General features: G+C 45.0%; 1 protein-coding gene and 1 long non-coding RNA gene across 3 annotated transcripts; both read right to left on the reverse strand.

Moving 5' to 3' along the window:
- Positions 1 to 33,829: 33,829 nt before the first annotated feature.
- Positions 33,830 to 97,749, reverse strand: LOC142584738 (uncharacterized). Of its 2 annotated transcripts, none has more exons than XM_075694963.1 (3): positions 97,517 to 97,749; positions 97,262 to 97,418; positions 33,830 to 38,332 (listed from the first exon to the last, which is right to left on the reverse strand). In XM_075694963.1, exons 2-3 carry the CDS (start codon positions 97,409 to 97,411, stop codon positions 38,114 to 38,116), a joined length of 369 nt encoding a protein of 122 aa, XP_075551078.1. In that variant the 5' UTR covers positions 97,412 to 97,418; positions 97,517 to 97,749; the 3' UTR covers positions 33,830 to 38,113. The 2 variants fall into 2 exon arrangements, with proteins under 2 accessions (XP_075551078.1, XP_075551079.1); XM_075694964.1 differs by lacking the exon at positions 33,830 to 38,332 and adding an exon at positions 87,472 to 88,762.
- Positions 91,909 to 94,027, reverse strand: LOC142584128 (uncharacterized). The gene is made up of 2 exons (XR_012828707.1): positions 93,910 to 94,027; positions 91,909 to 92,127 (listed from the first exon to the last, which is right to left on the reverse strand). It is a non-coding gene; the product is annotated as an uncharacterized LOC142584128 (long non-coding RNA).
- Positions 97,750 to 144,179: the final 46,430 nt, after the last annotated feature.

Here is a 144,179-nt window from a genome sequence, read left to right on the forward strand (position 1 = left end):
TGAAGTTAACACACAATTTCATGTTTTCTCCTTTCCCACGAAAACAGAAAGACCTCTGCGTATGAACAAAGGTATATTTAGCGACGCATGTTTTCTTTTTCGACAAGCCAAGCACACGCCAAACGCGCCACCGAAGCGAGCGAGGCCGCCTGCACATGTGAGCGTTCGCACATTCAGCGTCCCGTTTGGGTTTTCTTTAGTAGCTTTGGACTCGCGCTCTCGGCATATTTTTGCGTTACTGCTGCACTTCGACGCTGCACTCCTGCGCTATTATACCACAGCATGGTGTGAAATTTTGTTTGACAGTCTGTGCTGCATTTCCAGCAATTTAGGCTTAACGCATGCTGGCCGCACCGGGTGTTCACACACTTGGCGAAAGACAGCTCAGTCGTTGTGGCGCTGTTCGGCGTCTAGTGAATCTTACCGTGACATATTTGTAACAATACCTCCTGGTGAAACATTATTGTAGCTTATTTCCGTACCTTAGCGAGTCCTTTTTGGCCATGCTGGCCTCACCGAGTGTTGTGACACAATTGGCATTGTGGCGCAGTTTGGCATCTAGTAAATCTTACCGTGACGTATTTGTGACTATAACTATTAGCGAAACATTATTGTAGCTTATTTCGGTATTTTTGCAAGTCCTTTTTGTGAACGCTGGCCACACCGGGTGTTCGGACACAGTTAGCGAAAGACAGCTCAATGGTTGTGGCGCAGTTGGGCGTCTAGTTAATCTTACCGTGACGTATTTGTGACAATAACTATTAGCGAAACATTATTGTAGCTTATTTCGTTACTTTTGCAAGCCCTTTTTGGGCATGCTGGTCGCACCGAGCTTTTTGACGCAGTTAGCGAAAGGCAGGTTCGAGCGAAAGACAGGTCGACCGCTGTGGCGCAGTTGCTGCATGATTCTTACGAAGCGAAGTTTTTGGCCCTTTTTATGGCCACTCAAGAACATTTGCTTTCTTTTTGTACTCAGGCTTGTATAAAACGCGGCGAGGGATTGCAAGGAATTGTAACACGGGAGTGGTGCTTGCGCTGGCAGAAAGCGCAAAAGATAACGCCGAGGAGCTGAATAACCAGGTGCTTCTACCTCGAAATTTCGGTATTCTTAACGACTGATAACAGGCTTTGCACCCTTGAGTACGCGCACAAGGCATATTGCGAGTGTGTGGCATAGTCTGGCAGGTAGCCTGTGTTTTGGTTACCTCTGTATACGTGGCGTACCGTCGCGCTGACTGAGGCTAAGATGTGCCGAAAATGCGCAATCTCCCGTATATTTGGAGGTTTTAAATAACAGCAAACCATGCCCGGGAAATGGGGATGCTTGGAAAGGAGACGTTTTAGTCGCATTTTATGTATGATATATTGTTTGGTATGCGTCAGAAATTTTCTTTCGCCATGGTTGTAAAAGCGAAAATTGCCTTTGTTCGCAATGCCGCCTGTTCACCACTTTCGCACGTTTAGCCTCTACGCACAGTTTTCCTATAATGTCTAAATACAAAAATTACGCATGCTTGTGATCTACTTTTTCTTTGATGATGCCCTCCGGTGGAGCTTCGTATGGTAACTAGTGTGGCTTACCCGGTGGCACAACAATGAAAGAACGCACAAAAAGCTCAGAACGATCATTTGTATAGGGCAATATAAACATATCTCACAAGGTGTCTTGCGTCTACTTCATGAAATTGCTCGTTGCACAGAAGGCAACTTGGATGGAGCTTTGTAAAGATTGCTGGTTATCGCATTCATTTTACTAAATAATAAGAACCATTACGCAACAAGACAGCGTGGGGTTAAGCATTAGAAGTAAGAACGTATGCAGCGCCGGTAAGCGCAGGCAGCTAATACGTACCTACCAGCGCTCAAACTTCGCGCGCCCAAAACCAAACCCAGCAGTGGGGTTCAATTGGTTGTTCACATCTTCGACCACGTCTGCAGTGAACTGCCGCATGTCGGAAAATGACAAAACGCAGCAGAAACATGCACACTTCAGTTGCAGGAGCCGGTGGTATCGCAGCTGTCTCACAGTTGCGTGTCACGTGATCGGCACACACGACAATCCAGTGATTCCTATCAGATGACCGCGGGAAAGGACCGAGAAGGTCGATTCCGACTTGCTCAAACGTAGTGCTGGAGAGTGACACTGGATGTAGTCGACCAGGAGGAGCACTCCTCGGACGCTTGTGACGTTTACACTCGCTGAAGCTGGACACGTACTGGTCGGTCGTCTGGCGCATTTTAGGCCAGTAGAACTTTTCTTCAACGCGGTAGAGCGTTCGCGCAGATCCCAAATGACCAGATGTTGGATCATCATGCATAGTGCGAAAGATGGAGACACGGAGACTCTCAGGGACCACCAGAAGATATCGTGGGCCCGTAGCAGAATACTTCTTTTTGTAAAGAACCCCATCACGAACGCAGAAACGAGTGGATGGTGCTGATTTCCTTTCAGTAATTAGCAGGGGCCCAAAGCTATGCCTTTTTGTTGCTCGGCCTTGAAGGCGTTTAGATCAGAAAAACCCGGCTCCAGTGATGCGATATAGCGGTCGAAGTTGTCCGCGTCGCAGTCCATCGTTGGAAGCGGCATGCGCGAGAGGCAGTCAGCGTCGGCGTGCCGTCGGCCGCTTTTATAAGAAACGGTAAAGCCATATTCCTGTAGACCAAGTGTCCCACGCGCAAGCCGGCCTGACGGATCACGGAGATTGACCAGCCAGCAGAGAGAGTGATGGTCTCTCAACACAGTGAAGGGACGCCCGTACAGGTATGACCGGAACCGCGGTACGGCGAAAATCACTGCAAGACATTCTTGCTCGGTGACCGTGTAGTTGCGCTTGGACTTACTTAAAGAACGACTCGCATAGGCAACGAGGTGTTCTTTGGTGTCGAGGTGTTCAGTAGGGACAGCCCCGACGCCAATACCATTGCCGTCCGTATGAACTTCAATGGGAGCCGCGTGGTCGAAGTGTCGGAGAATGGGTCGGGACGTCAGAAGAAACTTAAATTGACGAAAACTAGCCTCACCTCCAGAAGTCCATTCAAAGAAAACGCCCTTCTAGTGGAGGCTTGTCAGTGGATACGCGATGTTGGCAAATCCACGAATAAACCGGCGGGAGTACGAGCAAAGCCCCAGGAAACTGCGGAACTCCTTTACATGGCGATGTAGCTTGAAAACTTCTACAGTTGCAGTCATCGCTGGATCGGATCGTATACCGTCCTTATCCAGTAGATGACCCAGAACCATTGATTGGTGCTCTCGAAAATGACATTTCTTCGAGCTGACCATCAAAGCCACTTTTCTCAAGCAGTCTAGCACAAGGTCGAGACGTACGTTGCGCTCACTGAACGTGCACCTGAATATCACTACATAATTTAGATAGCACATGCATACTTCCCACTTTAAACCATGCAGGATGTTGTCCATAAAGCGCTAAAAAGTTGCAGATGAATTACAGAGTCCAAACGGCATCACATTAAATTCAAAAAGTCCATTCGTGTTACAAATGCTGTTTTCTCTTTGTATAGCTTGTGTATTGGAATCTGCCAATACCCCGAACTCAAGTCAACAGACGAAAAGTTAGACGCTGATGAAAGGCAATCGATAGCATCATCAATACATGGAAGGGGATATACGTCCTTTTTAGTGATGATGTTGAGGCGGCGGTAGTCAACACAAGATGTTCATGTACCATCTTTATTTTTAACCAGAATCACTGGTGCTACCCACGGATGACAGGATTTTTGGATTACATTCTTATTCAGCATTTCGCGGACTTGGTCGTTGATCACCTTGCGCTCCGATGGGGAGATTATGTACGGCCTCTGTCGCAAAGGTGGGCAGACCCCGTATCTATGCGATGGTGTATACAAGAAGGAGGAAACAATGGTGGCCTTTCTTGCAGCGAAAACTCAGTCGGGCATGTTTTAGCATAATATTCACCCCTTTGTGACGCTGCTTAGTATGAGTCACTTGTTCACCACAGCTAAAACGGAGGAGTGCGCAGCAGGGCATGCATTAACGAAATGGCGTTCATCGGCAGAATCAGGAGCCTCTGGAAGAATGGCGAGCGACATCACTTGATCTTCATGGTAGGCGGCACGTTTCAGACCCTGTGGTAGTATTGCAGGTTCACTGGAACAGTTTACGGTCCACGAATTAGTGCGTCCCTGAAAAATTGACAGCATGCAATACGGTATCAGCAAATTCCTCTTGATACAACTCAGATAAACGGGCTCCACGGTAGCGTCAAACGTTCCGTCGGTGTTTGGGAAGCAGGCGACTGAAACACATGTTGCTGACAACGGAGGCACAGCTGTATCCTTGGATACACAAAGCACACTTTCATGATACGGTGGGCCTTCCGTAAACACAGCAGAAAATCTCGCACCTACACTGGTTTCTCCCGCTCTGCAATCGACACTGGCACCACACAGTTTCAAAATATCAAAGGCCAGGGTTATGTCATGCGTAGAATGAGCTAGAACAGCAAACTCTGCATTAAATATTTGACCACCCAAGGTGACGTCTACATTGCACACACCGACAGGATGCAACAACTCCCCAATCACTCCTCGAAACGTATGGTAACGGTCCGAGCGAAACGTCATTTTTGGTCCTAGAAGACTTTTAAACGCAAGACTCATTACTGAAACGGTTGATCACATGTCCACTAAGGCCATTGATGAAACTCCGTCAATCAATACAGACACCTTATTCTTAAACAAACAAATGGGGGGAGGCATCTCTGTCGACATCGCAGATTGTCCAGTGACCTCAACTCCAATGGCCGCGCTGACTAGTTTTCCGGAGGTGGCGATGGGTAGCGATGCCGCGGAGAGGGCGACCGGCTTACCCGAGGAGTGGGTGGTGGTGTCAAGCTGCGATCGGTTGCTGGAGAACGGTTCCGCAGTGGCTCCGGGTGCTGCAGAGGCAAGCTTCCTCGATAGGTGTGTGAGGACGAATACGTTTCGCCAAGGGGAGCGTGGTACCGCCTAGACATCGTCGAGAGGTCGAACCTCGGTGGTAGGCGGCGATTGCAGTACCTGGCAACGTGACCCATGTCGCCACAGCTATAACGCGGAAGTAAACAACGATCGATGAACTCCTTCTCGAAGTTGTCAACCGTGAGGGGTCAGCAGCATAGTGAAGCGGCTGAGCCTGCTGCACAGGGGGAACGGTTGGTCTGCGAGCAAACCTGGCGTGGTGAGGGTGTTCTGCAAGTCGGTGTTCGGGCGTAAATATGCCCTCATGGGCCCATATAGCTTCTCGGTGTACATCTGTGGCACATAGAGCGGGTTGCCACGAAGCTCAGTGTGCTGCAGGCGCCATGTGTTGCGGGTAGTAAGCATCACGTTGTAGCATAATGTTGCGCGCAAGTACCTGGTGTCGCAGCAGTACTTCACGCACGATCTGCCGTATAGTAGACGCAAGATCGGTGGACGGGCTCTCATCAACGCTGGCAACCGGTGTCACATTCACCAGGCGTCCAAACTTTGGCCCAATGCGACGTGTCTTCAACGTCTCAAACGCATGGCAATGATGTAGGACATCTGAGATGAAATCAATGTGTTCCCTGCTTATAAGAAAATTGTAGACATCTGCAATTTCTTTGAGCAGATGTCCGACTTGGTCTGCCTCAGACATCTGTGAATTAACTGTCTTGCATAGCATGAGGATTTCTTTTATGTATGTAGTGCATGTTTCTCCAGGAGTTTGAGCTCTTTAAACTAGTGTTCTCTCCGCGCGTTTGTGTTGGGCGTAGGAGTCGCCAAAACACTGCTTAATTTTCTCAACGAAGTGCTCCCACTTTGTTATGGAGTCTTCGTGGTTTTCAAACCACATCAGCGCTTTCTCACTCAGAAACAGTACGCCATACTTCAGCCGAGTGACAGAATCCCAACGGTAGTAGTGGCTCACGCTTGCGTAGTGCGTCAGCCACTCGTCAATGTCTTCGCCCGCTTTTTCCGCGAACGAGTGTGGTTCCGTGCAATGCTGCAAAGGTCCAACTGGCGCTGACCTTTGAGCAGGTAAAACTAGAGCTGGCATTTGTCCACCTCCGTCCTGAGCCATAGGGAAAGTCGTTGGCAAGAGACCGGCCAGGCGACGGCTCCGGTGAAGTTCTAGGTGTTGCGACTCCGTGGTACGTTGTGTCGTACTCCGCTCCTCCACCACCCAGTTACGCCAACGAAAGGCATTTATTGACAAGCCAGGTAGAGTTAGACGCAGTGGCTTTGGCCAACTGAGTGCCTATCGAGATTTAGCTAGCCACGTCGTCTTTGTCTCGTGCACCTCTCTTGGACGCCGTCCATACCGTTCAGGCGTAAAACCACTGCGTGCTTAAGAGTGTCACAAGATATATATATATATATATATATATATATATATATATATATATCTGCAAGACGGACAGGGATGCTCAGAATTTCAGGTCGTCTCCTAGAAATGATTCTTCTAATCTTGTTCGGCAACCACACTAGCCCTTGGTAGGTATACGCGATATAGACAACCAGTGGTACGATTTAAGGATTATGTCTCCAAGTAGCCCTACTCCCTTGGTGGACTGGACACAGGTTCATGTTTTTCCTATCTTCTACAGAGGTCTAAAACTTCCCCTACGAATTCGGCTTTTTACGCCAAAAGTGTTTCTTCCATGAGACTTAGGTCAAATACGATGTCTTAAAAAGGGGATTTCTTTGAACATTCCCGCAGGTTATACGTGCCATATGTACACTGCCACGTCAACGACGGTCAAGGACCGTCACTCTTAATTCAGGCTCAGATAACAGAAAACACAGATAACAGATAACAGCTTTCGGATAACATCCTTGTTATCCGAAACGTATACATGGATGTTCACATTGTCTTTCTTTTTCGTTCAGTGTTCATATTGCGTGAATTTGCATGTTGTGTATTTTCCGCATGCATGTCCTATTTAAGTTCACATCTTTACATTATGTAAACAGTTTTGTATGCAATATATTTCAGGATGCTTACTTTAGTATTACGTTTGATGCATTCGTTCGAAAAGAAATTGTAATTATTGTGTAACGTATACAGTTCCTCCTTGTCACCTGTACGACATTTGTTTGTTTTTTGGTAGTTTCATAAACGAAGTAACAGTCCACTCTTCTTTTAAGGGTGAGATGATGTTATATCGTCAGTTTTAGTTTCCGATTGTTCTGACTGCTAACGTCACGTCGCACTCAACTTTGTAAGTGCATTGCACCGTGTTGCCTTCCCTTCTATTGAAATAAACGTCAATCTTTGGTTCTCACGAGCGGAAATCCCTTTCCTTCTACGGTGCTCCACGCCCGCCATTACGCCCACTCCCTAGGCCTCGTGCCGATGCCACTTCACTACATCCCTACAGGTATACAGAGACAAGATTGCAGGTAGACAGACTCCATCTACTCCATAAGGAATACTTCAATGCCTTCTTTTGCTCCGCCTCGCAGTGCAACATCTTGTTCTAAGGGAGACGAAACTCGCGAAGTAAGTTATGCATACACATGATGATTTCGCAATCATTTGGGAACCACATAACTTGCAGCGCTTAACTAGTGGTACTTCAACTACTTATGTCTTCTGCAAAATCTGCCTACTGGACGTCAATTTCGCTATCACGTAGTTTTAGCCAGCACGTAGTATTGCGAAGAGATCGCTGTACGCTGAAATGAATTTGCGATACGCGTCTTTACACATGGAGTCATGCACAGCAAAACACAGTCGCTTGGATGGAAACACACAAGCATCTGCTTGCCGAGTGTCATTGCACGTTTTGATAGAAACTTGTAAAGAGAGCGTTTCTAGGCGAGCAGGCCGGCGTGCTACTTGAGCACAATACAAAGTCTGCGCAATGGAAGCGATTTTCTGTAGTGAAATCCCCAAATTGTGCTAAAACAAATTACGACAGAACTCACCTCACGATGACTGTCGGCGGTAACGTGATCACCATTCGATCGATGTAGCAACACAACATATTTCTGAATAAAAGTTTTGATTATGATACTTGCCTTGTCTCGTTTATATGCGATATAAACCAGTATTGTGTCAATTCATTGTGGCACTCCATTGGCAAGGTCACGCGTCAGCAAGTTGGTATGATGATGCAGCAACGTAGTGACGACCACGGAATTCCGAAGCATGAATCACACCGATGAAGCGACAAAGGCGGTATGACGACAAAGACATGACAATAAGGTGACGATTACTAAATCAAGATGATGGTAAATGACAGCAACGTGATGACAAAAACATGAGGACAATGGCATGAGGAGGAGTCTGTGACGGCGATAACGTGACGAAGATAGTATCAGGGCGACCGAATGACAAAGTTGGAATGACGATGATGGCAAGCTCACGGCGGCATCAAGACGACGGATGACTACGGATGCACGATACCCATGGGTTGATGACTATAGCATGAGAACGTCGTCCTAATCACAAAAAATAACGACAATATGATAACGAAGGATGTCGATGGGCGAACGAAGGTGGTATGACGACAACTAGATAATGTTACTCAAGTCATGAGCATGATAAAATGACACCATGACGTCGACGGTTTGATGGCAATCGCATGACGATTCCTATGTGACGACGATTGTGTGATGACAACAGCATGACGAGAGTCGGAGGCTGAAGTTAGACTGAGGCCTCATGAAACGACCGCGACGGCATCACAATGACGGTGCTACAACAAATGCGTGACGACTGCTGTATGATAACGCAAAGGCGACAATGAAATGACAACGGTATGAGTATAACGGGATGGTAACGAGTGTATGCGGACAATGGCGTGACGACGCATGTATTACAAATCTTGCACAACGATGAGGGCATGACGATGACGACATCACGAGGCTCGGATGGCGAAGCTTGAGTGACGACGATGGCACGGCCACGACGGCGTGACGGTGTGGTAACGGATGCGTGATACAGAGTGTAGGCCGAGGATACAATGACGACGTTGATGTGGACGTGGCAGCCTAATCTCAAACAGTTGACGATATCATAATAACGATATATTGACGAAGGAGAATTGGCATCAATGGAATGAAGAATGTTGAGCGATGACGATTGCATGAATACGAGGGGCAGGTGCTTCCGAAGTAACGACAATACTAAAACGACAGCATGGCAATGACAAAATGGTGACAATTGTATTACGGCGACTGTGTGACATCGACGGCGTGGCGACTGCGGTATGATGACAGTCGAATGTCAAAGTAAGAATGGCGTTACAGAACGACTGCAATGGCAGCACGATGACGGTATGACAATGAATGCATAAGAACAACTGCCTGACGACGATGGCTTAACGAAAACGCCATGACCGGAGTCGGATGACAAAGCTAGAATGACGAAGGTGCGACGGCCCTGACGACATCTTGATTACTTGCGCATACCTAGCGCCCAAATCCATTAAAATCTTGGGCTTCTGGGTCAGGGTAGACGGCGTGACGAGGACGGCATGACGAGAGTCATATTACAAAGCTGGAATGACGACAATAGAGTGGCCACGATGACATAACGATCACGAGCACATACCTAGCAGCACAAGGTGGTAAATTACTTGGGTCACTGGGTCGGCGAAGACAGACAGACAGACAGACAGACAGACAGACAGACAGACAGACAGACAGACAGACAGACAGACAGACAGACAGACAGACAGATAGATAGATAGATAGATAGATAGATAGATAGATAGATAGATAGATAGATAGATAGATAGATAGATAGATAGATAGATAGATAGATAGATAGATAGATAGATAGATAGATAGATAGATAGATAGATAGACAGACAGATAGATAGACAGACAGACAGACAGACAGACAGACAGACAGACAGACAGACAGACAGATAGATAGATAGATAGATAGATAGATAGATAGATAGATAGATAGATAGATAGATAGATAGATAGATAGATAGATAGATAGATAGATAGATAGATAGATAGATAGGCAGGCAGGCTCAAAACGGCTGAAGACCAAGAATGCTAATCGTTTTTTTTTCAATAAATGTTATTATTGCAATTGTTGCTGCTTTTGTTTTCCTGCACAGAGTAGCTAACTTACTCGGCATGGAAAAGTAACATTGATTGCTCGCTCTGCTGTATTTTTTAAGTTGTGCGAAAGGCGGTGAATGTAACAGCAGCAACAATTATCTTAGTGATGTTGCGCCTCCAGTCATTGTAAGGACATGTTGCGCCTCTGCTGTGCATACTTGAAGAAGCTTCGGAAACCATTGCCTGTGTAAGTGTGTTCATAGACATACTGATGTGGGCCCCTTGCTTCAGCTACACTAGCATTCCACCGCTGCGTAGAGTTATAACTAATAGCATTTGCTATTACAAAGTGGTCCTACTTACGGAGCCATGTATCTGCAGTTGGGAAGGTCCATTGACTGGTGTACGTGTGGCAAGCAACGACCTCCAGTCCAGCAGAAGTGACAGCGTCCTTCTCGTCAGTCACCAACTGTTCATGCGATACCAGTTCGTTGAATCGGAATCTCTTCGACAGAACCTCAACTGGACTCTACACAAAGATAGTAAAGAGGTCAGTGTTTCCCCAACCGCTATATTGGACTTGTGAAAACGAAAACCATCCTTGAATTTATCTTCATATAAGCTGTACTACTACAACTCGCAATGTTCTTACTAGACGTCTCCACATATAAAAAAATTAATTGGCAGTGTAAACAGTACTTTTATTATCTAATATAGTACAAGCTCCTGTGATACCAAATTTGCCTACAAAGGTACTACAACTATTGTAATTTGCATTGGATGCAAAACCCCACAAAAATATAGAATCGCGCACATGGCCGCGATAGCTAAATAATCCGCGCTTCTGGCTCCGACCAGCTCGTTGTCAGAGCGGCATCTATCTCCATTCATAATAATGTGCAAAATGTTGTTTTCCAACCGGATATAGAGAGCAAGAAGCTGAAAATGATCACGTGAGTGGTCGACAACAACACATCGATGGAGAAAGTAAGAGCCGGTGCATTGTCACAGGGAGGACAGGGCAAAGTTATGCTTCGGCCTCCTGAATGCAGCTCTTTTAAAGCTGGCGGACTGGGTTTTGTATGTTTACTTCCAGATGCATTGTTTAGGGACCCCTTACCTGCGGGTATTTAACAAATGGCGGGAATAACCCAAAAAATATTCTGATGATGGCAGTGTTGCAGAAAACCATGATGGCGCCAACTGAGGATGATGCACTGGTCAGCTGTGGTGGTGACGTAAAGCCAGCACAATCGGTTTCTCTTCTAAAGAAGAGCGGTAACTGAAAGGTGACAGTACAAGCACAAGGGCGAGTGAAGCGGTGAGATCGGCTTGTGCAAAGTGCCGTGCATCTAGGTGGCGAATAGTATAAGGTGCATTCTTTAAAGTGCTCTAGAAAAAATGACAGCCCTGCGCGGCCCACGCAGCACAGTCACAGCTGTGTATGCTGGAGGAGTGGTTTATAGGAGCTCCATTTTTGACACCACGCAATACAGGGTTTTCACGGCGAAGTTTCGTCTCAACGTATATAAGCCGTCGGGGCGGGGTAGACGGTGAGCTGTGTCTTGTGCTGCGCCATGCCCTGCTCTCTGCAGAGTGGTCGGCTTAGCTTGATGTTGCCTGTTTCGTACCTTCAGCGGCTGGTGCCTGGCTCGTACCTTTAGCAGCGATTGGTACCTAGCGAGGAGGCGCCATAACCTGTTCCGAAGAGTAAACACAGGTACCCAGACTACGTGGCGCACATGTCGCATCCCTGGACCCGTGGCATGGTACGTTGCTGTTGTTGATGATAATAATGCTTTATTGGCATCGTCGTCGAAACAGGGCGGTGACAGTCACATAGTCTGCTTGAGTTAACCAGGTCCAGCTACGTGCAGCATGGAACCGCTATATGCAGCTGCTACATGTCGAGGAATGTCATTAAAAATAAGATGATCTTATCTCTATTTTTAATGCGTTCTTTAGTTTTAATGTTCGTTTGGTAGCAACGGGTAATGTTACTATTGATGCCAGTGACGTACATTCTTCTTGTTGTGAGTATGTCTCTTGTTTTACTAGTTATTGTTACTCAATGCTTGTAGACAAACCCGCGCGTGTAACAGAACACAGTAGTGCACATATAGACGCAGCGTTGTCTAACACTCTTCCTCGCACAAATGCGCAAGATTTACATGTTATTGTTATTGATCACTACCCTGTGTTGTTGTAATGTCAAACTGCCTGAAATCAAGCAACAACTGTTTTATCCGGACATAAGTTAACGCTGACGTATTTGCAAATAATGTACGCGCAATTGATTCGTCGCGTGCATATTTTTGAACTGTTCCAGCACTAGTTACAGCATGTTTGTAGACATGTCTACTGAGGCGATGGTAACCACCTCCACCACTTACTGTGTGCGCAATATATGTGCAATCCCGCGAGCTCCCTGGGTGCTATTAAAACAAGATATAACATGTATAGAAAATTAAAACGGGAACCTTACAAACACTTCATGGAACACATTATGCAGCAAAGAAAATTTCTGTAGCAATCGTATTCAACAGAACGGGAAGGATTCGAAAAAAAAACTGGTGCCTTGTCAACCAGTTTCTCGGGCGAGACGTGAAGGAACATCCCCAGAAAAAGAAAATCACAATGACGCTGCGTACACCATACCCGGAAGTAGCTATAGTGCTTTCGGTGCCTATTTTTTGTCCACTACTACCTCAATATGCGAGGCGTTGATTGCGATAGAAAATTAGTAGACAGCTATACGCAGTAGGGATAATAGTTTTATCGGCCACATGTACTTGCAAACATTCGCTTATTAACTGATTTAACAAGCATGATGTCACGCAGATGTAAGCAAATATGAACACATATCACTCTGTGCTCGGTTACACCCGCTGTGAAAACACTGCAGTGAAAAAGCGGGGCAGCAGCAGCAGCGAGCAAATTTACCCTCATGCTGCGTCTACCTTCAAAACGAACTAAGTGCTGAGAATACCGGCAACTCCAAACTATCAGCACCTGCCGCACTCTGTCCCATCGCAGATCACTTTAGAGATACCACAGTAGGAAGCCGCCGCCAGAGTAGAACGCCCCTCTTCCCTATCCTTGTGCCTAGAGCGCGACGGAAGGCGGCGCGCTTCCTTCCCGCTTTCCTCCCTTCCACCGCACACTCGCACGGTTGGACTCGCACATACAGCGCAGGACACAAAGTTATTGACGTTTGATTTCGTACAGGACATGACGCCAACGCCAACGACAGAAGTGCGCCTGGAGTGCATATATAATGGTCATCGCATTAATATTTGCCAACGCGTCTGCTTCTTCCGTTTCTGCACTTCATACGTCCCTGTGGGTAAACCGTGATATGCAATAGTGAATTCATATATTTGTTGTGTATGTCATGCTTGTGAACGTCATAAGCACTTGACAGTTTTAAGCAGACAAACTTCATGGATCTCTCGATTATTTCAGGTAATGAGAGCACATTTTAAACCAAAATACCTCACACTTCTGTTTTCGACCTACTCTCGCAAAATGATAGCTTATGCTGCGTCGACCGGTCACATTTTCAGAACTCATAGAAACAAAATTCGCGAATTTCTAAAGTCGAAGAAGTCCAATTTTGTAGTATACCAATAGAGTGGCTCCGATTACAAATTCATACATGCTTTAAATATTTACGCACCCAAACTAAACTTACTGTTTCGCTCGTTTTATCAGAAGTTCGGCTTAACACAACAAGGTGTACAGCGAAAGAAAACTTGTTGAAAAACAGGCGTCAACTGTCTTAGAAAACTGACAGGGCTGGTAAGCGTTCATGGTGTACTTTGGTGCAAAGCCTTTCGTCCAGTTGCGAGCACTGCACAAAAATACGTAATCAACTGTTAGTTTGTTGCACTTGAAGCGCGGTACCCAGTTTGTTCGCTTACATTAGACTTGCTATGAGAGAGACTACATTTTAACGCATTGCAGCTAATTTAGCAAACTTAAAATTTCGCCTTAATTGCAAACTACTTGGTTTTTCTCCTTTCAAAGCAATCCTGGGGATCACCCTAGGTCGGGGATCAAAATCAAAGGCTGAACCACAACCTAATATGGGAAAGAGTTGCTAAAACTTGAGCCTCACATCATAAAAGAAAACTGACATAATTTGACGTGATATTTTCTTCCTCAATCACCATTTTTCGAAGGGGAATTTCTTTTAGTGCCAAGTCCGAAGGTGCAGTGCACAGAAACTTGCAGTGACGGTGCACTTAGTGATCGCGGCTCGCGGTGCGTGTGGGTCCAGTTCCCCTTTTCTGCATTGCGCACAGAATGTTTGCATGTGGCAAACCGCCTAGCCTCGGCAGTCTCCTGGGCACGCCTTCTGTCAGACATGTTCAGCTCGTGTCAACTTGCGCCTGCCTTCGCTTGCATAGCTCCTCCATCTTTATCGCTCAGTGCTCGCCCTCCCGATCACCATACGAACCCGGTACGTCCATTACGCACACTGAACGTGTAGCTACTGCCAGACGAGGTCAGCCCAGCGTACCTCCGCACCCTCCTTCTCCGCCATGCCTTCGCCTACTTTCTCCTTCGCTAAACCTCACCTAGACTTCCTCTCTTGGTTGCGTTGCTTTGTCGAGCGCACATTGCTACACATGCAAGAAAGAGGCGCCGCGAACACGCACAGCAAGCACCGCGGCGTCGCAACGTAAACGGAAATGGCGCGAATGCGGTCGCGAACGCTACAGTGACCTTGACGGTGCGATGACTGGCACCCCGGCTAGCGATTATCTTCTCCACACCCAGACACCTTCCTCATCCGGCGCTCGCTTCCCTCTCGGGGAGAAACATGAAAATTCTGCAGCAAACAAGTGAAGGCGGAAAACTGTTGCACACTTGGTAATGCGCCGGCTCGCATCGTCGCGATGCTGCTTTAGTAATTCGTCTGTCTTCGGCTCGAATTCGACGCTTCGCGCGCTCGTATAGTTTTGCCAGACTCGCGCAAATGATGCTTCTCTTCGACTTTACCTTCCATCATCTAAGCAGTGGATTGAAATGTAGGCTGTTCTGTGTGTTGAGTGGGTGATTCCAAAGAATGTATGCACTGTTCGCTTCACTTTGCTGAGAAATTGTAGCCTTAGTCTTGCGGGGGTATGAACCATTGCATTTTTTGCTTGCTTCTGGCGGTATGAGAAGGTCACGGGGTTTTTCTGTACCACTTGATTAGACGCCGTATTCCTTTACATAGTATGTGTGGCTCCGATGAATGTATGCGCTGTACGCTTCAATTTGATGAGTACTTGTAACCTCTAAAATACGAGACGAATCAGTCATTGCATTTCTTGCTTGCTTAGTGGGTGGGGGGAGGGGGGTATGAGCCGTTGGTGATGATGATACTTTTGTAGTATTGAAACGGACGACGCAATTGTTAAAGGTCATGGGAGTATAATCCACTTAAGGCTTGCGCCTTAACAACGCCGATTTCACAGACGGGGCATGTACGCTTGCGTAAAAAAAAATTTCATGCTCTCCAACTCATACTCTGTCTTCATTTTCTGCACCAGAGCTCAAGCATTTTGTGATTGTCAAGCGTGGCCTTCACCGATATGCAAATTATAATCTGCAATGCCTGCTAACGGTTCAGCGTTGAGGGCGGCATGTCACAGAAAATCCGGTGTCTGCGTCTAGCATTGGCTGTCCGGTGAGCGATTATTTCCGTATACATATTATACGACGCTAAAGTTCATCTTCTATCACGTGGTTACTCAGTGGCTATGGTGTTGGGCTGCTGAGCACGAGGACGCGGCATCGAATCCCGGCCACGGCGGCCGCATTTCGATGGGGGCGAAATGCGAAAACACCTGTGCACTTTGGTGCACGTTTAGGTGCACGAACCCAGGTGGTCGAAATTTCCGGAGTCCTTACTACGGCGTGCCTCATAATCAGAAAGTGGTTTGGGCACGTAAAACACAAAAAAAGTTGCTGACAGCTTGACTTATATAGGCTACAAATTTATTTCTCGCATTTCTGAGAATGACAGACCGCAAATAAATGTTATGAAACAAAACAGCGACAACGCGCATGCCTTTTATGTTAAGTCTTCCCGGACTGAAATATAATAATTTGAGGCAAGAGGACGCGTTTCAAACAGAAAGCTCGCCTTCGTGTATTGCTTTCGCCGCCTGCTTCTCCGGGTAAACACTAAGTCTACATAAGCTCTAGTTGCCGGGAAGTGTGAGAAGAAGTCAAAGATGCTTAAATGCTATCACGTTTCACGTTTAAAGCCGAAGCATAAGGGTCCTCCAACTTCTTTTTTATGCTGCACTGCCATAAAATTGTTGTGCGCAATAAACCAGTTATGTTCTACTTTGTCAGCTATAAGCATAGTTTAAGCCACCTGATGCCAACCTGCATCGGCAATTTTCCAGAATAGGGTGCTAGCTCAAGGTTTCACTGCTGTTTGTAGGGCGTACACACCAAAGTTGTTCTGTGCTTTTCATCTTGTGCATAGTGCGGGGTCCAGAGAATGTAAACTTTATGCCAAGAAACAGCAATAATAAGCTTAGGAATTTCGTGCTACGTTGTTCAGTCGCACTGGCGGACGCATTACATACTGTTCTAGAAAATGTACGCGTGAACTTTCTTTGTCAATGACAGATATTGGTATTTATGGATGCCCTGTAGACCACAACACTTCACCATCACACTTGTTCATTTTTCTTTTATCAATTTTTCTTTCGCATTCGTTTAGATTTCTTCCCCTTTTCTCGCTTAAGCTATAGTAACGGCTGATGTAGCTAAGCTCGACTGCCTTCGCTAGCGCTTGCCCCGACTAAGGTGGCGGCCAATGCGGCTCGTCCCGTTCATCCCGGTTATCGCCCCAAACGTTCGTGGAATTTGGAGAAAAGATAAAAAGGCGGCGGCCTCCAGCAGGGGCGTACCTTGTGACACTAAGGAACAGATAAGAGTACCATTCTTCAGGCGGGCTTCGCCGCATTGAGTAGCGAGCTGTCCTTTTTTGAGTAAATGATGGGGCACTAAAGCAATACACAAAATCAGTTTAGAACGATAAAGCATTTTTGGAAACCTCTTTTGCCTTGAATTTCGCGATAATGGGTAGATGAGTGAGAGAGAAATGAAGGTTAACGCTTTATATATTGAATTTTGCGCCGGGAACTCTACGCCGGCATGTCACTGTTACTTCAGAGATATAAAACGGTTTTCTTTTTATTTGGTTCGCGTTGGCTCTATCGAAGTCCTCACAACTTGCCATATGCAGGCTACGCTTCCTTTAGAACCCAATGTAGTCGATCTTTATCCGTCAAGACTTAACTAGGCCCTGGGAGACGCTGCTGAAATTTATGACGTCACGGCAAGCTGGTGCGGGAACTCCCAGGCAGCGGTGCCACCAGTATTTTCTTTTTGCGCCTTCTCGGGCTTGGCGAGCGCATTCTGCTTGCATAAATTGCATATGACACTGTGGAAGTGTAACTTACCAACACAGGTGAAATGCTCTTTCTCTTTAGTGTGCCTTTAAATGACACGTCTTCCACTATGCACTGTGCTGGAGTACATGGCTCGGGGAACCAATAGGAACCAATAGGAATGGCCGGAAAAGAGCCTTTGCGCTCACTTGCACAGACCATTGGTTGGTGACAATTGCGTACTTGTATAACCACTTCTGATTTGTCGAGTGCTCCAGTGCTACACTATCCAGGGGTGTATAAGTTGAATTCTTGTGTGAGTCGAATTGCTTAAAACCGGAAATTCAGTTTCTTTTAGTGGAGGCAACAGTAAGGGCTTGTGGAGCTCGCCACTCGACAAGCTGTTGGCATGTATATTTGAGAATAAACCTGTCCATACGGAGGAGTTGTTTTGAGCCTTGATTGAGGAAGGAACGGAAAACTGTGGACCGGGAGCCCTGATCACAAGGCTGCCATTGGAAGCGACGGCCAAGCAACGGCTTAAAATTGGTACCAAACACAACTAATATACTTCACATACGGCTAATATATTTTGTGTAGGCAGAACTGATGCTCTCGGTTTATTCCCAACTCTCGTTTCTCAAGGCGTCAGTTGTTCATGCTTCAGTTGAAATGTATGGCAAGGCTCTGCCGCAATGGTTAAAGAGAACACATTTTGAGAAAACAGCATGCTTTATACGCGCTGAGTGAAGAAAGCATGTTTCTAACGAAAAGTACTGTTCAAGAACAGAAAGAAAAATTGCTGGAATTACTGTAAACATAACAACATGTAACTTTTGTCCAGTGAAAGGAAATCAACTGCTGTAATATAACCACCTTTTGTTGCAATCCTATGGAATGAAATATACATCTGCGCGGTATTCTGCAAGTCTCCAGCTAGTGGACATGTCAATTTTGTCTGGTGCTGAAGTATTGCTTGGCTGGGAGCGTCTATGTCCTTATGCGTACCCCTGCCCAGCCAATTAGAATTTCAGCAGCAGAGAAAACGGGCTCATGCACCAGGCACACTACAGAATTCACCGCCCTCCTGTATATATTACATAAAATCACCCTAAATATGACGACGTGTGCTTAGAAACGAGTATTCCGAATTAGAAATTGTTAATATCATGATGCACTTTTTCAATGATGTGGAAATAACTTACGCACACTTTTATTTTCTGCGCGAAATAGCTGGCAGTCGATACTGCCAGGGAAGGCTCAGCAAGAACAGCGAAATTTTCTTACAGCGACGGGTTCTCTGTAGATAACGAAGCTTACATTTGTGACAACACGCGTTGCAGCGTTAATGTGTATACATTTTTGCTTCGTGGTAAAACTAGCGCAAAAAACAAGGCCGACAACTAACAGATAAACACTGAGGACAAGGCCCCGTCCTGCTTTACGCTATCTTGCAGATTTATGTTGCGTGCTAAACAAAAAATAAAGAAAGCAAGCGACGCAAACGAAGAATCAGAACGGGAATGTTTCGTTGTTAAACATGCGCCTACATTTAGGTCCGCCACCCTCGAGCTTAGCCACATGACATCACGTGTCCGCTGAACTCAGGGAAAGCGAACACTCACCGGCATGTAATCCTTCCACTCGTAGATCTCGTAGATCTGATGCCACGCATCCGTGATGCCGGTTCTCGTGAAGTTCACCGCCAGACACTCTCCGCCTGATCTCAGTAGCTCGTATACGTTTCGGTAGGCTCGCCCCAAGTCCTTTACAAAGTGGAATATAAGGAACGCGTAGACACGGTCAATCCGTCCATACTGTGCCAGGATAACATCGGGTTTGTCATGCTCTATATTGAGGAGTTCAAAAAAGACCTCCGGTGCATGATTATGCTCTCGGGCGTAGTCCAGCATGTCACGCGATGAATCAGCAGCGATGACGCACGCACATGGCCGCAAATGTGATAGCAACTTTTCTTTAAGAAAGTTACCAGGTCCGCAGCCCAAGTCGAGGTATCTCCAATTATCGCCAGCTGGCTGCCTAAATTTCACTATATCCAGTGCCTTGAAATGCTCTTTATATAAGTTCACTTTTAGGTGTGTGAATGCCACAGGGTCAAGCCTGCACTCGGTCCTTTCCGTCTGCTCATAATCCCCGTTTGCCCCATAGTCAGTGGAAATGGGAAAAGTGGACATCGCCAGCTCACAGGAAGCGATGCGTTGGGCTTATGTTATAATTCATCTTTGCCGTAGATATATGTAGTGCTGGAGTAATCAGCGATGGAGAATTTTTGCTGACAAAGTGCGGTCTTGAACAATACATATGGATTTGCACATAACAGAGTTAATAACTCCTATTGTAGCCTAATCAGCCTAGCTCAGTTTCGAGTGCGGCAGAGATAAAAGCGAGGTAAAATACCCGCATTCGCGATAAGCAACCTTGCGCGCGAAACAAATGATATCCGTATCCTATCAGCTGTGGCGAGCTGCCTCCGATACCGAAAACAGATGCGCAGAACATTGTTGTTCGCTTCGTTTCACAAAGGAAGCTTGCTGAATTGCCCGCCAAGGCCAGAAAGAAGTGGCTGACATTTAAATAACTCAGTCTATATTCTAAAAGCCGGGTATATAAATGAACGCCTGGCACAAAAAAGACAACAAGAAACTGCTCGCAGCTATGCGCAAGAAATCCAAGGTGAACTGGTAGTTCGCTCCGACATCAAAAGGACTGGTCAACGTTGGCACAGAAAACTGAGACTTCAACGGTCATGCGCATAGCTTCCCAAAATGAAGCATAAAAATCACATAAGAGAGCGAATAGGTTGTCAGGCTAGAATACATTGCCTCGAAAATCTTTTAACTTGGTATATAAATCGTTTGTGACACTTATCATGAAATCCTCCGTCTCAACAAAAAGAAAACCACGGGGTTAAAAGTTTTTCAAATATGAATATGATTGCCAGGTATATAAGGTGCAAAGTAAAGGAAATTGACAATCTGGATGTCGTCAGTAGAAAATAATTGTGATGTTATTTGTATCACCAAAACATGATAATCACGAAATACCCACATACCTTTTTTCATGGGCATCGTACGCCGCACATAACTAGAATAAATCAAAGGGGAAGTGGTGCAGCTAAGTACATAAAAGAAAGTATGCGCATTACCATAGTGGAAAAATTATCTGTAGTTACTGAAGACGTAGAATGCCTTACTGTACATTTAGAAAAGACTATCGCATCAGTTATATATAGAACTCCTACACGAGACAAAGAAATTTTGGACAATTCTTTAGACCTGTTCCTACAGCTCCGGTTGTAGCAATGGACCAGTGATAATCATGCGAGATGTAAACGTACACATGAACTCAGAAGACGCCATGGACCTAGGAAATGAAATAAATTCAAGCTTGCCTCGCCTGCACAAACCACGTTAAGTTACCAACCGGAGTTACTGAGAATAGTGCCACTTCTAGGGACATCAGTGTTACAAACTCAAATGAAGATGAATTATTTGCCGGCGTTCTCACAAGTGATAAAGTGACGATAAATTTACACCTATTTTACCAATTTCGTTAGCAACAACCGTGCTACACGTGTACCTTGTTAGTGCTGAATAATAAACAATTTTTGTTCAAACACTTTCGGGAAAAAATTGTAGCTATAGACTGGCAGCCGGTCTACAATGAAAGTGATGTTAACACAGCTTTTGACGTTTTTCTTTCAAGCGTTCAAATCTCTTATGAATCGGCTTTTCGGCTACGATATGAACTCAAGTACGAAAACCTAGGATAAACCGTCATCTGTATAAGACCAATATCGGTCCTATGTACACGTTCAAATGTTTTTGAAAGTGTCATGGTTAATGCGCTGAGGTGTTTCTTTACTAAACGTAATCTGATCTCAAAGTACCAATACGGTTTCCAAAAATATAAGTGACCAGAGGAAGCGCTGCTAGATATCAAGGATAAAATGTTTCAAAACATCGAAAAACAAAAGGTTGCACTCGCCCTTTTTTAGACTTGTGGAAGGCTTTCAACTCGATCGACCATAAAATATAGATACAATAACTAGAAGTCTACGGGATACGCGGTGTCGCTAATGATATATTAGGACGTTGTTTAAGAAGCCGAAACCGATTTGTTCAGATAAACTATATGGCCTCTGACATTTTGCCTATATGGCAGGGTGTGCCTCGGGGCTCAAGACTGCACCCACTATTCTTAATTTACCTAAATTATATTCTACGAAAACCTCTCACCTGAGTTGGCAATGTATGCCGATTATACCAACGTGTTTTTTACTTCCAATGATGCTTCAGAAGTTAATGTCAGCGTTAATACGTACATTGTTCGCTTCTGAGAATGGCTGAGACAAACTAGTCTGAAGTCTAGAATTAAATATTGCAAAAACAACGTACGTTTATTCACGGTGTGCAACAAGAACGCACCCGATGACATTAATATTTATTTCAATGACATGAAAATAAACTATGTCAAAGAAGAAAATTTCTTAGGCTTATTTCAATACTTAAGAACTGCAGGACAACCTTAACCGCGTTAATGAATGATGTATTAATTGGTGCACCCAACTTAATTGAAATAAATATGAGGCCATGAGAATATCAGCTGTTTTACATTCTGCAGCTGGAACGACGATAATCGGTGCCGTCGCACGCGTCGCATTGCGATTTTAGGGGACACATTTCACGTGATTGCGATTTCAACAATTCGACAGGTGTGACGTGCAGTGTGGCTTGCGGCCAGGTTTTATGACAAACGCCGCATAATTGTTATAATGTAATGAAGAAAACGTGCGCCTTAAAATATTATTCACCTCTCTTTATCAAGAGCAAATAATACGCGTCTTTTGTAATTTCGGAACGTTGTGAAGTTTAAATTTGTTTTTCAATACGCAACGACGGTTTCTGAAGTTCAGTGCGAAGAGAAACAACGCACGTAAACAACAGCTGCTTGTAGCTGGTGTTGTCTCATGTGCCTTCTATGTCCGTGTCGTTTGTGCCTGCGCTGCAGGAGATAACAATATGACCTACTAAAAAGCCCATATAGCTATATGCAGTATTCGGAATCCGGCACCAGCGAGGTCGTCGTGTCAGTGCAACGAGATCCTCGCGATATTCCTGCTCAGCGTCATCTTCTGGAAAAACGATGTGTGTATATTGCTCGTGATTGTGCATAAGTGGTGCCTGCTCCCAGCCACATTCTTGGACCACGCGCAGCAACAATCACCAAACCGAAAGCCCACGTCTGTACCTAAAGGAAGTCGCAAATGATCCCTGTGTATTACTGAACGTGGAATGGAAATTCTGTTGTGAAATTCAACCTTAGCTCTAGCCAAGTATATAAGTTCGAGTGCGGGCTGTGAATATATGTAGAAGTCCTCTCCAAATATTTCAAAGTGCAAAAGCCAACACATCAAATTTTTTGAGCAGCTACCATTAATTGTGTAGAAACCTGTACATGGCATCATAGCACTCTAAAAGACACGCCTGTCGACCACTTTGTTGTCCTCTGTCTCGGGCTTTTATTATACTGTGCACCTCTCAAAAGAAGACCGTATGAATACGTGCTATGCATAATGCAGGACCGTAGGACCACGGCAGGCGCTCTTGCCGTAGTTTTCCTTTCTTCTCTGCCTCGCACGCTTCTCATGGTTAGCCTGTTTTGTGGAAATAATGATAGTAATAGTAATTATTATTATTATATAATAATATATTATATATGACGTGTGAACCTGTCATAATCGCTTGTTCTTGTTAGGTCTGCCTGCGTCGTAGCACTCGAAAACGGTTGACGTGCCTGATCTATCACCGCATGGATCGCAAGCTCTGCACCGTCTGACGTCATCAACCCACCAGACACCTGACACGTGCACGTGCTGAGCTGGCATCGTTCAACGAGGGTCCAGCGCCGGCCAATCAAAGCATCACACGAAGAACTGGAAACTGTAAAACCGAGCGTTCCCCCACGAGCGGCTGCAGTCCGGCGGAGCGTGTGAACCTGTCATAATCGCTTGTTCTTCTTGTTAGGTCTGCCTGCGTCGTAGCACTCGAAAACGGTTGACGTGCCTGATCTATCTACCGCATGGATCGCAAGCTCTGCACCGTCTGACGTAATCAACCCACCAGACACCTGACACGTGCACGTGCTGAGCTGGCATCGTTCAACGAGGGTCCAGTGCCGGCCAATCAAAGCATCACACGAAGAACTGGAAACTGTAAAACCGAGCGTTCCCCCACGAGCGGCTGCAGTCCGGCGGAGCGTGTGAACCTGTCATAATCGCTTGTTCTTCTTGTTAGGTCTGCCTGCGTCGTAGCACTCGAAAACGGTTGACGTGCCTGATCTATCTACCGCATGGATCGCAAGCTCTGCACCGTCTGACGTAATCAACCCACCAGACACCTGACACGTGCACGTGCTGAGCTGGCATCGTTCAACGAGGGTCCAGTGCCGGCCAATCAAAGCATCACACGAAGAACTGGAAACTGTAAAACCGAGCGTTCCCCCACGAGCGGCTGCAGTCCGGCGGAGCGTGTGAACCTGTCATAATCGCTTGTTCTTCTTGTTAGGTAAGAACAGTTGCCTTTGATTCTCGGTTGTTTTCACCTTTCTCCGCCGGACTGACTCGTTGAGCTCGTGAAAGTACCCCGTTTTCTTTTATCATGGTATTTGAAGAGTGCATTGCTTGCCACAGTGCGTTACCCGATGATGGTCGTTTTATATCGTGCGCTGAATGTAAACATGGCTACCATTTGGGTCAACCTTGTTCAGGCATAGCACCTAGTACTTTTGCGAACAAGAGCCAAGCTAAGCGAGAAACGTGGGTCTGCAAAACCTGTCGGGCTGGCAGGCAGCGAGACGTTTCAGCATCGCAGATGGATTGTAGCCAGACAGGGAACAGCAGTTCTGTAGAGCCATCCTTGGCTTCTGAGCTCAGGGAAATAAAAGACAGTATTGCTTCTTTGTTAACTCTGCATGCAAAAGTGGATTCCCTGCTTCTGCTGAAAACCGAGTTTACTAAGCTTTCCATGACTGTTAATAACCTAGAGGAATCGGTCTCATTTATGTCTAAACAGTATGACTCAGTACTGAAGGAGATGAACGTTAACAAAGAACGCGGAAAGGTCCAGGAAGAGGAAATTTTGCGCTTGAATGAAACTGTCAAGGCCCAAGCGATACAGCTTGATCTTCTGCAGGATTCACAGAACGAGAACGAACAATACAATAGAAAGAATAACTTGGAAATTGAAGGCCTTCCACTGGAACAAAATGAAAACCTCAGGCATGTTTTATCAGAGGTAGCCATTAAGCTAGAGCTAACGAACTTTTCAAGCGCTGATATAGAAGCGGTGCACCGCTTGCCTAGTAAACGTAAAACAATCCCGACAGTCCTGATACGATTCACTTCGATAGCAGCGAGAGAAGCTTAGTTTGATGCACGAGGAAAGCTGCGGCGATTACACCAGAACGGTTCTCTACCCAAATTGTTTTTCAACGATAACTTGACAAAGGCAAATCGCAGTTTGTTTTGGCGTGCAAGAACCGTATCTAGGGAAAACGGGTACAAGTTCGCCTGGGTAAAAGGTGGTAAGATTTTTGTAAAGAAGGACGAAGGTGCACCTTTGATCCGAGTAATCAGGCCAGCTGATATTGCTAGGATTGTTTAAGCAGCATGGCGTCTCGTTTCTGTGTGGTTCCTGATTTTAGAAGTTTCAAAAGTACGTTTTGCTTGAGGTCACAACATAATTTTACTTTCGTCAGCGTAAACATAAGAAGCCTACGAAAGTACTGGAATGAATTTAAAGAGATAGCGGAAGCGGCTAGCAATTACGTTGACGCTTTTGTTCTCACTGAGATAAATATACCACAAGTCGGGGCTGATATGTCTATGCTCTCAGGTTATCGTTCACATTTCGTGACCCGGCCACGAGGGCGTGGAGGTGGTTTAGCGATTTTTGTTCGTGACATGTATGTGACGTCTGGAATAGATATTACGTTCGTTCATGCGGAATGCCTGGCCATAAAAATAAATCTTTCAAATACAGATCTAATCCTACTTTCGATATATCGTCCACCTTGTAACAGTGTGAGGCGATTCTTGGTAGAGCTCGATGAAATACTGGGCAAATGGGGTTCAGCTGTGCAGTTATGCTCAGCTGGTGATTTGAACATAAATACGCTATGCGTCACGTCAACCACTGTTTCCGATTACTCATCCATTTTGTCTTCTTATGGTTTAGAATCCATCATAAATCATCCGACTAGAGAAGAGTGCTTAAATAACCGAGTCGTAGCGTCCTGCATAGACCACATTGTGGTGCGCGCATCTGACTATTCTGTGGCTGCTTGCGTCATAAATCAGAGATTAGCTGACCACTACTTTGTGGCATGTCGCCTTTCGAAGCCTTCTCTATCTACAGAACATCAATCGGTTGGGAACACAAAAAGAAATAACGTGAAAATTCAAATCACTAATACAAAAATGTTGGACCAACACATCACTAATTTTGCCTGGTCTTTGCTAATCGATGGCAGTGCACCCGATAAGGTATACGAAAAGTTCTCCACTCAACTTAAACACTTTGAGCGCCTAAGCACATATACTGTCATGAAAAAATGCAGAAATAATGTTAGTTGGCTTAATGCCGATATTATGCGTGCCATATCTTTTAGGGATTGGCTCTGGAAGCGCTGCAAACGCTCTCCTAAAAATGAGAGATTAAAAGCTGAATATAAAATTACAAGAAACAGGGTAGTCGGGCTCTTGCGAACAGCAAAGAGAATGTATTTTTTTAATAAATTCAACCAGTCGCGCAAAAGTCCCGCGAAAACGTGGTCTATAATAAATAATCTTAGGAGAGGAAGTGACGTGCCTTCTAATCCCATTGACACATTTCTAGATGACAAAACAGTGGTAGTTAACGCATTCAACCGCTTTTTTTCGCGTGCTTCTGAAAACACTTTGTCCCAAGAGGAAAATAATTGCACGTTGAAGGAATCTGTGTCGGCATCCGCTTTCTTGCCTAGCTTATCAACACCTGACCTGAAAAGGATTCTTTTTAGTTTTCGGCAAAATAAACCACCAGGAATAGATGGCATATCTGTAGGCACTCTGCGAAGAAACTTCGATGTGCTTGCTAACATCTTGCTTTTTTTAATCAATGGCTTTTTAGAAACTGCAGTAATTCCCGAGACTCTGAAAACGGCTATAGTTAAGCCACTATATAAAGGAGGCAGGAAAGATAACATTGAAAACTATCGGCCAATCTCAATTTTGCCGGTACTTTCCCAAATACTAGAAAAATTCCTTTACGAATGCATGATGTCTTTCTTAATGAAGTTTTCGATTTTATCGCCCAGACAGTTTGGTTTTGTTGTGAATCGAGGTACCACAGTCCTATTGGAAGAATTCTCAGATGAAGTATATTCTGCATTTGAAAACAACTTATTCACCTGTGCGCTATTTCTAGACATAGCGAAAGCTTTTGACACAGTTAATCATAACATTTTACTAGAGAAATTAACTTTAATGGGATTCAGAGGACCATTCCACAGGGTACTGCGAAACTACATGTGTGGTAGGTCACAGATAGTTATGGGTGACAAGGAAACCGTCAGTAGCAAGCAATGGCTTACAGCCGGTGTTCCCCAGGGCTCAATTTTATCACCTCTTTTTTTTTAACATATTCGTAAACGATCTTCCTCTAGTAATTTCTAAAGGCACTATCTATCGGTATGCTGACGATACGGTTATATTAACAAAGCATATAAATTATGAAAAGGCTGTGGGCGCCCTGCAAAATACAATATACAGTGTAATGCACTGGTTTGCGAAAAATTGTATTAATGTAAATATCAGGAAGACACAGTTAATGTTTTAGAAATCCCTTAAAGACCACAGCAATAAACATTCTAGTATTCTTGCATGACCAGCACTGCATTTCATGTACATGTACCCCTGTTCAGTATGTAGACTCTGTGAAATATCTCGGTTTATTTATTGATAGCAGCATGTCATGGCAGCTTCATCTGGCATATCTGTGTGGCAAACTTAGGAGTGTCGCTTGGTTGCTTTTTAATATAAAAGGCTTCACGCCATTATCGGTAAAAAAAAACCATAGTGCATGCACTCGCATACAGCATCTTGCGATACGAAATCACCGTTTTCGCTTTCTGCGCATTGAGATGGCAGACGAGAATTGACAGTTTACTAAAATATATATTGAAAAGTGTTGCCTATGGCTGCGGCCAGATGTCAGGTGACAATTCATTTTCCGCGTTAGGTTTTCCTTCATTTCAGTCCTTATTTAAGCAAACTGTTGTTCTTCATTTTTGGAACGACCAATTCCGAGAAAAATATGTAGCTCCTCGACTTTTGAGGGACAACATTCGTTTCAGTGTTCCTCGTTCATCAACTCGGTATGGCGAGGCACGGCGATGCGTCTATGTGCCCAAAATCTTTAATGATCTACCTGACGAATTTTTCTCGGTTCAGTCAAAAAAGGTTTTAAAGAAGATGTTATCTTCCATTTGAGTTTTCTTTTATGTATGGGTATGTGTTTATTTGAAGTAATTTGGTTGTATTAACCTGTATATCTTTATGAGCTTACAAAAATGTTCATTACGTTGCCATAACTTGTTTTTAATTTTTGTTTTTTGTTCTATGTAAGCATAAAAAAAATTTTCACTATGTTGGACTACCATGTATCAAAATTTTGTTTTTCATCTATATAAGCGTGAAAATATGTTCACGCTACATTGTATTGACATGTATTTATTTTTCATTTATGCACAACATTTTGACGGCACTAAGGTTACGCATGTATGTACATACACTGACCTCATCGCTGTTGCCGGCACTGCCGGGCCTAGTCACACAAGCCATTTAGGCTTCGACAGGCCCGCTTACTATGTATTTTTTTCTTGTGGTGCATAAATAAATATTATTATTATGTTATTCGTATTATAGTTCATTCGCTCTAACTTATAGCAATCATCCAGGTTTCTTAAGCTAGTCATGTATTTAACCGGTATTAGATCAACATTGTAACGACATGGTAATGTCCGTCGCATCAACCTATATTACTCAGCCAAAGAAAGTACAAAGGAAAGCCTTTATGTTCATTCCTACCCGGCATTACTAAACAGATTCTATTTGTGAATTGCCCGCTTGTTGATGCCCGCTTTAATTACCTGCTATTCAATGCTGAAACATGGAAAAACTTATTCTTTTTCTTGCTGTCGAAAGGCTACCTTAATGTCGATAGCAAGCTATAATTATTCATTTCGAAAGTGTTCAGCAATGACTATGCGCTAATCAACATAATTTTGATTCATAAATGCAATTAGGCTTTATTTCTCCTTATCATATAACAGCCATGGAAAGAAACTACACTTTTATAAGTTTAAGAATCCAAACATTCTGGAATTTCTTCTGAGCACTCTTCCGCATCCTATAGTGTGCGTGTTTGTATCAAGTTCTCTTTTTGCAAAAGCAGTGATGTACACATTTTTTTAAATGTGTTCAACAAAGTAATTTATAAATGTTTGTTTTTAAATCTGCAAGATGTGGCCACGTAGTAACGAACACATAAATAAGCTAAAAATAAGAAAAATGCAGACTAAGTGCGCGTGTTGCCATCTATCTGAATTTTTTTTCACGTGGTCAGCTAAATGCTCTGAGAGTAACTGCGATATGTATAATTCTCCTTATATTCAACTATTAAACGAGTCATTTTTTGCAAGCTTTGTTTATGCACCGCGTAGGTCCCAACCCTAGTGCCATGTAATGTTTACGCACTACACTTTAAGCGAACTATACCAAAATGCAAACGGCAGTTAACGTGGATGCGCAGTGCAGGCATCAACACACTGACTTTTGTTGAGGAAGGGGTTGCAATAGGATTATGCACAGAAATGAATGACATGTGCATAATTATTTATTTATTTATTTATTTGCTTATTTATTTATATACCTCGCAGGCTGCAAGGTTGGAGTATTAGGTGTGGGGGAATAAAAAACAGTTAAGAAACAAGGACACAACCTTCTACAATACTTATAATACCAGCAAAAAGAATTAACGCCTTTGTGCTGAGGCCAAGGCGATCTAAGGCGCACTAACAAATAAAGGTTATTGAACTTGCTGAGTGAAGCTAGTTGACAAGCGATAAATCGAAGTTACACAAAACGGAAAAATTAAAACTGGAGTACGTCTGTACAGATAGCAACAGAGAACACGACCATCTCCGAAAGCTTAACAGAGGCCATGCTTAATGCTAGCTTCTCCCTCTACAAGGCACGCTCGGATGTCGACACATCCGAGCGTGCATTGTAGTGGAAGAAGCTAGCATTCTGTGCAGATTGGTAACCTAGGGAAAATTATGGAAACTGTAGATCAAAAGACGCTAGGAGAATTTGGCGTCAGCATCGCCTCAGTTAAGGCCATGCTAACACAAGGCACAATATTGGTTTTATTGCTGGTCAGCCAGCATTTACTCGGCATGTACAATAAACTTTTGGCTGCTAGGCCAACTCGGTTTGCTTTTCTTGTTCGTCCTATGTGTTCTCTAGTGTCGTTTGCAAGCAGGCTATGTATTTTTAACGTGCAACAAGTTGCTTAATGGCCCTTACGACGCTTCTGTGTACCTCGTAAAATTGCATATTTTGGTAATGTTGCCAAAGCGTATTATGTGAAGCAGTAAGAACAGCAGGATACGTTAACTTCTATCTTATTAAACAATTTATTGTGAAAATGCAGGTATTTATAAAGGTTACCAGAAAATAGTACAGCAAGAAAGCCTGATAAAAACCATTGCTTGATGAAACGAAATATAGTCAAAAACAAGAAAGAGAGAAAATACAAATAAGTGTACAAGTTCAGGGAAAACAAGAATACTGTGATCACCAATTGCGCATGCGAATGCCTTCCAAAAAACCCAAGCTTTATTTTTCCTGATACGCCGGCAAATGCCAACAACATCTTCAATGTAGCTAGTAAAAATTTCGCCCTTTTGGTGGACACGACAGCGAAGCTGTTGTTCCGCCCGAAGTTTGAGCACAGCAGGGCGACGAAGACTGCTTGAAGTGTCGTTCGGAATACTGCCTAAGTGGAAAAGTCAGCCTCATGGTTGCGGAACCAAAGTTTGGCGACCCCGGAAAGGTATAATGGTACGTAGCGAAGCGTGTCAGCTTCAGTCCATTTGTTGTGGGCATTCACTCGGTTGTACGATGACAGCCAGTCCTCTACGTCATGATCGTCAGTGCCATTGAATATTTATTTATTTATTTATTTATTTATTTAAATATACCTTACAGGCCTCAAAGTGAGGCATTGAGGAAGTGGGGCAGTACGTAGAAAATTCATAGAATAGAAGACATCTATAAACTGTATCTGTTTACAACCTACAACTGCAAGTGCAACCGAGAGGAAAAAAGAATTATTTAGTTCACAATTCACTAGGGAAAAGAAGAAAACATAATATAATAACAAGGAATAAATCGCACAGATTGTTTTCAGTGAAGTCGTGTAATTAACTAGATCAGAGTGTTAAAAAGTAATAATGAAAGAAATGACAGAAAAGTTACGGACGCGACATTCCAACGGAGTGGTAAACGTAGCGACATAACGGTAATAATGCGACAATAAGCTGTAAAGGATAGTTCAAGTATAGAAAGCATTGTGCTACAAACGTAAAACTTCACATTTCTTTAGTCATGTATTCAGTCAAGGCATCACGCAATTAATCGTAGTTGGACTGGCATGCAATGCTGTCCGGGAGCGAATTCCATATTCTGATAGCACGAGGAAGAGCAGAGTAATGAAATGCTTTGCAGACCCGTAAAGGCGGGCATAGCTGAAATGATTATGCAGCCTATGTGACGTGGAGTAGGGTCGTTTCAAGCATGCGGGTGTTCGAGTGGAGTGAAGGAATTTGTGGAACAGTGATAAAAGCGCAATGTCTCGGCGAGTGCTCAAGGATTGTAATGAAAGCTTAAGTTTTATTTGTGTTGCACTAGGCTGGTAGCTGTAATCGTTTATGATGAAGCGGCTTGCTCTGTTCTGGATCGGTTCTAGCGTTTCAATGAGGTATTTCTGGTGAGGGGACCAAATGGGAGATGCATACTCGAGCTTGGGACGAACGAGAGTTAGGTAAGCTAGCTTGCGAACATTTGAAGGAACATTTCTTAAGTTGCGTCGCAAGCACCCCAACGATTGGGAGGCATTAGTTGAAATGGACATGATATGCTCTGTCCAAGAAAGATTAGATGTGAATAGAACTTCCAGATACTTATATTGTGTAGCTGTTGTAACAGTGTAATTGTTAATAGGGTAAGAATACGGTGAGGTTGCCGGCTTCCGGCTAGAATACATTACTTTGCATTTTGCGGTATTTAAAGTCATTAGTCGTTTATTGCACCAGCTAATGATTTGTTGAAGGTCTTGCTGAAGAACGAGATGATGATCTGAGTTTTTAATTGGGCGATAAATTATGCAGCCGTCGGCGAATATTCTGATGGTTTAGGACAAATTTTGAGGTAGGTCGTCAATAAGTATTATAAATTAGATTTGTAATATGGGGAGATCCTGTTGGCGTGGCGCACCAGGACAGACGACCGGAGGCTCATGGTGGGCGACCATGTGTGGCTCGATAGGGCTAGTCTCCGCAGGCAGGGGAGAATTTACAGGGATCGTCCGGCTTGGGAGTTGCAGGTTTGCAAGAGGTTTAGCACCTCCCACCAGATGTCGCGAAGCACTGTTGGCAGTAAGCGTTCGCGACTGAAACGATAAAGCAGCGAGAGGTATTACAGCCGATCGAGCACCGAAACAAGAGGTTTTTCTCTCTCGTCATCGTTGTCTCCCTCCTAGCCACAGTCTCACTGCTCCTTTTGTTGCAGTTCAACATATATATATATATATATAGCGTGTGGTTATGGACTGGGGTCCCACAACAACCTTCGTGTTCTGCAGACTGTGTAATGCAAAATTGTCTCTGAACAGATAGTTTCGGAGACGGTACGTTGATTTACCAGCTCTTAAACGAATCTAGGCCCCTCCATCAATGCTGCTTTTATGGGCTGCAGGAACGGAGAGCCGAATTAATTTTCCAACACCGCACTATAGCCGCTTTCCCTTGGCAGGTGCAGGTGGCGCGTCCCGCGCCTTTCGATGACAGAATAAGCAGGCGAGATTTGTAATGATCGCCCGCACCTCTTTGCCATACCTCGCCACGGCGGCTTTGCAGAAAGCATGACGACACATGTTTATGCCTAATGTAGTATAGGTTCGGTTAGGTTCACGGGAAAAATAAAGTCCCTGTAGGATGCACGCTATACAAACGATGGCCGAGCGCAAACCCTCAATTGGAATACGCACTGCCATTAACATGAAGGCCACAAGATTTCAAATGAGAATACTGACTCTATGTAGACCATCTTAGCGTTTACATGAATTGGGTCTTGTAAATTCTTACTTGGCACTACTGTATTGTAAGTTGTTTCGGGCCACAATCAAACTACTTGTGTAGCTTTTAGGTCTAAATGGCCATTCAGTGTTTCACTGGAAAAATACTTTATTTGGTTGCGTGCCGCGAGTATGGTTTAAACTAGGGTCGAAAGCTTGCATGTTTTGTTGGGCACATCAATAAAATTGACTTGAATGTCGAATTCATCCCCACGAGCAGAATTAACTTCCTGCTAACTCGCAACAACAGAGTAGTTTATGCCTAATAATGGTACATGTTCTAGCATTTCCTAGCAGTTACATCGATAGTAATAACTCGGCGCTTCGTGCGAATGTGCGCACATCTCGACGCATTCACAACGCACTTAGTATCATGCGCATTCATGGTCAAACGCAGGCATCTAGCTCATCCCCGCTATCTAGAGCTCTTGCACATTGTAAACGTCTCCCGGATCACATTGCATCCATTTCCAATCGTGAAACATTCCGTGATGACCTGAATTCGTTGCCTGTTAATATTGTATAACGATGTTACACTTTACTATTTTTGTGTGCTGTAATTGCTGTTGTCCCCCTCACTCAAGGCCCTTCAATGGGCGTGTAAGGTAATGTGAATAAATGAATAAGCTAGCAGTACGATATTATTCATATCTTTCACTCCAGCCCATATGTCCACCTTGTCTTGAAGCGCTACGTGAAACGACATCTCCGTAACTAGGCAGATGTCTGTTGTAAAATGAGGTCATGTTACGAAAACTACTAGGTTTCGACAGCAAACGAGAATGTAATTTCACGTTTTATTGTCGGACAGGTCGGACAGACGTTTGTCTTCGGTGCCCAAATGAAGACTGCTTCGACGACCGGGGCTCGAAGCCGGAACTCCGATTGTCGCTGCCTAACCCTCCTTCGTGGGCCATGGCGAACAATGCGGACCTGTAATTCCGCAGCAGGTCCCCGGGGGACACTGATTTCTTGTACCTCGCCGGACTTCATCACGACAATCTTCTTGGACAACACAGGGCGCGGAGTCCTTCGTATTTAAGTGCAGTGACCAAGCAAAGTCTGATTTTTTATTTATTTATTCATTGATACTGCAATCTGAGAAAGTGAATTTGCACAGGGTAGGCCTACAAATACAGCACGCATCAAATATATACAAAAAAGCCAGAAATAAATAAAGGCCGCAAATGATTAGTAAACAAACAAAATGGATCAGCATTGGAGACAAAAAAGTTCAATGATGGCAGTGCAACATACGAGTAGACATAGCAGTACAGTAAGGTTGGTGGCACATCCTAATTACTCAAGAACACATAAAATATTTAGAGAATACATTAAAACGAAATGTAAGGGGCATAAAGTTGGTAACAATACGAAATTATTAACTATATGGGCAGCAGGGAATGAATACAACAAAAATAGATGCTAATGGACACTGAGGCTTGTGGTGAATGACGTCAGAGATTGCTGTAGCACTTGATCGTTAGTAAGCCGATTGCATTCCGTTACTGTTCCTGGAAAAAATGAGTATTTAAAGCAGTTGTTACGCTGATGAAAAGGGGTGATTGTGAGATTGGGACGTTGTCTTGTAGTGTAACCTGAAGAGAAGGATATTAGCCCCTCAATATTGAACTGAAAGTGACCATTGATTAATTGGTATAAGAATTTAAGCCGGGAAACGCTATTTCTTTCGGATACAGATGTCAAACCAGCCCTATTTAACAGATCAGTTACGGATTTGCGTCCGTAGTTGTTGTAAACAAAACGAACTGCTTTCTTTCATACTTTTTCAATTTTATTAATGTCGTTTTAGTAAATGGATCCCAAATTATCACCGCATAATCTAATATTGAATGGATAACCGATCTGTAAGCTAGGAGCCGGGCTCTGGGTGTGGAGAGTTTTAGTGCTCGCCTAAGAAAAACGTTTACGGTTAGCATTGCTTATCACCTGATCAATGTGTTTAGTCCAGTCAAGGTTGTTAGTAATACATAATCCTAAATATTTGTATTCTGCAACATCGGAAGGATATTGTCAGCAAAATACTATTGGAATATAAAGGTGTTTTTCTTGCGAGTTATTCCCATGTAAACGTTTTTTTTATTTGTCAGCATCTGCCAGACATCACACTGTTCAGTAATCTTTTGGAAGGCCTCGTTCAGTGTTGTTTGATCTGATATAGTTTTAATTTCTGAGTAGAGCACGCAATCATCCGCGTACAATTTAATATGAAGTGGAATGCCTTTTACGATGTCGTTTATATACACGATGAATAGAAGCGCTCCAAGCACCGAACCCTGAGGGATGCCAGAGTGAGCCGAAAGAGGCTGAGATGAAAGATCACGAAAAGCCGCATATTGTTGACGGTTACTCAAGTATGTTGAAATCCAATTAGTAATCTTGTCATTGTTTATTGTGCTATTAATTTTGGAAAGCAGCTTTTTGTGAGAAACTTTATCAAATGCTTTTGCGAAATCCATAAAAATGGCATCTCTTTGGTTTCCGTTATTAATAGAGTTAGCAATGTCATGTACTGCTTGGACTAATTGAGTGTAATCATGTAATCGAATTGTAATTGAGTGAATTTATTACAAATCTTCAGCACAGATTCCTTTCCGGAATCTGTGCTGAAGATTTGTAATAAAATCATGTTTTTAAAGAAAATCAGAAGTGTGGGTATGTATTATGTGCTCCATAATTTTGCAAGTCGTCGATGTTAGTGAGTGCCCTATAATTATTGATGCACTGTTTCTTACCGTTTTTATGAACTGGTTGAACTCTGGCCGTCCTCCAGTCGTTCGGAACCTGTCCTTCGTTTAGAGATCTTGAAAATAATATCAACAAGTACTTGGCTACCCATTCTGCATGCCTAGTTAGGAATGCATTTCGCATGTTATCGGGTCCGGGGGCTTCTTGGTATGAAGATCCAAAAGCATTTTAATAATTATTTGCTCGCTGATGACAAGATCAGGCATCGGAGGTAAACATGTTTCGAAAGCGGGCAGTATGCCATTATCATTAGTGAAAACAAATTTAAAGTATGCGTTAAAAGCAGAAGACATTTCTTTTTTATCATGGGTTAAAGTGCCGTTGACTTCAAACGCATGAAAATCTCTGCATACCGGAGGGATTGTGCGCCAAAATTTCTCTGGTGAAGTTGAAATGAAGTAAGGCAACAAGTTGCCAAAATAATTCTCGTTATCGAGCGCTATCGCATATTTGTATTGAACGGTAAGACAGAAAATCTTTTCTTGCAGACACCTAGGATGGTTTACTGCTTGCCCTTTCTTTTTCAATCGTTTTAATTTTCTGCGCATTAATATTGAAGTACCAGAAATCCAGGGATTCTCACGCTTTACCTTTTTTATAATGCTTGGCACAAAACGGTCAATACATATCAATAGGGGATCCTTGAAAGAAATCTACAAATCGTCTACATTTGCTCTTGACTTCGATAAACTATCAAATTGAAAGGATAAGACATCGATTATCGATGTGTCATCTGCACTTGAGAAGTTAGAAAAACGAGTGTTTTCGATTTCTGTCGATAGCAGTATCAGATAAGGTAAGGAGCACGGCCTGGTGATCGGAGGTTCCAGTGACGATTTCGCATTTTGATTTAGTACTAATAGATCCGCTCACGAAGAAAAAAAGGTCTAGTTAGATTTAGAACTGTCGTGTGGTCCTAGTGTATTCGCCAACAACTTGAGATCAATCAAAAGCAAATGCTATATCCACCATAGCATCACCTGTTTTGTCGTTATGGTTTAGAAAGGACATTGTGGACCAGTCAATATTATACAGGTTGAAATCGCCAGCAAGAATTATCCGATCGCCAGGTTTTATATAAGTATTCATGTAAACTTTTAAATCATCCAAAACTGACAGGGAAGAGGAAGGAGGCCTGTACATAACGCCTATGATGTACCTGATTCGACCACAATAAGCTTTACTAAAAATGCACTCGACATTCGACACATCAGATATCCTGAAAACTCGTAATGATTTTTGTAGATAATACGGACGCCACCACCTCTACCAATGCGGTCTTTCCGGAGTGCATTGTACCCAGCAGGCACAAATTCGCTGTCAAAAACTTCATCATGAAACCAAGTTTCAGTCAGCACAGCAATGTAAGAGTTATTAGAAAGAAGAAGCCCCTCAAGCTCGGTTGCCTTATTACTTACACTTCTGCAGTTAACGCTCAAGACTATCAAGGACGTTGTATCATGTAGTTTCTGTCACTTATTCTTCCTTTTGGTCAATCTGATACACTCTCTTTTCTCTGAATCCCAGGCCTACAGAACAACATCTATGCTTATTTTATCGAAGACCAGCTTTAATTTAGAGCCATTTGCTTTTTCTTCCGCTGCAATGTCCCACACAATGTGAAAAGTCTTCGGATAAAGACAACGATGAGCCTTTTAGTTCGTGAGATGGATGTAAAATAGACGTCTTTTCCCGATAGTTAAGAAATATTACAATAACTGGCCTATATTTCCCATTATATTTACGGCCAAGCCTATGAAGTCTTTCAATCTGTAGGCGCTATACCTATCTTTGTTATTACGCCGTCCTTTATTTCCTTCTCAAGTTTCTCAAACGTCTCGTTTCCCTGCTCTTCTAAACCATAAATAATAAGGTTATTGCGACGGCTTCGGTTTTCTAATTCATCTACCTTATTTGTGAGAAATGATAATTGACTGTCAAATTATGTAATTGTTTTTTCACCTACTTTTTTCGGCAGTGAGCCCAAACTGGATAACTGGTGCTCAATATAATTATTCTATTGCTTAGTGTCGAGATTTGCTATTTGATTTCATTCTGTGCAACAACAATTCCTTCAATAGCTCCTTGTACCTACTTTTGTCCATTTAGTAGTTCTGATAGCAGCTCCTTTTCAGAAGGTCCTGGGTTTGTCTCAATGTTGCCAGAAAGAAGTAGGTTAGTAGGCAGTAACGTAATGTATGTCAAAATGCATTTGATACAGTGTGGACAGGGCAGCAGCAACAAAAACCGGTCATCGCTACGGTAACAGTACATAGGAGCGTTTTTACTAACCTGCAGATTAAAGCAGAAGTGATTGCTGAACATGTTGCCAATACTGCTGCTGGCCTGCCCACTGACAAAGGGCGATGTTGCTCGGTATTCTAAAGGAGTTCAGCGAACCACGTGATGTGACATCACAGTTCTCGAGAAAGAGCAATGCGCTGTTACTTATGGAACGTAAGGCACCTTAATCACCGGACATTTTGCACATGTCAGAGTTTTTGCAGCCAGCTCCTTGAACACATCCACGTCGGTTATCGTTGATGCGCAGTCGCAGGGCCACCATTGATTCCCGTGATGCATAGGCTCGTAGGTGTGGTCCGCGCTCGTAGCCGCTGAGTCGCAGCCATGCAGTGCAAGCGGTCCACTTAGAAGGGCCGCCAAAACCTGAAGAGCAAAGCAGAAGTGATTGCTGAACATCTTGCCGATACTGCTGCTGGCCTGCCCACTGTAGGCTTCTGTGAGCCTAAATTAAATAGTGAGGTTACACATGCGTCACATTTAAGTTGTGAGGTTTTACGTGCGAAAACCACGATTTGATTCATAGGAACGCCGTAGTGGTGGACTGCTGAATAATTCTGACCACCTAGGGTTCCTCAACGAAACGCCAAACCTGGGTACAGGAGCGTGATTTTTTTTTCTTTTTTTTTCGCGCCTGTTTGAATTGGGCCGCCACGACTGGCATGAAACCCATGATACTGAAAACCAGTTCCGTAGCTTTTATCGTCTATCTCTCTCTCTCTCTCTGTGTGTGTGTGTGTGTGTGCGTGCGTGCGTGCGTGCGTGTGTGCGTGTGTGTGTGTGTGTGTGTGTGTGTGTGTGTGTGTGTGTGTGTGTGTGTGTGTGTGTGTGTGTGTGTGTGTGTGTGTGTGCGTGTGTGTGTGTGTGTGTGTGTGTGCGTGTGTGCGTGTGTGCGTGCGTGCGTGTGTGTGTGTGTGTGTGTTTGTGCGTGTGTGCGTGCGTGCGTGTGTGCGTGCGTGTGTGTGTGTGTGTGTGTGTGTGTGTGTGTGTGTGTGTGTGTGTGTGTGTGTGTGTGTGTGTGTGTGTGCGCGTGTGCGTGTGCGTGTGTGTGTGTGTGTGTGTGTGTGGAGGTAGCGGGATGGTGGGGTCTTGCAATTAGAGCGTAGTGGGGCCATTGTGTGAGTGCGTGGGAATGTTTGTGTGGTCATTTTTTGCGAATTCCTACTAACTATAAAGTGTGTGCGGCGTTGTATCTGCCGTGCAGTTAAGGGCGGAAAGTTAATAGCCTGTTAGAGGGTTATAGCGCGCCCGGTTTTCCGGTATTGGTGGCGAGGACTTAAGGAGTCGCCATGTGTCGGAAGCGCCTCGCTTACGTAGTATGAGCGATAACGCGATGCGCTCCTCATAGGTTTGGCTGTCGGCGTTCAATAAAAACACCACGCGGGATCCCTCCTGGACATTTCTGTAAGAACCCTCGAAACGACAGGAGTTCATTACGTCAAACAGTTGTGCGTTTGTCTCGTCCAGCTCAGCGTCACCAGGTGGCCCCACCAATCCGGCCGTTCACGTTTACGCCTCAGCTCGCCCGTCAATCAGCCTAATCCGCTTGATGCGCATACCGAAATGCCAGACACCCTAAAACATTCTAGTGCTGCTAACGCGTGCATCGTTTCAACTTCTTATACCAAGAGCACTGCCAACAATAATTCCTCTTAGAAGAAGAAATTTGCCTTTCGTAGGACGCTGTGGTTTTTCAGAATCACTTGTCATTCCCTGAGGCGGAGTTGTTTCGCGCTGTGTAATGCGTAGGGATCAAATGCTTACTTACTACAAGACCCATGGGGGGCCTCGATAGGAGACAGGCCAGGCCAAGCTCAGGCATGAGAACGGTTGAAGAGAGATCGCTCTACAGAAGGCGTTCTAAATTAACTCTATCGAAAGCGCATTGACAGCGTGCACCTGAAAAGGAATTTAATCCTGTCAGGTCCAATAATTCCTGTAGGCGTCAGAATGTGGTAGATATGTGACATAGAGAAAGGTTGAAGTGAAAGGTTAATGCGAGAAATCATTGATCTAGCAACGCAGACTGTGTAATTCATGGAGGAATGGTGTCGCAGATCGTTATATTTTTCCAAGATATTGAAAATGCGATTAGGCCTTTTTACCGCATGCCTATTGCCTACCACCTGAGGCCGGCTACGTGATTAGGGGCATGCGAACACCTTTGAAATAATTTGCAACCGCAATTCAAGCACTTACATTCAGGATACAGGTTCATGAAGGGTCACGATCTGCCTTGAATACGCTAATGGTTGATAATAGGAGGATTCGACTTATTAGAAAAAACTGCACCAGGTTTTATATTGTGTGTGTAATTTTTCTTTGGTCTTGTAGAGATGCAAGAAAAATATATTTGTGATGCCATGAGCAAAACACAGGCCAGTAAAGGTGAAGAAATTTCCGACGAGGAAAAAGTACGCGCTAGCCTGTTGGCGTCTATGGTTCTCTGAAGCCGGTGCGCCACCGTGCGAACGGTGCACTGGGCGAAGGTATGTTCGACGAAGACATCCGGGTCCACTGACGCTGTGGCCTCGTCCGGGATCAGCAGCCTGGAATTGCGCAGTAGGGCGCGGGCCAGACAAATAAGCTGGTGCTGGCCCATGCTGTGTGCAAAAAGTCAAGGAGATGTAGTCTCAAAGGAAAGAATGGAATAAACTCAACAGGGAAGGCTTCGATCAACAGTTTGGTTGAATTGAATTATGGGGTTTTACGTGCTAAAACCACTTTCTGATTATGAGGCACGCCGTAGTGGAGAACTCCGGAAATTTCGACCACCTGGGGTTCCTTAACGTGCACCTAAATCTAAGTACACGGGCCAACAGTGTGGTTTAAAGCAGCGAAGAAAATAAAGAGATAGTAGGCTCGTTGCTTTGAGACGTACTGACATTACGGGCCGTGCATATTGAAACAAATTGACAACAGCATTACGAACACGTGCAGCAACTTGATAACCCCATGATTTCTGAAGAGTGCAAACCGAATGGGGCCTATATATTGCATTGTATTATCAGCCCTTGAAATAGGCACTTTTCAACAAATTTGTTCTGTTTTTCCTATTGCTATTGTCTTTTCGAAAGGTTCTGGGGAAGGTACCGCTCCTTTCAGTTGCTCGTTTTATTTGGCCAGCTCTAACTTTCTGATTTCAATGTTGAATATGGGCTTGATTATATTGGAACAAAACGCCGTACCAGGACGAATCTAGCCAACAGTTCGTAAAAAAAAAACGCCGCTGACAGAAACGCCCAAAATTTCTACACATGTTCTGAGAAATCTCTCAGAAACAAGGCTGGTTCAACTGTCTGCTTACTATAATATGTCTGTTTATCTCTTCCTCACGACAGTGGTCCTCCAGGTTTTTTTATTACATCTTGTAGTACTTGATGAACATGATTGTACACACACCGTCGAAAAGCCGGCATTCGAAGTTCATCTGAGGCTCTGTCCATCTTTCTCGCCGACGAAGTCGAGCAAAGTGCCTCGAATGCACGCATCAAGCTGGTATCCTAATGATTACTTATTTGAAGAGACGCGCATTAAAACAATCATGCACAAAATGGAGACACAGAAAGCAGTGAATTAGAATTAGGGGTTCAATACCCATAAATATTTATTAAGCTCATAGTGGTTCACTGTGAGATCTAATATGTGAAGAAAACATTAAAGCTCACGCTCCTTGCTGTGTTTTGTCTTTAAAATCATGTTCCAATTAGACCAACAACAAACTCTCCTCATAAAGATAACCATCTGATAACCATGAAGATAACCAGCTGAAGATAACCATCGTCATATGTTACTGTAATACAATCAAATGACCAAAAAGTTTAGCGTTCTTGTTTAGCTTATTAACAAAAAAAATAAGAAAAATGTAATGATTCCCGAGTATTCTGTATCTAACTTTTTCAGGCCAAACGCTTGGAAGTATATGGTTGTTGCTTTGCGGAAGTTACCCCTGTATGCTACGAGAGTTGCTATCGTCACCGATTCTTTGCCTATTTGCAGCGAGCATGCCCTTTATGCTACCTATGCAATGAGCCGGAATCGATCGATAACTTCTTTACTATCGTATTGGAGGTTTTCTACCCGACGAAAACATTGCTTGCACATTCTGCTACGTAATCTGGTACTGCCTTTATGCAGTGCTGTTATACTGTCACTTGGAGCAATGGTATCAGGATACAGCAACAGGAAGGATTGCCGAGTCATTTCTAATTACCTCTGTAACACAAAAAATACTTCCCATTTTCCATGACTGATTTATTTCTCCTGCAATAAATTACCAGTTTACAAAATTCAAACAGAACAAAAACGTCATATACGCATAAAAGAGAAAAAACAAAAATAATAATATTAATAATGTTATTATTCAAAATTTAACTTACTCATTCTTTACACGTACTCTTTACTTTAGGTATTTTTTATTTCACTTCATATCACTATTCCTGTGTTTGCAAGGCTAACTAGTTATTATACACTTTATTTTATTTTATTTATTATCGGTTTCTTTCTCGTCTTCGATTATTCATCTATTTTCGCACGTTTTATTTATCCTATTTCCAGCATGTTCGTAGCCTATCCAGCACAGTGGGTGCTTGCCTCTAAATGAAACATCATGTTTTCAGGTACACTCTTACATTCTAAGAAAAGTTTACACGCTTTGGAGTGCCCCTTCTGCCACACAACCATAATCGTCATCTGCCTAGATGCGTTTCCTTTCTTGAAAACGCCGCGCCCGCTACTTTCCTGTCGGGAATGTTATCATGCTGATAACGCGCACGCCGTTCATTACTGGAAAGTACCGGGCTCGCAGCGTTAAAGGAAAGAAACGCATCAAGGCAGATGACGATTATCGTTGTGTGGCAGAAGGGGCACTCCAAAGGGTGTAAATTTTCCTACACTCTAAAAAAAACAGTTGCACCCTTTGGGGTGTACGATAATCGTCATCTGTCTTGCCCGCGTTTCCTTTCTTTAACACTGCGAGCCCGGTACTTCCCAGTCACGAACAGCATGCGCGTTATCAGTGTGACGCAGCATTCTCGACAGGAAAGTAGCGAGCGCCGAGTTTTCAAGAAAGGAAACGCAAGCAACGCAGATGACGATTATTGTAAGGGACAAATATACACCCCAAAGGGTGCAAACAATTTTTAGAGTGTACACTCTAAAAACTGTTGCACCCTTTGGGGTGTATATTTGTCCCACAACAACAATCGTCATCTGTCTTACCAGCGTTTCCTTTCTTTAACACTGCGAGCCCGGTACTTCCCAGTCACGAACAGCATGCGCGTTATCAGTGTGACGCAGCATTCTCGGCAGGAAAGTAGCGACCGCCGAGTTTTCAAGAAAGGAAACGCAAGCAAGGCAGATGACGATTATTGTTGTGGGACAAATATACACCCCAAAGCGTGCAAACTGTTTTTAGAGTGTACACTCTTAGAAATATTTACACCCTTTGGGGCTTATCTTGTCCCACAACAATAATCGTCATCTGTCTTGCCCGAGTTTCCTTGCTTAAAAGCTCGGCGCTCGCTACTTTCCTTTCGAGAAGCTGCGTCACACTGATAACGCGCATGCCGTTCATGACTGGGAAGTACCGGGCTCGCAGCGTTAAAGAAAGGAAACGCGGGCAAGACAGATGACGAGTATTATTGTGAAACAAGATACGCCCCAAATGGTGTAAATATTTCTAAGAGTGTACACTCTTAAAACGGTTGCACCCTTTGGGGTGTATATTTGTCCCACAACAATAATCGCAATCTGCCTTGCTTGCGTTTCCTTTCTTGAAAACTCGGCGCTCGCTACTTTCCTGTCGAGAATGCTGCATCACGCTGATAATCCGCATGCCATTCGTGACTGGAAAGTACCGGGCTCGCAGCGTTAAAGAAAGGAAACTCGGGCAGCACGGATGACGATTATCGTTGTGGGACAAGATACGCCCCAAAGGGTGTAAATTTTCTATGAGTGTAGGCAAATGCACACCCTTTGGGGTGTATATTTGCCAGACAACAATAATCGTCATCTGCCTTGCTTGCGTTTCCTTTCTTCAAAACGCTGCGCTCGCTACTTTCCTGTAGAATATGCTATGTCATGCTGATAACGCGCATGTCGTTCGTGATTTGGTAGTACCAGGCTCGCCGCGTTAAAGGAAGGAAATGCGAGAAAGACAGCTGACGATTATTGTTGTGGGGCAACATACGACCCAATGGGTCTAATCTTGTTTAAGAGTGTAGTTACGGTTATCTTCAACGGAGTAATTTTCTTTAAGATGCCTTCGCAAAACATGAACTCCCCATGCGGCTACCTAAGTGTGTTTGACTGTAAACCTAGCGTTTAAATTCAGAGGCTAATGTGTCTAATTATTTTGTGTGTGGAAAAGTTAATCGAGTGCACCGTCTTCACAGTTCTTATCATCAACACGACGACCATGGCCATCTATCTCAGCACGTGCGTATGCGCTGGAGGAGAAGAATCAAGTACCCGGTGTTCGCGAACTGCCATCTGCGGTCATGAAAAAAGAATGCGGTACGCCAAGGAATATTTCTGAGCTGTCCGTCGCCGCAAGCATCGCTCCGAGTAACGCCGCGACAGTGGTTCCCGTCGTTGGTGGCACGCTCAGCGACCGTAGTGGCGCCAAAGAACCCTCGCACAACGCACCGAAACGACTGACGCTGCCTGACGCGTTGGAGGCGGGTTCGCACGGCGAAGGCAGTGGAAAAGCGGCTGCGGATCGTCACGCTGATGTTGAAGACACGGAAGAGAAGTCTTCCTTGGAGCACGAAAAGAGCCGGGAGAGCCTGCAGTCAGAGTCGCTATGTCATAGCCACAATAAACAAATGCAAGGCGTCTATTCCCAAAGAAGGTCTTACGGTAAAACTCTTCGAAAGACAGGCACTAGCCAATCTTAATGCCAGATGTCTCGTACATAAGTGGAAAGCCCAATGGCAACCACCACGCGCGAACTAAAAGCTTTGTGAATTCATATCCCCATAATGAGGGCCGAGCATTCTTGGCTCTTCTCCCCGCTTTCTGCGAATGGCATACCTTATTTTGTTGTAGCGCAAGCTGAACAACGACAACAGAAAGGCACATCTGACACACACAGCGCTAACTTCCAACAACAGTTATTTCCCGTTCTCGTCGCTATATATACACCCTTGCAACGTCATAAAGCACGTGTAAATTTCGGCAAAATGAAAAAAAAAATAAATAAGTAAACTGGGAACCACACGGAAGCGGTTTCTCGACTCACATATTCACAGACATGTATACTTTCAGCGCGAACAAAGATAATTGAGCTCTTTTGAGGAAAATGGAATCGAAGGTTTACTGACGCATGCGCCGCCGAATGTTGACATGTGTCTAGCTTCTATTATCAAGCGCGTCATCTCACACCTGCTTCTACTCATGATGACTGTTTCTTTAAATCTAGGTTTGCATTTGCATCCCTGGCAATGGATGGCAGGAAAGCTGTCCGCGGCCAAGTTGTTTATTTTGTTATTGTGTTCTTGTAACCTGTAATTTACGCATCTCCCTGTTTGACCAATGCAGGATCGTCCACACCCGAGAGGAATGCGGCATACCACACCTGCGATTCAATCAATGAATTTGTTTTTATGTTCTTTTTCGCATGCGGTACGTGCGATTCTTTCTGGCCTTGTGTTTCTACGCAGACTGGCCAACTTACTAGGCGCCGAAAATACAACGTTGATGCCGCTCCTTGCAGCAATCTTCTTTAACATATGGGAGAACCCGTGTATGTAGAGGATGACAGCAACCTTTCTTTTGTTCATGTCAGTGCTTGAACCATGCAGCTGCTCCGGACTGCTTTGCTGTGCCTTCTTAAGCAGTCCTTCTGCGACTGACATAAGCACGTGGCTCGGGTGCCCAGCTCAGCTTAAACGCGAGGCGTCCCGTCCGAAGCTATCGTGCACTAGGTGCTGGCATGAGTTCTTCAGTGCTTCGGTGAAACACATCATTCTGGCAGTCTGGCCGAATAAACTTTGCGAAAGACGGAAACTGTGTGTTAGAAGCTTGGCCAATCCCTTATCAAGTGTAATCAAAGGTTATAGCTTGATAGGCCGATATTGATAGCATTGCGCGATGCGTGACCTTGTAAGGATTTTCATGTGGTTCACAACGTTGGTGGCTTAATCCTTGATGCAGTGGGATGTCACAGCGCCCGACACTGATTATAACAACAAAAATCGCTAACCAGTAGCATATCTCAGCAAATTTACCGGGAAGCTCTGACTTAAGTTTGATGACAACTGTCTCTTTGGATTCCGCCCAATTTTCTTGATGTTCACAGTGCGAATTTTTTATGAGCGCATAATATTTCCAAATAGCGTGATCTCTAGCAGACATGTTTGCATGTTGGAGTCCACAAAGACGTAACGCAGTATATAAATATTAGAAAATTAATATACGTTGTAGTATGCAAGCCAATAGGACAGATGTTCATGAAAAAGGAACAGCATACTATATGAGCTGTATCAAACCGCGTCCCTTTATTAGTTTAGAGACCTGCAATATAAGTTTTACACAAGAGGTGAGTTGCGTGAAAATAAGCATAGAAGTATTAGAACCTAACTATGGCTTGTAGCCGCTTCCAAGTACATTAGACGAAGACGATTTCCGTGAAGTGGAGAGCAGTGTTGTAAGAAAGGCTGTAGGTCTTTTTGTGAAGCATTGCTTGCCAAGGATAGCTGAAACGATTGATAAGCCCCGTCTCATCCTTAGTGAGAATATCTCAAACATTTTTGGGTGTGTGTGTGTCTGTCAAGAAGCTTTGTTGTCGTTGCGTGACATTTTAGTGAAAGTACACTCATCTAGCGAGGTCACTTCTATGACTTCCTATATTATGTTGATATTCCTGCTTCAGACGCGAAATTCTTTACCCGTAGTCTAGATACTATATTTAGGCTCTAATGAGCTGGTGGTCTCTTACTGTCTAAGCTATATTCATATTGTATATGATACAATATGAAAAGCCAACGCCTTCAATGTGATGGCTTTCGCGAATACTAGTATTTCTTTCTTAAGTAGGCCTACGGTTGTTTCGACATAGTCTAACCTATATGAAAACGTCGATCACGTGAGTGCCTGACGACCATGTGCCATAATATGAATACAGGAACAAATCTCTACGACCCTACGAAATCGGCGTCTATCAAAGAAAATATTGCGTGAATGTATGACATATTTGAATGTGAACTCCATGAAGCTATGGTATATATGATGTAAATGCATGGGGACATGCTTTGAAGAACTTTTTTCACCTGATAGTTCAAGCTTAATATTTACTGTAGTGAGGGAACGCGAATGATCGGTAAATGTGCCTCTTCCTTTGAATATTTAAAAAGATGCTTTGTACGTAACAGATTAGGGTAACTAATTGCACGAGGCTCGTCATACATACCTGAGCGAAAATTGGTCTCGGGCTCTATAATATGATTTATTTCATCATTTGTAATCAAACAATTATGTCGCTCCTAAGGCAACTTATGCGATCCAGTTATCAGTGCTTGTTTACGAAGAACTCCTTTTTTCAGCGAGTTTTTTTTTTAGGTTGGAAGTGCTGAAGCTGCACATTGGGATATGAGGAACGCCGTAAAGCAAGTAGTGTCCAATAGAGGAGCGTACTTTTTTTATCACCTTTAACATAGTGTGCAGCCACTATGCAGCCACTGCCATAAATGGAACTAGGGACGATTTCTTTGGCCACCAGCTCCACCATGGGCGCGCCTATCTTAATACATCGACTTAGAAATGTCGTAGCGCAAGCTTTGTGTGTGACGTCTTTTGATATCTATCTATGCTCCGATATAGTGACGCCACATGACCCTGTGACGTCATAGCGTTTTCTGTATAAGAACAAGCCGTTCTTGGCAATAGAGTTAGTTGCCTTTCTGCTCCTGGACCGTTGTCGCTCTTCTGCGTTATTTCATCTGGCGACGAGAATGGGATAGGACCACCGTGACCTGGCCTACTGGACACCATCAACGAAGATGCGGCGGCTCAACGAGGCCACGCTACTACCGGAGGCGTCGCTACCATAGGCTAGCAAGAGACCCGGAATCCAAACAAGTAACACATTTACTTCTTCTACCAAGCCATGTCTCGGCTCGGCAGACTAGACGAGTACGACCCTAAGGTTCAGAACTTCGAATCTTATGTCGAACGATTTGAGCATTACGTCAGGGCAAACGAGATAGCGGAAGTGAAGAAACTGTCTGTTTTCTTGACAGTAATTGGTGCAGAGGCATATGAAATTCTCAAAAACCTGTTTGTTCCATTGCTACCAGGAGATAAGACCTTCGCGGAAGTAAAGGAGCTCTTGCAAAGCCACTACAGCCCGAAGACGTCTGTAATTGCGGAAAAGTGCAAATTCAACCGCCGAGTGCAACTTGACCACGAAAGTGTCGAAGACTTCGTAGTAGAGTTGAAGCACCTAGCCCACGAATGTAACTTCGGGCCATTTCTCCTGGACGCTCTACGCGACAGATTGGTAGCTGGGATCCGAAGTGAAGAAACGCAGAAGGCGTTGTTCACGGCTGACGCACTCACGTTTGAAAGGGCATGCAAAATAGCTCTTGACAGCGAATTGGCCGTGAAACAAACAGCCGCAATAAAAGCAGGAAGCCGCGCGGAGAGCATAAACGCAGTGGAAATGAAAACTAACGAGCATCAGCGCAGGGACCGTGACCAAGCGAAGGGTAAAAGCTCGGCGTGAAACAAGACTAAGAAACAAAAATGTTACCACTGTGGCAAGACACACGCGCCAGAACAGTGCTGGTATAACAACTACTCGTGCAAGCTACGTTCAAAAGTTGGACACCTGCAAAACATGTGTGGAACGAGCAAAAGTGAGCTGAAGGCACATGCAGTAATGGCATCGTCAGACGAAGACGAGCACACTCTGTACAACTGCACAGTCAACACATCTGTGAAGGACGGTTATGTGGTGACTGTAAACGTGGAGGGCCAGAAAGTGTCAATGCAGGTGGACACGGGGGCCGCAGTGACAGTTGTACCTGAAAGTATGTACAAAGAGAAATTTGCGCATGTGCATTGTGAACCAACTCGGGTTGTTCTAAAGACATACACAGGCGAGAAAATGGATGTTATAGATCACTGCAATGTCACCGCGACCTATGAAGGGCAGAGTGCAGTTTTACCAATCGTTGTTGTGAAAAACCGCGAACGCGAGTTACCTATATTGCTGGGAAGAACCTGGCTTAACAAGCTTCGGCTTAATTGGAAATCGCTTTGCAGTGTACGCAGCGAAGACAGAGTAGATAAGATTCGCGCAAAGTTTCCAAACGTGTTTTCGCAATCGCTGGGTGCTATCAGGAACTTCGAGGCGCAAATTGTTTTGCAACCAGGTTGTACGCCGGTGTTTTGTAAAGCACGCCCGCTTCTTCTTTCTTTGCGCGAACAAGCAGAAAAACTCCTCGCTGAGCTCGAAAGCCAAGGCGTAATCACGCCTGTGAGTAGAAGCGATTGGGAAACTCCACTGGTTCTGGTCCCAAAGAAACAAGGTGATCAAATACGCCTTTGTGGTGATTACAAAATCACTGTAAATCCAGTTCTTAACATAGACCACTACCACAACCAGAGGAATTGTTCACAGCACTGTGTGGAGGCAACGTATTTTGTGTCCTAGATTTGTCATCGGCATACCAACAAGTGGTACTGAGCCCAGAATCAAGACATATTCTGACGGTTAACACGCACAAGGGGCTCTATAAATATAACAGACTTCCTTCTGGAATAACCAGTGCCCCTGCTTTTTTCCAGTGCATTATGGATAAGGTTTTGCTTGGTATTCCGAATGTTCGTTGTTATATTGATGATGTCATAATTGCAGGCCAGGACGTGGACGATTGCCAAAAAACGCTCGAGCGGGTGCTAGGCAAGCTTTCGGATCATAACATTGTCGCTCCGTTGTCGCTCTTCTGCGTTAGTTCAAGAAATGTCTTTGTTCAGCATCACCTAAGCCGAATAATTTTGTCACATTTAATACCATGCTCAACTCCACTTAGCGGATGGCCTTCTGCACATCATATTAATCGATTACCGCGATGCACATCTTTAGATCCCTGGCGCCATTTTTTCCATGTCTAACCTCGCAACCCATTTATTCTCACCTTCAAAAAAACTTTCTGTTTTAAGTCAGCGCTGCGACCCTCTAGTCCACTGAATTGTCCTTTTTTCAATTCGCGCTGTTTTTCATGAGTATAGAATACCAACATGCCCAGCGTATGATTCTCTTAATATTTGGGTTGTTAGCTTTTGTTTTACAAAAGTCGAATAACATCCCAACAACGCAACCAAGCTGAAACATAATGTTGAAAGCTATATCGGCGCCTATGTGCACATGAGAGGGTTGGCAAGTATGTGGATAGCCCATTGTAAAAGCCATATAAGCTGTTTAGAGATCATATCCAAGGTGTCTAGTTCTGTGGGTAAAGCGTCAAGCTTATCAGCTGTGCACTTTGCAGAGTTGATAATCTATTTTTGGTGCAGACCTTCTGGGTTCTAAATGTGCTGCTTCAATTTTCTGAAATTTTCATGAATTTTCAGATTTTCTTGCGCAGCTACTCAGGGAAATTTCAGGTCGTGACCCAAACTCTGGTTATTATAATCGGTAGAATTTAGCAGTTTTAAATGCAACCAATTTTGTCTCCTCGGTGGTTGCCTAGTGTTCTAATAACAAATTAAACGTAAAATAGAATTGTTCAGCTACTGAATTCTGTTGTTAAACGTTTCCCTACAAGATGCCCACTCGAGCGGCCACCCTGAATGTGAGCGAAAATTTATTCAAAGTGTGATGAAGAAGAAGCGCCAACTTAACACCTGATATAGCTAAGGCATATGACAGCGTTGAACACTGAATTTTACAGGATATTCTGCAGAGGCATAATTTCTCCAATTATATCATCGCGTCGTAGGCAGAATTTTTGTGATCAAGGTAATTTTATTGCTTCAAGAACGGTTATTCCTCGTGTAAGTTAAGACGGACTCGCGGTGTGCCCGAAGGAGCAGTCCTGTCTTCAAAATTATTTATTATAATTATGAGCTCCATCCCCAGTTGTCAGGACATGCACGTTTGTGTGTATGCAAATGATATTGCATTCTTCCTGGCTGACAGTGACATTTACATTCTATAGCAAAAATTACAAAGTTACATGAGTATGCTTGAGGAATGGCTTAAGGCAATCTGCATGTCAGCAAATGTAAATAAAAGCGTAATTTTAGTGTTCCCGCTGTCGGATCCTATTTCAATTTCTGTATCTTATAAACACCTTTTGGTTGGATCGTGGGTGATGGATCGTGAGCGGTGGCGCTGGGGAACACTCCCAGGGTTCGTTCTAGTAATAAAACAAAAACATCCATGAAAGTACATGGGAACGCGGCACCGCGGTAGTTAAACTGCTAGAACATCGTACGCGTAATGCGAAGGCGTGGGATCGTTCACCACGTGCGGCAAGTTGTTTCCTCCATTTTCACTTTCGCGATCATTTCTTTATTTCAATGAGTGGGTACAAGTAATTTCCCCAAGGTTCTTATGATTATATATATATATATATATATATATATATATATTATAATATATATATTATCATATATATAATATGTGCCATACGAAGCCAACGTTTATTACATAGCGAGGGTCTCGAATCCGGCTACATTGATGCTTTCAGGTAGCATATGTGGGTTTATTGACTCACAGTTGCCTTCAGCCAAAAGGATCACGTTCTCGTGACGCATGCGGCAAAAAGAACATTCCACGTCCGCTGCCCAGGTCCGTGAGTGGTGGCGCTGGCTAAAACTCCCAGGGTTCTACTGGGACACATAAATATCCAAGAAAGTGGATGGGGAAACAGCGCCGCGGGAGCTGAATTGGTAGAGCATCGCACGCGAAATGCGAAGGTTGTGGGTTCGGTTCCCACCTGCGGCAAGTTGTTTTGTCATCCATTTTAATTTCCATTAATTTATCGTTTCTTTAATTCATTTCTTAAGCACAAGTAATTTTCCCTATGTTGTCTTTAGTGTCAGTGTTGGTTGGCTTCTTATGATATGACTAATAAAAATCGGGCCCCTCGGTTAACCCCCTTTCTTCTCCTTTATATATATATATATATATATATATATATATATATACCATTTGTAGTGCTGTGTTCTTGCTTTCTGTCTCCGGTTGTGTTTGTGTCGTGCGCATAAACTGGCTCAATCAGCGCGGGAACTTTGACAGTGACAGCAGCATGGCCATACACCACGACGCCTTCTACCTCGGAAAGGCGTACCTGTTCTGCGGCAGCCAGATATTCTACCATTACTTCGAGGAGCTGGTCTCGAAGCGGGACAACCGCGATGCTCGTCGGATGGTTGCCGAAATCCGAGAGTCGTTCTCGTGTCGCCTGAGCCGATGAACACAGAGGGATGCCAAGCTCCCCGTGGTCCAAATTGGCCATCCCACCGACGCAGCCCTCGGGCACTTCCACCCGCACTCTTGCCTGCGACTACCGAATGTTCGAAAACTGCCAGCAACGTATCCCCTCGTGCCACGAGTGCACGCATTCGTTGAGCCGAGCCTTACAAGAAGCGTTATAAGTGTTTCGTAGCTAACAAATTTGCCTACATACCTTACATCTCACACGTGAGCCCAATATAAATTACGCAGCTTTAAGGGGCTACATACTCCACCTGCAGTGTGGTCCCCTGTTCAAGTGAAGCCTCCTGGATAGAGCACGCGGACATGTTCGCGTTTGACACATGTGGGAGCGGCCGGCATTACTGCCGCTTTACTGATTTTCTACTTTGGAAATTAGCTAAAGCAGTTTACTTTCACTTGGTTCCACACGACTGAGCGCACTGAGCACCGCCGTGATTCAAGGGAAGTGCCTTCAGGCGCCGTCGACCATCTAATGAGTTTCGAGCTCAACCTACCAGGGTGGTTGCTTGAGCTAGTTGGTAATTCATGATTCATGATCATGATTCAAAGACAAGGACTGCGAAGACGACATACGCAGCGCTGACTTCCAACAACATTTAATTGCGTTGCCACATCGTGTGTATATATACAAGAAAGTGCATGCGCAGAAAATGCAAGACAGTCACATGGGGTGTTCTAACAGCAAGTCACTGAACTAAGAGCATGGTCACCAGAAAAATAAAAAAAAACATTACGATTTCTATCTGTTTAGATACGTGACTTCACCAGGGGTCAGCGCGATAGAGGGGGGGGGGGCACTAACGCAAATACTACCAAGTTTTCTGATGAAATCAGCTTCCACAATTCCCCGCGTGAGCTGTGAGCTGTGGCTCGCTAAAACTTCAGTATCTTCAAAGAGGGGCACGCAGCCACAGTCCAGGCAATGGATGCCCAAGTGGCCTTGTACAGTGCTGTGGACGTTGTTACAGTGCTCTCTTAGTCGATCGTTTAAGCACCTGCCTGTCTGTCCAACATATTTACTGCCGCAAGACAGGGGAATTCGGTGACTGCATTTGTTGCGCACGTCACAAAACGTTTTCTGGGCCCGACAGAGCAACAACTCTGATGCGATTTAGGCTCGCTTACACGCTTACAGAGCCTTGCCAATTTTTCCGGGGCTGAGAAAACGACTGTGATTCCTGCACGCTGCTCAATTTTCTTTAGCCTATGGGAGACATCATGCACATATGGTAGCACTGCAAACCTGCGTCTTTCAGCCAGCTGGTTCCCCGATTGAGCGGGCTCATCATGCTTTTTGCGCCTCAGAAGCTGTTCCGCTATGGCTGAAATTAAAGCCAAAGGGTAACCAGCCCAAGAAAGGCGATCAACCTGAGCAGCAAGACACTGTTGCATCTGGTGTGGGCACGAGTTATTGAGGCTGTTAACGAGACATAACTTCATAATACCTCCTTTAACGAGATTTGAGTGTGCGGAATTAAAGGGCAAGAGTGGCTTCTTACTTCTCGGTTCGAAGCACCAGCACACATGTTTGTTAGCAAGGCTCAGCCTGAGATCTAGAAAGCGCAAGGAATCATCATGGGGACCTCATGCGTAATTTCTAGAGGCTCCAGCTCTTTGTTAAAGATCTCCAAGACTTCAGACACAGCAGGCTCAAAAGCGGGATTAGTGCAATCAATAAATAATAAATAGAGCTGTTGGCTTGTTTTTGCAAGATAAACTAAACCTTCTAATCACTGACGATCCTTTCCTCGTTAGAGATTCTGGTGAAGTTATTAGTTTTTAAAAGCGAATGAAAAGGGACTCAAGATGTTCTCGATCGATGTTAAAGATCTGTACTATTCACTTCCGCATGACAAGTTGCTTCTGGTTGTTGAAGAATGCATTGATGACTTGGGATCAGTTACCTTTCAGAATGCTGCAGGTGTTTCTGTTAGCGGCTTTCTTGAATTGCTCACCTTCTAATTGAAATCAACTTACACCTCATGGAACGAACAAAATTACATACAAAGGAATGGTGTTTTCATAGGATCATGTCTGGCGGCCTTACTAAGTCACATTTATCTAGCTCATCATGATCGCAATATTCATGGTCACCTAGCCGCGTCCCCTGTTGTCAAAGTCTGCAGGTTTGTGGACGATTCCCTGCATTTTTATTGATTGCACTAATCCCGCTTTTGAGCCTGCTGTGTCTGAAGTCTTGGAGATCGTTAAGAAAGAGCTGGAGCCTCTAGAACTTACGCATGAGGTCGTCACTGATGATTCCTTGCGCTTTCTAGATCTCAGGCTGAGCCTTGCTAAAAAACATGTGTGCTGGTGCTTCGAAACGAGAAGTAAGAAGCCACTCTTGCCCTTTAACTTCGCACACTCAAATCTCGTTAAACGAGGTGTTATAAAGTTATGTCTCGTTAACAGCCTCAATAACTCGGGCCCACACCAGATGCAACAGTGTCTTGCTGCTCAGGTTGATCGCCTTTCTTGGGCTGGTTACCCTTTGGCCTTAATTTCAGCCATAGCGGAACAGCTTCTGAGGCGCAAAAAGCATGATGAGCCCGCTCAATCGGGGAACCAGCTGGCTGAAAGACGCAGGTTTGCAGTGCTACCATATGTGCATGATAGGCTCCCATAGGCTAAAGAAAATTCAGCAGCCTGCAGGAATCACAGTCGTTTTCTCAGCCCCGGAAAAATTGGCAAGGCTCTGTAAACGTGTCATCATCATCATCATCATCATCATCATCAGCCTAGTTACGCCCACTGCAGGGCAAAGGCCTCTCCCATACTTCTCCAACTACCCCGGTCATGTACTAATTGTGGCCATGTTGTCCCTGCAAACGTCTTAATGTCATCCGCCCACCTAACTTTCTGCCGCCCCCTGCTACGCATCCCTTCCCTTGGAATCCAGTCCGTAACCCTTAGTGACCATCGGTTATCTTCCCTCCTCATTACATGTCCGGCCCATGCCCATTTCTTTTTCTTGATTTCAACTAAGATGTCGTTTACCCGCGTTTGTTGCCTCACCCAATCTGCTCTTTTCTTATCCCTTAATGTCACACCCATCATTCTTCTTTCCATAGCTCGTTGCGTCGTCCTCAATTTCAGCAGAACCCTTTTCGTAAGTCTCCAGGTTTCTGCCCAATATGTGAGTACTGGTAACACACAGCTGTTATACACTTTCCTTTTGAGGGATAGTGGCATCCTGCTGTTCATGATTTGAGAATGCCTGCCAAACGCACCCCAGCCCATTCTTATTCTTCTGGTTATTTCAGTCTCATGATCCGGATCCGTGGTCACTACCTGCCCTAAGTAGATGTAGTCCCTTACCCCTTCCAGTGCTTCGCTACCTATCGTAAACTGCTGTTCTCTTCCGAGCCTGTTAAACATTACTTTAGTTTTCTGCAGATTAATTTTCAGACCCACCCTTCTGCTTTGCCTCTCCAGGTCAGTGAGCATGCATTGCAATTGGTCTCCTGAGTTACTAAGCAAGGCAATATCATCAGCGAATCGCAAGTTGCTAAGGTATTCTCCAACTTTTATCCGCAATTCTTCCCACTCCAGGCCTCTGAATACCTCCTGTAAACATGCTGTGAATAGCATTGGAGATATCGTATCTCCCTGTCTGACGCCTTTCTTTATAGGGATTTTGTTGCTTTCTTTGTGGAGGACTACGGTGGCTGTGGAGCCGCTATAGATATCTTCCAGTATCTTTACATATGGCTCATCTACACCCTGATTCCGTAATGCCTCCATGACTGCTGAGGTTTCGACTGAATCAAACGCTTTCTCGTAATCAATGAAAGCTTTATATAACGGTTGGTTATATTCTGCACATTTCTCTATCACTTGATTGATAGTGTGAATATGGTCTATTGTTGAGTAGCCTTTACGGAATCCTGCCTGGTCCTTTGGTTGACAGAAGTCTAAGGTGTTCCTGAGTCTATTTGCGATTACCTTAGTAAATACTTTGTAGGCAACGGACAGTAAGCTGATCGGTCTATAATTTTTCAAGTCTTTGGCGTCCCCTTTCTTATGGATTAGGATTATGTTAGCGTTCTTCCAAGATTCCGGTACGCTCGAGGTTATGAGGCATTGCGTATACAGGGTGGCCAGTTTCTCTAGAACAATCTGACCACCATCCTTCAACAAATCTGCTGTTACCTGATCCTCCCCAGCTGCCTTCCCCCTTTGCATAGCTCTTAAGGCTTTCTTTACTTCTTCTGGCGTTACCTGTGGGATTTCGAATTCCTCTAGGCTATTCTCTCTTCCACTATCGTCGTGGGTGCCACTGGTACTATATAAATCTCTATAGAACTCCTCAGCCACTTGAACTATCTCATCCATATTAGTAACGATATTGCCGGCTTTGTCTCTTAACGCACACATCTGATTCTTGCCTATTCCTAGTTTCTTCTTCACTGTTTTTAGGCTTCCTCCGTTCCTGAGAGCCTGTTCAATTCTATCCATATTATAGTTCCTGATGTCCGCTGTCTTACGCTTGTTGATTAACTTAGAAAGTTCTGCCAGTTCTATTCTAGCTGTAGGGTTAGAGGCTTTCATACATTGGCGTTTCTTGATCAGATCTTTCGTCTCCTGCGATAGCTTACTGGTTTCCTGTCTAACGGAGTTACCACCGACTTCTATTGCGCACTCCTTAATGGTTCCCATGAGATAGTCGTTCATTGCTTCAACACTAAGGTCCTCTTCCTGAGTTAAAGCCGAATACCTGTTCTGTAGCTTGATCCGGAATTCCTCTAGTTTCCCTCTTACCGCTAACTCATTGATTGGCTTCTTGTGTACCAGTTTCTTCCGTTCCCTCCTCAAGTCTAGGCTAATTCGAGTTCTTACCATCCTATGGTCACTGCAGCGTACCTTGCCGAGTACGTCTACATCTTGTATGATGCCAGGGTTCGCGCAGAGTATGAAGTCGATTTCATTTCTAGTCTCACCATTCGGGCTCCTCCACGTCCACTTTCGACTAACCCGCTTGCGGAAAAAGGTGTTCATTATCCGCATATTATTCTGTTCTGCAAACTCTACTAATAATTCTCCTCTGCTATTCCTAGAGCCTATGCCATATTCCCCCACTGACTTGTCTCCAGCCTGCTTCTTGCCTACCCTGGCATTGAAGTCGCCCATCAGTATAGTGTATTTTGTTTTGACTTTACCCATCGCCGATTCCACGTCTTCATAAAAGCTTTCGACTTCCTGGTCATCATGACTGCATGTAGGGGCATAGACTTGTACCACCTTCAATTTGCACCTCTTATTAAGTTTCACAACAAGACCTGCCACCCTCTCGTTAATGCTATAGAATTCCTGTATGTTACCAGCTATTTCCTTATTAATCAGGAATCCGACTCCTAGTTCTCGTCTCTCCGCTAAGGCCCGGTAACACAGTACATGCCCGCTTTTTAGCACTGTATATGCTTCTTTTGTCCTCCTAACCTCACTGAGCCCTATTATATCCCATTTACTACCCTCTAATTCCTCCAATAATACTGCTAGACTCGCCTCACTAGATAGCGTTCTAACGTTCAACGTTGCCAGGTTCAGATTCCAATGGCGGCCTGTCCGGAGCCAGGTATTCTTAGCACCCTCTGCAGCGTTACAGATCTGACCGCCGCCGTGGTCAGTTGCTTCGCGGCTGCTGGGGACTGAGGGCCGGGGTTTGATTGTTGTATTCATATAGGAGGTTGTGGCCAAGTACTGCACCAGGGTGGCCAATCCTGCTCTGGTGAGAGAGTGCGTTACCGGTTCTGGTCACCGGGATCAGGCCGCACTCCAGGCCTGTTTGTGCAATTTCTCAACACACGGTTTTCTTTTCTTTTTTTTTGTATTTCCCGGAGAATTGCGCGGCACCGGGATTTGAATCACGGTCCTCTTGCACTGGAGACGGATACTCTACCGTCCCCGCAGGAGTTAAATTAAAAATTGAATTATGGTGTTTTGCGTGACAAAACCACTTTCTGATTATGCACGCCGTAGTGGAGGACTCCGAAAATTTCGACCACCTGGGGTTCTTTAACGTGCACCTAATTCTAAGTACACGGGTGTTTTCGCATTTCGCCGCCATCGAAATGCGGCCGCCGTGGCCGGGGTCCGATCCCGCGACCTCGTGCTCAGCAGTCTAACACCATTACCACTGAGCAACCACGGCGGGTCCCGCAGGAGTTGTACGCCTCATTTAACCTACAGTGGTGCCCTATTTGATCAGTCAAGGTGGACCAATCTGAGCTCGGTTATACCGCATGGATGGCACTCGGCTAGAGAACCTGGTATTTATGACCTGCACATGTGTGGCCACACATAATTGAGGATATATAATTTTTTTTTTAGGAGGGTTTCCGTACAGTGATAAAAGGAAGGAACATACATTAAAAGAAAAAGAAAAAAAGGAAGAAAAAGGAACATAACATGTGATTTGAACTCGTGATCCTTCAATGTTGCCCGGAAAGGTAGCTCAGTCGGTTGGTTCGTCAAGCCAACGGTTACTTTCAAGCGCCAAAGCTCCTGCTCCGAGCCTCATACTTATGTGGAAAGGGACTGATGTTGTCCGCGGCAGTTTCAATGTCATGGCCGATCATGTAAGCAAAAGTAGCTGTTTACCATTTACAATATCCAGAATTGATCAAACGTGAAGTTGTCACCGGCATTCTGAGTGGTTGGAAGGCATAATTTCTTTGAAAAATGGCCGCCAGAGGAGCAGCGTGAACTCGAGCGGCTTTATACACTAGGAAAACTGCCTTAAAATATTTAGACTTGAGCGGAAGCTTCGTTAACAAACTATAACACGGCAATCAGCACTCGTATACGACGAGAGAAATTATTGAGACGTGGGAAATTCCCTTGAAATAAATCTGGTTTGCGAGACAAATGCTTGTATGTATTGAATCTCTTAAAAGATGAGGGGGGGAAATATGCGCTCACCGAGAGGGCATCTTCAGCACGAGACCACCGCGAGGCACCTTACTGAGATGTAGAGAGCTTCGCGGCCGGAACGAAATCTCCCCTCTCCGTCGGCCCAGGGTGGAAAACGCGCTTTCCGATCGCTCAAGGTTGCGCGGATATTGTGTAGCTCTAGCGTCTAGGAAAAAGCTTAAACAGGTGCGGGGGCGCCACGCATAGCGTGGGAAGCTAGCCGCCGGAATAGCTATCTCAAGTACTGCTGCTGGCGAGGGCGAAATACCTTCGTGTAATTATAATAACCCTAATAGGACTTCTTTCAAAGAAAAAACAAAGAGAAGAAAAAGAAAAGGGAAACGGCTCAGAAGGCTATACTACGAGAGCTATGACTGATACTTTTCTATATATATGTATTCATCTCATCTATGGGATCGCATGCGCGCGCTGTTGGTTTGAAAGCGCAACCGTGGTAGGGAAACGGAAGGCAATATAAGCATGCGTGTCCATGATACGCACACGACAAACTGCCTTACAATATTTAGAATTGATATATATATATATACACACAAAAGCCAATATAGGCTGCTCGACACTATCTCGCGCGTTTTTATAGCGAAGTACATCAGAACCGACTCGTCGTTCCACAACAATCATTTCCTGAGTGATCGCCAGATATATGCCGAATAACTTCCTGTCATTCAATAAGAATGTCTCTCTTTCATGCAGCCTACCAATTCGCGCTGTTTCGGTTTAGACAAAACAATTTATCATTCGAGGCGCACTTGCCAAGTTTTCCTCCAGTTAAAACTGCCTGCGATGCCTATAGTGCAGCTCTTATCTCGCTCAACATACACAGTTCTATATATGTGCATCCGGTGCAATGCTTTCCGCTGTATCAGCAATTTCAATGTCATGGCCGATCATGTAAGCAAAAGTAGCTGTTTACCATTTACAATATCCAGAATTGATCAAACGTGAAGTTGTCACCGGCATTCTGAGTGGTTGGAAGGCATAATTTCTTTGAAAAATGGCCGCCAGAGGAGCAGCGTGAACTCGAGCGGCTTTATACACTAGGAAAACTGCCTTAAAATATTTAGACTTGAGCGGAAGCTTCGTTAACAAACTATAACACGGCAATCAGCACTCGTATACGACGAGAGAAATTATTGAGACGTGGGAAATTCCCTTGAAATAAATCTGGTTTGCGAGACAAATGCTTGTATGTATTGAATCTCTTAAAAGATGAGGGGGGGAAATATGCGCTCACCGAGAGGGCATCTTCAGCACGAGACCACCGCGAGGCACCTTACTGAGATGTAGAGAGCTTCGCGGCCGGAACGAAATCTCCCCTCTCCGTCGGCCCAGGGTGGAAAACGCGCTTTCCGATCGCTCAAGGTTGCGCGGATATTGTGTAGCTCTAGCGTCTAGGAAAAAGCTTAAACAGGTGCGGGGGCGCCACGCATAGCGTGGGAAGCTAGCCGCCGGAATAGCTATCTCAAGTACTGCTGCTGGCGAGGGCGAAATACCTTCGTGTAATTATAATAACCCTAATAGGACTTCTTTCAAAGAAAAAACAAAGAGAAGAAAAAGAAAAGGGAAACGGCTCAGAAGGCTATACTACGAGAGCTATGACTGATACTTTTCTATATATATGTATTCATCTCATCTATGGGATCGCATGCGCGCGCTGTTGGTTTGAAAGCGCAACCGTGGTAGGGAAACGGAAGGCAATATAAGCATGCGTGTCCATGATACGCACACGACAAACTGCCTTACAATATTTAGAATTGATATATATATATATACACACAAAAGCCAATATAGGCTGCTCGACACTATCTCGCGCGTTTTTATAGCGAAGTACATCAGAACCGACTCGTCGTTCCACAACAACCATTTCCTGAGTGATCGCCAGATATATGCCGAATAACTTCCTGTCATTCAATAAGAATGTCTCTCTTTCATGCAGCCTACCAATTCGCGCTGTTTCGGTTTAGACAAAACAATTTATCATTCGAGGCGCACTTGCCAAGTTTTCCTCCAGTTAAAACTGCCTGCGATGCCTATAGTGCAGCTCTTATCTCGCTCAACATACACAGTTCTATATATGTGCATCCGGTGCAATGCTTTCCGCTGTATCAGCAATTTCAATGTCATGGCCGATCATGTAAGCAAAAGTAGCTGTTTACCATTTACAATATCCAGAATTGATCAAACGTGAAGTTGTCACCGGCATTCTGAGTGGTTGGAAGGCATAATTTCTTTGAAAAATGGCCGCCAGAGGAGCAGCGTGAACTCGAGCGGCTTTATACACTAGGAAAACTGCCTTAAAATATTTAGACTTGAGCGGAAGCTTCGTTAACAAACTATAACACGGCAAACGTGTAAGCGAGCCTAAATCGTATCAGAGTTGTTGCTCTGTCGGGCCCAGAAAACGTTTTGTGACGTGCGCAACAAATGTAGTCTACCGAATTCCCCTGTCTTGCGGCAGTAAATATTGTTGGACAGACAGGCAGGTGCTTAAACGATCGACTAAGAGAGCACTGTAACAACGTCCACAGCACTGTACAAGGCCACTTGGGCATCCATTGCCTGGACTGTGGCTGCGTGCCCCTCTTTGAAGATACTGAAGTTTTAGCGAGACACAGCTCACAGCTCACTCGGGAAACTGTGGAAGCTGATTTCATCAGAAAACTTGGTAGTATTTGCGTTAGCGCCCCCTCTATCGCGCTGACCCCTAGTGAAGTCACGTATCTAAACAGATAGAAATCGTAATTTTATTTATTTATTTTTTATTTTTCTGGTGACCATACTCTTAGTTCAGTGACTTGCTGTTAGAACACCCCATGTGACTGCCTTTCATTTTCGGCGCATGCCCTTTCTTGTATATATACATACGATGTGGCAACGCAATTACATGTTGTTGGAAGTCAGCGCTGTGTGTGTCGTCTTCGCAGTCCTTGTCTTTCGCGCTGTACGTTATTTTTGATCAACCTACCAATTATGGAGGGAGCGTTACACGCAGTGATGTGTCGGCAGCAAACGACGGTAGCCTTCTCCAGCCCGGGCAACTGTCTGGTCGAGAACTGGAAGTCGCTCGCCCTGAATCACTCTGAAATTCTCGACCGCTGGGCAGCCGCTGAGCAGATGGAGTTCGCCGAGTGCGCCGACTGAAGTAATCTAACGTGCAGTCATTTGGCAGCTCCGGTGGGGACGGACTTGCTGTTGTAGTGGACATGAAATAGCGCCGTCGGACGATGAATGTGAGCCCTTTGGTTGAAGGCGTTGGGGCTGCCACGTTTGAAGGGGTCTCGACTTTACGATTGATAGGCAGCTCAGCTGGGCGTGGCATTTCAGGAGTCGCCCAAGATTTGTGCGCATGCGCGAGTAAGATCCGCTGTGAGAGACAAAATTTGCTCCTTGAATATGCCTCTGCCTAGCTAGTATGGAAGACAAGTTTCTTTGCTCGTTTTGTAGGCGTTTTTCCCTAGGCGCGCCGGCATTGCGGAGTGAGGTCGCGCGCGTGTGAGTATCTCCTCTGAGCTCGCCTAGTAATACTGCACCACTAAGCGCAGTGCAATACTGCTCAGCAACGTCCTGCGCGCTCTTTCCAACCGGGCGATATAGTCATGTGTAGACGGGCACTGCGTTTACCCCGGCGCTGCGAGAAACCCTGTCGTAGTTAGCGAACTGACAAACGCAGAGAAAAGCGTAAACGCCTCAAGCTTCCCAACCGTCACCTTCTTGCATGAGCGGCACACTGATTCTCCAAGTGTCGATGATATTCTTCAATACACCTAATGATGCCGCGCAAGTCGGTCGAGGAAGAAGGAGCACTGTTTTCTGTAGCGCAAGAAGAGCAGCGGCGGTCAAGCTCTTCACGAACGATGTCGCGGATTAGCATGAGCAAGTGCATGGCCGAAGGAAGCCGAATGTCCTAAGTATCGGTGCATAGCCGGAGCGACCGGGGTTCCTCTAGTCGCAGGGAAGCAGTGATGGCATCCTGGATGGTAGCAGTGTTTCCCGTAGCAAGGGCGTTGAAGACGACAGTGTTAATTATTGCCTTTAATAATGCGGCGTACACGGTCGTTCTGAGACGTGGGGGCGTTCACATGTTTACACACACAGTACAAGCGCATCCTCGATACACGAGGTGTACGATTCACCAGCAAACTGGATCTTCTTCTTCGCGACCGCAGCGCGAACAGCGAGAGCACCGAAAATCAGCCGAAACTGTTGCGTGAACGTCGTCCAGTCAGGTAGACCTGGTTCATGGTTGCAAAACCAGGCGTGGCCACATCGGACTGGTAGAACGGATCTTCCGAATCTTCTATGACCTGTCCCACTTGTTGAAGTCGCTTATGAGGTCGTAGTTTCGGAGCCAGTCATTGACGTCAACCCTTCGTAGACTAGCGAAGATTTCTGCGTCACACTGGTGGTTGTTGAAGGTCACGACGGATGGTGAAGGCAGCTCTGGAGCGGCGGTATCGGATGTGCCTGGATTCGCTGGCCGGTGGTATTATGCGGCGACCCAAGCAGAGCAGAAGTGAGGACGTGCCAGAGGTCTTGCGCAACGAAAGGCACGTTCCACCACTTATAAGGAATCGCTTTATTCCAGCCCAGCTCGTGCTGCCACACGAAGATGAAGCTTTGTAGCTGATGTTGATATACATGCAAATGAGGAAGACATGTTCAACGGATGATGATATGGTGATGAAGATGAAAGTCAGTCGTGTATTGCGCTTGCAGTAATAACAACATTAGGTGATAAACATAAATTGAGGTACATTGTTTCAAGTCGATGGGTATACTTGAATCGTTTGTGAGCAGCACATGGATTCACGAGCAGGAGGCGTTGCCATGTGCGTAAAGACAGAATATATGCACAACCAGAGACCCTTGACTGGCACGAGGGCAATGCTGCCGACTATGGAGATGTCTATGCCGTACAAACGAAAGATGTAATCGTGATATCCACGGTAAGGCCGGGCATGCCTCGTTTAAGCATGCCCGGCTTAAATAGAATGACTGATATCAGTGACCAGTTGTGTCCCTCAGAAAAAAGAGGCTAAGTGAGGTAAATCACCTAGCTCTCGCTCTTCACAGGTCGACCAAGCACGACACTTGCCGCCAGGCACTAAATCCTTTCTTCCCTTGTTACACAGGAAGAACAGGCCGCGAAACTGATTACCAGCTTTCACCCAAATAGTCACCCCGTATTGTCCGACGGACTTGGCCCTCGCTGGCGACGATAGGGGCGAAACAGTGGTCAGTGCACGTAAGCATGGACAGTGATGAATGAGAATGCGAGATCCGCGAGCAGAGAAAAGGGAAGGAACCAGCGCTAGCAGCGAGAGAGAGATCACAACTCCACCTCCTCCTTTTCGTTTCTTTCTTTTTTGCATTGCCTTTATAAGCACAGTACGGCTGACTCTCAGGCAGTCTTGGCTGTAACTCCGCAGTGGTAGAACGGTGAGGTTCCGTAATACGTATGTCTTAACGGCGTCCTAGACCCTAACACGCAGCTAGGTGTAAAAGAATGCGGACCCGCTCCTCGCACTATCTGTAAATGTAAATAGCTCGCTTGTGAATACAGTTTGCCACATTTACTTAATATTTCCTGTGTGGTACCCCGCCGCCGGGTTCCTGTGTGGAACCCCGCCGAGCGACATCACAGGTACCTCGTCACTCAACACCACGGGACGAGAAAGTTTCCTGTCACAGCTCGACACAGCTTGGCATCCATCACTTCTTAGCAGAAGATCATCAAGCCACCAAGTGACTAGCCACCAGAGGCCCGTAGAACTTGGGATTACTACAGCCAACGAAAAGCTTCACGAGTACAGAGCATCGAGAGCTGTTTCCGCAAACGACGCCCGTGGACACTACAGCAGAAGTTCGACCGGGCGCAGCAGGCATCGACGGCGGCACAGGGGAACGGGATTTGTTGCGCTTCGTGGAGGTGGCTGTGGCTCAAGTGTTAGTGATGTATGTATAAAATAAGAGCGTAATGGCGAGCTCTTCCAACGGAGAGACATAGGAAGGTCGCGTAGGCGGAACTTTTGAGCAAAGCGACGGAATGCCAGAATCGGCAAAAGTAGCAATTCGGCGCCTAGAGCTGCTGTTTGAGTTGCAGAAGATGCAGCTCCACCAGCAAATTATGCAGCCTGAATCGCAGGAACTAAATGCTCTGCGGCGCGCCGAGTTGGAGTTAGCATGTGGCGGGCAGGCCCTTTCGAGATCACACACTGGAGAACAATGGCGCTCAGGCCTAGACACTGCCGTCCAACGTGGAAGGGTCCTCAAGGAACTCAAGCTTTCGCGCGATGTGGACGTACCATTGTCGTTTGACGAGGTGGAGAGACGCGTTGATTTGGTAATGCCAGTGTTAGTGGAGGGGGTGGGGAACTTGTATCGCCGTGTAAGTGAGGACGAGTTCGGCGAATGCGACGCGGTCAAGGTTGCCGTCCACAATGAACTGATGCTCACTCCTTCTGATCTATCTTGATCGATTCGAGACGGCCGCAAAACCAAAAGATGAAACATATGCATAGTTTACTTAGCGTCTAGGCACATCGTTTGACTATTATTTGCGCTCTAGGAAGGCCAAGTAAAAATACGAGGTCATTCAGCTAGTCTTCGCTGACCGTATGAAGGCTAGCCTGGGTTCGTAAGGTTTAGAGTAAGTACGTCTACGCGGAGGCGAGGGCTGGTTGAGACCGGTTGAGATCTCGCGCGTGTTAAATCTTCGATCAGGCGAAAAGCAAGGGTTGTGCAACACGGCCACAAACAGCACCAGCACAGCAGGGGAGGGTCGGCTCACGACAAGCGAGCGGCAGCGGCAAACGGCAGCTGTGTTATGTATGCCGAGGTGAAGGGCACAAAGCAAAACATTGCCCCTGACCGGTACATAATGCGGCGCACAAACCGGAACAACGGGCACGCGCACGAAAAGTGTTAGCGGCCGAGCCGGACACAGGCGATGGCCACTCGGAAGATGACGAAAACACAGCTTTGGTGGCTCGCGTCAACTCGCCGTTGTCGTCTGGAGAGGTACGAGTCCAAGCTGCAGGAGATCGAGCTAGAGTACGCCGGCACGCCCTTAGTCGCCATTCTCGATACCGGCAGCGAGGTCTCCATTGTTAAAGAGAGCCTCGTGCCCGATGCAGCTCAGGAACTTTTGGACAAAATTAAGCTCCTTTCAACTTTCGGCGATACGGTCGAAGCCCAGCTAGTGGCTCTGTCTTTAGCCTGAAGCATACAGCATTCGTAAATGCCCCCGGCGTCGTGCAGATCGTTTGCGCAATAACAGACAAGCTTACCGAAGCCCATTGTCTACTTTCTAAAGAAGACTGTGAGCTACTCGTGGACATGGGAAGCAACTACAAGGAACCGGCGTTGTGCGCGGTCAGCGTAAACAAAAACGTGGAATACGCGTCGGTATATAGAATACCGGAGCCTGAACGACAAGGCGCCAGAGGCGCAATGCCACCTGGGAGTTGCGCACGCGTGAACAAGACTCGCCCGGAGGAGGCACCCGTAACCGCACTGCCCACATCAGAGGAGGAGGCAGCAGAAGCTGCCTATGACGCAGACACCGACGAGGTTCCGAGCGACCGAAATTTCAGAATCGCCCAGCTGGCGGACGAAGGTTTAAAGAAAGCGTGGGCATGACGCCACGGGAGCGAGAGCTGACATGTTCGTCTCAGACGGCCTTCTATGCCACTGAAACCCAATTGCTGGCAGTAAAGTGAAACAGCTGGTGTTGCCGGCTAACAGACGTCAAGCGGTACTGCTGCTGGCACATATGAGTCCCGGTCGGGCGCTAACCTGGGATCAAAGAAAATTTTGGCGCTCCTTGAGGAAATAAAAACTTAACTTGTTAAAGTGAAGCGCGTCACTTCAGGTTAAGGTTCTTGTGTCCTTTGTCTTTTCTGCATTGCTGCCTTAGTAACTCGACACTCAAATACGCGACCTGTACCGAATTGACGAGCGTGGCTCATCTTAGGCGATATATGTACAAACAGGACTAAAAGAATTCAAGGGGCACTTAGTTATTCCATCGTGGATGAATGGAAACGCATTGCCACCATCTTGGGATGGCTGTGCTCTCATTCACGAAAAATCGTGGCTTCGACTCTCACCTATGGTTGAGGGTTCGATACGTACCATGGGTTGTGGGTACGACTCCCACCAAAGTTTGTGGGAGTGCTTTCACAGGAGCCGTAATTAACTCCAGCTTAATGGTCTTCGACTTAAAAACCTTCCCCTTAATCAGCACCAAAGGTTCAAGGTTCCTAGCCTTTTTGGACGAAAGAAGGCTTGCGAAGTCTGAAATTAACTGTACCAGCTTGTAGTAACACTTAGCTCTACTGAAGGCTCGATTGACTCAGCCGCCCCTACCCATATGACGTAAATCACCCAATCGACGTCAGTAGGGCGAACTATCCTATTGGCCGCCCAGAGCACGTCACTGATAATTTTTCCACGTTTATGGTGAACAAATCATGTTCGTAATAGTTGGAATGTTAGTTAATTTGTTTCTATAAAAAGAAAGTAGCAGAAAGAGAATGCACAATAACAATTTTTCACTACTCTTAAGCACTTCCGGCACACAGCAAGCGTCGTCTGCTTGTGTTACAGCGTGCTCCATTTTGACGAGAGCTCTGCGGTCAGTGTCAATCTGAGTCTTTTCGCGAGCACAATAATTCGACTTTGTTTCGTTGTGGACTGCAAACGTACCGACTGGCAATATGTCAAGCTGCGACATCGTGTCCCTCTGCAACGGAAGCAGGCGAGCGGACTGGCTGCAGCGCGGCCGCATTTGCGGCCGTCACTTTACACCGGAAGATTACTAACATAATAGCGTTTCGCGAGTCCAGTATTAGTGTAAACACAAGCGCAAAGGAACAAGGCCTGGCAGTTTCGCAGTGCCGTTTCACGAGATGGGCAGAAGCGCAAATGTGAATGACCTGCACAGTGCAGCCACCTGGTGGCACAGAGCTCAACAACACACAGTTTAAAAAAAATTAAATTATGGGGTTCAACGTGCCAAAACCACTTTCTGATTATGAGGCACGCCGTAGGAAATTTCGACCACCTGGAGATCTTTAACGTGCACCTAAATCTAAGTACACGGGTGTTTTCGCCCCCATCGAAATGAGCCGCCGTGGCCGGGATTCGATCCCGCGACCTCGTGCTCAGCAGCCCAACACCATAGCCACTGAGCAACCACGGCGGGTAACAACACACATTAGCAGTAATGAAATGTATTCTTCTTTGTTGCTGGTGTAAATTTTTTTGCAGGAGTGTAATCGTTAACACGTTGTTTTTGTAAATGTTTAAAATGTTTTACACTCGGTTATAGCAATATTAGCGTTTTGTTTGGCTGGGTAAGCTCTGCTTCAACAGGTGGCTGGACCGTGCAGACCGATCAGGCCACTCACGTACGTCTACGCTAAAGTTCCTTCATCAGGTTGAGTTTATGCCTTGCAGCCATCCGTCGAAACGCCCAGCTCGCCTGCGGTTACCGGAATACCAGATACGTTCGGCGCTGCGACAGAATGCTCGCAACGCACGCTGCTTCGATAGCTCTCGCTTGGGATCGATGGCCAAGCAGGTGGCGGATAGTTTGGAGAGGCTTCGCGCGCTCGCTCATTACCCCCTGAACAGCTTTCAGGCCTGCGCCCAAAATTTTGACCTCATATCCGGAAGGCTGACACTTCCAGAAGCCGCAGCGTCAGCGACATGAATTTAGCCTCGTTATTTCACGCTCCTGGCAGCGCGCGGACCGGTTGGTTGGAGCGGTGTGGCCGCGTTTATCGTTTCGCTTTGTTGTTTTGCAGACATTTTGTTGGTGCTAAAATGCCAAATAAGTGTAGTGTGGAGGGGTGTACCGGCAACTACGATGCGGGGAAGAGGATACAAGTGTTTTTTCCCTAAAGACGGCGACACTTTCAAGTCGCTACGCGCTATTCCTAGGAAAGACTTCGCGCCCTTCTCAGGCGTTTACGAGATATTTGCATCTTCCTGCAGGTTTGCGCGGATCATTTCCACGCTTCATGCATCGAGAGCACGACTTCATACACGGATCCAAAAACAGGAAACGCTCTCATAGTTGCACGGCCAGTGCCGCGGTTTCGCCGTGGATCTGTGGCTGCAGTTTTTTCCGGCTGTCCTTCGTACCTTTAAGCACCAGCAGCAGCACGAGAGAAGCACCTGATGCCAAGAGGAGCCGACTAGAAGTTTCCTAAATGGCCTGTGCTGTCGAAGAATCACTGGCTTCACATGAAGCGGAGCAGGAGAGAGACCATTTTTCGTCCCTCGAAGAACTGAAGGTGCGCTTGCAAGCGGCATCAGTGTCCGTGAAGTGGACTGTGATCCATAAAGAAAAGTGCACGATGTTTTTGAACACCACCGATGATCGTGCACTTGTTATAAGGCGTCATTGACGGTGTTCGAAAACCTTCGAGTGTCTGTCTGCTATCAAGGCTCCGCGATCAAGAACCTTGGTAACGCTCTTGTACCGGACTCAGTTCGCAAAGTAAGCTCCTTGTTGGAAATTTTGGACGACCTGTGCTTGCTATCTGAGGAGTGCCGTAGTTCTCACCACCTGTCGCTCACAATACATTCCCTTTTAGACATATTGGAAGGAAGCACTAATAAAGACAAGAAAGGGACTGTAAAGTTTATAAAGGAACAGCTACTACTCCTTTATGCAGAGCGTATTCAGTACAACATACAGGTAATGGTGTTTGCATGCATTTTCCACACAATATCGCCGCATGCCTATAAGTTTTCGAGATCAACAAGTACATTAACCTTGCCCCATCCGAGAACTATCACGAAATGTGCCGAGAAATTGATTCTTGCGATGAAACTTTCCTTCAATGTGCTTCCCAGTGATTTAAACATCGGCAGCCACATGAACACACTGTGGCGTTGATGCTTGACAAAATTTATATCACGCCTTGTTTTGATTACAAGGGTGGGAACATATGTGGTGCTGCACTGAATTCCAACGAGGCAGCTACATCAGTACACATATTTACGGTTCAGAGTCTACTTGGCTCATTCAAGGAGGTGGCACACATTCTTCCGGTAAAAATCATACAGGGCGACCAACTTCATGCCACACTGAAGAAGGTAATCTTACGCTTAGAAGAGATTGGGTACAGGGGCATACAGCTGTTGTCTGTGACAATACCTCACTGAACACGAAGGCAGTGAAGAAGTTTCTGCCAAAGCCGATTCTTCGTCATGTTTACCCACATCCGGCAGACCCAGATCGACCGCTTTTTTACGTGTTAGATGCAGTGCATCTCTTTAAGCGCATAAGAAATAATTGGCTGAACCAGAAAAATGCAGGCACTTGCCTTTTCTGCCCACGCTTCGAGCTTTTCAATAATGTTGTTCGTCCTGAATTGAAAATGACTGCTTCATTTAGGCATTTGAGAGATTTACATAAAGAGGAGTCATCTCCTCTTTATGCTAATCCAAGCAACTTGGAATGGTAGAATGTTAAGCTGGTACTGCAGGTTTTTAATCCGCACGTAGCCGCAGCCCTGGCCGCTCGCAGTGGTGAAGCCAATTTTGAGCATGCGCCAGCAACACCAGATTTCATCAAAATCATTCTTCGCTGGTGGAGTATTGTCAACGTAAAGGCACCGAATAAAGGCTTCCATCATAGTAATGTTTACGAAGAACCAATCTCACACCACACAGGTGACCAAAAAGTAGCTTTTCTAAGTGCTTTCATTACATGGCTTGACGTCTGGGAATATTATCGGCACAACACTGGAGTCCTTACCAAGGAAACATTGAGTGCCCATAAGGCTCTCTGCTCAATCCTTGTTGGAATTGGTAAAGTACTGCATAAGTGAGCTTCACTTCAAATACGTCCTACTCGGGAAAGTCCAAACGGATCCTCTCGAGAGTCGTTTTGGACAGTACCGGCAGATGGCTGGTGGGCAGTACCACATATCTGTTTGACAACTCTTTGAAACAGAGGGCAGGATTCGCCTCCAAAATGCCCTCCCAAGGGTGAGCACTGATGACCCCAGAGGCATCGAAGAAACAAACAGTGTCAGAGGTGCAGGCACCTCATTTAATGTTCATGTTAGCAACGATGACCTTGACGCGCTCAGAGCACGAACGCCAGTTATTCGTTATATTGGTGGGTATTGTGCGCATGCTACAATGAAAGTTGTAAAGTGTGAAAGTTGCCAAGGGCTCTTGGTTATTACTGGAAGTGAGACCGAAATGAATGATGACACCCATTCCTTAATCGGACAACTGGACCGAGTTTGCCTCGAATTTCCCTCTCTCCTTGTGATTACAGTAGTCATGTACACGGATGTTGTAATTACAAAGCTTGTGACAGAAAGTGCCTACAGTTTCTCCATGGGCCCAACCAAAGGAGCGTCGTTCGGCAACTGACTCTGACTCTCTGCCGAAGCTTGAGGACATCGATGCATGTGAAAGTGGGCACGCCTACGAGCTCCTTGTCGCACTGAATGCAAACATTGCAGCAAACATAATGCTGAACAACTTGTGCAAACAAAGGAATGGTCATCTAAATATTGGAAAAGAACGGAGTGCAAAAAAGCGAAAAGCTCAAATCTTTCTTGAAAAGTAAATTTCCGTACCTTGTATTCTGCACATTTAATTGTGTTAAATTGTGCTGCAAGTATGTTATTGCAGTTTTCTCATGTGATTTTTTAGGCCAACTTGTGCCTGTTGCAGTACAATGATCCTTCTTTTGTTTCTGTCGTGCATATTTTCTAGTCTAGATTTAAATGGCCGTTCGTTGTCTTCTAATTTGAAATTGTAGTGTTTTCGGCATCTCAATGCGATAGGTTGCTTTTTTTTCTCCTTGAACTAAACCTCAGACAGGTTTGCTGTGGTTGGTGAATTACTTATTTGTGATAACTTGTGGCTGTGTGTGCTTTTCTTGTGCAGATTGCATACAGAGATATTGTGTAATTTAGTTTGTGCGTTGTGATTTCTTATGGATGCCTATACCTGTAGCAGTGCAATAAGTGGTTCTTTGCGTCACTTATTTGTCCTACTATAGTCTACAATTCCGCCACCAGTGTGTTTAATGGACACTGGCTTTTTCGCATGTCTTTGACTCTGAAGTACAATGTGTTGTGCTTGATGCCTTTGAAGTGCAGCATTTTGCAATCTAAGTCGAAGAGCCAAAGAGCTAGTGGCCTTGACTTCGACGCACAGAGAGTTAAGCAAGGTGTGGAAATGGGGGGCACAAGAAGGTTGGCCGTGGCACCTGGCGAGTCAGCACGAACCTTTAGAAGTATTCTTTAACAGAAGAGACAAGCTGACTGTTAGTCACGGACTCCTGTATATGGGGCCATTGTGTGGTGGTGCACATCGAGGCAAGAACAACAATGCTACATCTGTTGCACGACACGCATCAAGTCATCGGGACGATGATAGCACTAGCTCGCTCACTGTTTCGGTACCTGTGGATTGTACTGACACAGAGCGTCAAGTAAAAAGTTGTCATGTTTACGTGCAAGCAGATGCTATGCTGCATAGACAGGGGGCGGTGCCCTCGTTGAAAACGAGTCGGCGTTGGTCGAGGCTGCACATACATTTCGCCGGTCCTGTTTAAGGGTGCATGTTGCTGATATTAGTAGATGCTCATACTAAGTGGATTGAGATTGTGCCCATCAAAAGTGCTACAGCATGCTCAACCATTGAGGCATTGCGCACCACGTTCAGCACATTTGGTATACCGGAAACCATCGTGTCGGATAATGGTACTCAGTTCATAGCGCAAAAGTTTGCCGACTTCCTGCGGCTCAATAACATCGTGCATTTGCGCATCGCACAGTAAAAGAAATTAAACTATGGGGCTTTACCTTCCAAAACCACTTTCTGATTATGAGGGACGTCGTAGTGGAGGACACTGCAAATTTTCACCACCTGGGGTTCTTTAACGTGCACCTAAATCTAAGTACACGAGTGTTTTCGCATTTCACCGCCATCGAAATGCGGCCGCCGTGGCCGGGATTCGGTCCCGCGACCTCGTGCTCAGCAGCCCAACACCATAGCCATTGACAAAACCACGGTGGGTCACATCGCACCGTATCACCCGCAGTGAAACGGACTGACAGAACAGGCTGTGCCAACCGTAAAGCAGAGATTCAAGAAAAACCGGCAAGGGTTTTTACAAACCCGTCTAGCAAGGATCTTGCATAGTTACCGAAAGACCCCGCTGGCCTGCGGGGAAACACCTGCAAAGCAGCTGGTGGGGTTCCAGCCACATTCTAGATTAGACAACGCTGTGGTACCTCTTACTCCGGTCGAGCGTAGCCCCGGCCTTACTCACGTGCCTGGCTTCTTGCAGACAGGCGATCCAGAGTGGGTACGTAACTTTGGACAAGGAGAGCCCTGGACGACGGCCACGATCCGGGAAACATAAGGCGCCCGGATGGTAACGGCAGATGGCGCTATGGGGAGATCGTGCACTGCCACTTGGACCAAGGCAAGGTACGACTTTTGTACAGTTCATTGGCCAATTCATCAGGCCAGCGTCCGACAGACATCCGGTCAGAAAGCACTATGGGCCGTCCAGAAGCAGATGACACACCTGCAGCAGGGTCGCCTGCATCTACACACCAACCGCCCCTTGATGCCACTCCCCTGCTGAGGAGGTCCACTTGGATCCGAAGGCCTCCCAAGTGGTTCTCCCCTTAGATAGGGGAGCGGTGTGGAGAATGTTGTTCCGATGTCAACGCGCACGCAACGCGCGGCAGCTATCACGGAATCTCTGGTAGTTATCACTTTTCCTTCCCGCTTTTTCTTCACCTTACCCTGTGATATGGGTGCATAAAAACAATGCCCCATAATAATAAAGCTGGTTTTTTTTCCTTGTTGCTATAAGGAGTGCTGATATCTGGTCCCTTCCGTCTGACAACGAAGGGTATAGCAGTTTAGGGAGTCACCATAAATGCATCATTTTGAAATGCGGATATGTAGTTGGGAAAGAGAGCAAGGAATGCAAAATGTTCAGTCTGTTACGTTTCGCCTACGACGCGCGGTTTAGCCGGCGCGGATGCAACGGACGCCGGGGCTTCGTTCAAAGCAGCAGACATTTTGGCCCGTTCGGCGCCGCCGCTACGCCTCCCCGCCAAGCGCGTCCAGGCATGTTCCGATGCCACGTGTCTTCATGTGCGTGTGTGAGTGTATGTGCATATTGGTGCCCACGCTTGTCGAAGCGCGGCAGCCGGGGAGAGGAGCTCCCAACAACTGTGAAGCGAGGGGGTCTGACAGGCGCCGACACGACGTGTGAGCCACCTTCTCCTCCCCATTGTGCCCGACAGGCGCCGACACGACGTGTGAGCCACCTTCTCCTCCCCATTGTGCCCGAACGGCGCCGGCACGACGGCTGCGCCACCTTATCCCATTGTGCCCGAGCGGCACCGTCACGTGCTCGTCTATTGAGGGGTTCCTTCTTGCCCTCAACTGCGAGAGTATAAAAACAGCTGCCCCCGGACGCCAAAGGAGGGCTCCGATTTCTTCTGTTGAGTAAAGTGCACTCCCGTCTCTCTACTTCGGTCAACCTGACCGCCAACTCTTTGCGATGTTAGAATAAACAAGTTGTTTTGTTGTTACCAGTCGACTCATGCTTTGCCGGGACCTTCGGATGCTTCCAGTTGTACCCCAGGCCGCCAGGCCAACGCTACCCTTGGGGCTTGCGACCCAGGTGCAACAACGGGCGTCAGCGCCGAGTTCCCAACAACTCGTACCAGCGGTGCGATTACAACAAGTCCAAATTTGAACGCTCAACAAATAACAAACATAGTCACAAGAGCCGAGGAAGAACTTGGCAAATGGCCAAGAGTGGGAATATAGTGAGCTACTAAGTATAATAACGACAGAAATACGGAAAGAGAAACATGTTCGTTGGAAAAGAAAAAAAGGGCATCGTCTCGTGTGACGCGCGGCTGCCCAGACGACTTCACACAGAATCGACCCCTGCGAGGCACGGTAGTGACGCCACTCCATTATATTAAACTAACTACAGTTGAAATACGCCAAATCTTGCTAAACAATGCGTTGACCTTACAACGATATAAAAGAAAGTTGTCTTATGCGTTAATTAATGTGAACATTTTGATTAAAGATCATCGCAAAATCTTTTAAACCATACTGCCATGTGTTTCTTCATAATAATAGCCATCGTTCAGCATTACAAGGCAGAAATATATTATATTATCTAGCCTGCAGAGATAGAAAGCAATTTCATTAGGCGTCTCGTGCGGCGCATCACCCGTGCGTCACCAAAGAGCCCGAGGGAATGTGGTGTGGCCGCACGCACACGCACGCTTCTTCCCCGTTTCCTCTTTGGGCGCCGTCACTTGGCGAGCATGTGCGCAGCAGATGACAAGCGATGCAAGCGTACAGCATATGCCCACGTTTACGTCGCCACACGCTGTGCTTACAGCAGCCTCCGAACATCGCAATATGGATTTATATACAGTGTGACGGATACGTGAAACTGCAGTCTTCGCACTGTCACTCGAATGTTTCCTCAAAGGGTCGGGCCTATATGAGGTATTTGCTTGCTGCCTACCACAGAAGTCTGTCACCGTGCCACGCAGGGGCGTCTGCGTCAGCAGGCATTTGGTGTGTTGCGACACCACGTACCCGAGCATAGGAGGGTTCGACCTTCCCGCAATTAACCGTGCGTGGCTTAGCCATGTTCCGGAAAAAGGGGATGCTAGGGGTTGAGGCAATGCTGAGTGTCAGGACCTTTAAGACCCCTCGGCGGAGGCAACCCCCTTGGCCTCGGCTTCAGGTAGACGGCACCTCCGGACTGACCCTACCGGGGGAAATCGGTAGTTGCCTTTTTGTGTCTCTCCCTCTACCTGCGATACACTAGTGGTGCAGGTCGAGGCATCTCTCCTTTGTGCCTCTCTCACTTTCTGTCTCTCCCTCTCCCTCCAACCTTCGCCTTTCTCTCACTTTCCGTCTTTCCTGTCTTCTCCTGGCTTCCCTTTACTTCCAATTTTTCCTTGCAGCAAGGGTTAACCTTGTGTGAATAGCCAACCTAGGTTAATTCATATGTGGTTATAGTGATACCGTACAGGTGGCGTTTGCAGGACCTGTTTTCACATTCCCTGTAGCGTCCCCTTGTAGGGCTTCACGGTGGGTGGCTGACGTTATTGCCGAAAAGTACATTCCTCTATGGCAAGTTCCTTCCCACCCTTCGTGATCTCCCTCAGAAAAGAGGGCGTACCGAAGACCTATTCCAGTTCTTTGGACGTCAAAGACCCAACTTCCCACGATTTACCATCATTCACTCGGAAAGATCAGTTAAACAAGAACGAACAATCTCCCCATTTCTAGTTTCAAAGTCTTTAACTGAGGCTCTTGGTCCAGGTTAAGGCATTAAAGATGGCAAGTGGTGATCTCTTAGAGCTCCATGATCTGAAACAATTCGAAAAGTTACCCAGTCTTCTGCCACTTGGGGACGTTCAAGTGACGGTAACTCCGCACCGCACTATGAACACTACCCGCGGCGTTGTCTTACACAATGATTTGCTTCAGCTGACAGAGGCAGAGCTCTTGGACGGCTTCAGTGAGCAGAATCTTGTCAATGTGAAAAGAATGCAGATGAGGCGAGATGGTAAAGAAATCGAGACCAAACGCCTAATACTCGCCTACAATTCAAGTGTAACATCTTGAAGGGGCAGCGCAAAAAAACGACGACAGAAGGCAGGAACACACAGGACAGCGCTGAACTCACAACTAACTTCATTCGAAGGCATACATACACTTAAGTACACAACCCATAGCCACGTGCTCTCCCATCCATGGCGTCATTATCAGTGCGCAGGCAAAACAAAAAACACGCAAAACCATTCAATCTAATACTACGTTATGAAGCTGCTTAAAAATTCAAATTCACTATCATGCAAATTTATCGATGGCATGCTTACACAGCGCGACCCTTTTTTTCTGATATAGAAGGCCTCAATAATATCCCTCGTAGTCTGATTTTTGTGCGTGGAAAGTATTGTGGTGTCTTTATATATTGGAGTGCACCCATGCTCAGAGCAATGCCTCGCGACATGCGAGTAGGCATTACCCGTTAGTGAGCGCCTATGTTCAGACAATCTAATATTGAGGCAACGACCTGTTTGACCGATATATACGTGACCGCAGGAAAATGGAAGTTCGTACACCACTCCCATTCTACAGCGCACAAACGGGGACGTATGCTTAACAGTACAGCCTTTCCCAGCATGAGTGGAGGCAGCCTGGGCCAATTTCCTATCGATCTTACCACAAATTTTGATCAACTTGTTAGGGGCAGGAAAAACAACCTTTATATCAAATCTGCCTGCTACATTCCTGAGATTATGGGATAGTTTATGCACATATGGAATTACAACCAGTTTTTTCTTCTTGTCAGCAGGCTCTGGATTATTCATTCTTGAGGGTGCTCCTAATTTCACACGTTTAACCAGCTTCTGTACTGTCATGCGGATAGCATCCTCTCGAAAACCTGCCGCTCTCAAACGCTCCAGTTGTGTTAAGAAACACTTAGACGTCTTGTGAAAACACGATTTCGAAAGTGCGGAAAATAAAACCGAAAACGCAATGCCGTTTTTTACAACCTTGGAATGTGCGGAGTGAAAATTTTACCAATTTTAAATTTTCACTCCGCACATTCCAAGGTTGTAAAAAACGGCATTGCGTTTTCGGTTTTATTTTCCGCACTTTCGAAATCGTGTTTTCACAAGACGTCTAAGTGTTTCTTAACACAACTGGAGCGTTTGAGAGCGGCAGGTTTTCGAGAGGATGCTATCCGCATGACAGTACAGAAGCTGGTTAAACGTGTGAAATTAGGAGCACTCTCAAGAATGAATAATCCAGAGCCTGCTGACAAGAAGAAAAAACTGGTTGTAATTCCATATGTGCATAAACTATCCCATAATCTCAGGAATGTAGCAGGCAGATTTGATATAAAGGTTGTTTTTTCTGCCCCTAACAAGTTGATCAAAATTTGTGGTAAGATCGATAGGAAATTGGCCCAGGCTGCCTCCACTCATGCTGGGAAAGGCTGTACTGTTAAGCATACGTCCCCGTTTGTGCGCTGTAGAATGGGAGTGGTGTACGAACTTCCATTTTCCTGCGGTCACGTATATATCGGTCAAACAGGTCGTTGCCTCAATATTAGATTGTCTGAACATAGGCGCTCACTAACGGGTAATGCCTACTCGCATGTCGCGAGGCATTGCTCTGAGCATGGGTGCACTCCAATATATAAAGACGCCACAATACTTTCCACGCACAAAAATCAGACTACGAGGGAGATTATTGAGGCCTTCTATATCAGAAAAAAAGGGTCGCGCTGTGTAAGCATGCCATCGATAAATTTGCATGATAGTGAATTTGAATTTTTAAGCAGCTTCATAACGTAGTATTAGATTGAATGGTTTTGCGTGTTTTTTTTTGCCTGCGCACTGATAATGACGCCATGGATGGGAGAGCACGTGGCTATGGGTTGTGTACTTAAGTGTATGTATGCCTTCGAATAAAGTTAGTTGTGAGTTCAGCGCTGTCCTGTGTGTTCCTGCCTTCTGTCGTCGTTTTTCTGCGCTGCCCCTTCAAGATGTTCAACCAGTACCAACTCGCCCAAATGTCGATCCTTCTTCAATTCAAGTGTCCTGCCCGAGTCCATCGAGGCCGGGTCAAGCTCCATGTTAGGTCATACATGCCAAATCCCCTGCCGCCTTTCAAATGCCAGTGTTTCGGTCACAGTTCATAGAGCTGCCGAGGCCGCCAAACCTGCGCGAAATGCAGTGCTCATGAGCCCACCACTGAATCTTATGAAAACTCTCACCACTGTGTAAACTGCGGTGGGGAGCGGGCTGCATACTCGCGGTCATGCCCATCTTGGAAAAAGAAAACAAAATTGTTACAATTAAAGTAAAAGGAAACATAAATTTCAAGGAAGCATGCAGGCGGGTATCCTTCCTGCCAAAGAACACCTTTGCCGATGCGACGCTTCGGGGGGCAGCGACACAACGGCTTCCGGTGGCTGTGCGGACCACACGCAGTGAGTCGGCAGTTACGCCATCTGCCCCCCTCCCTCCCCGGCGGCTACAGTTAACGCTGTTCCGCCACCCCAGAAGGGACCGCCGACCTCAGGGCAGGTGGCCTCATAGGTCTCATCGAACGTGCCGAGGCCTTCACGACAAACACAGCGTTGCTAAGGAGCGGCGAGCCTCCTTCGACCGCTCAAAAAAAAAAGAAAGAAAACTCGCGTCACGGCACCTGGAAAGGGCATGTGAGGTAATCTGCGTCTCTTAAGCACACAGCACCAAACATATTTATCATAATGGAAACACAAATACTACAGGGGAATGTGCGAAGACTTCTACATAACCTCGTGACATTATAGAACTACTACACAAACAAAATCCCAAATTGCTGTGTGTTCAAGAGACACATCTCAAACCTATCAACACAAATTTTCCTCGAAACTACACTATCTTCTGAAAAGACCGTGACGAGGCTAATGCTTCCGGTGGTGTAGCCATAATAGCCGACAAGGGGGTAGCTTGTCGACACGTCACCCTTCAGACACCCCTTGAGGCAATGTCAGTTCGGGCCATTCTTTTTAATAAGTTGGTCACTGTATGCACCATTTATATAGCCCCGAACCATCATCTCGAAAAGATAGCCTTTAATATAAATCTCATTGATCAGCTTCCCGAGCCTCACGTACTCGTGGGAGATTTTAATGCTCATAATATGATGAGAGGAGACTCACGATGCGACAAGAGAGGTCGACACATTGAACATTTCCTTTTAACCACCGGTGCGTGCCTCCTTAATAAGAAAGAACAAAGGTATTATAATCCACATCATAACTCAACCTCATCAATAGACCTGTCGATCGACTCTACTTCTATCTTCCCTGATTTAGAATGATGTGTAATTAAAAATTCTTTGGGAAGTGATCACTTCCCAGTAGCACTGAACCTCGTTAACCAACATTCCTTCCCTCCACACTTCCCCCGCTGGAAACTGGCTTCAGCTGACTGGGAAGGTTTTAGGGAATCCACACACATATAACTGTATTTTATAGATAATTTTAGCATAGATAATGCTGTTTCCTACATTACCACTTTTATTATTGACGCCGCTCAAAAGTTCATTCCTCAAAAAAGAGGCACTTCATTCAAAAGACGGGTCCCCTGGTGGAATGACGATTGTACAGAGGCACGGAAGAGACAAAATAAAGCTTGGGGCAAACTACGTGAAAGTCTTACAGCCGAAAATCTAATAGAATTTAAACAGGTTAAACCACAGGAAAGAAGGACGCGACGACAGGCAAAGAGGGCAAGCTGGCGGAGGTTTCTCTCGGGTTTAAATTCATATACTCAAGAAGCTAAAGTATGGTATGGACTGAAAAAGCTAAAGAGACAAGAAATTTATCCTTGCCCCTAGTAAACGATGAAGCAAACCACTTGGAAGACCAAGCTGACGCTCTTGGTGAAGACGTTTAGCGCGTTTCTAGTTCTGATCATTATTCCACGGTATTCCTGAAACGCAAACAAGTAGCAGAACGCAAGGTTATCGATCGTAAATGCACACAAAACGAGCCCTTTAACGCACCTTTTAACATTGCCTATTTGAGAGCCTCCCTGACCGCATGTCAGAGCTCTGCACCTGGAACGGATAGGATCATGTACGACATGATTAAACACCTCCCCAGTGATACCCAAATTACTCTGCTAGCACTTTTTAACGCTATGTTGGCTGCGGAGTACCTCCCAACCGCATGGAAAGAAGCCCTTGTTCCGATTCTGAAACAGGGCAAATACCTCGCATTAGTAACAAGTTACCGCCAAATTATTTGCCTTCACAAGTTGTATATGCCAACTTTTTGAAAAAATTATGAACCGTCGACTTTTACACTTCCTCGCATTAAATAAATTTCTTGATCCATATCAGTCTGGTATTAGAGTAGGATGATCTACAACCTACCATCTAGTGCGCATCGAAGCAAACATTCGCGACGCCTTGGTGCAAAAACAATCCTTATCCGTGTTTCTCGACACGGAAAAGGAATACGATACAACTTGGCGCTACGGAATCCTGCGCCACCTATCTACGCTGGGCATGCGCGGCACTATGTTAAACATTACAGAAAGCTGTCTGCACAACCGCACATTCCGGGTGAAAATAGGCAATGCACTGTCACATCCATTCATACAGGAAACTGGGGTACCCCAGGGAGGCGTACGCAGTTGCACGCTCTTTGTCGTTAAAATGAACACGCTTCGTAAAGCATTGCCACCATCTATCTTTTATTCCGTCTACGTAGACGACATACAAGTAGGTTTCAAATCCTGCAACCTAACAATCTTAACAGTCTGTGCGAGACAAGTACAACAGTGCTTGAACAAAGTTTCTAAGTGGGCCGACGAAAACGGGTTTAAAGTGAACCACAACAAAATTTCTTGCGGTTTTTTCAGTAAGAAGAAAGGGCTCGCTGCCTATTCCACTGTAGAATTATATGGACAAAAAAATATCTCTGAACAAAGAACACAAATTCCTAGGTGCTATACCTGACTCCAGGCTTACTTTCATTCCACACATAAAATATTTTAAAGCGAAATATCTAAAAACAATGAACTTACTTAAAATGCTATCCCACACAACCTGGGATAAACAGGAAATGTTTATTGAATCTTTACAGGAGCCTAGTTCGATCACGAATAGACTATGGTGCCGTGGTATGTCACACTGCCGTCCCGAGCGCGCTAAAATGTTAGACCTCGTCCACCATCTGGGCATACGCCTGGCCACTGGTGCATTTAGAACAAGCCCTGTCGAAAGTCTATACGTAGAATCAGATGAGTGGTCACTCCATTTTCAGAGAACGCACATCAGCTTCACCTATTTTCTCTTAGTGCGCTCTAATAACAAACATCCATGTTTCACAACAGTTAACGACTCGATGTGTGAACACTTTTCCGTAAGAGACCCTCTATGAGGCTTCCTTTGTCAGTGCGTGTAAGAGAACTTAGCGAAGAAATAGATGTCCCAATTCTTGAACACCGCCTAATGCCTCCAGCTAAGCTATTACCGCCCTGGGAGAGGCAGGTGATAGACTGTGATGCAACCTTTGCAGAGGTCACAAAGCACGCTCCTCACCTCGAAATCGCTATGCATTTCCGTGAACTTCAGTCGAAGTACTCCTGCTCCGAATTCTACACGGACGCGTCAAAATCACATGCTGGCGTATCTTACGCTGCTGTGGGTCCCCTTTTTTCTGAATCTGACGTGTTGAACCCATTGACAAGTATCTTGACTTCAGAAGCCCGTGCAGTACTGTCTGCAGTAAAACATATAAAGAAATTGAAACTTGACAGACCAATCATATTCACAGACTTGTTAAGTCTTGTAAAAGCACTCATTTCTTTACAAAAGCACACAAATCCTGTCTTTAATGAACTCTACTTACTCTTATGCAATATCTATTTATCACATACACATGTAGTAATATGCTGGGCTACTGGCCATAGAGGAATCGAGGGTAATGTGCTTGGTGACGAGATCGCGAAATCAATAGCATCGCAGGGTATTCGTTCTGCTGATGTCCCTGCCGCAGACCTTTCCTACGAAAGAAACTGCGAAGCCACTGGCAACGCTTGTGGGAAGCTGAAACGAGTAATAAGCTTCACATAATTAAGGCGAGGTTAGGTTTCTGGCACCCAACTACGAAAACACGAAGGACAGGTGTCCTATTCACTAGACTAAGAATAGGACACACATTTGGCACTTATAACTTTCTCTTGACTGGTGATGAGCCTCTAACCTGTGGTAGATGTGGTGACAGGCTGACTGTCCTCCACGTCTTCCTGGAGTGTCAGAAAGCCGAAAGAGGCAGGAGGAAACGTTTTCCTTTTGCATACCGATATTGCGTCCCTCTACATCCGGCTAAGTTTCTTGGGGAAGAACCGCTTTCTAAGACCAAAGCAGTCCTCGCTTTCTTGAATAATGTGCTACATGTTACAAGCCCATTAAATTCGTAGCGCATCCTCTTACCAGAGGATGCCGCTATGATAGCTTTCTTTGTATAGCACAAGCCTCCAGACCCTTGGGTTTCAAGGGCTCTGGTGAGTCAGTAGTGCTCTAGGAAATTTTAGCATCTCACATATTTTGTATATTGCATCATTCTTTGGCAATGCATTTTAATGTTCATAGTACACGTCATTAGTCATTGCCATAATTTTATTACACGTAGATATGCAATTTACATCAACTCCTTTAGGGCCCATTTACAGCTATGTCACATTAACTTCACAGAACCCATCATTCCTCTGCGAAATAATTAACACTAGCATGGCACTATTTGGCCATACCTGGCCCTTGCGTCACTAAACATCAAACATTCATTCTGTCAGCGCGATTCGTTTTCGAGATAGAAGCAACCAGTGAACCAGTTTTAACACCACGTTTGCTGCAGTGCCGTGCATCTTAATGCCATCATAGCTGCGTAAATATTACTGACTCGGATCGCGGAGAAACCGATGCGACCGCCACCATTGCGCGCAATTATAAGCAGAAGCTTTGTTTTCCTGCGTTCCCGGGGTTATTGGCCTCGAGCTCCACCACTGAAAGAGCTGGCGCCACCGTCGGCGTGACGTGCTATGAGGGATCACGTGGACATAGCGGCCGCGTCGGCTGCTTCGAGAGCGCCGAAGCGAGCTGAAAACGAGAGTTCCCTCGTACGCTGCGGTCCTCATTTAGTGGCGAGATTTTCTTTCTTCGAGTGTCTCCTTTACAACGCTTGAAAGCACTAGAATAGGTAGTGGCTGCCTTTGAAGGCGCGCAACTTGGTAGGCTACTGCTCCGTACCGCAGTGCCGGACGTACGCAAGGGAGCCCGATGTCAGCCTTATTCACACGTAGCCGCAGGACAAGAAGCTGCGTGAAGCTTGGCTCGCGAAACATAAAGCCGGCAAACAGTCATCCGCTACAACTCGGGTATGCAGCAAGCGCAGACGCGAGGAAGATTTCTGCTACGGCGCCGGGTCTGCGATGTTCGGAAAACGTGCGCTGATGCGCTCGCCCGAGTCCGCTGCCCGACTAATGGCATGACGGTTTGGTCTATGAACTTGTCGATGCTATAGATACTGGCAAGGTCACTGGAATGGAAAGGGAGCGGTAAGACGCACATTAAAAAAAGGCATGGCATATGGTCATGTTTGTACGTGTTATGAACTAATGCACTGGATTACAAAAAAGAAGCAGCGAGAATCGCACGCTGAGCACACCGATAAACATACAATGCGACGCAACTCGAGAAATAATATGGAAACGTCCAAGAATTTAGAAGAAAAAAAAAGATTCAATCGTCGCGACGGCACATCACAGTCTCCGTAGGCGTCGAAGTCTACAATGAAATTATTTTGAACAGTTCTGATAGCGCCCACGCAACAACGGTTGCTTGTATACTGTCAAATGCTCATATTCTGTGGCCTAAAGCTCATGGCACGGTGCGAAAAGGCGCTCACAGCGAAAGCAAAACATTGTGCGCGGACGTGCACGCAGACGCGCAATCGGTCGCTGCGAACCCGTGCGATCGCTGCATTGAGGCTTGATTCTGTTATGCCCCATTTGGTTATACAGACAGCCCACTCTAACAACACATTTCACATAGCTCACTCTCAGCGTTTGGCTACCTTTCACGCAAGAAGCCGGTTCGGGAGACTCCATCGCGGCGACCGCGCGGTTCACTGTGTATATTCGGTAAAGAGACAGCGTCTGTAAACGATTCTGTGCTTTCAGTTTGCCCAAGATTATTATTTAGACAGTAAAAAACTTCTCTCGTTTCGAAAGTACTTACAGAAATGTCCGGGAGAGCTTGCGCGTGGTGTTTTCAGTGAGCGCTGACAGCAAAACCTATGAGGAGCGCGCCGCGTGATCCCTCATACTACGCCAGCGAGGCGCTTCCGGTAGATGGCGACTCCGTAACTCCTCGCCGCCAATCACGGAGGAAGGAAACTCAGGAGAGGCCCTGACGTCGCTCTTTGTGAAGCGAAAGTGAAGCCGGAAGTTGGCGTTGCTCATGGCGTTGCTCCGCCTATCGGGCCAGCTCTCCTCTCTTGTTTACATTTCTCGCGAAACCAACCGGCGCTGCGTGCAACCGTGCTGCTCGGACCCGCGCGCTCCCCAGCAATAGTAAACAATCGTTAATACGTTAGCATGATCCCGCCAAAGAGGGCAAAATTTCCCGCGGATATTCCTTCGTCCGTTGACATTGCCGTGGCGCGGTACATTGCATACAGCGTTGCATGCTCGTTCATTTCACCAACTTTAGTTCCTCCTGTCCCACCTGGCCACAGCAACATCCGGTAGAGCACGGTCCAGATAACACAGCACAACAAAACACGGAGACCAACGCAAACCTGCCCGCACGGCGCCTTTTCCACGGTACGAAACCTACGGAGCAACACGTGTGAGCGCACAGAACAATAACAAAGCCGCCATTGTGGCCCGAAAGGCGGGGCCACTACAGCAAAGAAATAAAAAAGCAGCAAAATAAAGAACCTACTACGTCATTTCCTCCACACTTTTCTCCTAGTGCGCGGAGTGGTTAGGGCCTCTCCTCAGTTTCCTTCCTCCATGCCGCCAATAATCCGACGTTCTCGACTCGCGGGCGAGCGGCGGTTGCGGTCGGTTACGTCACGTCGGCGACGCCGCGCCAAGCGCAAGTCCGACGCTCTACGCTCTACACTCCAACCGGCTGCCGCTGCACCTAAAGCCCCTCCATACAAGTTTCCGCCGACCAGGTTAAGTACCGCCAACCTGCCCTCCTTCTCCGCGCACCTCTCGCACTCACCCCCTTAGCTTCCGGTGGCAAACGGAACTTACGTAGCTGCAGCTTCCTGTTACGAGTGGAAGTGACGCTTTGTTTTTTAGCGTTGTTTACTTTCGAGTCGCTGGAAATGCTTTAATTGCACGAGCTGCGGTTGAAACTGTGAATGCGATTCCATCCAAGAACCACCGCCTACTGTAACCAGCGATCTGCTCGTGTTCGCTGCTTCGCGTCAACCTGCGATGGGTTGTGGCACGAGCGACAACGTACAGTGGAATGTAGTGCCTAGGCGCTTGGAGACCACTGCCGTTTTTCGTACATTTGGAAAACAGCGACCGCGAACTACTACTTCAGCGGAATACACAGCTTGTCCTATTTGCATTCTTCTTATGGTGACTGCCACAGCTCTGCTTAGCACGCGCGGGCGTCTCACCATCGTCCAACGGCAGTCAACGCGGAAATTCCCGCAGCGCAACTCCAGGAAGCTGAAACGCCGGAAGCGGAAATTTTTAAACCGGAAATGCCGGAACAGGAAATACCGGAACCGTATTTGGTGTGAGGGGAAAAGGCGGCGCACAACAAAGGTTGTCCCTACTTAAGAAAGTGGCGGTGGCGCGTGGATGTAGGGCATGGAGGAAGGAAACTGAGGAGAGGCCCTACCCCCTCCGCGCGCTAGGAGAAAAGTGTGGAGGAAATGACGTAGTAGGTTCTCCTTTGTTTTGCTGCTTTTTTATGTCTTTGCTGTAGTGGCCCCGCCTTTCGGGCCACAATGGCGGCTTTGTTATTGTTCTGTGCGCTCACACGTGTAGCTCCGTAGGTTTCGTACCGTGGAAAAGGCGCCGTGCGGGCAGGTTTGCGTTGGTCTCCGTGTTTTGTTGCGCTGCATTATCTGGACCGTGCTCTACCGGATGTTGCTGTGGCCAGGTGGGACAGGAGGAACTAAATTTCGTGAAATGAACGCTCATGCAATGCTGTACGCAATGTACCGCGCCACGGCAATGGCTACGGACGAAGGAATATTCGCGGGAAATTTTGCCCTCTTTCGCGGAATCATGATAACGTGCTAACGATTGCTTAGTATTGCTGCGGAGCGCGCGGGTCCGAGCAGCACGTTTGCGCGCAGCGCAGCGTTGTTTCGCGAGAAATGTAAACAAGAGAGGAGAGCTGGCCCGATAGGCGGAGCAACGCCATGAGTAATGCCAACTTTCGTCTTCACTTTAGTTTCACAAAGAGTGACGTCAGGGCCTCTCCTTAGTTTCCTTCCTCCGTGACGTAGGGCTTTAGCTGCACCGAGTGCCCTGAGATCGCGCGTTGCCACAGCAACCTTATCAACGCATGCGCAGAGAATGAACACCGCGGACGCGCGCGCCCGCCGTTTTCTTTCTTTTTTTCTCGAGATCGCGCGCTTTTTCTTTTACGCCCCAACCTGCAAGCATCGTCGCGGTCTAGGTGTCTTCGTTTTCGTGCTTAATAACATTGCGCATCTTTCGAGGATGACATGGATCAACCCTGCACGACGGAAGCTAAAAAAATTAAATTATGGGGTCTTGCGTGCCAGAACCACTTCCTGATTATGAGGCACGCCGTAGTGACGGACTCCGGAAATTTCGACCACCTGGGGTTTTTTAACGCGCACTTAAATCTAAGTACACGGGTGTTTTCGCCTCCATCGAAATGCGACCGCCGTGGCCGGGATTCGATCCCGCGACCTCGTGCTCAGCAGCCCAACACCATAGCCACTGACCAACCACGGCGGGTCACGACGGAAGCTGGTGCTGGCATTGTTGCTGCATCGTTTGCGCCGCAAGCACAGGAGATCAATGTACATTCGGGGGTTTTTTGACAAGCGCTCGGAACTTGGAGAATACCATCATCTCGTGCAGGAGCTCCGACAAAGTGACCCCGAGTATTTCTCGGTTGTTCTCGCTTCGCCTCGAGAGCACTAGTATTGCATGAAACTTTACAGTGCACTTTGACATCTAGGTAAAGTTGAAAGTAAAAAAAAATATTAATATAATGAGAACCTTGATACGAATGAAATAACAAAGGCCGTTTCCGCAATAAATTATTTAAAGTATACAGTACCAAACGGTGCAAAACATGTCGTTATTTTTCTAGGCAGTGCGAGGAACTGCAGCTATCTGTTTGATTCTGAACGCAGGAGCGAAACTCGTTGCAAAGTTTGTGAATGATCAGACGTCAAATTCAGCGATAATTTCCATTATGCGCACTTTCCATCTGGCTGCTGCTTGTCTGGTTATCCTGTCCAGGGTCATACCTATGGACAAGACAAATGCCTCATTTCCGGCCATTTTTGTTGCAGATGGGAGAACAACTGTTGCTCAAATACGTCATTTGTTTTAAGTTTTTTTATGTATTTTTCGATGGCTCTTTTGTCGCCTGCACAGCGGCTTCATCCTCGTGATGTAGATCTGTGTGGCCCGTTTAAAATTGTTCATGGTCGCAGTTGCTGCTCCCTGTTGGCGAAGATATACCTCGCCGTATCGACGTACAAATTTCTTCTGCTGTGGTGTCGTCCTGTATATGGTACCTCCTCGAGGTTGCGCGTGGCTCTATAGGGGAAAAAATATCCGTTACTTAGACAGTATATATCAGGTGGTAGGGATAAAAAAAGATAAGCATGTTCAGTGTCAATATTTCGGATTAAAAATTTGACCAACTGCAATTCGAAGTCTTTGAATTCAGTAAATTAGCTAGGTTCCCTTGCAAACCTTCACGTACGGCTTATTAGCGCACTAACAATGTTACCTAAACTTTTTAACTTGGGGACTCCCTCGACAGCCTGGAAAACTAGACTGCGAAACCTTGCTGAGATTACGACTGCACGGAGACAACCTAAAACAACATCTACACACAAAAATTCTCACGCTTCATATATATATATATATATATATATATATATATATATATATATATATATATATATATATATATATATCATCGAAATCAGAAGCGAAAAACAAACCGCAATGTTCTCGAACTTAGCTTCTCATTTTGAAGACCCTGTCCCAGCAGCGACGTCATGGCAATAGCACCCTGACAGACCTGCCCCCCTTTTCCCCATACCTCCTGCGAACGCGCGACGTGCGCTTTGTGTCACAGTGTAGTGCAGCAAGTCGATAATTTTCCATTACCAGCTCGAAAGCTTCATGTTATATCCTCCCTCTAACTGAAATATTTCTACAAAACATGACGCGCCTGAATCGAAGGGAGTAAACGGTTATCTTTTTGTTCTGAATCTTTTACTTTGCGGGATAGTGCAATTAAACAGAAATACAGCGCTGATTTTTTGTCAGTATTCTTTTTTTTTTGCACTGTCGACATAAGATCACCGGCGCTATATTATTTTGGTGCCAACGTGGACTACCAAACAGCTGTTAAATTTACTTAGTACTCAGGTGGCAGGATGCAAAGACGACATTTGAGCACAATCCTGTAATCGTACACTACATCCTACAAACCGAAATTGGGTCGAGTTTTCATTTCTTCATCACTGGCCCCACGATCGAGCTATACCACTGACATCAAAAGTGCACCGGTAATTTGCCTGCTGCTGGACGCTGCCGCACATGCATGTTCGTGGCTTGAGCTACCCCGCAATGGTACACTCTTAGCACGGTAACGTTTATTAGAGGGGTATATTCTCACAAATTTGTGCACCTTTAACTTACAAGTTACACATCAACCTTTACAAATTTAACTTCTAATAAAGGTAAGAAAGCGTGCACCTCAACTAGAGGTTACAACACTTTAACCTCTAGTATAGGCATACAGTATTGAGTGCCTTTACCTAAATATAAAGGTTACATTTACAATATACCGGTTGAACGATTAAAATGTTTACACAAAGCGGCTTGCAGGAGGTCCCAGATGGACACCGTGCTGCGCATGCTCCGTATATAGAGCCGGTGTCGCCTAGCAACGGGGACGCGGCTCTTCTTTCTGCGGTATGCTTCATAAAAGCCCGTTGCTCTGCGCATGCTCCGCCCAGGAAGTTGTCGCCTAGCAACAGAGGCGCGTCTCTTCCTTCTTTCGCGCTTCTTTCTGCTTGCGCCTCTTCTTTCTTGCGCGCTTCTTTCCGGGGCTGGATTAAGCAGACTACAACCGTGCGCGGAGAAATGTGAGCCTTGGCGGAGGAAGCCCCTCGGCCAGTCCTTTCCGGACGCTGCCTTTACATAGGCTTGCGCTTCGAAATAGTTCACGTGTCCACCTCGCGCGGTTTTCGGGACAAAGGGTGTCCCTGTGTCTCTCTCAACCTAAGTGAAAAAGGAAAAGAAACATTGCGTTTTGCAGGCAATCTAGACCTTACGCATACCGCAACATCTCTTGTTTGACCTAAAAAAATATTAAGAGAAAATGCAGCCTACTACCCCAAAAAGTACAACAAAGGTTGAGCGCGGGAGCTAGAGAAATTTCTTTACTTTCGAATAGCATATTGTAGGTGACAGACTCATATTCTTTTGGGCTGCAGTTCTGTAGCTGCTAATCAATAAATGAGGCAAATTTTCGCTTTACCAACTACAAGTGTTCAGACCTGTGGCTCACGCTCTTGCGGTTTTTATCCTCCTGCACATGCGTTTGTTTACTCGGTGGATTGTTCCTAAGGTATCATTTAGCATGCGAAAATGAAAAAAAAAATGAATTTCAGCTGGCTGATTTTCCTTTTTAATTTTTGCATGTTGAATGATACCATTGGTACAATCCACAGTAAACGTAAATGCATGCGCAGGAGAAAAACAGCAACAGCACGGGTAAAGGGCCTCAACACTTGCCGTTTTCCATAAGCAAAGCAAAACATTTGCTTCATTTATTGCTAAACAGCTACACAATTATACCCAAAAACAGTATGCGTCTGTCACTTACTATGCCATTCGTAAGTAGAGATCTGTACTCCCGCGCTCCTCCTTGTTGTGCTTTTTGATAGCTAGAGTATTGTTTTACTAGATATCATTGCAGTCGAAGAGATGTTACGGCTCGCGTAAGTTAAGTTGCCAGCAAAACGCAGTTTTTTCTTTTTTTGCTTAGGGTGAGAGAGACACAGAGACACCCTTTCCTGTGGAAACCACACGAGGTGGACAGGTGAACTATTTCGAAGCGCAACCACGTGTAAAGACAGTGTCCAAAAAGGACTGGCCGAGTGGCGTCCTCTGCGAGGGCTCACGTTTCTCCGGGCATGGTTGTCGGCTGCTTAATCCGACCGCGAAAAGAAGCGCGCAAGAAAGAGGCGCAAGCAGAGAGAACCGCAAAAGAAGGAAATGACGCACCTCTGTTGTTTGGCGGCAGACGGCTCGGTGTACCACGCGGAGATTTGGCCTTTCTGGAACAAAACCCAAGGTGGCGCCTCCCCGTTGCTAGGCCGCACCCTGCTCGTCGGACCATGTAAAGAGCGGGGCCCCACATGAAATTCTCTGAAAAAAAAAAGAAACGCTCAACTGAATGTGGTATCAAAAGTATACTTTCATTTAAATCACTTAAATCGTTATACTTCAGCCAACAAAGGGCTACTATGATACTAGTATACTAGTATCCCTTGGGATTTTTGACAAAATGAAACTCCCCGTGCGACACATTTTGAGCAAATATGTAACGGTAATGTTCCCAAAAATACAGTTCAAAACACAATTTGAACGCCTGAGGAGGTGGCACCGTTAGCTTGTATAAATAATTTGAGTATAAATTGACAGTTCCACAGGCAGTATAAGGTTAACTTCAGAATGCAACATCTTTATTTGAAAATACAACATAGAATACACCACAAATACAGCAGGCCTTGCTGGCACATGACTAGATCTGAAAATTCAAGACAATACTATCACTAGCATTATATCACAGGAATTTTAAAAATCATATCACCGCGTTTCAGCCATGCATGTCGTCAATAAATTCGTGTTAACTGTCCATGTAAAAACTTGTACTGCTGTCAGGAAGCAAGAAAACAAGGCAAAGATTAGTACATGAGATTTCAGGCACAAAAACTGGACACTTGTGTTCAGATCCACATTGGACACTACATAAAAAAAGCTTTACACATCCTGTGCAGCATTAGAGCAGGCCAATAAAGACGCTTCCAATGCAATGTAGCCAATGCAAAAAATATATGAAGTATTGGCTATAGGTGAACCTAAAAAAGAAGACTGGACCACAAGGCCATGCATGCATGCAGCCCATCTATACCTGAGCAACGTTTCCTTAGTGTTAGCATTGGCCACCACTGGCATCAAAACATGACTTGTTGCTCTTACAAACATCAGACAAAGCTTAACCAGGAGATGTGCAAAGTGCTAGCTTGCAGGGCCAAATGACAAAAGGCTGGAAGTGGTGATGCTTACAGCATAGTGAACTCTCAGTTTAGATCCTTGTGACAATACAAACAAGAAATTTTTTTTAATTAAAATTACTACAAGACACATTTTACTGTCTAGCTAACAATGTCAAGGATGGGATTCAAACTTCTTGAATGCACTACCTATTTAAAATCAATATTGAAAAAGGTCATTAGGACACTACTATGCATAGTACTGCACAATTACTCTATCATCTAGAGGCTAGCAGTTAGAATAACTCAGTGACAAAGCAAGGGCGCCATAATTCACGTTGCACAAATTTAAGAATATTGAGCAGCTAAATAAAATACTTGTACACAATAGTAAGTGTCACTTGCATGAATGGATGTATTACCTCAGTAATTTTCAATAAGACAGTTATAAAAAAGGCATGCAAATGTAATGCACAAAATGATGCATCTGTTCACCACCTCCTGGCAACAAGTGAACATTAATGCAAGGTGAAAATTGTTAACTAGACTTTGAGTCAAATCGCATTCTTTTTCTTCAGAAGGGCAAAGAAACACTTCAATCTGTCATTTATGAGCCCTCTAGGCACAACATTGCTGGGAAGCACAAGTTTCTGCATAAGCGCCAGGAATGGTGCAAATGCATATGGATAATCGAGGTTGTTGATGTAGTAGGTTAAAATACAATAAATTACAGCTAGCTCCAGGCTGCCGTTCGAGACCCAGATTATTTCTTGCCTGCTGCCAGCATAAACACACGTATGCTCGCTGCATGTGTAGACGTGGGGAGCTGCAATCTGAATATCACCACTGGGCAGAGGAGCCTACAAAGACAGTTAGAGCCTATAAACATTCGCTTATCAAACATTAAATATGCACAGTATAATGTGAACTGACGAAGTAAAATTTATCAAAAACGCGCAGTACTGCAGAGCACAACTCAACCCCAAAGAGCCCAACCATTCTACATCAAGGATAATTAGAACTGGCTCACCTTTAGCTCTCATTGTAGTAAGCATGCAGGAAAAAGCAATGAAATGTTATTTTACTAAAAGTAATCAGTATAATACTAATTTTCGTTTGTTTGCTGAACTATATACAACTGAAATCTCACTAAAGGACAATAGGAACGCTCCTGGAGGCTTTTCATAAGTTCTTGCTGGAAAGGGCTCACAGACGCCACTCCTGCGTCCCTACTATATATATGTACACGTACAATATAATTTCTCGTATATTGCTTACATTATATACATTACGTACTCAACCATTCCCTGACGCCGCGTGCAGGTCAGCGACAGCAGCAGCAGTGGAAAAGTCGAGGGAAGTGGCAAAGAAAGCTTCGCTTTAAAATATTTGATACACTAGGCAATCAAAAAAGCTTTGGCTAACATTCCACATTGTACTAACCATATTGCACCGAGGACAGACTAGATGTGCAAGCTTCCACGGTTTCATCTGACACTGAGTCCTCGAACACGGTGCCTGGCACATTGCATTGCGCCTTTGCCTCGATCGGCTGCATTTTTCGTTTCTGAAATTATAGACGCAACGAAAGAACATCATTAGTGTTCACAAAGTAATGCAGAGCGCATTGCAGAGCTCTAGGCGAAAAAAAAACTCGTACATAAGCAAAATTCGTGCGAAAGCTATACAACATGTATTCTCCGGAACAACGCTGTATATAATTATACATCATTGTGCGAAATTTGAATGCAAGATGTAAGAGAAGGGGTGACGTTGCGGTAAAAAGAGAATTGTGTATTCTTCGCAGTTAGTCAATGCTAACCACTAATTCCCATATTAAATTATTGGCCCGTTTGACTAAAAGAAAATAGAAAAAACACGCATTTTCACCCAAAAAGCGAAGCACTAATGGCGATAGCAAAGCATTAGACCACAACTGAAACTAAGGTACGTAGTTTTGCCTGCCGTAACAGTAATCATTAGCTTACTAATAACCATGGTGTAACGCGAGCACAGGCATAAATGAACATATCTCATTTGACGACCGCGAACAATCGCTATCAAGTTGGCTTGAAGAACACAGAGGGGAGCGAACGTTTGTTTTGTTGCTCCCTTTAACGCGTCTCCGAACTTTTGAGATTACGCGACCTCCAGCACTACGCGCACCGAAAGAAAGCGGAAATGCAACCACGAGCCGCCTCGGCTTGCCCGACCTCTGCACACACCGGAGATTAGCTCCAGGCCAGGGCGCGGGCAGTCATGCACCACCACAGCATGGCTAACGGAGGGTGCGCGAGGCAAGTTCTACAATACCGAACGATTTCTGTCAACTACGTCAGCCCAAAGCACGGTGCCAGTACAAGAAACGTATTGTTAAGGTCATTTAGTTGCCCTGACAAAACTCATCCCGCCGACAAGCTCAATATTTTAGAAAGGTCTAATCCAATATTTGCACAAAATGACAACATCAAATTTAGCTCAAACTAAATCGAAGAGCATAAAGAAGCAAATATGTCAACAATAACTTTCTTCAGAAACACTTACGCGCAGCGAGAGCATGCACTATGTCAAATGTTGAATTGGGAACTATAAAGAATTCACGTACTATCCACCTAAAAATAATTAAAAGCAAAAGTTCTGCTTACCGAGATCACATATTTTTCCGTGTGCATTTGGGACGTGGTCACAATATTCACACCTCACCAGGTTGTCACTTTTCGACAGGCGCAGAATAGTGTATCGCTTGCACTCACAACCCGGCTCGTTGCAGCGACCGCGCAACACACCGAAAAGGTCTCTGCTGCACAAAGGCATGAGGGTGCAGCGGATGGCGCAAGTTCCCAGTAGAAGCGTAATAACTACTGCAGGCTACAAGTGGTGGCAGCAGACAATGGTGATCGGATGGCATCCAAACAAGTCAAATATAATGGCCGTCTCAGAACGACAACTACAACAACGACAGGACGACAGCGCGCTAACGACTCCCGCCGGCTCCGAGCCTCCCGCTCCCGCTTAAAATCTTCCCAGCGTGCAACTCGAGTCATCTGGATTGGACCGAGGAGGAGAAATGATAGCACCGTGGATGGCCGCACTCCAATGTGGCTGATGCCTGCTCGCTTCCGCCATGTTAGAAAGAGGCACTTAGAGGCACAAGCAAAAATGAAAACAAAAATGAAAACAAGCAATGAATTACAGAAATAAATGTCAGAGGTGCCAGTGATGTTATCGGTGTGATGGTGGAAGGATTTCGTGTTTGGACAGTGGCAAAGATTTCATTTCTCAGTTGGCGGCTTCACACATTTAACGCTCTTTTCATCTGTCTATGTCTCCAAAAAAGACAACGGAGCGGACGGCGCTCGCTTTTATGTGAGTGTAGCGGCATCCTGCTGATTTCACTGAACGTTTGGCGCGTTTCGGGTCTGCTGTAACTTAAATTTGCTGTCGTTGTAGTGCCAATATTCGGCACAGCTTAAAATGCCCAAAGAAAGCTAGCAGTGGAATCAGTTGCTACAATTTTTATTAGAAAACATCCTAAGTGCAATGCAGAATGGTTCGCCAAGATGTAGGTTGTTGTCTATTTCAAAGCAGTTACGCCGGTCGCCTAGCGCGTACCACATCCCCAGCTCCCTCGCCGCGCGTTTATACTTATGTACGCACTCTGCCTAGCTGGTACCACGTGTCGGCATGGTTTTCTTAGGCACACGCTTCTTGCACACTAACTATTAACCTCATCTTGAGCGCTTATGGTTGAAGCATGGGAAATTTTTGGTTGACAGCATCAAGGCAGTGCAGGGAATGAAACGAACCCGGTTAAAGGCAGAAAATGTATGCAGACAACTGAAAGGTTCTGCACAGGGACATTTTAGTAGACAAGTTGAATTATATTGATATGTGATAGAACCATCCAATGTTTTCAACAACCTTTTACTGAAAGACCCATCGCGTTCGTGTGCTTTTCTTCAACTGTTCTTTCTCGCCTCGTACATGAAATTTGTTTAAAAATGTTCATTTTTCTAAAGAAACTCGCCCGCTTTTCTTTCTCGTGTTGAAATACCGATGTTCCATGCCTGTCTCATGGTGGCTAGAATGCGTGCGAGAGCAGGGGGCTTCCGCCACGTTCGACCGCTGGGTTTCGGCAGGCAGTGCACGCCACATCATTCGATGACACAGTCTTCGTTGCTGATATTTCAAATAAGGCTGTGCGCCAAGTATGGAGGGTCGTCAAAGAACAGCGCGCAGATGAACATGCAAGTGCGATCGTGCAAGATTTCTTTTTTGTTTTTATATCGTGAAAAATGTAACTGCTTGGCTGACAGAAATTAAGACCGAATTCAGCCCGAACTGCCGAAGTCCTACGTTTGTAATAACCAGATCATAAATGCAGAACACGAACACATTAGGATACATTTATCAGCAAACGTCCAATCCATGATGTAGGTCTCCTCACTGATACGCTGCAGTGTTCTTTAGAGGTTAAAATCTAAAGATTACAAGGCACTTTGCGCTGAATTAACCTTTAAATCCGTCAATTTTGACTCTTGTAACCTATAGATATATATATATACGTAACACCATTTAATTAAAACATCAACATATTTTGCATGTAACCTTTATTTTATAAGTTACTTGTGATTACAGGTTACCATAGAAGGTACCGTGCTAAGAGTGTACGCTGTTTCGCAACTAGCACACAACTGACACAACTGAAGCGCGCAGACACACACACACACGCACATAATCGTCTTCAGCGCTTGCATATTTACCAGAACGGTATGTAACCACCAAAATAACTCACTTTCTCTGGCGGCCACAGTTCTTGTAGAATTCCATTGACTGCGCGAATTCCCACGTTCGCCTTGAAACGAAGCCCCTGCGCGTCGCCAACTCCAACGCCTTTGCCTCGCGAGTGTAGCGATCTCGCAGCCTTTTCCAAAGTTTCAGGCATTCTTCGACTAAAAACAGCAGCAATAAAAAAAACATAATTACGCCTGCCCCAGCAGTGAATAACTTATTTCAGTACCCCAAATCACGACTCAGCGAGGAAGCTTACCTTTAGCGAGACCGCATTGGCGGCGGGTAGCTTCCCATGCATTGTTTTTTCTTGCTTGATCGCGGTAATCCATTCGCTTTGTGTCGTAAAACGCACGGGTGGAAGCGGATTCCCTCGAGGGGCCGTTCGATCACAGAATCCGAAGCTTCACACACGTTCTGGGTACTTTCATTCATTGTTTCACCGAACGTTGTCGCGCCAGCGCCGACTCCGCAGGCGGCCATTGCTTCTCTGACGCGCAACGCGCGCGGAATGCCGGAAATGCTTCGCCGACGGGGACGGCGCGGCAGGCGAAAAATAGGGGCGGAGCCATTCATGCGCCGGAGACGTTGGAACGCGCCCGTCGGCGCTAGTCACGCCGGTTGCGTCGTGTCGCTCGAGTACAGATGCCAGTTTTCCTCCACCGTGACGTCGCTGAGTTCGACGCGCGCGGGCACGCTACGTCGGAGTATATGTGCACCTTTAACGATGTGCAACCAAAAAACAGCATGAACAACAAACACAGTTTGGGCGAAAAAAAAAGTCGCGATTTGCAGCAGTACGCATTCGGTAACAAACATAGGAATCAGGCAACAAAAACAGGCATAGAACTTTACTATATCTTACATATACTTACACTACTACTACACTACTTCGTCTGTTGTTCACTGTAACAGACTGAGTCCTTTGTTATCAGAGGCTATTAACTCTGTCAAACAAATTTGTATGATTGATCCAACGCATTTCGATAAACTAGTCCAGAAAAATGATTGGGATAATTTTTTGTTATGTACTGTGTCACCGGAAAACATGTACCAAGAATTTGTAGCTGCGTTTGATGCTTTTAGGCAGGCGGCAACACGCGTTGTCAAAAGCAGGCAGCGCAACCTGAGCCAGAAATGGATGACCAGCGAAATCTTAGCTGGTATAAAGGAAAAGGACTTGTTGCGGACTAAGGCCAAGCGGTCGTCAAACTGCAATGAAACGCGCTTAAGATATAAATGTGCCAGAAACAAGGTGAATGCATCGATCAGACTTGCGAAGCGCGTTTATTTTAGAAAGAAATTTCAAGAAGCTCGATCTGACATAAACAAAATATGGTCCCTAATCAGTAATCTTAGAGGCGGCAATATTTCAACGCCTAAATAGCACCTTTCATCTTATTTTTCTGCAGACGACGAAACTGTGGCAAACATATTTAATCAGTACTTTTCAAGTGTCTAGGGATCGAGGACACGGCAACCATCGGTGTGTACTTTAACACATAGCATATCTTCCTTTACTATCGCTTGGTGAATTAAGGTCCATTGTTTTCAATCTTAAGACGAATAAATAACCTGACTTCGACAAAATTTCTGTCAGTGAACTCTAGAGAAATTTTGACGCAATTAAATATGCATTGCTATCTCTTTTAAACTTTGTTTTGGACAGTGGTGTGATTCCAGCTGATATGAAAACCGCAATTGTAATTCCGCTTCATAAGCAAGGTGCGCGCAATAGTATTGAAAATTACAGACCTTTATCGATAATTCCCTGTATAGCTCAAATATTAGAAAAACACGTAGCTCTTACGGTAACACAGTTTCTAGATAAGCATAGTGCATTATCATCGCATCAGTATGAATTTGTACAAGGGAAGGGTACACAAACACTCTTAGAAGCTTTCTCTGATCTTTTAAACTTAAGACTAGACCGTAACCTGGTAGCATGTGCTCTCTTTATGGGTGCCTCTAAGGCATTTGACAGTGTTTGTCATGACATTTTGTTACAAAAACTGTCTCTCCTAGGCATTCGTGGATCATTCTTGAATTTATTAACTTACTTTCTGCAGGATAGACGACAATGTGTAAAGGTGGAGAAAAAAGTATAAGTGTTTTTACCTGCATTCATTCTGGAGTCCTTCAGGGCTCAATATTAAGCCCCCTCCTTTTTAACATTTATGTGAATGATTTGTCCAATGTAGTAGGTAATTATATATATATATATATATATATATATATATATATATATATATATATATATATATATATATATATATATATATATATATATATATATATCAATATGCCGATGATACTATTCTTGTATCCTGTGCAGCTAATTACTCTGATGCAATCAGCTCCTTACAGAATGAGGCAACTAAAGCTATGGACCGGTTTGCGGCTAATTTAATAAGCATCAACCCTTCTAAAACTCGATTTGTATGTTTCCATAACCCCATGAAAAAAATTTTGCCTACAACATCATTATTCTTACACACATCGGACTGTTATGAATGTACATGCCAACCTGTTAAAAATGCATCTTCTGTTAAGTACCTTGGGTTGCTTTTTGACTGTGATCTTTTATGAAAGTCGCAATTATCCCACCTCTGTAAAAGGCTGCGCGCGGCCTCCTGTGCATTATACAATATGCGATGTCTTATGCCAATCTCCGTTCGAAACATTATTGTCCATGCTTTAGTCTGCAGTGTGCTACGTTATGGCTTGACTGTGTATGGCCATTGTACTCTTAGGTGGAGCTCAAGAATTAATTCAATTTTACGTTCACTGTTATCAACAGTGGCTTACGATTTGTGTCCAAAGCAAGATACAGACGTCTTTAGGTTGTTGAATTTGCCAAACTTCACTTCCGTGATTGTCGAAAGTGTTATAATTAAACACGTTTGGAATGATCATATTAAAACACGATATACGCCTGTTCGCTCCTTAAGACCGAACGAACCCTACGTCATCCCCAAGACTGCGACAAAGTACGGAAGGAGAACGCGGCAATACTATGTTCCAGCCATATTTAATAAATTGCCAACGCCTGTGTTAGAAGCAAACACAAGACGTGGATTTAAGAAAATACTTAGAATTATCGATGTTTAATGTAAAATTTTGTATAACTGTTCAACATTTTGTTCCGACCCGCAAATAGCTAACTCCGATGAGCCGGCTGATGTGTACTTTTGTGCTCTGATTTATTACTGTGAGGATACCCTAGGTTCACATGTGATGTCTTTGTGATGAGCAAAGAAAGAAGTTAGGCAAGGATGTCAGCTGCTATGCAATGCGCTTTATTAGGAAGTATAGGCTGCATTAGTACCTGTTCGGGTAAATCAGCATGTTCCCTGAACAGTGAAGCTTTTTTAGCCTACAAAAGCTGCCTTGAGGCTACTTCCGTTGCTTAAATTGTTGGCAAAAGGTATCTTACTCTCTTTAAACAATTTCACAGAAAAGTGCTGCATACTTATAAGATGCACATAATATCTAAGGCAACATGTAAAGCTTTATTTTGATAGCTAGTAAAGCTTTAGCCATCACTAACATCTCTGCTGTGTACTGATATGACCGCACCACGCTTACACATTTAGACATCTTTTGCAGCTAAGCATCCAGGACTGCAGACAATTTTTTCATTCTTTCTTTGAAAATATTGGTCACAAACCTGTCTCATGTACTGATGCTTAAATTGTGTCAATGCCCATCGTTTCCATGCTAGGTGATTCCTCGAGAGATCAACACGGTAAAAAAATTCTATTTTAAATTCCATCGAATATTTTATATTTTATGCGCATATCACTCGGTAGCACGAAAGTGAATGGGGCTTCTTTGCCAAATGAATATTTTAGGAAGCAAGAAATAGTGCAATTCTTCTGTGTGGAGGCGCCTATTTCATGCACAAGGCTTTCTCGCAAATTCACAACAGTGAAGTACTATATATTACAGCTGCACAGATTATATTTTTGTCTGTAAAAGATAGACATAAAGAAGGGTCCTCTAGCACTGTTTGAGGCTTCCGTGCAAAACGTAAGCGTTTTAGCATAACTGCTTAATTTGCTACAATGCTCGAAAGTTGTTATATCTGCGATTTTTTATCAACTTCACCAATCCGTGGATCATTTCGAAATTTGGTAGTCTGTGAGACCTTAACCTATTCGACAACTGTGTGGAACATTGTTGCTGTATAAGAAATTGCCATTTTTACAATTCGCCTCAAATGTGAAGTTTTGACGAAAATGAACGTGATATAGAAAGAAGAATAAAAAAATCCATCGTGAATTGTTCTCAAGATCTCTTAGCAGCTGTTCGCAGGCACTTGAAAAAGGATATTAAACGCATGTGGCATTATATTGTTTGTAATGACAATATAGGTGGTAGAAATGAGAGCTTCGCCGGAATGCAGCAAGGTGCTAAGAAAAGGGGGCATCGGGGTAAAAAGAACGTGCATAAGGCTCTGACTTGCCTAATGACCACGATTGCGACAGAAAGGCAGTTTTGGTCTTCTGGTTAATACTTATGCGTGAAGGTGCGCTTAGTACAATACTGAATCGCTTTAATGGCAATAAACAAGCGTCAACATAACCGTTACACGGCTCTTCTATAGCGCAGCTTACAGCGTAGATAATTTGTTCCTACTGTTAACGAAGGTTTTTATTTATTTGTGTGCTAAAGAATTAACTATTAACTCTCTGTGAAAGTGCACAGGCAACAGAATGTACCGCAGGCAAATGCCTCTAGAAATGTCGTACTGGTCATAATAAAACGTCATTATATAACCGAAGATGCGGTGGTCGGAGTGGCGATGGTGCTCGTTAGGGTAAGGTTAGCTGGCAGATAGTTCCAGCTGCCAGCTGCCTGAAACTGCTAAAACTACTTTTCTGTAGCAATCATGGTCAAGTTTAGGCAAGTCAGAGCCTTACGCCCATTCTTTTTACTCCGATGTCCCTCTTAGCACCTTGCTGCATTCTGGCGAAGCTTTCATTTCTACCACATATATTGTCATTACGAAAAAAATAATACGATGTTTTTAATATTATTTCTCAAGTGCCTGTGAACAGCTGCTTACAAGATTTAAAAACAAATTAGGATATTTTTATTACGATTTTTAAATAGCGCTCATTTTCATCAAGACATCACATTTGAGGTGAATTGTAAAAATGGTAATTTGTGACACAGAAACAATATTCCACACAGTTGTTGAATAAGTTAGTCTCGCACTCCACCAAATTTCAAAAGGCTACACGGCTTGGTTTAGTTGATAAATAATTGTAAATATAGCAACTTTGGAAAATTATTGCAAATTAAACAGTTATTCTAAAACACTTCCTTTTTGCACGGAAACCTCAAACAGTGCTAGCTGACTCTTCTTTACCTCTATGCTTTACAGAAAAAAATATATTCTTTGTAACTGTAACATATTGTATTCCACATTGCTCTGAATTTGCGAAAATGCCTTGTGCATGAAAGAGGCTCCTCCACACTGAAGAATTTCGCTATATTTTTCCTCCTAAAATATTCATATGGCAAGGAAGCCACATTAACTTTCGTGCTACCGAGTGATATGCGCATAAGATATAAAATATTCAATGAAATGTAAAATCTGAATTTTTTTTTACCAGTGTTGATCTCTCTTGGAATCACCCTGTTACTTAATCTGAAAACTAAGACATCAGCTCCATGTGCCAGGTGGCATGTGTGGTGCCTGAGCAATGAAGAAGGGAAACTCAGGGCTGCCTTAATCATAACCCAAGATCTCTTGCATATTCTTCCAGTAAACTACTCAAACCTTAGGTTATCTTAACATACTTCTCCACAGCTTTTGACAGACGACAACATTACTTCTCCTTTACAGCATGGTTTCAGGAAAGGCCTTTCGGCTATCACACAAGTAGCCATGGTACTTCACAGTTTTGAGAAGTTGTTGATAAATAAAAGTTATTATGTCTGATGTTTAATAGTACAAGGGACTGGAATGACTATAGAGTGCCATGAATGTTGCATGATACATTCAGCAATTAAAAATGAATTGCTATAAATAAGAAATATTAGTTGTATACAGGCCCAAAATTACTATCTGTATAGAAGTGTAAAATATATATACTGTTAAAATTACGAGCCTATAAGTGGTGTTTGTGTTTGCTAAAATGCATGAGGAGATGAGAAGATGAAGCATTTCAACTGGTGTGATCTTTTACCGAGCACTTTGGGCATTTCCATAGCCCTTGCGCACAATGGTTTGGAAGCTGGAACTCCATGTGCACTGCAGCAGTGCAGGTTAAGCCTCCAACTCGAAGCAATACTATGATTTAAGACTTTGAAGACACTGTATATATCCAGCATACCTACATCACTGAAAAAAAGTACCTGATAGTATTGTTGTTGAAAAGTAGATTGTTGCCAAGGAAAAGAGCTGTACTGAAAGGTACACAGGTACACTTTATATCCCACTTCCTGTCACAGCCTATGCAAGGCTGACAGTATTTGTCAAATCAATAAATAAAAATATTATTATGATATCATCGAGCGATGCTCGAGGGACGAGCCGCCGCGAGAACGACGACGAAGCGGGTCTGTGCCCTTGGCGCGAGCGGGTGTCGGCCTGGCGGTCTGGATCAAGTGTAAATAGCCTGTGTATAGCCTCTTTCATCTGCGTATTTCCACACGTAACATTCTGGTGGAGGTCAGCGAACCTCGTCCTCACCACGGAACTCCGGAGTGGTCGGTACATCGAGCTTGGCACTATGCCTTCCGGTGACGAGACCGCCTCTGCAACGGCTTCGGCTTGTCCGACTGCTCCAATCATCACGGTTGCCCAACATCGCGACCCTGGTGTGTTCTCTGGCCTGGAGGGAGAGGACGTTGACGAATGGATCAAGCTATCCGAACACGCCATTGCTAATAACAGGTGGGACCCAACGATCATGGCCCAACGATCATGGGACCCAACGATCATCTTTTATCTCGGCGGCACCCCACGCGTGTGGCACCAAACGCATGACGCCGAGATAAACAGTTGGGACAGCTTCAGAGAAAAGCTCAGGGAACTGTTCGGCGACCCCACTGGACGCAAGACTGCCGCGAGAAAGGCTCTTGCGTCTCGTGTTCAGACAACTACAGAGCCGTAGGTTTCATACATCCTCGACGTCTTGGCTCTCAGCCGCAAAGCAGACGATACTATGTCTAAAGCAGATAAAGTGTTTCATGTGCTAAAAGGCATCGCCGACGATGCTTTCAATTTGCTTGTTTTCGGCCACGTCTCGACTATCGACGCCATCATCAAAGAATGCCGTCGACTTGAACAAGCTCAGAGCCGCAGTATCGCACATCACATCACGCGGCTACCAAACACTGCTGATACGTCGACATGGGAGGGTCGACCACGTCAGGCTACCACCTGTGACGACGTAACCCGTATTGTTCGCCGTGAGCTCGAGGCCGCCTGTTTGCCAGCTTTCTCCGCGACACCTCCCGATCCGGCAGCAACCACCATTGCGATGATCCAGGCTGTCGTCCGACAGGAATTTGAGAACATTGGTCTCAACTCCGTGTGTTCATCGTCTGCACCCACGGTTCCCCAGTTCTCTAGCAGCCCTCCTCGTCCCCGGCAGCCCTTTTCTGCCGCATCTCGCCGCAGCCCGTCCGAATGGCGTACCCCAGATGACAGGCCGATCTGCTTCCACTGCTGTCGCATCGGCCACGTCGCTCGTCACTGCCGTAACCGATGGCCACCACCTCCTCGGATATACACCGCCGCTCATTCCCGCCCCTTTGGACCTTCTGTTCCCTATGCCACCCGCCAAGAACCCATTGCCGCTGATGCTCCTGCCCCGAACCTTCGTTACAGCCGCTCGCCCTCACCTCGCCGCCATCAATCTCGTTCGCCCCAACCCCGTCGCTTCTCTCCGTCGCCTATCGCCTCCCGGATACACCCGGAAAACTAGGCACTGCAGCTTCCGGAGGTGAAGCTGCGTTGTCCACCCTGCCTTCAAATCCTCTGCTCACGTTACACACGAACCGAAACCTTCTTGACGTTGACGTTGATGGCTATCCTGTCACGGCACTCATCGGACGAGAACCGGCGTATTCAGCATGGTATGGCCGATGGCGACGGCACTCATCGATACAGGTGCACATCTTTGTGTTATGAGCGCTGCCTTCCGACGACGACTGAACAAGCTCCTCACCCCAGCGTTGGCACGCGTCGTCCGCGTTGCGGATGGCAATACTGTGCCTATCATAGGCATGTGTACGGCACATGTTAGCATCGCCGGCCGCCACACACCTGTCCTCTTCACCGTGATTGCTCATTGCCCCCACGACCTCATTCTCGGCCTCGATTTTCTCTCCGCGCATTCTGCTCTTATTGACTGCTCTGCCAGTACCCTTCGCCTTGAGTTTCCGATTCTCGCAGAACCTTCTGACGCACCCCAGTGCCGCCTACGCCTCACCGGCTTTATCCGCCTGCCGCCAAAATCAATAGCCTATGTTGAACTCTTGTCTTCCCCACCAGTTCCTGATGGCGAGTACCTCGTCACTCCTCTGCCCGACATTCCACTGCAGTATGACGTTACTGTGCCTCACAGTATACTTACTATTACTGCGAACCACACTTTCATGCCTATCTTTAACTTTGGATTGGCAAAGCAAATTCTACCGCAAGGTATTTGCCTTGCCAACGTTGATTGTTGATTATATAATATATATAATGAAATACTAAATTGTTGTTATGCTGTTGTATGGATAGACCTGCTTTATAGACATGTTCTATGGCTAGACTACCTGTTCTCCATGAGGACATGGAGAACAGGTAGACACTCCAAACTTGTTGCATGTTGATGGCTCACAGCTTATCCATCAGAAGGTAAGAATGTGAAAGGCCACCCATTTTTATTCTCCACTTTCCAAATTCCAGCCACCTTGCTTGTCTTTCCATTGGGATCAGGCTGCACTAAGCATAAAATGGTCAAAATAAAAAAGCGTAATCTGGTTGCCAAACATAACATGCGTCCAAGTGTGTATGCTGCTAGCTTGACTTGGTATACATGATCTCGTTATATTGTGACGAGGTGTAACACGAGAGTGCAGAAGCGCCACCATCCTTTCTCTTCATCTCGACTGTCTTACCATTTGGCCAGTCACTGTCACTCATGTGGATGTAACCCCATGCTCAATCACACACCTATGCTTTCCCGTCATTTCCCGTCAGTTATTCTGCACTATGTGTAATTCATTACTGACCTTTATATATTTCATGTATCTTGCCAATAACTTCTGAACATCTAACGGAAGAAAATCTTTAGGTCCATGAATTAAACATGAGCTCCACTTTCAGGGCCTCTACAAGTGATGGATGCTGCTTCCTAATCCGCGAGTCAGAGATGGATCCTGGGCAACATCTAGGGAGCCCTCATCAAAACAAGCAGAAGAGAAGGGGAAGCTCAGTGCTAACTATGAGCGCTAAAATGCCAGCATTCTCAGGGGAAGCCTGGGCCCCCAGGACTCGGAATCAGCCGGTGATGTAAGCTCATGTCATTCTGAGGCCCGGCGAGCAGGCAGCATATGCAATTAGGCCTTGCACAGATACTTGTGTAACTAGCTTAGTACGTCGTTTTTGTGGTTTTTATGTTTTCATTACTTCCGCTGTGCTAAGGCAGTCAATGTGTAGTAATACAACTTTATGAATGCTTGTGCCTACAATATATTTTATGGCCAAAATAACTGTTAGTGCTTTGGTTTAAGGATGCCTGTTTTCAGATTGCCAGCCTCACATGCATCAAAAGAATGGTTTAAGGATGCCTGTTTTCAGATTACCAGCCTCACATGCATCAAAAGAAGGTCCCAGCGCTGCAAACAATACTCTTGCTTGTTATTTTGAGGCGTCAGTGAAGAACTGTGAGCATGTATACTTGTATTTTAGTTCTAGGTATTGCAGTTGTGTATATGCACACCAAGCACACGCTTGGAAGTTTAAGAAATGAGGTGTCGCACTCTTCGTGTTGCCACTGTTGAAGGGGCAAATGCTTATCAGGGGTCATTAAATGATTTTCAAGGATTGATTTGTCCCAGATCTGGCAACAATGCTCTTAACATGCGTTGTGAATGGCAGTCTGCATGTTGGCCGTGTAAATAGATCAGAGTATTCGACATGTCATCTACTACAATGTGGCAGCAGTGTTCAGTATCTGAGTGAATGTTAGCATAAGGCTACTAAGTGACGCACTTTACTGTCGATGGACAGGTTGAGGGAGTAGAGGGGGGAGGCGGGCTTTGTCAACCACATACCAACACATACATTTTGGGGAAAGGGGGACGTGTCCTTTGTGCCCCTCCGGTAAATGCCACTGACGTTGCTACAGGATTTGAGCACTTGGGGCACATTTCTTAGTCAACTTCAGGCAACCCCTAAGCCCAATTGATGAATGATCTAAGGGTCATTCCAGGACAAAGTCTCTTAAGAGATATTTCCCGTGTCCGGGTAAACTCACAGGGAAGGAAGCAGACTTATCAGGGAAGTAAGGCACATATATACGTGTCTCACCAGAGGTAAGATTCCAGTGCGTGGTGAAGAGCATGGGGATCAGATGGAAGGAATACAGCTAGGTGTCACAGATGAGGCAGGCGATTCAGCCAATTGGTCTGCCCAAGTGGTTGAACCAATTCAATCTGTGCCCCTGTACTCAGTGCACCTCAATACTGAGATGTGAGGATGTCTAGAGTCTGCGGATTTAGGTATTGGCAGATTTGTAGCATTCTTAATTGTAACTTGTTTGAGCTGCTTCACTGCAGTAAGTGATTGAGTCTTTTATCGTAAGTGATCGCGGGTGACTTGCACTATTGTGATGCTGGGTGCTGTACAGATGGACTTGATGGCATCGTGTGAGGTTTGCAATTCAAGTAGTAGTGAGTTGGGCGTTTCTGCCTTGTACGCGAAGAAGAAACCAATAGCGGGGTGAGATGGGCTCACATAGTTTTGTTATGCTCAGCATGTCACAGATGCTCATTTCTGGTAAGTCACAAGATGTCATAGCGCCATGTTGTGTGACAAGCTGTTTTTATATCTGGAAATATATAGGTACAAAGAATCTGATGGGCTTAGTGTATACCAATTGTCGTTGATCGTTAACTTGCTCTCCTTAAAGCTGCATTGATATGGATTATTTAGCTTTCTAGAGAGCGTAGGAGATGACTATTTATCATTTTCTAGAAGACTTTGCATAAACAGCTACAGTAAGTACCACAGACCTGTTGCTAGCTGCCAAGGATGGATCCTAAGCCTGCTGTCTTGAGAAGAGGAATTACAATGGTTTTCTTTGTTAAGGAGAACGAAGATGCCCGAAATGACAGATTGCGTTTTATAATTTAAAGGATCATTAGTGTTTCAGGGCGCAAGTGTTTTAATATATCGTGTATAATTTGATCAAGTGCCAGAGGCAGAATTATTACAGAAATTAAGGAGACTTTAAGCTCAGAATGATAATGGCTATAATGAGGAACATACTTGAAGTTGGGTTGTTTCGTTCAGCCATTCCATTTAAAAGAATGTTAATAATGTGCATCACTATAGGAAACAGGTTGGAAATTTGAAGCTCCCAGCCTCGCCAAGTGCATTCTTTGCCTGACCTCATAATGTGTTTCCTTAATTGATAATTGGCCAATGGCAAAGCATGGGTTTGCTTTTGTTTGAGCCTTCCAAGCCCAACAAGCAAGGCCCATGACTGGGTCACCCTTCATTATACATAGTCTTGATTACATTTTCAGCGAGCGATCCGTGTGAAAGCGCATCGAAGCAAGCCCTAATCGTATCTACAATATTTTGCACTGCCATCATTCCGTGGAGCTACACGTGCACACATCTGTGTCTGTCTCGACAAGAATCAAGCCTGCCGGGTTCGGCAAGGAATCAGCCGCCGTTCTGAGTCGACTCAAGCGTCTACTGGACTAGAAGTTTCGCCGATAGCTGTACACCGAAGACAAGTGCCGAGGGAATACGTCACTACCGCTCAACGATCCGGCCAAGTGCGCCCCCCTCATTCTGAGCTCGGCGACGGCAGCAGAAGGCAGTTCGAACGCTTCACCAGGCCGAAAGTGTTACCTTCCGTATTCGTAGGTTGGTAGATTATGCTTCTTTACTATTGCGTAAAACACTATTCAGATAGCATTGCTGCTGCCTCTGCCGTCGTACGAGTGACGTTTGTCTACGTGTTCAAATGGCGGGCTCACAAGATTCGGTGATGCGAAATGATGTTTATGGCACTTTCGTCAAACATTTTTTAGGCAATCAGCAATCATTGACATGCACCGAGTGTGAAGCATGTTTCCATGTGAGAAAGTGTTCGGGAGTAACAGCAAAGGCGTTTAAGCAGATGAATGCGCAGTTGCAAAATGAATGGCAATGCAGTTCCTGTGCAAATCCTGACCATTGCAGGTCGTCACATGATGACTATAAGACAAGGGAAGAGCCGAGCAGTATTGATAAACTGAGGAACATTTAGAAGATGTTAACCACTTTGCTGCCCCTCTCCGAGAAAATGGAATTAGTGCTACGAATGAAACATAGAGAGTTCTGCGCAAATGCTCTCTGATAAATATGATGAGTTTGCAACGCGGTTGACCAAGAAAGACCAGGCGATAAATAATCCTCAGAAAAGGGTGACCGAAGTAGAAGCGGGCAATCCAAGGTAAGAAATACCTCGACTGAAGAAAGAGCTAAATGAACTTCAGCAATATAGTAGACGACTGAACCTAGAGGTTCACGGCATTCAATTAACGACAAATGAGAATTTGTTGGCCGCAGTAAACTCTGTGGGTGAGCCACTGGGGCTACAGGAATTGACTGACTCTGACATTGATAGCATTCATAGGTTGCCCTCACGCCCCAATCGTGTTCCACCCATCATCATTCATTTTGCCACACGCAAGATGAAAGGGCAATGGAAAGCGAAAGCTAAGCTACTGAAAGAAAGACAGTCGGATGTCAATTTTTTTGAAAACTTGACACCACTAAATAAGAAGCTTCTTGATTTTGCACGTTCAAAAGCAATGGAAAGAGGCTACCAGTTCGTTTGGGAACATCGCGGAACAGTGCTTGCATGCAAGAAACCAGGAAACATTGAATTAAAATTTCTGCTGAGAGCGATCTCGAGAAGATGGTATAAGTGTCCTGGCCTACATAACTTGTTGGATTCTTCGATAAACTCGTAAATACCATGGAGGATTCAATGTATAGTCCAGATTACATTAACCAGTACGTAAAACAGAATGAGTGGACATACAACACGTTTTCTATGCTACATTTCAATGCACGTAGTTTTAAAAACAAGGGCGAACAAATTGAGTGCCAACTGGAAAAGACGTCATTGAAGTTTCATGTACTATGCGTCACTGAAACATGGTTTGCAAGTGATAAGGATGTCTATTTGTTCAATGGCTACAGGGAACTTAGTGTATTTCGTAGGTCGAAAAAGAGTGGTGGTGTCACTGTTTACACAAGGGACGACGTTGATTGCACTATGGAAAGAGTACTCAGTGATTTCAAATGACTACGAAATCGTTACAATATATTTTGGCAACACTTACCAAATTGCTATATAGAGGCCTCCATCGGGAAATGCCAAGCGCTTCTTTGAATAACTTGATCATGTTCTTGGATATCTGTCAACTTTTGCGAAAGAAATTATAGTAACTGGTGACATAAATATTAATCTTTTGTCAAACAGTCCTGCAGAAAATGAGTTTTCATCTCTTATGTCTAGTTATTCTTGCGAAAATCTCATAAAATGTGCTACGCGAATAACTGTTGCCAGCGAGGCAATGCTAGATATTTGTTGTACAAATAGTGTGGAAAATAATATAGCCTCTGGGGCACTATCTATCGATGTTAGTGACCATTTGACTACCTTTTGTATATTAAGAAAAACAGTAAGGAAAAAAAGTTAGGATCAATGCCATAAATTTAGAAGAATAGATGATTCTAAAATAGAAGTGTTCAAGCAGGTCGTGCTTGATGTAGACTGGTCCGAAGTCCTGATCGAAGACCGCTCTTCGGTCTGTCTTTTTAAGATTTTACGAAAATATACTGTATTTATACCACCAGGCTTTCTCAGTAGTTGTATGGAAAAAAAAGAAAAAGGTTAAGAAACCATGGATGACACCTTCAATTTATAAACGAATAGAAGACAGGAACAAGCTGTTTCAAGAGTTCTTGAGACTGAAAGATAGCGATAAATTCAATGAATATAAAAGATATCGCAATAAACTGAACAAGGAAATCAGAAAGGCAAAAGACAACTTTTACGGCAATAAATTTGTTGGCGTTGGTGATTCCAGTAAATTATGGAATATCTATAATGAAATATTGTAACCCAGCTATTACAACTAAAACAGTTTACCACCGACAGATTGGCAAAAAAACGTCTGCCTTTAGCGATGGCTGGTCCTCGGAGAGCGCGCGCGCAACCACGATAGTTTCCAGGTCTCAATTTTTCTTCTCTTCGGTGCTGTCTAGAATCTCCGCCAACTTTCCTAGATGATGTAGTGTGGCAGGATCTCATAGCCTGCGCAATTAGTGCCTTGCAGTTTTGCAATAAGCGTTTATTTTGTGTCAAATAGACAGGTCTGTGCATATAAAGGAAAAATAATTTTTAATGCTGTAAATGGGATGATGGCGATCCAGGCTCTGTTGCCCTGAATAGCATTAGTCTGGATAAATTTCACAGTGGCAGGGGGATACCGATACCCTAGGGATCCTGATATCTCACGTAAGAAATAGCTGCATGATTACTTCTCGGAAAAATTATTATCTTATTAGTGAAAATATAAGTACGGTGCCATACAGCAGGAGGTCAGAAAATTTCATGTTGATGGGAGGATCTCTTTATAAATGAGAAGAGAGAGCTGCAACTAATAGATAGATCTGTTATCGTAGCTGCCTTACATGCTTGCACGGAATAACAAGTTCCATAATTGTGTAAAGCTGGGCACGCACTTTAAGCATTTGGATTGAGATAAGACATAATTCAGTACCATTATTGCCCTTACTTCTCGGATGGTGAGATCTAGTCTAGCCCACTGCTGAGGATTCAGTCAACAAAACTGTGCTTTATAGGTGATACATCGTCAAATTACAAAACTTGCAAGTTGGTGTGTCACCTCAGTACGAGTTTTACCAGCACTTGGATGAATTCTGTATACTAATTCCAAAGTCAAGGTCGATGACTTCAAGACTGGCTTTGGCTAGTTTGAGCCTGAACCCGAAAGATGTATTCCAGGAGAAGTAGGTCTTTCATTTTTAGCATGACTGACGGGTTGATTCCTAGCTCAAAGTCAGTTTCGAAGACTGACGTTACTTTTCCTTATCTTAATTGTTAGTAGCATGAATGCAGCAGGACTTTCCTGTTGATAGTTGGGGACCAATAGTCTTTGTATATTCAGTGAGTGCATTAAGAGCATTTTGCAGCTGTTTACATAGCATATCAAAAGTCCCATACATCGATCAAATTGTCGTGTCATCAGTATATATCAAGAACTCAATGCTTGTAATGTCTTTTAGTCGCCATGCAGGACTAATATTTAACAGCAATGGAGCCAGAACAGAGCCATGTGGCACACTGTGGTTTGAAGTACAGCTAGGATCCAACATGAAAACAATCTACATGCGCAGTAATTCTTCTCAGACACAAAAATATGAGCACCACTTTTGTTACCTGCTGTGGTAGACAAAAGTCTTCCATGTTTCAAAAATTACCTAGATTATGTTCCCTGTTATTGTATGCGTTGGTTGTGTTAGTTGCCACCACCGTCCACAACAAGTGGCTGTGAGGGGAGATAAGCAGGACACCATTTGGCAGGACAGACAGGCCATCCTCTGTGCCTAGTACAATCTGAATCCAATCTGTGCTGCTGGGTATATTTAGTTATGTTCAAGTTCCCATGTATTTTTAAGTCCATACATTGTCATCATTAACTTTATTAACCAATTTATGTCTGCTGCAGGACTGAAAGCTTCAGTCATATCGTTGCCTTGCATTAGCTAACTCCATTCTGTGCCAGTGAATTATGCCATCTCAAATTACACCTCCCAATCCCCCGCTGCAAATTACTGCCCTCCATTCCTACGGCGCTCATTTTGGTACTCTTATAGATTATCAGTTAACTGTTTTGCGTATTATATATGATAACTGATAAGTTCTAGTATGATCTATTCCTTGTTAATATATATGATATCGTAGGTCATACTGCACATCAAATCGTCTTGTCCAGTAGCAAGTATTATCAGTGCAAATGTCGCAATACATAAATGACAGAGTGAACAGCAGCAACGCTAGCAAATTAAGTGATGGCTGACTGGCTGTAAAATGAGATGCATGCGGTTGCTAACCCACATTATGTTAATAGAAACTTTGCCACATATATTGCGATTACAAGCCAATCTTACAATTTCATAATAGGAGTGTGCGAATAATTAAAATTTTGAATATGAATCCTAGTCTTTGCTATTCAATTCGTATTCGATTCAAGAATTCACTATTCGAAGTTGTCGAATAGTACATTTGTTTTGTTGAAATACTGTAAGGGACAAGAACAGTTCTTGCAGTCTACAGGAAGGAAGATTGTTATAAATGGAGAATCACTGAATGATTCTGGTGCAGGATAACTGTGATCATTGCGCAGATGATCCAGTTTCTAAACAAAGATATAGACGTCATATTCATGCTGTTGTTGAGTAAGCATGTCCGACCTTAGGAAGACTTTACATTTCCTTTGGCTAATTAGACAAAGCAATTTATTGTTTGGTCAATCCCACCATATGTTACGATTCTTTCAAAATGATATGCAGGGCTGTAGTATTGCACTTAGCGCCTTCACTGATCTGTATACTCGACTATACTCTACTGCATGTGTCTGGGATGTGCTGTTCATTTCTTCTATTTGTGTCATGGTCATTGTGCATCAGATATGATCGTACCTTCATTCCCTTTTCATTTACAAGCTTCCTAGTTGACCAGACATCTAGTTCTTTATGGAATTACATGCATCCAATAAGGAAAACAAGCCTTTTCTTTTCCTGAAGAAACTCCACAGCATTCTTCATTTCATTATTTTCGAAATTGGGCATATTCAATATTCGATTCAATATTTAGAGGTATTTTTTTCAATATTGCTATGAATTCAATTAGTCAATTTCACTATTCAAGCATGCCGATTCAATATTAAAACTCCAACAATAGAAAGCTTAGGTTTCAGTGCATGAGAACAGGGTCACTTATCATTGCTGAATGCAGCTTACATACTATACATGTCCATAACTTCTCTGCTTATATTGTATAGCAAGAAAGGTGCGAAAAGACTGCCTGAAGGCAGGGGACAGCTGGAAATGTGAAGCTTGCTTGACGTCATGTCAAGCATTGAGAGTTCCCAGGTCGTAGTGATGTCTGGCAGCAAGCTCGGCTATAAAACTGGTTGTGTCTTATTTTTTTCTCCACAATGGCTCTGACGAGGTGACAGGAGAGCTGCGCCAAGAAGGCTGCAGCAGAGAGAGCTCACAGTGCTATGCAAAAAGTGAGCGACAGGCTGTAAGGAGCTGAAGGATACATCTCAATTTCGACAACTGATGCTGTTTTTGGCATACATGCTATTATCTGAAATTCTAGAACTAGTACAGCGCAACATACAAAGGAAGAAACAAGCCGAGCCGGCCAGATAAAGGAACAGAGCACTGACTTCCAACTACCAAGAGTTGGAAGTCAGCGCTCTGTTCCTTTATCTGGCCTGCTCGGCTTGTTTCTTCCTTTGTATGTTGAGCTGTGCCAGTTCTAGAATGCAATACCAACTCACCCAATCCTCAACCTTAGTTATTATCTGAAAGTGGCACATATCTACTAGGAGTTCCTTGAAATTTTCAGTTCTCTTTTCTTTTACATGCTGCTGATTTGTGTGCAAAAAGGCATGGAATGTTTCCGTTTATGTCATGATTAAAAGCACTCTTCATTGATTCACTATTTTTGTATTTTTGACTATAACACACGAGCTTTATAATCCTTAAGCGTTGCGGTGACGTATATAAATGTTGATATAGCTAATACTGCACTGCACAGCGCTTCCTTCGTTTCAAGCAGCTATGCACCGACATTTGTGCAAAGAGAGAATGAATATTTGCTTTCACCGTCGGCACTTCAGCGCTGCCCATGTATTCATTAAATTGATTAAAACCTTAGCTACTTCCGCTGCAAGATTTATGGCAACGCTTGCGTTGTCTTGTGAAGCTTTACGGAGCTGTAACGACATCACCTGGTCTGCCTAAAAAGACACATTGAGATGCAAACTTGTGCAGAGTGGCATAAAATGTTTTCACTTCACACCACGCGCAAAAGCGCCGCCTGCGCGTTCATGCGATTTCATGCAGACCTACTTCTGTCGACGGCTTTACCTAAACGTTGGGCAGTGCGATAAAGTTCAACAAGTTTGTAACGATGCCACACGATATGGCTGAATTTCATGCTTTGAGACTGAACCTTGAGCTGAGCGGCAGCAAATGGTTACATTCACCTTAAGCACAAGTGCAGTGTGGAGTCATTCGTTCAGTTCCACAGTGTGTTGCTTCAGTCGAGGGCTTTATCTCAACGCTTGGCCAGTGCGATAAAGTTCGACAAGTTTGTAACGATGCCACACGATATGACTGAATTTCATGCTTTGAGAGTGAATCTTTAGCGGAGCGGCAGCAAATGGTTACATTCACCTTAAGCACAAGCCCACTGTGCACGCATTCCTTTGATTTCATGATGCCTTACATCTGTCGTAGGCTTTAATGCAATGCTTGTGTATAGCTGTGAAGCTTCATAAAGTTCTGATAAGATCGCATGGTCTGATAGAATTTCATGCACTAAAGCATTTCATTTTATTGGGAAAGGCAATGAAACTTCATGCTGAGCTCGCAGGATCATAGACATAGGCGATTTTTTTAAATCAATGATAAAGGTTTGCCGGTTTCTTTTGATGGCAGCCTGTACAGCATGAATGCTAGTCATGCCGTGCAGCGTGCAGCAGCAGTCATCAGCCATGGCCGGCGCTTTTTCGAAAGTTTTATTATTCTTCTGTACATTGAGCCTGTACGTTCGCATTTACGCTTCACATAATACTTGAGTGTGATTCTCTCACAGGAAAATCGTTTATCAGGCATGTGCGTTGAAGAGCCGTGATGAATGACTGACCCAGAGGGAACGTAATGTATAAGCGTTGGCGTGGTGCCACGTACGTAGCTGACCGAGCATTGGATAAGCAAAGCGGGCAGCACATTCGCAGAACTTTCGCTTTGACACCGCTTCTTGCAGAACCCGCGCGTAGTTATAAACAAATGAAATGCTGAAACCAGCGGTAACACCCACATTGTTCAGGTACGAGAAAGATGCGGGCAAGCAATGCAAGTCAATCCAATCCACTTATGTGCTAGCGTATCGTAGTGTTCGCAAGTTCGCGTCTCTTGTGCACGTCGTTTGAATTTTAAGCGAGAGCATCGTCTCTTAATTCTTTTCAACGATGATGAGTTCGACGGTGAGTTTTGCATGTAGACAAGTCCGACTGCTTTCGGCTTGCTCTAACTGATCCGCGTCTGGATGGACAAGTAGCGCATTTTGCAAACAGCATTTCCAGTGCGGAATCTGGCACTGTGTTCGAGAAAATTTGCACATATTATGTAATAACGAATAGTTATCGCTGCTCCCAAACAATGAGTGTACAGTGCCGCCACCGCAAACTAACATCGAATTTACGCACGTTGGATGTTCGCGCCGAAATTTGTGCCGATGTGTGGTCTAAGGAAAGGCCCTATGCTCAGTTTGTAGGAAACTCTACGCTCTTGCTGATGACTGAGCTCTTCCATAGTATGGGGCATACCGTCCCAGATGGTACAATGTGTTCAGCTCTTAGCATCCGTAACCGGAGAACACCGAGGCAGCTCGCCCTAGACATTTGCTCCATCACCATGCAACTGATTTGTCTGTTCTGCTTGCACTCAGTGCCCTGTCATGTCGTTCCCAGTGAAAGCTGCATTAACTGATGCACTAGGCATGATTGAACTCAGTTTTACCTCTACTGAAACTTTGCTCGAGCAAAGTGGTATCGTGACTGTTCTACTACCATCCTTCCACTTCGCACCCTGCCATCCATTGTGAAAGTGTGACACCTGATTTAGTGCGAACACATTCTGATGAAGGAGTTTTTATTACATTGATGAATTAACAATACCTTGCTCCACTAAGCTTCAGCCGGCTAAGCTTGGTGTGCCAGTAGAGTGTAGAGTGAGCTTGATTTCTTCTCAGCTCGTAATGCCGAAATACATAATTGCTAGACAGGTTAAAGGTTGGAACTAAAGAAGATGGTGGTGTCAATTTTAGGTTCGTGACACATTAAAAGATAGCATGACATACTTACAGGCGGAATAGTAGCATGACATATTATGAACATGACACAATAACGCATAATATAAACAGTTGCAAGGATTCACTAATGGGATTTTACTGGGACAATGTTAGTTTATGACTTTGAATGTGATAGCATTATAGGTGAACTTCAACCACTTTGAAGGATGTAGCAGAAAATGTAGCCTGATCCCAAAGGCAGTGCAATCTAACACAGCATCTCAACATACTAGCTGTCAAGAGGGAAGAATGGGAGAAACTGGCACCTTTGCACGCACCAGATAATTCAAAGAGTGACCTTGGCACGAGAGAAGTATCCATGCCATTATGGGTTAATGGTTAGAACATTGGGCCGCTGTGCTGGAAGACAGATTCAATCCCACCAACAGTCACACATTGCTTTATAGCCTTATGGGTGGACTTCACCCACTTTGGAGGTGGGTTGAGTGTGTGCGATTGTGTTACAGTGCGCATTAAATCGCAAGTTTGTGAGAGGTACAAGTTATAGGAGCGTCACTTTGATAAATGAGAGAGTGCAAGGTTACACATGCATTTAGGTGTCACAATCATCACAACCTATTGCCCACTTAGAGCCTGGTTTTGTTAATTTACTTACATCCAATGGCAGGAGAAACATTAGCACATGCAAAGAATCCTCGAAACAGAATTCTGTGACATTCTGTGACATTCTGTGACATTCATATCACCTATTAATTGATGCGAGCTTCTTGCAGTTAGGCACGGGGGAAAAGGGGCGGGTTAAGTGCGTAGCTTCCCCAGGAAGTTTAGGGGTGCAGTCAGAGAATAACTTTTTGCTCTACGTGCATGTTTGGTGTGCTCTACCAACTCTGAAATCCCAAATAAAGAAGTCTGTAGTAACTTTCGGATAACTATTTAGATTTCTTGGCACAGAGAAAAGGCACTTTAAGCCATACGGGTTCACTTTTTGGTGGAAGCATTAAAGTACCTAGAGCAGCTCGTGACTTGAAGCATTCAAACAACAGGGGGATCTGAATTTCAATGTGGCAAAGATGCTGTGTAAGCCTTAGTTTCTATTGGTTACCTTTGCCTGCAACGAAATAATACAACGCCATAAATTCCTAGTAGCTTCATCATGAAATGCTTAAGTTGTGCATGTTTACGTGTTTTCTCCACACCACATTTAATTTGTAGCTACCCCTCTAGATGTTCAATAAAGTGAATGAGCTTTCACGTTGCTACTTATTTAATTGAAATTTGTCGCATACTCAACAGTGTTATAGTGTAGTGGAAGTCAGTATGTGAACAAGGCATGGAAAGGTTTATTTAGGTGTTTTGGGTGAGTACTCCACACCAAGTTTTAACAATCATTGTCAAATTAACTTGGAATTATTTTTATCCTTCATATATGTCACACATTTTCATGTAGTGAAGCAGGCTGCTCTTTATAGCTATTTTTTTGCACATACAGATTTCTCTGCTACATTAAAATCACATTAAAATGGGCTACACTGTCAGACACCATGAAAATGTGCTGTATTTCTTCAGTGAAACAGAACAGAAATAACTTTGAATTCAGTCAAACAGAACAGGAATAACTTTAATATTGAAGCCGTTTTCAGGTAACATTCAAGTGCCCTTTTCTAGACGTTCACTGAACATTCATGTAATATGCCCAAGTCTTGCAGCACAATGTCTAAGGGATACCCAGAAAACGTTCTAGAAAAAAATGAAATGGATGTATAGTGAAGAAAAAAATGTGACCTGGATTATCAAATCGTGTTACAATTCTTTAATGTATGCTCACATTAGGTAGGGGGGACTAATACTTGATCATCCACGCAACAGTGAAAGATAATCGAAGAATACATGTGTGTTGTGCTTTTCAAGGTAGTTCATTGCAAAAAAGCGTAATCTGGACTTGAGCCTTGGGTTGTTATAGAGTGCTGCCCTTTAGCATGAATTTTTTGTAATGCTGTAGTCTCTTTGTTCTATTTGAGCTCTGTCGTCTATTTGTATTCATTACCAATAAAGATTGTAAGCAAAGCTGTACATTGCCTGAAATTTGATGGTGACAAGCACCCGATCAAATACTAGTGCTTAAAGACTCGCCGAGGACTTAGTGGGCACATACTTAACGTAGTTAGTGCAAACAACAAATGGTTGTGTGTAGGCTGATTTGTTCTTGAACACAGAAGCGAAGTTGTGCTGCATAGCTGATACAAAATACTCCGAAGTAAAAATGCCGAGGTTCACAAGATGGGGCATTATCATCGTGTGTGTTTCGTATGACTTACTATGCAGTGCAAGTTGGACTCCATGCAAAAGACACACAGTACAAAAAACAAAAGAAACACAAGTCCAGTGTATATCTCTTTTTTAGCTGTATGCTTGTTCTTTTTTTTGCGCCCACTATGTCAGAGCGAAGTAATTTTCCAGATTTCCTAGCACATGAGTATTGTGCATCTGCAAAAAGAATGTAAAAAAAGCAATAGCTTATATGCTGCACTGGCCTGTTGCATATACAATGCCAGCTTTGCAACAAAATAAATATGTATAATCAGTCTTTTATTCGCAGAACCATTACTGCAAACTATACAAGTCTGATTTTCCGTCTTAGACAATAGCGCAATATTTAGATAGACGCACACACCCTCCTGATAACTTAATGGTAGTTTGAATACACGCAGCTGGTACATCTGGAGGGCCTGTACAAGAGAGGGAAGAAACACAGGTGAAGTAAAAGAGATTAAAAAGAATATGCAACTTGCACTCTGACATGAACATGTCACTGTGACAACCTGAGCGCTGCTGTTTAGCATTTTATTAGCCTGTTGGTCCGTGGGCACAAGTGCCTGTCTTGCATGAAGCTGCGTAGCACAGCTTGATCACCTGAGAACGCGCTCTGTAGCGGTCAGGCTCCATCGAGAGACTTGCGGCAACAGGAAGGTAATGTGGGCAATGTCAGTACAGATTTTAGTTGCTAAGGCTGTACCAGACCGAGGCAAGCAACTTTTGTAACACAGTTGAATATCTGAAATACTTGCGACTGCTCAGAAGCAGATTGATCATTCAAATTGAATTATACAAAGTGAACCTGCCCACATTAAAGTTTCAACCACAAGAAGCACGATCCTGACGGATTGTCGACGCCAACTGGTGTCGTCAAGAACAATGAGCCGCCGGGGGGGGGGGGCCGCTCTAATGCTGAATTGTGCCCATGTCAAATCAAATAGCCGGCCAAAGATACGTTGGAAACTTGTTCCTTGTGGTTGGGCCTTAGCAATCACGATGCCGCAGGCAACCATGAAGCCTTTGCACAGCCACCAATGGATCTAAGTTAATACATTGCTAATGAACAAATCAACCTCTTAGTGTACAGGCAAATTGCCGCCGAGGCTCTGGAACAATAAAAAAAAGTTTCACATCACTGGTTTGCGTCAGTGTTTACTGGTAGCTTGAGGATACACCGAAACCCGATTATAACAAACTGGCTTATGCACTAAAAATATTTCATTATATCAGGTTATTCTTTAAATCTAAGCTCGCCTATAACAAAAGGAAACAAACTTTTGCGATGTTTGTTCTGCACAAATGTGTTGTCTTCAATGAAAAAATTAAGTCAAAGTTACCTGCTTTTTTAGTAAACAAAACCACGCATAGTAGACAGCAATCTTTACTTTAGCCTTGAACAGCTTGCCAGTTACTAAAAATGGCGACTTGACAGGATCATGCTTGAGGTACACTCCTTGTATGTTTCCGAGTATTCTGAAATTAGGTAAAATTGCGAAGGTTATGAGATCATTCCCCACCTGCAGCAAGTTTTTTCATCCACTTTGCGAAACTTGTGGGATCGTTCTCCACCTGCGGCAAGTTGTTTTTCATCCACTTTCATTTCCATTAATATATAGTTTTTTTATTTCATTTATTAAGCACAAGTAATTTCCCCTATGCTGTCCTTGGTGTGAGTATTTTTTGGCTTCTTATGATCTGTTACAAGCAAGTGTTTTACATGAGTATGAGTCAGCAAGTTTTGTCTTCGCAATATGCAGGATAATTCACTTTAAGCTGGTTTGTTATAGTCAGGTTTGACTAAATATGCTATCTACTTCAAGTGTGGATCTTTTCCTTGGCAGTAGCCAAGCATGACTTAGAGCACACAATTACTTTTTTATCCAATTTATCTGCGAAAGTGCCAAGGCATGCCCTGTGAAAGCTTTTCGAACAATATGCACGAGAAATGTCCAGTATTATTCCGCTATATACAGCGGTCGCCTGCACACACAATGCAACTCGTAGATGCAATCTTTTGGTCGCACACGAAGGGAGCTTGCGAGTGTAAAATCTTCCATGTTGCCTTTTTGTATGCATTTCAGCAAATGTCTGCGCAGCACACTGATTAAAGCTTAAATTTTCTGGTCTCCTGATTCTGAATAATACATATTTGCAATTGCAAACACGCCACAGTCAAGCATGTTGCACTGGAATTGTGCCCATTTAGTGCAAATGGTCAGCGTTGGTGACTGCAATTTCAGCATGGACAGGTTGTCCTGACGGCATCAGAAGTATCTTGGTCAATTGAGCCATACACAAAGACTGTTTTCATCAGCGTCAACATTGGTTACCGTAAGCCAGTAATCGGGGTTTTGGACATTCAAGATTTGAATAAAAGGGCATTTTACTTGAGTATATAGTAAACAGTGACGAAGTAGCACATATTGAAAGCCATCCCAATGAGGAAATTTTTTACGAATTAAGTATTGTGCTACGTTAATCACGCTCTGATATTGAGGTGCCCTGTACTAAAGCATTTAAATCGTCATCCGAAAGAGAGTAGCGTTTGCAGACATTTAACATGTCTGCTGTCACCATTGCAAGGCTTGCCATTTTCATTTGCGATGGCAAAACTAGCGCTTAACAGCTTTGACTTTCTTTGGCCGTCCTCTTCTTGCTTTCACCAAAGGTACAACAAGCTTTGTACTTTTCGAATGCCTGCAACTGCTTCTACGAGTCATTTGGGGTAATGGAGCGGGTGTACCTTGTAAGCTAACTGTAATTTGATTACTAGGAAAGGTGGTTAAATTTCTGAAGAATGCCTCGCATGATGCGAGTTTTTCCATTTGCTCCTTTTCATCACTATTAGATAATACATTAGCCACAGTCTTGGACATTTCACAAAGCCTCTTGTAGGTGTAAGAATACTTTTCTTGAGCAGTGTCAATCTTCACAAATGGCGGCAGTTGAATGCTGCTTGTCACCACTGGTGTGGCACTTGAGGCCATGCAGCTGTCCCTCAGGAAATTATCCTTACATCACCTGTCTGCTATGCCTGCTTTGTCAAAAAGATCTTGCTGGACAAAATGGCGAGCTGCTAAAATGCGTGCACAAGGCAAACTGTACTGATTATAAAAAGCACACACGCAACGCGCCAGCCATAATGAAACACTGTGCTCGGAACTTGCTGAAGCCATAGCAGTGGAAGTAACCAGATAACCTACTTCTTTAAACTGTTCATACTGCTCAAGTATTTTACTTGTGGCCTCAGAAGTGCAATTACAGGCCAAGTCTTGTTGAAATGGCTCACTGGCATCATTTAAACATAGGTCCAGCTTCATTTTCTTACACATGGAATATTTTAAAGATAATAAATGAATGGTTTCTATAATATATAAATAATAATATAAATAAAATAATTATATTTATTTATTATATAAATAAAATAATATCTATTTATTTCAGACAAAAAGGTCTCGTATACAAGGGCAAAAGGCAAATGTGCTCTGCCTGACGGAACCCCAGCAACCAAATACACACACTCAGAGCATGTAGCAACGGAAACAAGAACATAACACACTATCGTTACATACAGAACAAAGTTTTATGCAAAGTAAACAACAAAACAAGGTACACACTTTTACAATCATAAAGGAAAACTCGTACAAATAAGGAACCTCAGGATCATAAAAAGTTCTGTATACACAACCTTTTGATCATTAGGACAGCAAAGGAGGTAAGCTTTAACATTCTTTATTAAGCAGTTCAGGGACACACATTTCAGAATGATTTCTATGGCCTGTGTATTTCTGTTGAGAAGACTGGCAATTAAGTATGAAAGCATTTAGGTTCCGTAGTTGGTCCTCATAAGGGGAGTTCTGTAATGGTCATGCCTTAATTTGTAAGGCACATTACTGCTAGAGTGCAATTCAAGATATTTAGAAGGATCGAGCTTGATTTTGTTATAGACGTAAAAAAGCAATTTCAACTCGTATAATTGATTCACTTTTAGAACAGAGTATTCGAAAAAGTGCAGACGTGTATGGTCGTTGTACGAGAGATTTCCGATATATCGTATCCCTTTTTTCTACGATGTTATCAACCTCAAAAGATTAGTTTTGCTTGTAGACCCCCAACTTACTTATACAGCTAATAACTTACTTACAAGTTATAACTTACTAATGCTTCTGTGGCTTGAACCAAATGCATGCTTGAAGTGAGATAACCTTTAAGCTTTCGATTGTGACACTCAATGCGATTACTCGTGTTATTACCCAATGTAACAAGTTTTGGCCGATATGTATGCACTCACATTTTTTTACAGGAGTGCCATTTCTTCATGTAATAGGTAATAAAATGTCTAGAAGCCATAGCTTCGATCTCAGCAAGCCTATCTAAGTAGTCCTGCACAGCGATGGAATAAACTATTCTTTTTAAGAGAGGCAGCAACTGATCACACTGCAGTCTAGCATTCTCACTGCCCTTCTGCTGAAAGCATTGCAGCACATGCCATGTACGCAACAAACTTTCAGAATTAGGAAGAATCTTGGTCAAAATGCGTAGCTCGGTCATGTCTTTATCATGACTACTCGGCAAGCGCACACAACGAACGGGTTAAAATCTTCAAACTTGGTGAACATAACCTGCACAATATTAGACGTTTCAGTTCGCCAAAAGGCATAACGCACAGGTCTCCCCCGACCTCCGCCATCTTAAACCAAAATAGAGTACAAGATATAGCTTTCAATGTTTACTTTATATGTTCCGTCAATATTTAAAATATCTGTATACTTTTCCAAAATCTCGCACATGTGCGTTGTCTGAAGTAGCACAAATTGCGGGTTATGACTTTGATTATTTTCATAGTGAACGACCGAGTTTGGATTATTTGCCAACAAGGTGTCTATATTTTCTAAAACCATTTCTCTGTGAGCTTGCTCGTTGCGAATAGGAATAGAAAACATATGCTTGTAATTTTAACATCTTTCGTAGTTAATTTCTTGCCAGTTTTCTGTCGACCAAATTTTTAAAATACTTTGGCTCAATATTACATATGGCAAAATCAAAGAATTCTACCTTCTCTGCATCGTTCAGAAGCCTTCTTTGAGGATACAAGTCCTAATACTTTGTTGCGTGATTATGCTTAGTTTGCAGCTTGGTTATATTGTAGTGAAGAGTAGGTGATTTGCACAGACTTACAGAAACTGCTATTTCACAACCAGTACCATTGTATGCTAGCTTGGGTCGCTTTCCTGTGCCTCTCGGTTTTATAGCACGACCATGAACTCAGCTATATGAAATCCTAATACACTCAAGCTCTTATATTCTGTCGCAAATGGACTTCTGTGAGACCTATTTATTGTGGCTAGGTGCTTGCCCGCCCTGCACCACTCATCAAAGCTCTGCCTAAACGAAATAAAATTATCATATGCTGCATTTAAATAAGCTGCTGCCTCCACCATGCCATAACTTGACATTGTTAGGAACTCTGGTTGTGTTAGCACCAGATCCTTCACAAACAGCCTGGGCATCAGAGCTGGCAGGCCTGCAGCTGGATGTGAAAGCAGCCTCACAACACCTACGTCGTGTGGAAGTAATGCACTCAGCTTTATTAAGGTCACCAGCCTCTATGCCAGGATTGCTCGTCATCTGCCCTCCATCTTGCATGGTCCTGACCTACAGCACTTGCAGACAGTGACGTCATTTGGAACACCATTTATGACAGGTCTGTGCTCAGGCATAGCAACTACCAAGCAGTCTTTATTCTGCCTGCTAGCCACATGCTGCACTTTGCCAAAACTATCACAAATGGCATCATGAGAGGCACTGGCTTGTCCTTCAAGCTCGCTACCAGAGACAGCAGAAGAAGCAGACTCAGACTTTCCGCTGTCAATGCGTGTGTTTCTGGCTTATAGCTGAGCTGCTCTCATAGGTGAAGCGAACTTCAAGAACTTGGCAGCTGTCACAGCAAGAACTTTGCCTGCCCTGTCTGCAGCCAGGTCCCAGCTCCATTCTTGTATGTGCAGTGCTGCAGCCTTCCGCCTCCTCTTCGGCACTACCAGTTTTCACTCACTGTCGCCACTCTGGGAGACAGCCTCTGGCACAGCTGCTTCTCGAGCACTGGTCTCTTCTTCCCCCATAGGTGAGCACACAACAAGAGCACTCTCATGCTTTTCTGTGGCTCTCCTAGTTCTCCTGACACAAGTGGCGCTGGCCCCTCGACCAAAGATCATTGGCTCAGCAGACCTCCCCTCGGCTTTTCCCCTGCTTGGTACACTTGTGCCATAGAAAATGGGGGAATGCAGGCTGTCCCAGGTGAACCAAGCCTTGCTTCCCTTGCAACGGACATGGACACCGCCAATAAGTGAAAAGCCAGTACCTTGAAGGGTTCTGGTAGGCTGGTTGGTGCCTTGCCTCTGCAAGGGAGCAGTGCTTGCTTTCCAGACAGGAGCTGGTGCTGTGGAAGGTCCACATGCTGCTTGACAAGAAATGGAAATGTGCAAACCAAGCGGGGGAAAGTCAGCCTCGGAGATACGCATGCATGTGACGTTGTCTTTTAGTGACGTCACTTCCGTGCGTCCGTCCATTTCGGCCGCTGCTCATCGGATGCAGCTGTATGAGAGAGGAGGAGACGAGTCTCTAGCCAATCAGCAGCGGCTGAAATGGACAGTCAACTAGGTGGACTCTTACGGAATACTTTCCGCCCCCCCATACGAGCGGTTCTAGCCAATCAGCAGCGGCTGAAAGGGACACTCCACTAGGTACACTCTTACAGAGCCCAGCACTGTCAGGTGGGGGGGGGGGGGGTATTCTGCAAGAGTCCACCTAGTGCACTGTCCATTTCAGCCGCTGCTGATTGGCTAGAGCCACTCGTCTCCTCCTCACTCGTACAGCTGCATCCAATCAGCAGCGGCCGAAATGGACAGTCCGTTAGGTGCACTCCTACAGAATACCCCCAGGAGTCTATTCTGTGTGGGTCATCTGGGGGGGCCGCGCGTTGCACCAGTCTTTACCAAAAATTTTGCGAAGGCGCTGCGAGCGAACTAAGCTGGGGCAGAGACGCGCTTCGCGGCATATTCAGTGTAATTTCGCTGCGGGCCCTGAGACCGATTGCGCGCGTACGCTTTTATAATAGTGCTTTATTTCCACTACGAATTCATATAATAGAAATTGTATTATAATAAAAATGGGTCATTGGTCAGGTCACAACATAACAAATGGGACAGGTCATATCTATCAGGTAGGACGCAGTACGTGGACGTAAAGGCTACCAGTCCGATCGTTTATTTGTAACTGCAGGCGTTCCTCAAGGGTCTGTCCTTGGACCGGTATTATATCTCGCTTATATTAACAATATTTCTTCAGATAATAATGAAAACGTAACTGTGCGACTGTTCGCCGAAGACTGTTTTATTTATCATGAAATATGTAACCGCAAGGATCAAAAAATGCTGAGCGAGGCACTGGCGTCTGTTGAAGAATGGTGTGAAACATGGAAAATGCAAGTAAATAAAGAAAAAACTGTTGTTTTACGTGTTACAGACGAGGTTAAGCACGTCCTAAATTTAGATTATCAACTAAGTTCCACTGTGCTAACTACCGTTAACAAATGTAGATACTTAGGAGTAACAATATCTGAAGACCTCAATTGGACTCAACATATCACTAATATTTGCTCTACCGCTGAAAAAGAAAAAGTTATGGTTCTTTCGTCGCAAATTAAAACTCGCTCCAGCCCCCGTAAAGCTAACAGCTTATTTAACTATAGTAAGGCCTACACTGGAATATGCAAGCATCATATGGAACCCCTACCAAAAGGGATTAATTCATAAAATTGAGCGAGTGCAAAGAAGGGCGGCTAGATTTATTCTTTCAAGGTACTTCCGTACTGATTCTGTGACAGAGATGTTGCAAGAACTAAATTTACCACCCCTTTTGGAACGCCGTCACATAGCGAGACTTAAATTCTTGTTTTTGCTTTCTCAAAATTTATTTAACTTTGATGCAGCGCAGTACCTAATTCCGCGACAGGGCCGGAGCCTACGAAGTGACCACCACAGCAACTTTCTAGTACGTTAATCTCGTGTAAACACATACGCATACTCTTTTTTCCCTAGAACCATAAGAGACTGGAATGATTTACCGAACGCCAATGTGATCCTCAAATTGTAGAACATTTTGAAACCGAAGTTACAAAATATATTCTAAATGAATCCTCATGATCTAAAATTTCTCGTCTAAGTTGTAGAATGTAGTATTGTTATATGTATAACGTTGCGACGTATGTGATGTAATATGTATCATGTAAGTTGTAGCAGAGAACATGGAAGGACTCTGGTTGTAGTATGCAGTACGTGATGCATTTTTCGGCTACGCATTGCTGCTTTATGGTTCGCATAACGGTTGTGAAGTCAGATTTTGTATTATATTTATGTATAATGGCACGCATTGATTATGTATTAGCTATACAGTGCTTCTTTATGTAAGTCATGATGCGTTTTGTGCCATATTTGTACCCCACCCCTGTAACGGCCCAATCGGCCAACAGTACCTGCAAATAAACAAATAAATAAATAAATAAATATTGACGCCTTTTTGCTACGTATACATATTTGAGGTGTGGCTTATACAACGTTACGTCTTCAATTTCGCCGTCGTCGTCGAGAGCGCGTCGTCCGCTAGCGAGCGCGCGTTCGTTGCGCGGACGCTGGCGGAGGCCTGCAGCTTCTCTCGCAAAAAGTGTGCGCAGTAAAATTGTTTCTGGTTTTACTTGCTTTGCTGCGCTAGCGACTCTTGTCGGTAGGCTGTAGTTTTAGCCACGTAATCTCCTATTTTTAACACTGTTTTCTAAAAGTAACACATTATTTTTGCCACAGAAGCCGCCTATTTGCAACATGAAGCAACGTAAGAAAACTTTTTGATATCATTTTACGCGCACTTCTGGTTGGTGGAATACTGAACAGGGACAATGCATGATCAAAAATAACAATATTATAGTGAAATAAACCAGGTTTCATGGCGCGAAGACATGCAGATGACCAATGCATCTCATGCATTCTAGGTAAATCTAAGAGTACCTAGACATATATATCTACGACATATATGTAAGAGAACAATTATCAAATATTCTAACTGCACTGATTGAATAAGTTAGAACTCCTGACCGGAATAAGCGTTTCTTTTAAAAGCTGCACCAATCCTACTTGAACCAGTCGACTTTCCGATAAAAAAGGATCAAGAAAATTACTGCAAGTTAATGCGAGCAGTGTTAGGGACAAGATATTGCCTATGTACTCACACTTAATCGGGGAGACCAGGAAGTCTATTAAAGTAACCACCGTACTTTGTCTGGCGATCTCCTTCAACGTGCCCGCAGGCTAAATGAAGTAGAAACATATAGTCTAATCGAATGGTATTTGCCCTTCAAATCGTATTCGACTTCAGAATTCACAATTAAAAATTATTGAATAGCCGTTTGCATTCGAATGTAACGAATAAGAGCAATTTTGAAGCATCGAAAGCGAGGGGCCGATGCAAGTGAGAACTCTTATTCCGAATGATTGTGCTGCTGGAGAGTCGTGGCTGCTGCACAGAGGCGCACCAGTTCCTGAGAGAATTAAAGCACGGCTGCTAATCAGTTCTGCTGAAGAAGTTCCAAGCTGTCATTCAGTATCAAAGCCCCGTTTTGGGACAGACTGTAGATCTGCAAACTTGGTTGAGGCATGGAAAATATTTTTTTGACAGTCCCACGTCTGCAACCCATTAAAACTATGTGCCCAATGTGGTACCACACTTATCTTTTTCAACGAACACAGCAGATCTACAAATATATCTACGTGTATTTAAGGCATGCCGTTCCTTTAATTGCTTAATTATTGTCCTTATGATAGTGCACCGGATAACTGAAAGCAGCCGTTTATAATACAGAACCTACTTATTTGAGCGGACGTACAATCGGCAACGGCATTACATTTAGGTATGAAATATAAGATAAGCGTAACCTGTTTCTCTCTGAAATCAAGCTCCAGAATATATAAATATTTCGTTTACACCCCTAGAAAAAAGCCAATGGACGCAGCTACCTTTCTTTCTTTCGTGTTCTTTTTTCTTAATTAAACAAATTCCAGCGTTTTACGTTTGGCGATATGCTTATGAGGTTCAGTTCTCACAACCTGGCGTTCTTTAACGTGCACCTAAACAGAAGTACACGAGTGTGTTTCTATTTCGTTCCCATCGAACTCCGCTATACCTGGTTTGGACCCGTGAGCTCGAGTTTAGCAGCGCAACGCCATATCCACTATGCAGCCACTAATTAATGCTACCGCGCCGCCTTTTTTTCTCCTCTTCTTCAGAGGGAAGCTGTTAAGTTTATCTACAACATGCACAATGTACAGTGTTGAAGGCCACCCTGGCAAGAAAGCTGCAAACATACAGCTTGACGAGGCCAGGGGGCCACCAACAGGCAACATCAGCATCGCATAGATCCATAATACAAACAGTAAGCTTTCCTAGGTAGCTCCAATAATTGAACGCGTGGTATATATCCACTTCCCTGGGCAAGAATACATCTACATACATGTATACTCATTACGAGCGCATTGAAATTCTGGTAAATAACATTAGTGCCAGGGGAATATATACTGTTACACTTTTAAAAATAAATATTAAAAGCAATAATTAAAAAGAAGTTAAGCAACAGTAAAGAATGTGCACGTGCAACTTACAAGAAATGAAATGAATATACATGTGATCAGTACATTCTGAACAGGTATGGACGCAAACGAATTTACAAATTTTATACAGTCAGGTGAAATTTGTCAAAGACAAAGATATCGCGCAATTACGCACTTCTGCAGTTGATTTAATTGCGCGGGTACGTTGCAGGCCAGGGTTTGCATAAAATAATTTGTTCGATGGTGCCTTATCATCCGCTTTTCTGGTCCTCGTGTTACACGGGTGCTGGGTCGTTCTACAAGGGCTGACACATTTTTTTTTTTTTTTGGAATTGTATGGTTTCTTTATCTGCAAATTGTTATTGGTGTAGGAGACGGTATGGGTAAAGAGCTTTGACGTTAATTATTCTGCTTTCTTGAAATAACGGTTTTGTAGGATGTAAATAATGAACATTGTGAATACAACGAATAGCTTTCTTTTCGAGCAGCAACAGCCTGTTTGTTACGTAGTGTAGTCGTAGCCCATACTAAGGTGCAATAGTTTATCTGCGACCGAAAAAGGGAATGATAATGCTGGAACATTACACGAGGTGGGAACTTATGACGGCATCTAAATAGCACAAATAAAGCAGCAGACAATTTTTTTGCAACTGAAATGCAATGGTCGTGCGTGACCAGACCACTCGCCTGCAAGAGTGGTCGACGGCAGCGCCAACGCTTCGGGTGCCACTTCGGGACGAGACGTTCATTTGAGGGATCGCCTGTGATTTGTGCGCAGGCGCGAGTAAAAGCGAGTGCAAGAGAGAAAATCTGACGGCTTTTTCTCCTTGAGACTCCGCCTAGGTACTGCGTGTTGTAGGCGTTTGTCCCTAGGGGTGCCGGCATCGCTCGGACGCTGGCTGCCGGCGCAGTTAAGTAGCTGAAGCAGCGGGCTAAGTCAAGTCGTGCGGATCGTAGCTTTCTCGCTCCTTACGGCGATGTACCTTGTAAATAACATCACAGATGTTTCTGTAGGAGCAGCAGCGACCGTAGTAGAGCCCGGGCCGCATATATTGAAAGTCCGGAAGGCACCGCGCCTTAGCAACTGCGGTTGAACGCAAGTGGTTGAAAGGGCCGTCGGTGACGAACTGACCCAGCACCAGCGCCTCAGGTGCGAGAAAGTCTGTCCGACGTACCTTCAGACGCAAAGTTCTGACTGGTGTTGCATGCAGAAGTCGCAGCCGGGGCGCGTTAGTGCTGGACTTAGCGTTACAAATTGACGGCTCGACGTAATTGTATTTATTCAAAAGTATTTTTTATTAATTGTAACAAAGTATCATTATTTCGCGTTATTGGCGGCGCCTCCAGGACACCAAAGCGGCAACGGGGACACCAAAGCTAGCACCCGGACTGGTCCGTGGGTTGGGGCTCGCCGAGGCCTGCGCGTGCCAGGGGTGTATAAGATCGGCTGTCAGCCAATTTTTTATGCGAACACCCCCTGGCACGCTTCGGCCTCCGCGGCCACAGCCCACGGGCCGCCCTGCTTCCAGCTGTGTTCCCCTCGCTACGCCTTGGGTGTCCGTCCGCGCGGTGAGGCAGTGGGCGCAGACGCCCCTTGTTTTATCGCTGTGTCTGAAGGTCTATTCGATTCAGCCAAGTTTCTCTGCACTTTCTGCACCTATTAACGGCGCACTGCACCTAGGCCTTCGATTCCCCGAGGTCCAGCGGTGCAGCCTGCACTCCCGTGCTCGATTGAACGGGGTGCAAGGCAAGTTGCCGCCGCGGTGCAGTGCACCCTTGAACCTTGCAGCGAGTGGGTGCAGCCCGGCACACCATAACTGGCACTGCACCCTTTCGTTTGTGGTGCCGTGCACCTTTTTCTGAATTGAACAAACCTTGAAGAGGTAATGTTCTGACCGGTGTTGTATCATTCTCGGGTCTCTTTTTTCGTCGCGACGATAGATTGGATTTTTTACAAGCACTGCTCCATGAGGGCACATGTAACCGGCAAACGGAGGCCCCAGGAAAGCACCTGAGGTTATAATAAAGCAGGTGGCGCGGGATCTCCAGGGCATCCAAGGGATAAAGCGGAGGGATCAAAGTTGGAAGCAGGGCAGCCCGTCGGTTGGAGCCGCGGAGGCCGAAGCGTGCCAGGGGGTGTTCGCATAAAGAAATTGGCTGTCCGCTATCGCGGACAGCCAATATATGCGGCTCTGGCTCTACTACGGTCCCTACTGCTCCCACAGAAACATCTGTGATTTTATTTACAAAGTACATCACCGTAAGGTGCAAGAAGGCTATGATCCGCCACGACTGACTTAGCACGTGCGCCGCAGGTGTGAGACAGCCTGTCCGACATAGCGGTCGCCAAATCGGGCATCAGTGCCCGCTGCTTCACCTATTTTATAGCGCCGGCCGCCAGCGTCCGACAGTAAACAAATTCGACCCCACTGCGCAATGCCGGCACGCCTACGGACAAACGCCTACAACACGCGCTAGGAAAGCTCCTCGATAGTGCCTAGGCCGAGCCATATATTCGAGGTGCAAAATCCCCCAGATTTTCTCCCTCGCGCCCGCTCTTACTCGCGCCTGCGCACAAACGACTGGCGATCCCTCAAATGTCTCAAATGAACGTCTCGTACTTCTCTACTACAGCTGAGCTCGCGGGGCTGCACCAGCAGCCGTTGGCGGTGGAATGCGGTGGTTGGCGGTGGTACAGTGGTGCTGCTGCTTGGCAAGTTAACGGCTCTAGCCACCGCCGGAATCTCAATATCCTTCCACTGGCTGCCCTCACATGTCGGGATAGCTGGTAACGAGGAGGCGGATACCTGCGCCAAAGCTGCCCATCATGTAGTCCCAGTTACCAGAGCGGTAGCGGCTTCGGACTACACGAGACATCGGCTACGGCGCCTGCTCACCTCCATTCACCCGGACCCCTGAGTGGCTAGTGGCAGGGCCCCCAAGCCACTTCCAGAGCACAGCCTCTCCAGAAGAGACCGTTCCACACGCCTGCGCTTGCGGGCTGGCTGCACCTGGACTGCGGCCCGGCTGTACGCCAATGGCCGCGCCACGTCACCTGCCTGCAAGAGGTGCGGGGACCCCGAGACTATGGAGCACCTTCTCTGTGCCTGCCCATCTTGGCGCAGGAACGCTCCACAGTTATCAACACCTACAGACGCCACGGCCTTCCAGCGGCCACAGAGACTGACCTGCTGTTCCCGGTGTGTCCCCAGCTCCCTGCGCTGCGGAGCCTGCTGGAGTTTATAAGTTCCACGGGAATAGACGACCATAAGCGCCCGCTACAACGCTGGCAATTGAGGATTGCCACCTGTCGCGCATAGCGCAGTCTATTAGGCCACATCCTCTCTCTTTCTCTATCATCCTTCACTTACCATTTCCTCTCCCCTGACGACGCTTCGCCGTGCTCCCTCACGGGTTGCAGAATCAAGCGTCTTTCCTTTCTTTAGATCACTATCGCTATCACCATCGTACTTCGGGTGGCACGCGCCGCAAGGAGCGGTCCCCTCCGCTCGTTGCACTGAATTGCTTCTACTTCACAGTACCAAAAGTTGCCAAAAAAGATTTGCGTAAAAAAACGTGGCGGCACCCGTCGAAGCGACGGCTCTAACCTAGCACCAAACTGGGTTCGATTCGCGGTAACGCATGAAGTTTTCAAGCTAGGAGAAGTGACTGCGGTTATTCGCAACTTTCACGGCCTATAGGGGGCGCCACCTTAAATCCAACATGGCTGTCCGAGAGATTAAGAACTAGAGCAGTCGGTGCAGTGCTGCGGTCGTCTTGCTCAGTGACATGGTGTTTCGCGTCGTCATGTTGTAATGCCTCTTCAATTTACACGCCCGCTGTCGTTAGCCTGCGTTATGGCTCATACTGGGCGAACAGAACGCAGGATTCGAAGCCTACTTGAAGGCGAGGAAGTCCTAAATGCTGGTCATCTTGTGTGCTGCGGCGTAAAAGCGTGCACGTCGACGTCCGTGACTGTCGAAGGCCTTTACATGCAAACTTCGCGGCTTCGAAGCAAACCACACGAGCTGTGGTTTCAGTTTTACCACGACGGTGTTATTAAGAGAAGTCACCGTGCTTTCTATTTGCTATTCTATTAATTTGACCTCTTTGAACGGGCACCATGAACTTTTATATGGTGTGGTGCTCTCTGCAGGTTGTTACTTAGACCGCTCGAATAAGCCACCGTGTCGAGAAAAAAAAAACCTTCCTGGTGTCGCACGACCGAAGTCCTCTACATCGACTGCGTGAAAAGCAGCCATAAAGCAGCGTTTTGTGTGCGAAAATTTCTTGTCTAGTTATCCATGCCTGTGTTCTCAAAGCTGGATGTTGAACTCGAGAAGTAAACAAAAAACGATATCTGACCGCTTTTGCGAGCTAATACGATAACCGTTCACCCTTGTAATTTAGTTATTGCGCTTTATGCATGCTGTGCAAGCTACAGTCTTGCGGTAGTTTTACAGCCTGCGTAAGTCCTACCGCGTCTCGCCTATGGACAGATCAAGCGATACCTAGCCGATATTTACCGGTACGCGGCAATGCTCGCTTCATTCTTCCAGTTATCTTTATAAAATAATATACACGCAGATCAGCTGAGGGTTCGCTACGCGAACGCTGCACGTTTGTTGGACTGGGATTTGTTACCTTACGAGTAGAGTCATGCGCGCCTGTGCACACGTTGCAGCAGCGCAACTAAGTGGTAGACGAGGTACGAATTCCAGGTCCATCTACACCTGCGTCACTTTGCTTCGATGCACAAATGAGAAACTCATCTCTCTGTTCGAAAATGTTGGAATGTCAAGCCGGCGTTGCAGAGCACGAATGCATGAGCGAGAACAAGAAATTTTGAAGCAGGTACAAGGCTTCACGGAGAATGTTTGCGCTCCAACGTAACCGCAAAGGCATGAGTGGCAAGAACGCAAGCATCAATCATTCTACAACACATTTGAGTTAAGATTGCGCATTTTTTCTTTCCCGGCACATAATATAGAGCTATGCCTGCGTCTTCATGGAGGTGCGTCTATTCTGGATTTCAAGTGCTCAGAATCATCACTCATCTGTCGTATTCCAAAAAAAGTCATCCGGCATGAAGTGCACACTACAAACCTTCATCGCTTCTGTGACAGCTTTGCCAATCCGCAGCTTAATAATCAATTTCTTCCGCATGGACGCAGGCGGTGGGAATGAGTGAAGGTTCACATCACCTACCGCATAACTACCGCTCGGCGCCCATTGCGGCACGCAGCAAATACGGTTACTTCCATGTTTGCTCATTCTGAGCATGTTGAGTGTCCTTCAGGATCCCACGGGAGCTTCGAAGGCATTAAAACATCATCCAAAAGTGAAAGAAAAGCGCACACAACACCAATACGCTAACCGAACGGGCGGCAGCCAGCGGCGAGTATAATCTTTCGATTGATTCCGGCCGCCGCCGCACGATGGCACCACCGTACGTGAAAGTTGCGAATCTCTTTCTCTCAACTAGCGTGTGTTATGAAGATTGATTCATTAGACGCCGCTGACTCGGAATTCGATTTTAGATTTTATGGCTCTTAGGCTTAACACGGCTCAGCTTGGCTGGAGAAGGCACGTATAGTTGGTTACTCAAAACAATGCTTCCTTTACTAGATGCTTGCCGCGTCGCTAGTTTCCCCATTGGTGCGGAAGTTCCTGTAGTTCGAGATAGTCGCAGAGAGACGGCGCTCGTTGCCGACCCTACTTCATGTTGCGGAAGTGACGATTACTAGGCTGGCGCGCGCTCGACCAATGGCTTGACGAGAGACCGTGGGTCCTGCCTCCGGGATCCCAACAGACGCCACTAAAATCTCGGAGGCTGGAGAACGTGATTGAAGTTTGGAGCAGCTGCCGCAACTAGCGCTCGCAGCCGTCCAGGGTGGAGAAGAGGAAAGAAGAGAGAGGCCAGAACCAACCTCCATAGAGTTTCTCACTACAACACCTAGAGGGAAAACTGGCGCCACCGTCTATGGGAGTTTCTTAAGGGGGCCGTGCCGTCATGGGAATGACAGTATATGTGTCTACGAGGCCTGTGTTGGCTGCTGTTGTAAGAGGTTTCGTCTAAAACGTGGATATGGCTACACAAATGACGCGTTCTTAAAGTAAAATCGTCATGAAATGGTTCCATTCACACAAATTGCATCTTTATTCACCGACAATGCATGACAAAGGGAATAAAAGCAAGTACAGACGACAAAAACTGTTTCAAAGTGAACGCGAATCTTGTGGTCTCTCTTCCAACTTTAGCGGTTCCCTAAACAAGTTCTTATGGTTAAACAAAAGATGTTTTTGTGTAATAATAAAGCTAAAACAGATTTTTGCGTGCAGTTCTAGTAGAATATGAATCATTGTGACAGACGGAACGGTGCTTGCCTGGCTCTCCAAGAACGATGCCAATCCGAAGTCACAATATACCGGCATTCCCATGCTTTACCACCATAGAGTTAGTATATAACCAACTGTAGAGGAAAAGCTGGCCCGAAAAAGTGGGAACCGCTAGGGCGCCGCCCAGTTGCTACTGGTCAATGTGGCCAGCGTAGTTACTATTGAAATAGCTGAAAACAAGTACAGGCCACTTTATGCTTTGTCATTTAAAAACGCATACCTGTTGGCTGTATGAAGGTGATGCGTTAATATTAAGTTTACTGAAAGCGCTTGCTAAGTGCGTGACTCATGTAAATCACGATGTACACATTCATGCAATAATGGATGACACGAATTTCGGTTTCTAATCTCTGTTTTTTAGATGCATAGTAGTTTCGTACAGTTTAGGTTTGACATGCGATAGCGCGTCAACATCTGACGCTATGGCACATTCGTGCATTTTGTGCCACCCAAGCCCCAAAGTGCTCTGGAATATACCTTCACATGTAAGTTAACGAATGAATCTTCTTGTTCAGAACATCACGCGAGTAGACAGCTCTTGTGATGCATTACAATCGTTTGAGAAACGTCACAGTAGAGCATTTTTTTACATGCGGAGCAGTGTTTTTATTTGCAGGTTTCCCTTCAGTAGTAAATTGCTGGACAGGCGGACCAGCGCACCGAAATTGTACTGGCGAATCCACAAGCAAGTCATAGATTCTGTTTAGTTTTTGCACTTTGAACAATCATGCTTCTGCAAAAGCCACAGCAGAAAAACAGCCTGATGCCGAGTATTTCTGTGCCACGAAGCAATCAGGACGCGAGTGCCTAATACGGACGAAATCGAGTGCATGAACCCACATATTGATAGCGTAGGCGTTTTATTAACTGTGCAATATTTTCAACACTTCCTTGCATGCCATTTCACGTTGCATATATTTTCTGGTCACAAATGTGTGCAGCGAATATATTTGCATGGTTGACTCCGGGCCTGTGGGACCGTTCACTTGCACTTGATGCTGAGTCTTTTACATATATCCATAAACTGCAGATATGCATATCAGATCCCTACGAGCATTTTCAAAATTCAATTATTTTAGACACCAGGCACACATACGCAATACTGACATAATCTCAAATACCACTAAGCAGCTGAGACACATTTTGTTGAGTATACTCTCAGGTAAAATAAGTAGATCATGTGGACAGCTCCAGCTCATTTTTCTTAAATCAGTGTGTACAAGGGGTATGCTAAACTATATTTTTTTCTCGCGCACCGATTATTTTGCAGCATAAGCAAGAGAACCCACCACGTTAGTCTAACATAGGTTGTACATCACACTAATATGTGCTTTAATTTACGAATTCAGGTGAGTTACTTTTATGGCTCATTCAGTCAAATCACAATGTAAGCTTCATTCATCAATCTTCTATTGTATTTTGCAAATGTTTAATGAAACATGTTCCCCTGTTATGCAGATATGCAATGACAAGCCCTTCTGTGTGTTCCAAAGGTAAAATTTAAACTCTAAATTAAAGAAGACATTTCTATTCGGAAACAGCAAGCAAAAATGGTGAATGCATAGTATCAGAAGCCCAAGGTGCAGACATTACGAGAAGTTTCGAATGATTTTAAGGAAAGAATGGTATTTGAAAATGCAAGACTCTTTACTGGAGGTAAGGCAAGTCAATATAGGTAGAATACTCAACAAAATTATGCGAGTGATGGGATGGCAAGCAAGGGGTCAGGAAATGCGTTGTTTTTTTGCAAAAAAAAAGCTGATGATTGTCATTACATAAGTCACTTAAGCATCATGACACTGTTGCTTGATAAATTCAGAAACAAACCAAAAAACAAGACACGCAAGAATTAAAAAAAAAACAATTTAATGATGCTCTCTCCACACTGGGATAAATAAAAATAAACGGATCACATCTAATGGGGAGATATCAGACCACTTGTGAAACACTAAAGGAAAAATTCAGTATCGAGCTATGGCACTTGCCGCATAGATTTGGATTGCCTTGCACCAATAGTGATAGTTACCACTGCACTTAGAAATTGAAAGCATTCATGCAGACAAAGATGATTCTTTATATTTTTGGCTACTACTTCAAATGCCTCCACCAAGTGTTACAATGCTGCACGCAGCCATACTAAGGATCTCACAGCAACACCTGCAGGTAAAAAGCAAAAGCAGTCAAAGTGCTGGTGTATTCTGGACACTATGAAAACTTTTAGGCAAGAAGAGTGCAGAACGCAGACATAAGAACTGCATTTATTTCCATAATTCCCCATTTCACTGGCCTTTTCTTTTTGATTAGACAATGCCTTCGCTCAGCCATACAGCTCCCTGATGCAGATTCTGCAAGCCAAGAGGTTGTGGCGGCATATGCAGGTAAGAGGCAGAAAGCCATATCTAATTTCTTTCTTTTTCTTGCGTTTAGGCAGCCAGCACACCCCAAACAGCCACCTTGACTGCGGCTGTGTCACCCTAGTCGCAAAGGAAGCATTTGAGGGAAAGCGACAGGCAATGTAAACAGTCACTTCTTCATGTAAATGATACTCTTTCTGTCGGATGACTCCTACGCCTCGCCAGCTCACCTGTGCAGACTCCACCAACAAGGATACCGCGGAGGCACGTGCAGGTCAGAGGCAAGAAGCAGTGGCACTGGTGCCGAGACTCACCCAATTTCTTTTTTTTTTTTACACTGAAGCAACCAGCACACCTCGAACAGCCACCTTGACTGCGGGTGTGTCAGCAGATTCCTCTTGTACATATGCTTATAATAAACTTCAGTAAACTTGGACTTAATAATAAACTTGAAGGCAAATGGGACATTGATGCATTGCTTTTTTAACCATTCACTGTACACATACATGTTATACTTTGCAGTGCTACAGAGCGTATTTTGAAGCTTCCTTCTATATTTTGCACCTTTATAGTTACGTACGTGTTGTGTGGCCCTCAATGCAGTTCATGCTGTAGCAGCTGCTTTCTCTGTGTATTGCACATTAGATTAAGCTTTTGATATCCACATGTATAAAAGGCCTATACTTACTTCTCTCACATATACAAAATAGGTTCTATGTAGTTCTCAGTGTTACAATGAAATAAAAGTAAACAATCCGATCGTGGAATTGTGTTTATTGCAGCATTTCCTAAGACAGTTATTGACAAGTCAACAACTTGAACTGGTCAATCCGTCGTCTGAAGGAATTGTATGTATACATATAGAAAAAATGGGGGTATGTGTTGAGTCTGTAGGCGGGGGGGGGGGGGGGGTAGTTATAGGATTAGGGTGGTACGAAAAAAAAAAACGTACCAACACCGTCCTCTAGACCCATTCCTTCAAGGTACTGTAACAAAGCGTATTATGCATAACGTTCATACAACTAACTCTATTACTACATACGCCTGGCGACGCGAACTTCATATGCAATGATTCGCATTCGCGACTGCACCGGATGCCCTCCATATTATTCTGGTTAATCCTGCTCACTGCACCGAGGCAAAACAAAAATCATGGGCGCAGGTGCCTTTAAAGTATCTTGACCTTGCGAGGCACCGCTGCGCGTGCTAGGGGAGCTGTCCGTGCGAACACTCCCTGGCACACACCTGCCTCGGCGGCCCCAACTTACGAACTGTTCTGCTTCGAGCTTTGATCCCCCCACTGTCCCTGGGGTGCCCTGGAGTTCCTGCGCTGCCTGCTTTATTATAATCTCAGGCGCTCTCCTGAAACTTCCGTTTGTCGGTTATATGTGCCCTACAGCTGAATCAGTACTTGTAAAAAAAAAAGGTATATCGTCGCGACGAGAAAAGCAGCCCGCAACGAATAAAGCGTCCAGCGGCTTCTACAACATACCGCGGCCGTGCGAAGAGAATTACGGAACGCCAATTAGGAACCTGACCACAACTTCGAGCTCCTAACCTCGTCGTGTGACACTCTTCCAACAGGCGTGACCGCTGAAAACCGCATACAGCCGGAAACTTCAACAGGATCACCCTTAGGTTGCATAATTGCCACCTGCACGGCCAACATTGATCACACCCACGCCATCTCGCAACACAGAATAAGAAATAAACTTATAAAGCCCAAACACACGGTTGCACGCACACCACATCACCGCACTACAAGCGAGACGCCATGCTGCTACGCTGCTATGGTTGCCAGTATAAAACTGACTACTGTCACCAAGTCTAGCAAGCATTTCAGGAGCATGCAACCTCGGCGCGTAGCATCATGGCGGCGCTCTTGCGGTTCCCGATTTCAATGCATGGGCCCTATGGGTAGCTTGTCCTCTAGAGTCAGTATACACTCTAAGAAAAGTTTACACCCTTTGGAGCGCCCATTCTGCCACACAACACACTTAGAAAAATTTACACCCTTTGTGGTTTATCTTGTCCCACAACGATAATCGTCATCTGTCTTGCCCGCGTTTCCTTCCTTTAACGCTGCGAGCCCGGTACTTCCCAGTCACGAACGGCATGCGCGTTATCAGCGTGACGCATCATTCTCGACAGGAAAGTAGCGAGCGCCGGGTTTTCAGGAAAGGAAACACAAGCAAGCCAGATGACGATTATTGTTGTGGGACAAATATACACTCCAAAGGGTGCAACCGTTTTAAGAGTGAACGATAATCGTCATCTGCCTTGATGCGTTTCCTTTCTTGAAAACGCCGCGCCCGCTACTTTCCTGTCGGGAATGCTATCATGCTGATAACGCGCATGCCGTTCGTTACTGGAAAGTACAGGGCTCGCAGCGTTAAGGAAAGGAAACGCATCAAAGCAGATGATTATCGTTGTGTGGCAGAAGGGGCACTCCAAAGGGTGTAAACTTTTCTTAGAATGTAGTAACTCTATGCTTATCACAGCGCAGCAGCGTCAGATTTCCCTCTAGGTAATATAGTGAGAAGCTATACACTCTGAAAACAGTTTGCATCCTTTGGGGTGTATATTTGTCCCACAACCATAATCGTCATCTGCCTTGCTTGCGTTTCCTTTCTTGAAAACTCGGCGCTCGCTACTTTCCTGTCGAGAATGCTGCGTCACACTGATAACGCGCATGCCGTTCGTGACTGGGAAGTACCGGGCTCGCAGCGTTAAACAAAGGAAACGCGGGCAAGACTGATGACGATTATCGTTGTGGGACAAATATACACCCCAAAGGGTGCAACTGCTTTTAGAGTGTATGCCAACTTCTCAGCTCACACGGCACGTGTACACTCTTACACTCTAAAAACAGTTGCACCCTTTGGAGTATATATTTGCCACACAACGATAATCGTCATCTGTCTTGTCCGCATGTCCTTTCTTTAACGCGGTAAGCCCGGTACTCTCCAGTAACGAACGGCATGCGTGTTATCAACGTGACAGCATTCCCGACAAGAAAATAACGAGCGCAGTGTTTTCAAGAAAGAAATAAGGGCAAGACAGATGACGAGTATCGTTGTGTGGCAAATATACACTCCAAAGGGTGTAAACTTTCCTTAAAGTGTACACTCTTAGCATAATTTACACCCTTAGGGGCTTATTTTGTCCCACAACGATAATCGTCATCTGTCTTGCCCGCGTTTCCTTTCTTTAAGGCTGCGAGCCCGGTACTTCCCAGTCACGAACGGCATGCGCGTTATCAGTGTGACGCAGCATTCTCGACAGGAAAGTAGCGAGCGCCGAGTTTTCAAGAAAGGGAACGTAAGCTAGGCAGATGACGATTATTGTTGTGGGACAAATATACACCCCAAAGGGTGCAACCGTTTTAAGAGTGTAGGTAAAGTTACACCATTTAGGGTGCATCTCTGCCACACAACGAAAATCGTCATCTGCCTTGCTTGCGCTTCCTTTCTTGAAAACGCCGCGCCCGCTACTTTCCTGTCGGGAATGCTATAGGTTATGCTGATAACGCGCATGCCGTTCGTTACTGGCATGGAGGAAGGAAACTCAGGAGGGGCCCTGATGTCCCTCTTTAAGTGAAGCCGGAAGTTGACATTTCTCATGGTGTTGCTCCGCCTATCGGGCCAGCTCTCCTCTTGTTTACATTTCTCGCGAAACCACACCGCGCTTCGCGCAACCGGGCTGCGCAGACGCGCGCGCTCCGCAGCAGTACTAAACAATCGCGATGTCTCAATGCATTACCGTTGCCGAAGTCATGTTGAAAGAAGTTCATAACGAACTTCGCAAATTGGGCCGTGAGGTCGAATCGGCTGCTTATACCGGCTTTTATGAAAATAAACACGCGTTAGAAGGCCTGCCAACCGAACTGTTCTCATCAACCGCAGGTACCAGCCGCTGCCAGTTCTTGCGTGTTTTTTTTTAAAAAAAGAAGACCTTTATCGCTGTTTTCTACTTTTATCTGCTTGGGCTTCCTGGGGCTCTCAGGCGGCCTCGCGAGCTATACGACAGGCGATACGCAAAAAATGTACGCATTCTCACTGCACTGAAAGAACTCACTGGAGACACGCACGACTCACCGACCCATTTGCATTCCATTTGGAGTTTATGAGCACAAACACATATTCTCGCTGTGGCTTGAGGAATCGTCGTGCTTTATTGCACAAACCTCGGGTGGCCGCGCACCACTACGCCAGCGCACCGGCGAGGAAGCAGAATGTCATTTCTGACTCCGCGTTTACATTCATTGACTGCGACGTGAGGTGCCTTAAAGGGACACTAAAGGTTACTATTAAGTCAACGTGGACTGTTGAAATACCATCACAGAAACCTCGAAACGCTTGTTTCGTGCCAAGGAGAGACTTATTTTAAGAGAAAATGCGTTCTGAAGCGTCCGCGTACCTCCAGCGCAGTTCAAATCGCCCGCCCTCCGATCGAGGAGTACTGACATCATGGTCTCATAGTGACGTTGCGCCATCGGTGAGTAGAACCAAATTTAAGAGCGTTGAGTAGAACGGCGTCCGCAGACAGCGCTACGGCTTTTCTGCGCAAAACGCGAACGCGCGGCCAGAAACAGAGCCAAGACAGAGCCGACAGCAGAGCGAAAGCTGGAGTATGGTGGCTAGCGGAAGGAGAAACAAATTACGTCCCACATTACGTCCCACGGCACACGGAGAGTCCGTTTTCGTTAAAATATAGGCTGCGGCGAGCTCGCAGCGGGGTCGGCGTGGTCTATGAGAAGCGACGAGCCTTTTCGCACTCGCAACAGGGCATAAAAATGCGCGAATCGACGCAAAACTCGGCCTAGA

This window comes from Dermacentor variabilis, chromosome 6 (genome assembly GCF_050947875.1).
Source record: "Dermacentor variabilis isolate Ectoservices chromosome 6, ASM5094787v1, whole genome shotgun sequence".
NCBI lineage: Eukaryota > Metazoa > Arthropoda > Arachnida > Ixodida > Ixodidae > Dermacentor > Dermacentor variabilis.

Bases quoted from the DNA above. Each gene is read 5' to 3' on its own strand.
- LOC142584738 (XM_075694963.1), bottom strand. From the start codon at position 97,411: ATGCCTGAAACTTTGGAAAAGGCTGCGAGATCGCTACACTCGCGAGGC. The intron at 38,333-97,261 runs GTGAGTTATTTT...TTTGCTCTTCAG, and splicing joins AACTGTGGCCGCCAGAGAAA to GTTTTGGCGGCCCTTCTAAG.